The sequence below is a fragment of the Ranitomeya variabilis genome, chromosome 2, assembly GCF_051348905.1.
Source record: "Ranitomeya variabilis isolate aRanVar5 chromosome 2, aRanVar5.hap1, whole genome shotgun sequence".
Lineage (NCBI taxonomy): Eukaryota > Metazoa > Chordata > Amphibia > Anura > Dendrobatidae > Ranitomeya > Ranitomeya variabilis.
In genome coordinates, this window is record NC_135233.1 from 424,841,461 (window position 1) to 424,984,546 (window position 143,086).

General features: G+C 49.6%; 7 protein-coding genes across 19 annotated transcripts in view; 4 read left to right on the top strand and 3 right to left on the bottom strand.

Annotated features, from left to right (window-relative positions):
* Positions 1-280: 280 nt before the first annotated feature.
* FNBP4 (formin binding protein 4) lies at positions 281-21,496 on the top strand. Of its 2 annotated transcripts, none has more exons than XM_077286687.1 (17): positions 281-557; positions 12,824-12,907; positions 12,991-13,127; positions 13,889-14,072; positions 14,469-14,616; positions 14,688-14,820; positions 15,255-15,578; positions 15,880-16,069; positions 16,154-16,257; positions 16,805-16,909; positions 17,007-17,140; positions 17,967-18,148; positions 18,232-18,506; positions 18,636-18,756; positions 18,848-19,104; positions 20,211-20,368; positions 20,610-21,496. In XM_077286687.1, the coding sequence occupies exons 1-17, from the start codon at positions 449-451 to the stop codon at positions 20,704-20,706; spliced, it is 2,742 nt and encodes a 913-aa protein (XP_077142802.1). In that variant the 5' UTR covers positions 281-448; the 3' UTR covers positions 20,707-21,496. The 2 variants fall into 2 exon arrangements, with proteins under 2 accessions (XP_077142802.1, XP_077142801.1); XM_077286686.1 differs by having other exon boundaries at positions 367-557; positions 12,821-12,907.
* Positions 21,416-48,850, bottom strand: AGBL2 (AGBL carboxypeptidase 2). 9 transcript variants are annotated; one of them, XM_077286680.1, is made up of 22 exons: positions 48,651-48,850; positions 48,418-48,468; positions 46,023-46,086; positions 45,695-45,814; positions 45,266-45,454; positions 44,968-45,072; positions 43,227-43,374; positions 39,859-40,641; positions 33,170-33,329; positions 32,886-33,012; positions 31,652-31,752; positions 31,409-31,539; positions 30,361-30,427; positions 29,286-29,384; positions 27,689-27,775; positions 25,992-26,058; positions 25,834-25,920; positions 25,530-25,742; positions 24,115-24,169; positions 23,846-23,976; positions 23,257-23,390; positions 21,416-22,440 (listed from the first exon to the last, which is right to left on the bottom strand). In XM_077286680.1, the coding sequence occupies exons 2-22, from the start codon at positions 48,451-48,453 to the stop codon at positions 22,429-22,431; spliced, it is 2,916 nt and encodes a 971-aa protein (XP_077142795.1). In that variant the 5' UTR covers positions 48,454-48,468; positions 48,651-48,850; the 3' UTR covers positions 21,416-22,428. The 9 variants fall into 9 exon arrangements, with proteins under 9 accessions (XP_077142795.1, XP_077142799.1, XP_077142798.1 ...); XM_077286684.1 differs by having other exon boundaries at positions 48,347-48,468; XM_077286683.1 differs by having other exon boundaries at positions 48,347-48,468; positions 48,564-48,850.
* A 33-nt stretch (positions 48,851-48,883) lies between these two features.
* On the top strand, positions 48,884-77,002 carry MTCH2 (mitochondrial carrier 2). Its single transcript, XM_077286690.1, has 13 exons — positions 48,884-49,039; positions 58,475-58,559; positions 58,872-58,978; positions 60,131-60,157; positions 60,501-60,554; positions 60,640-60,697; positions 60,867-60,918; positions 61,658-61,717; positions 62,742-62,835; positions 63,643-63,684; positions 74,894-74,961; positions 75,800-75,875; positions 76,781-77,002. The coding sequence occupies exons 1-13, from the start codon at positions 48,953-48,955 to the stop codon at positions 76,865-76,867; spliced, it is 897 nt and encodes a 298-aa protein (XP_077142805.1). The 5' UTR covers positions 48,884-48,952; the 3' UTR covers positions 76,868-77,002.
* Positions 55,611-57,816, bottom strand: LOC143809540 (basic phospholipase A2 taipoxin alpha chain-like). 2 transcript variants are annotated; one of them, XM_077292597.1, is made up of 2 exons: positions 57,748-57,816; positions 55,611-56,389 (listed from the first exon to the last, which is right to left on the bottom strand). In XM_077292597.1, exons 1-2 carry the CDS (start codon positions 57,771-57,773, stop codon positions 55,729-55,731), a joined length of 687 nt encoding a protein of 228 aa, XP_077148712.1. In that variant the 5' UTR covers positions 57,774-57,816; the 3' UTR covers positions 55,611-55,728. The 2 variants fall into 2 exon arrangements, with proteins under 2 accessions (XP_077148712.1, XP_077148711.1); XM_077292596.1 differs by lacking the exon at positions 57,748-57,816 and adding an exon at positions 56,946-56,991.
* A 21,777-nt stretch (positions 77,003-98,779) lies between the features above and the next one.
* Positions 98,780-116,142, top strand: C1QTNF4 (C1q and TNF related 4). The gene is made up of 2 exons (XM_077286694.1): positions 98,780-98,975; positions 113,813-116,142. Exons 1-2 carry the CDS (start codon positions 98,861-98,863, stop codon positions 114,919-114,921), a joined length of 1,224 nt encoding a protein of 407 aa, XP_077142809.1. The 5' UTR covers positions 98,780-98,860; the 3' UTR covers positions 114,922-116,142.
* Positions 116,143-117,807: 1,665 nt separating this feature from the next.
* On the bottom strand, positions 117,808-133,497 carry NDUFS3 (NADH:ubiquinone oxidoreductase core subunit S3). Its single transcript, XM_077286695.1, has 7 exons — positions 133,356-133,497; positions 130,676-130,735; positions 129,816-129,913; positions 119,319-119,468; positions 118,875-119,000; positions 118,362-118,481; positions 117,808-118,049 (listed from the first exon to the last, which is right to left on the bottom strand). Exons 1-7 carry the CDS (start codon positions 133,399-133,401, stop codon positions 117,885-117,887), a joined length of 765 nt encoding a protein of 254 aa, XP_077142810.1. The 5' UTR covers positions 133,402-133,497; the 3' UTR covers positions 117,808-117,884.
* KBTBD4 (kelch repeat and BTB domain containing 4) overlaps positions 133,469-143,086 on the top strand; it is a 12,218-nt gene continuing 2,600 nt past the window's right edge. The window contains exons 1-7 of one of the 3 annotated variants that reach the window (XM_077286692.1): positions 133,469-133,581; positions 135,168-135,803; positions 137,631-137,737; positions 141,072-141,161; positions 141,279-141,359; positions 141,441-141,796; positions 142,071-142,523. In XM_077286692.1, coding sequence (XP_077142807.1) covers positions 135,197-135,803; positions 137,631-137,737; positions 141,072-141,161; positions 141,279-141,359; positions 141,441-141,796; positions 142,071-142,266 — 1,437 coding nt within the window. In that variant the 5' untranslated portion in view covers positions 133,469-133,581; positions 135,168-135,196 and the 3' untranslated portion in view covers positions 142,267-142,523. Of the gene's footprint in view, positions 133,582-135,167; positions 135,804-137,630; positions 137,738-141,071; positions 141,162-141,278; positions 141,360-141,440; positions 141,797-142,070; positions 142,524-143,086 lie in introns of those variants that run through there. The other 2 variants (XM_077286693.1, XM_077286691.1) reach the window with 2 other exon arrangements.

Sequence of the window (143,086 nt, forward strand, 5' to 3'; positions counted from 1 at the left end):
TATTGTAATGCACAGCTCAGGCCCTATTTAACAGTATTTTTATCTCATACGGAAAAAATCGGGGTGACAGGTTCTCTTTAAAAAAAAAACGGATCTCCATTGAATGTGTGTTCAGGCGCCCGAAACCGCGCCCACCTACCGCAGAAACTCCGCCCACTTGCTAGGAACAAATTAAATTGATGAGTGGGTGGAGTTTTGCTCAGGTGGGCGGGGTCCGGGATTTTACGCCCAGTGAGAGCCACTGGCGTGCCGGCTTCCATCGTCCATGCTCAGGAGCAGGAAACGCCGCCGTCTCACTGGTCGGGTGGGAGGGGCTTCCGAGAATCATGTGACTAGGCGTCAGGGCGCTGGTTGGTCACGTGGTGATAGAACGTCTTTCCTTTGTGTCAAGGGAGGGGCGTGACGTCATCTCCCTGCGCCCGGAGACCCGCCAGTCGTCTGCGCTGTGATGGGGAAGAAGACGCGGGCGGCCTCAGGGCGGAGACCCATCCTCCAGCTGTCACCGCCGGGGCCCCGAGCTGCTGTTGTGCGGGACGAGGCTGGCTCTGGCTCAGACGGTGAGGCCCGGGCCTGATGTGTGCGGAGGGGGCGGTAAAGGCCGCAGTGCTCTCCCGGGGTCTCGTCAGTGTGGGGGCCACGGGTTATTGGGGTCCCCTGGTTTCCAGAACGTGGGGCTGATCCTGCTGCGGGGGCGCCGGGGCGACTGACTAATGCATCGCACCGGGTCCCGGGCTCCGCGCCGCCGTCACTGGCAGATTATTGGCTCCGACAAGTGTTCTAGTCACCGGGAGCGACGCAGCAGGGTCCTGCGGATCCGCACCACAGCCGCACCTAGTGCCATCGGTGACATGGAGTGAATCAGCGGGGTCTCCGGTCACAGCGACACGTAATGACATTAGCGATGTGTAGTGCAGCAGCGGGGTCTCCAGTCACAGCGGCACCTAGTGAGACGAGGGATGTGTAGTGCAGCAGGTCTCCAGTCACAGCGGCACCTAGTGAGACGAGCGATGTGTAGTGCAGCAGCGGGGTCTCCAGTCACAGCGGCACCTAGTGAGACGAGGGATGTGTAGTGCAGCAGGTCTCCAGTCACAGCGGCACCTAGTGAGACGAGCGATGTGTAGTGCAGCAGCGGGGTCTCCAGTCACAGCGGCACCTAGTGACACGAGGGATGTGTAGTGCAGCAGCGGGGTCTCCAGTCACAGCGGCACCTAGTGAGACGAGCGATGTGTAGTGCAGCAGCGGGGTCTCCAGTCACAGCGGCACCTAGTGACACGAGGGATGTGTAGTGCAGCAGCGGGGTCTCCAGTCACAGCGGCACCTAGTGAGACGAGGGATGTGTAGTGCAGCAGCAGGTCTCCAGTCACAGCGGCACCTAGTGACACGAGGGATGTGTAGTGCAGCAGCGGGGTCTCCAGTCACAGCGGCACCTAGTGACACGAGCGATGTGTAGTGCAGCAGCGGGGTCTCCAGTCACAGCGGCACCTAGTGAGACGAGGGATGTGTAGTGCAGCAGCGGGGTCTCCAGTCACAGCAGCACCTAGTGAGACGAGGGATGTGTAGTGCAGCAGCGGGGTCTCCAGTCACAGCGGCACCTAGTGAGACGAGGGATGTGTAGTGCAGCAGCGGGGTCTCTGTCATGGTTCCCAATGGCAAGGGAACGTCAGAGAACATAAATAACAGAACAGCTCTTGGGTGATGGAATCTCGAGCTGACCGTGAGCTAAACCTACCACACAACTAACAGTGGCCGGGTGGCGTACCTACGTTTTATCCCTAGACGCCTAGCGCCAGCCGGAGGACTAACTAACCCTAATAGAGGAAAAGACAGACCTGGCTTACCTCTAGGGAAATTCCCCCAAAAAGGAGACAGAAGCCCCCCACATATATTGACGGTGAGTTCAGAGGAAAAGACATACGCAGTATGAAGGTAGGTTCAGCAAAGCGAGGTCCGCTTACTAGATAGCAAGAAGATACAATAGGGAACTTCACGGTCAGCTGAAAACCCTATTAAAATACCATCCCGAAATTACTTTAAGACTCATGTGTCAACTCATGACACCGGAGTGGCAATTTCGGCCCACAAGAGCTTCCAGCTACAGAAAAATAACATAACTGTGAACTGGAACAAAAATGCAAAACAAACTTAGGACTAAGAGTCCAACTTAGCTGATAGTAGTCTAGAAGCAGGAACATGCAACAGAAAGGCTCTGGTTACATTGATGGCCGGCACTAGAATAACTGAGCAGCAAGGCTAAATAGGATACACCCATATCCTGATGAAAACAGGTGAACAGAGAAAGTGAAGCACACAAGTCCAGTACCACCAGTGACCACCGGGGGAGCCCAAAAACCAAATTCACAACAGGTCTCCAGTCACAGTGGCACGTGGCACCTAGTGAGACGAGCAATGTGTAGTGCAGCAGCGGGGTCTCCAGTCACAGCGGCACCTAGTGAGATGAGGGATGTGTAGTGCAGCAGCGGGGTCTCCAGTCACAGCGGCACCTAGTGAGACGAGCAATGTGTAGTACAGCAGCGGGGTCTCCAGTCACAGCGGCACCTAGTGAGACGAGCGATGTGTAGTGCAGCAGCAGGGTCTCCAGTCACAGCGGCATGTAATGACATTAGCGATGTGTAGTGCAGCAGCGGGGTCTCCAGTCACTGCGGCACCTAGTGAGACGAGCGATGTGTAGTGCAGCAGCGGGGTCTCCAGTCACAGCGGCACCTAGTGAGACGAGGGATGTGTAGTGCAGCAGCGGGGTCTCCAGTCACAGCGGCACCTAATGACATTAGCGATGTGTAGTGCAGCAGCGGGGTCTCCAGTCACTGCGGCACCTAGTGAGACGAGGGATGTGTAGTGCAGCAGCGAGGTCTCCAGTCACAGCGGCACCTAGTGACACGAGGGATGTGTAGTGCAGCAGCGGGGTCTCCAGTCACAGCGGCACCTAGTGACACGAGGGATGTGTAATGCAGCAGCGGGGTCTCCAGTCACAGCGGCACCTAGTGAGACGAGGGATGTGTAGTGCAGCAGCGGGGTCTCCAGTCACAGCGGCATGTAATGACATTAGCAATGTGTAGTGCAGCAGCGGGGTCTCCAGTCACTGCGGCACCTAGTGAGACGAGCGATGTGTAGTGCAGCAGCGGGGTCTCCAGTCACAGCGGCACCTAGTGAGACGAGGGATGTGTAGTGCAGCAGCGGGGTCTCCAGTCACAGCGGCACCTAGTGAGACGAGGGATGTGTAGTACAGCAGCGGGGTCTCCAGTCACAGCGGCACGTAATGACATTAGCGATGTGTAGTGCAGCAGGTCTCCAGTCACAGTGGCACCTAGTGAGACGAGCGATGTGTAGTGCAGCAGCGGGGTCTTCAGTCACAGCGGCACCTAGTGAGACGAGCGATGTGTAGTGCAGCAGCGGGGTCTCCAGTCACAGCGGCACCTAGTGAGACGAGCGATGTGTAGTGCAGCAGCGGGGTCTCCAGTCACAGCGGCACCTAGTGAGACGAGGGATGTGTAGTGCAGCAGCGGGGTCTCCAGTCACAGCGGCACCTAGTGAGACGAGGGATGTGTAGTGCAGCAGCGGGGTCTCCAGTCACAGCGGCACCTAGTGAGACGAGGGATGTGTAGTGCAGCAGCGGGGTCTCCAGTCACAGCGGCACCTAGTGAGACGAGGGATGTGTAGTGCAGCAGCGGGGTCTCCAGTCACAGCGGCACCTAGTGAGACGAGGGATGTGTAGTGCAGCAGCGGGGTCTCCAGTCACAGCGGCACGTAATGACATTAGCGATGTGTAGTGCAGCAGCGGGGTCTCCAGTCACTGCGGCACCTAGTGAGACGAGGGATGTGTAGTGCAGCAGCGGGGTCTCCAGTCACAGCGGCACCTAGTGAGACGAGCGATGTGTAGTGCAGCAGCGGGGTCTCCAGTCACAGCGGCACCTAGTGAGACGAGCGATGTGTAGTACAGCAGCGGGGTCTTCAGTCGCAGTGGCACCTAGTGAGACGAGCAATGTGTAGTGCAGCAGCGGGGTCTCCAGTCACAGCGGCACCTAGTGAGACGAGGGATGTGTAGTGCAGCAGCGGGGTTTCCAGTCACAGCGGCACGTAATGACATTAGCGATGTGTAGTGCAGCAGCGGGGTCTCCAGTCACAGCGGCACCTAGTGAGACGAGCAATGTGTAGTACAGCAGCGGGGTCTCCAGTCACAGCGGCACCTAGTGAGACGAGCGATGTGTAGTGCAGCAGCAGGGTCTCCAGTCACAGCGGCACCTAGTGAGACGAGGGATGTGTAGTGCAGCAGCGGGGTCTCCAGTCACAGCGGCATGTAATGACATTAGCGATGTGTAGTGCAGCAGCGGGGTCTCCAGTCACTGCGGCACCTAGTGAGACGAGCGATGTGTAGTGCAGCAGCGGGGTCTCCAGTCACAGCGGCACCTAGTGAGACGAGGGATGTGTAGTGCAGCAGCGGGGTCTCCAGTCACAGCGGCACCTAGTGAGATGAGGGATGTGTAGTGCAGCAGCGGGGTCTCCAGTCACAGCGGCACGTAATGACATTAGCGATGTGTAGTGCAGCAGGTCTCCAGTCACAGTGGCACCTAGTGAGACGAGCAATGTGTAGTGCAGCAGCGGGGTCTCCAGTCACAGCGGCACCTAGTGAGACAAGGGATATGTAGTGCAGCAGCGGGGTCTCCAGTCACAGCGGCACCTAGTGAGACGAGCGATGTGTAGTGCAGCAGCGAGGTCTCCAGTCACAGCGGCACCTAGTGACACGAGCGATGTGTAGTGCAGCAGCGGGGTCTCCAGTCACAGCGGCACCTAGTGACACGAGCGATGTGTAGTGCAGCAGCGGGGTCTCCAGTCACAGCGGCACGTAATGACATTAGTGATGTGTAGTGCAGCAGGTCTCCAGTCACAGTGGCACCTAGTGAGACGAGCGATGTGTAGTGCAGCAGCGGGGTCTCCAGTCACAGCGGCACCTAGTGAGACGAGGGATGTGTAGTGCAGCAGCGAGGTCTCCAGTCACAGCGGCACCTAGTGACACGAGGGATGTGTAGTGCAGCAGCGGGGTCTCCAGTCACAGCGGCACCTAGTGACACGAGGGATGTGTAATGCAGCAGCGGGGTCTCCAGTCACAGCGGCACCTAGTGAGACGAGGGATGTGTAGTGCAGCAGCGGGGTCTCCAGTCACAGCGGCATGTAATGACATTAGCGATGTGTAGTGCAGCAGCGGGGTCTCCAGTCACTGCGGCACCTAGTGAGACGAGCGATGTGTAGTGCAGCAGCGGGGTCTCCAGTCACAGCGGCACCTAGTGAGACGAGGGATGTGTAGTGCAGCAGCGGGGTCTCCAGTCACAGCGGCACCTAGTGAGACGAGGGATGTGTAGTACAGCAGCGGGGTCTCCAGTCACAGCGGCACGTAATGACATTAGCGATGTGTAGTGCAGCAGGTCTCCAGTCACAGTGGCACCTAGTGAGACGAGCGATGTGTAGTGCAGCAGCGGGGTCTCCAGTCACAGCGGCACCTAGTGAGACGAGCAATGTGTAGTGCAGCAGCGGGGTCTCCAGTCACAGTGGCACCTAGTGAGACGAGGGATGTGTAGTGCAGCAGGTCTCCAGTCACAGCGGCACCTAGTGAGACGAGCAATGTGTAGTACAGCAGCGGGGTCTCCAGTCACAGTGGCACCTAGTGAGACGAGGGATGTGTAGTGCAGCAAAAGGGTCTCCAGGCAGGGCCGGCAGGTCAGTCGCACCTAGTGAGACGAGCGATGTGTAGTGCAGCAGCGGGGTCTCCAGTCACAGCCGCACGGCCGGCAGGTCATAGTCGCACCTACACTATGTTCCAAATTATTATGCAAATGACATTTTTCTCTGATTTTCCTAAATGGTCGGTGCAAATGAGTCAGTCTAATAAAAGTAATCACCCGTTAGATTATACATCGAGTTTTATTGACTAAACCTCCCAATGATAACAGTATAATCTCCAAAATGAAAAACTTAAAATGCACTGTTCCAAATTATTATGCAAATGACATTTTTCTCTTTTTTTCCTAAATGGTTGGTGCAAATGACAGTCAGTCTAATAAGTCATCACCCGTTAGAGTATACATCAAATTTTATTGAAGAAACCTCCCAATGATAACAGTATAATCTCCAAAATGAATAAAACCTCAAAATGCACTGTTCCAAATTATTAGGCACAGTAGAATTTCTAAACATTTGATGTTTTAAAGAACTGAAAATGCTCATTTGTGGAATTTGCAGCATTAGGAGGTCACATTCACTGAACAAAAAAGCTATTTAACTCCAAAACATCCTAACAGGCCAAGTTACATGTTAACATAGGAACCCTTCTTTGATATCATATCACCTTCACAATTCTTGCATCCATTGAACTTGTGAGTTTTTGGAGAGTTTCTGCTTGTATTTCCTTGCATGAAGTTGGAATAGCCTCCCAGAGCTGCTGTTTTGATGTGATCGGCCTCCCACCCTCATAGATCTTTTTCTTTATGATACTCCAACGGTTCTCTATAGGGTTGAGGTCAGGGGAAGATGGCGGCCACACCATGAGTTTATCTCCTCTTATGCCCATAGCAGCCAATGACTCAGAGGTATTCTTTGCAGCATGAGATGGGGCATTGTCAGCATGAAGATGATTTTGCTCCTGAAGGCACATTTCTGCTTTTTATACCATGGAAGAAAGTTGTCAGTCAGAAACTCTATATACTTTGCAGAGGTCATTTTCACACCTTCAGGAACCTTAACCCCTTTCTGCCAGCTGACGGAATAGTACGTCAGCTGGCAGATCCCCTGCTTTAAGGTGGGCTCCAGCGGTAAGCCCACCTTAAAGCCGCGACATGTCAGCTGTTTTGTACAGCTGACATGTGCGCGCAATGAGCGCGAGCGGAATCGCGATCCGCCCGCGCCCATTAACTAGTTAAATGCCGCCGTCAAGCGCTGACAGCGGCATTTAACTAGCGTCCCGGCCGCGCGGCCGGAAATGCTCGCAACGCTGACCCCCGTCACATGATCGGGGCTCAGCGGTGCATTGCCATAACAACCAGAGGTCTCCTTGAGACCTCTATGGTTGTTGATGGCCGATTGCTTTGAGCGCCACCCTGTGGTCGACGTTCAAAGTACACCTGCATTTCTGCTACATAGAGGTGATCTGTACTTCACCTCTATGTAGCAGAGGCGATCGAGTTGTGCATGCTTCTAGCCTCCTATGGAGGCTATTGAAGCATGCCAAAATTTAAAAAAAAAAAAGTGTTTAAAAATATATAAAAGTATAAGGGTATGTTTCCACGGTCAGGAAACGCTGCTTTTTTGACGCTGCGCAGAGCTGCAGCGTCAAAAAAGCAGCGTCCAGATGTTCCAGCATAGTGGAGGGGATTTTATGAAATCCCGTCTCCACTATGCGTGGAAACCCGCACGCGTCGGCCCTGCGACTCCGGACATGCTGCGCGTCTTTTCAGATCGCAGCATGTCCGTACACCTTGCGGGGACGCAGCGTCCCCGCAAGGCATATCACAGGGCCCTATGGGACAGAGCGATCATCCCGGATGTGAAGAGTTAACACATCCGGCATGATCGCGTCCCAGAAAGGGGGCGGGGCTTAGCGCCGAGCGGCTGCGGCGATACCGCCGGCCATCCTGACAGTGGAAACATACCCTTAATCACCCCCCTTTCGTCCCAATCAAAATAAAACAATTAAAAAAAATCAAACCTACACATATTTGGTATCGCCGTGTTCAGAATCGCCCGATCTATCAATAAAAACAAAGGATTAACCTGACCGCTAAATGGCGTAGCGAGAAAAAAAATCAAAACGCCAAAATTATGTTTTTTTGGTCGCCGCGACATTGCATTAAAATGCAATAACGGGCGATCAAAAGAACGTATCTACACCAAAATGGTATCATTAAAAACGCCAGCTTGGCACGCAAAAAATAAGCCCTCACCCGACCACAGATCATGAAAAATGGAGACGCTACGGGTATCGGAAAATCGCGCATTTTTTTTTTTTTTTTTTCAAACTTTGGAATTTTTTTCCACCACTTAGATAAAAAATAACCTAGACATGTTAGGTGTCTATGAACTCGTAATGACCTGGAGAATCATAATGGCAGGTTAGTTTTAGCATTTGGTGAACCTAGCAAAAAAGCCAAACAAAAAACAAGTGAGATTGCACTTTTCTTGCAATTTCATCACACTTGGAATTTTTTTCCCGTTTTCTGTTACACGGCATGGTAAAACCAATGGTATCGTTCAAAAGTACATCTCGTCCCGCAAAAAATAAGCCCTCACATGGCCAAATTGACGGAAAAATAAAAAAGTTATGGTTCTGGGAAGGAGGGGAGCGAAAAACGAAAAAACGGAAAAAGCTCCGGGGGTGAAGGGGTTAAAGGGCCCTACCAGCTGTTTCTCCATGATTCCGGCCCAAAACATGACTCCTCCACCTCCTTGCTGACGTCACAGCCCTGTTGGGACATGGTGGCCATCCACCAACCATCCACTACTCCATCCATCTGGACCATCCAGGGTTGCTCAACACTTATCAGTAAACAAGACTGTTTGGAAATTAGTCTTCATGTATGTCTGGGCCCAATGCAACCATTTCTGCTTGTGAACACTGTTTAAGGGTGGCCGAATAGTAGGTTTATGCACCACAGCAAGCCTTTGAAGGAGCCTACACCTTGAGGTTCGAGGGACTCCAGAGGCACCAGCAGCTTCAAATATCTGTTTGCTGCTTTGTAATGGCTTTTTAGCAGCTGTTCTCTTAGGCTTCTTTCATACTAGCGTCGTGCACTGCACGTCGCTATGCGTCGTTCTGTAGAAAAAAACGCATCCTGCAAAAGTGCTTGCAGGATGCGTTTTTTTCTCCATTGACTTGCATTAGTGACGCAGTGCGACGCATTAACACACGTCGCGACGGTTGTGTCGTGTTGCGTCGGACCGTCGCCACGAAAAAACGTTGCTTGTAACGTTTTTTGGTGCGTCGTTCCCATCTTTTCCGACCGCGCATGCGCGGCCGGAACTCCGCCCCCGCCTCCCCGCAACTCACAATGGAGCAGCGGATGCATTGAAAAACAGCATCCGCTGCCCCCGTTGTGCGGCGCATTCACTGCTAGCGTCGGTACGTCGCAACGACGCAATTCGTCGTGCGTCGTCCGCCGCTAGTGTGAAAGTAGCCTTAATCCGATGAACTTGCCTGGCAGAAATCTTCCTCATTATGCCTTTATCTGCACAAACACATCTGTGCTCAGATACAGCCACAAATCTCTTAACAGTACGATGATCACGCTTAAGTTTTCGGGAAATATCTAATGTTTTCATCCCTTGACCAAGGCATTGCACTATTTGATGCTTTTCAGCAGCAGAGAGATCCTTTTTCTTTCCCATGTTACTTGAAAACTGTAACCTGCTTAATAATGTGGAACATCATTTTTAAGTAGTTTTCCTTTAATTAGAATCACCTGGAAAACTAATTATCACATGTGTTTAAGATTGATTTCAGTGATCCATTGAGCTTCACAGAAGAAAAAATGGAAGTTTGGGGTAACTTATACTTAGCTCACAAAAGAAATTCCCCAAATGAAATTATTATTTTTTTTTTTTTTTTTAAAAACACCTTTATTTAAACCAATTGTTAAAAAAACTTATACGTGCACTTAAAAACCATCACCAAAACACTTAACATACAACAGGAAAGGCCAGGACGATGCCAAGCCCTATACTCACTGAATGTACCCTACCTGCCTGCGGAGGTTGGCACCCTATGTCCTGCGCAGTGGCGCTCCCGCTCCTCGTCAGTTCTCCCTACTATCCCTATTGAAGCCCTACTGGCATAAGGGATAGAAATGCTCATGCGCCCAGTGCTAAGGTAGGAATAATTTTAGTCGATATAGATAATAGGAAAAATCTGTACCACTATTTAACTTAGACTAGTAATATCACCTATCTAAATAAACTGTGTCCCTACTGTCTCGTTTTTGAGCTAAAGACTTGTCCTCCTTCTTTTAAACACGTTAGAGGCCAACACAAAAAAATGAGCAAGGTGCTATAGTGCTTATACACAGAGGTCAAAAACCATATGTATATATCTTCAATTGGTTTTGTATATACTGGAGTTGTATACTGGGGTGCTATCCTAATAGTGTAGGAAGATATCTACTGTGATACTCAATCATACCTCAAGTAGCCATACAACAACATGATACCATGCACCAGGATAGGTATAAAAAATTCAATATACCTCCATTATATGATAGATCTCACAATGATATCAAGCTCCAGAATAGGTAAAAAATAGAAATTCAATACACCTGTTATAGGATCATTGCTGATAAATGTCAGTATTTTAAGCTAAGGGCTCATTTCCACATGTGAGGCACACGTCCGTATCTCACATGTGGAAACCAAGCTGTGGAGCCGGCACTCCAGAGCGGAGCGTGCGGCCGCATAGGAACACATGGAGCTGCACAGCTCCGCTCTGGAGTGCCGGCGCCAGAGCTTGGTTTCCACATGCGAGATACGGACGTGTGCCTCACATGTGGAAATTAGCCCTAATAGTAGATATCACGATAGCATGACCACAGTCCCAGAGTACACCAGACCATTAGAGGACATCAGTCCATATTACTCGATATATCTTACCTAAGATCCAATACATCCCTTTTAACTCAACGCGTTTCCCCTCTTCCAATTGTAAGAGGTTCATCAGGAGTAAAATCAGATATCAAAGGGTTACTTAGCTTTAGCATGTTTTCGGCATTTTTGTGATGTAATCAGCTGCACCATCGGGACGGTCCCCTATCGATGTAGTATCGAGCCCTGAGACACAATACCATCCATGAGTTTATTTGAAAAACAAAACCATTAAATCTTTATGACACTTAAATCCAATTTGCATAATAATTTGGAACACAGTGTAGTAACGCGAGCAATGTGTAGTGCAGCAGCAGGGTCTCCAGTCACAGCGGCACGGCCGGTAGGTCATAGTCGCACCTAGTGACACGAGCGATGTGTAGTGCAGCAGCGGGGTCTCCAGGCACAGCGGCACGGCCGGTAGGTCATAGTCGCACCTAGTGACACGAGCGATGTGTAGTGCAGCAGCGGGGTCTCCAGTCACAGCGGCACGGCCGGTAGGTCATAGTCGCACCTAGTGACACGAGCGATGTGTAGTGCAGCAGCGGGGTCTCCAGGCACAGCGGCACGGCAGGTAGGTCATAGTCGCACCTAGTGACACGAGCGATGTGTAGTGCAGCAGCGGGGTCTCCAGGCACAGCGGCACGGCCGGTAGGTCATAGTCGCACCTAGTGACACGAGCGATGTGTAGTGCAGCAGCGGGGTCTCCAGTCACAGCGGCACGGCCGGTAGGTCATAGTCGCACCTAGTGACACGAGCGATGTGTAGTGCAGCAGCGGGGTCTCCAGTCACAGCGGCACGGCCGGTAGGTCATAGTCGCACCTAGTGACACGAGCGATGTGTAGTGCAGCAGCGGGGTCTCCAGTCACAGCGGCACGGCCGGTAGGTCATAGTCGCACCTAGTGACACGAGCGATGTGTAGTGCAGCAGCGGGGTCTCCAGGCACAGCGGCACGGCCGGTAGGTCATAGTCGCACCTAGTGACACGAGCGATGTGTAGTGCAGCAGCGGGGTCTCCAGGCACAGCAGCACGGCTGGCAGGTCATAGTCGCACCTAGTGACACGGGCAATGTGTAGTGCAGCAGCGGGGTCTCCAGTCACAGCGGCACGGCCGGTAGGTCATAGTCCCACCTAGTGACACGAGCGATGTGTAGTGCAGCAGCGGGGTCTCCAGGCACAGCGGCACGGCCGGTAGGTCATAGTCGCACCTAGTGACACGAGCGATGTGTAGTGCAGCAGCGGGGTCTCCAGGCACAGCGGCACGGCCGGCAGGTCACAGTCGCACCTAGTGACACGAGCGATGTGTAGTGCAGCAGCGGGGTCTCCAGGCACAGCGGCATGGCCGGTAGGTCATAGTCGCACCTAGTGACACGAGCGATGTGTAGTGCAGCAGCGGGGTCTCCAGGCACAGCGGCACGGCCGGCAGGTCACAGTCGCACCTAGTGACACGAGCGATGTGTAGTGCAGCAGCGGGGTCTCCAGGCACAGCGGCACGGCCGGCAGGTCACAGTCGCACCTAGTGACACGAGCGATGTGTAGTGCAGCAGCAGGGTCTCCAGGCTCAGCGGCACGGCCAGCAGGTCACAGTCGCACCTAGTGACACGAGCGATGTGAATGAGTTTTTGGTATCAACCATCTATTGTAAAGAAAATCAGAAATGTGAAGCAAATCGGTACACCCTGCAGATTTCACCCTTTAGGATCTGTCATCAACCTCACTGTTGGGGTCCAACACTCGGGAGTCCCACTGATCTGTGTGCACAGAGCCAGGACTGTACAGCTCCACACACAGTGTACTGGCTGCTCTCAGTACTGCAGCTCACGTCACATCCATTTCAATAGGAACTGAGCTGCAGTACCGAAAATGGCCTCTACAGAGTGTACGGCGCCACGCTGTTCTGGTTGTGTACATCCAGTTATCACCAGGACTGCAAACAGCTGATCTTGGGGGTGTCATATTTCGAACCACCGACTATTCTGAAATTAGTGGACAACCATCTTAGCAATTATTGATCAGTAAGTGAGCTTGTGCTGGGAGGCTTCATTACTGCATTCCAGTTGTGTCTAGAAATCTGCAGGCCGTCAGTCACTGCTAGGATCAGGTGGATGATGAATGTTTCCCTGCTTTGGTCCTTGTGGGATCAGGCGGACATTGTGCTCCCAGGCTCTGATCTTGTATCCTCTCCCCAGCAGAAGACGCTGTCTCTCAGAAAGGACTCGTTCCTCCTGCTGCAGTGATGGTGACAGAAGCGCAGGCCGCAGTAGTGAAGCCGACGGGTAAGATCTGGGGGCTTCATCCCCCCCCATCCCTCTCAGCAAACGGTGTCTGTGAACTGTCAGCTGATGTTTTGCTTCCACAGGTGGATTGTGCCTGCTCGGAGCGTACACAGACAGTGACGATGAGGATGGTGACACTACAGACAAACCCGTGTCTGTGCCCAGTACTAAAGGAAACAGCTCTGCTGATATTGACAGCACCTTGGCCAATTTCATGGCGGTGAGGAGCGACCATAAGATGTAACCTTAAGGTTTTTGAACCCCCTCTAATCATGTGCAGGAAGGGCTGTGTATTGTTTATTAATGGGAGAAGGGAGGAAAGTGCTGCTAGACCCCTACGAGTACTAAGACTGGGCATCTTGAGATCCGACATGCCCAATCCTCTTCTACATCTTCTGATAATGGTGTGAAGGGGCCCCCCGTTGCCCCCACACATATTGTTGGCTGACTGGCTTCAGATTTATGGCATTTCCTTTGCATAGACTATAACTGTCTGCGCTTTAGTTCAGTTTTTCAGAAACGGTGACCATAATTTCTCTGTGGCAAAACACAGCAGCAGATTTGCCGCAATGTATCAGTGCAGGGAACTCTTAAGCCTGGAGCCACAAATAAAGGAGACCCCATTGGTACATGTGGGAAACTCTGCCATGTCGGCCTCTGTTCAGAGCAGCCATTGGGAGTTTTTGCAGAAGAGGGAATGAATATTTCTGCACGTAGCTTTATTCTTTATCTTCAGCCTGACCGACTTCAGTATTTGGGGTCTGTCGGCCCCAGTAATGTCCGACATCCCATGGATCAGACGGCTTTCAGCGGCTCCTGAATGTACGCAATAATAACGTTTCCGTTTATGAACAGCCGAGATCTCGGAAAATGAGTAATTAACACTATCTTGTGATGGAATGGTTTCATGGCGATGACATTACCCTTCCTGGTGCAGGCGATTAAAGCGACGGGCGAAGCATTGATTGTTTTCTTCCTCAGGAAATAGATGCGATCACTGCTCCTGATGGAAGCTCTGTGTCCACATCTGCCATCCCCCCACCGACTCCTCCGAAACCGGATCCAAAGGATTCCCATGGTTCCACCTCTGCTGCTCACAATGGTTCAGGTCCCAGTGCGTCCGGAGATATATGGCATTACGACACGCAGTGCTCTCTGGCGGGAGGTGAGTGAGCGCTCGCAGATCATAAGGAGATTAACGCTTATTCAGTCGGCAGCGATTCCTCCCGATACTGCTGCACCCCAGTGATGTATATGAACCTTACCTGGACGGGAGTGAGGATTGGGTGAATGCCGGATCTGCCATTTTTTGGCACACTGCCTTTAAGGGCTATTCCCTTTTTCTTACATTTAAGGGATATCTACAGGATTTGCTATTAATATATAGTACATGCGGAACCCACCAATGGGAACTGTGTGATCTGCACATACTGTACACTATGATTAGTGTTATCCCGTGGATGTGCCATAAATGTACGGGATGGCAATACCCCTTTAATCGTGCACACTCGTCCTGGGCCCCTAAGTGCGATGCATTGAGTCGTACATACTTGTCTTTCAGTTGGAGTTGACATGGGAGATTGGCAGGAAGTGTGGGATGAAAATACCGGATGTTACTACTACTGGAACACGGAGAGCAATGAAGTCACCTGGGAGCTGCCTCCGAGCCTGGCCTCACAGGTGCAGGGTGTGCAAGGACATGGCAGCAGGTAAGGCACTCCTAATCTTCATCCTTCCATGGCTGTACTGCGGGGTAGTAATAGATGACCGTGATTTACAGCATCGAGGCTCCTGTGATATCTGCTGCAGTCACCACAGATTCCCTACCGGACGTTAAGGACGAGGCTGCAGCCGTGCCGGCGGTGTCCGGTGCTGTCAGCGCTCCGGTGCTTCTGAAGAGGGAGGCTAAGAAGGTAAGAAAACCTCTGCTCGAGCTGAAGTCTATGATTAGACCAAGAGAAATTAGTGGGGTCTGACTGAGGAGAGTGAGGGGCTGCACATCTATCTTCTCAGTGGTAGAGCTAAGAGCATCTGTGAGATGTCTGCTCAGATTCAGGACTGCGCTTGGTCACATTTACCTTTGCGGAGGGGGGGGGGAGGGAGGGGGGGGGCGGCGCTGAGTGTGAATGTGGGGTCCGGAGGTCCTACCTCTACCTGACCTTTTTATAATATGGGCGTGGACTGGGTAATAAAGGAAATACAAATATCATTTCTTGGTTGCTTCATTGGGGGACTGTCCCCCAACTAAGGCTACATGAAATATTTTATGTACTAAAAATCCTCTCCCATGACTCGCAGCCTGAAATCGGGGGTCCCCTTTAGACAATGGGGTTCTTTTGTGTTTTAGGAAGTGAATGAAGCTGTTCAGGCCCTTTCCAATAAGGAGGAGGAAAAGCTCGGGGTGGCTGCGTCGCTCCTGGCACCACTTCTTCCAGATGATGTGAAGGAGGAGGAGGAACGCTGGCGGAAGAAGGTCATCTGTAAGGAATACTTGGTGGAAGCCGCATCCGAGGACGAGGAGGATATGGCCACCGCCTGTACTGCTGGAGAACCTGTTGCCGACAACCAGGCCCAGGATGACATCTGCAGCACCGTCCAGTCTGGAGAGAGTGAAGAAGAGACGGAGGAGCAGGACACCCTGGAGCTGGAGCGCGTGCTGGAGAGAAAAAAGGTTCGGGATTTGTCGCTTGTCCTGAATGTTGTTCCCGCGGAAAAGAGACCTGCAGATACTAATATGTGGTAATATAAGAGCCTTATAATGAGGAGTGACTGTGTGAAATTTGTCATGAAGCACGCTGCCCCTTTAAATAAGCATTTGTCTTGTCCTGCAGATTCAGTAGTAACTAGAGATTCAGCATGCCGAATCATGGACTATATGGGCCGCATACGACTCATGTGACTGTTGCTAGTGTCTGTCATATTGGATGATGTCCCTTTAAATAATTTTGGCGACTCTTTATTTCTCTTGCCAGGCTGAGCTGAGAGCCCTGGAGGAGGGAGACGTCAGCGTGTCCGGATCCAGTCCACGCTCAGACTTCAGTCAGACCGACGAAGCCCAAAAGGCCAAACCTCCTGCCAGCAAGTGGAAAGTGTTTGTGCCCGTGGCCAGCCCCAGCTCAAGCCGCAGCTCCAGCAAAACCGGGCGAGACACTCCTGAGACGGGTGAGCGGCTGTAATCATCATCCACTTCTGCCTGTACGGGCGCTGCGGGACATTGGGGGTAACTCGGGCTTTTTATTTTCCCAGAAATGGGGGCCGAAGCTGCAGAATGTCCACCTCCTGCGAAGGAGCCCGAGGGTGAAAGTGTGAAGACCAAGCCAAAGCTTGAGGAAGAAGAGGAAGACCTGAAGGTAACTTCATCTGGTGGAAAACCTCGCTGCCATTATAAGGGTTGACAGGGTCAGAAAACATGGCGGCGTTATTGGAATAACAGCACCACCCGTATCCAGCCTGTGTGGGATGGTAGCTCAGGCTGCAGGTGTGCTGCTCTTTTTAGAAGAAAGCCGCCATGTTTTTGCCCACTGTGGATCGATTCGCCATCCACCTCCATTAGAGTATATGGCATAAATGAGGGAAGGGTCGGGGCACAAGCAGCTGAAATAAATAATACGGTGTTTCCGCTAAAGGGAAAATGACGTCTTCAATCGCTGCGTATTGTGTAAAAGAAGCCGCCAGGTCTGGGAATGCTGCGTCCGAGTGATCCTCGGGGCCACACCGGGGCCCTACGCCTAGTACACGAATGTGCCGGACTGTACAGTTTGCTGCTCTTCACTCTTATACAGGGGTCCTGAGCGAGGGTCTTCCCTCCGATATCCCTGTGCTGTAGCGGAGCGCTGCCACCCTTGCTCTGCGGAGCTCATTCTTCCTCCTTTTTATATTTTTTTTCCCTCTCTTCAGTTCCAGATTGGAGAACTCGCAAACAACCTGATCAGCAAGTTGGAATTTTTGGGCATCAACAGACAGAATGTGTCCAATTTCCACGTCCTGCTCTTTCAGACTGAGGTGAGTGGGGTTTTTTTGCAGGATTTTTTTGCAGCCCCCGTCGCCATCGCCCGGTCTTCTTCTGATAGAAATTTTTGGCGTGTTTGTTGCTTTTCAGACCCGAATCTCAGACTGGCGGGAGGGCGCCCTCAGCGGAAGCTACTTGAAACGCAAACTTCAAGACGCATCAGAACAAATAAAACTGTATGAAATTAACGCCACTCCTAAAGGCTGGTCCTGCCACTGGGACAGGTACGAATCTTCCCCAATTTTCACCTTTCACATCTCAAACATGACTTTGTGACATCACCACCTGACCTCGTGACCTCATCTGTCTGGAGACTGAACGCGGCGGAAATGTAGTTGCTGGGGCAAAGTGAGCGCTTGGGCCTGCAGATCGGAGAAACTTATGTGATAGCGGTGTATACGTAGTGTTCATGTGATAAGGAGGTCCCTATCGGCCGGAGGTGCCGAGTGCACGGCTCTGGGAGGGCAATGGGGGGAAGCGCATGCGACAGCTCTGTGACCCTTACAGGATTTGGAAGCCTTTGTTTGTCTGCGTAACATCGGTGAAGTTTCCACAAGCTTCATGATGCCAAGTGTCCGCGAAGATCAGGATTCTGTCTCTCGTCACGCAGGTCAGACAAATTATTTTTTTACATTTGTCTTTTTTATTTTGCTTTTATTTTACCTTTTTTTTGTATTTTCTGCTTATTGAAGATCTTTACTCTTTATCTTTCAGCTATAAGAAAATTAAATTCAATTACATAGTTTGTCTGAGCGGCGCCATTAGAGGAGGTCACCTACATGAGCGTGACGTTCCCCGAGCGCTGCTCGCCTCTAATCTCCCCTCCCCATTGTACTCCGGAAATGATTATCAACTAAGACTTGCACTTTTTGTATTGCTAACGTCCCTGCCGTCCTCGTGGTAGGATGGAGATTTTTTTCCCCCCTTTTCTATATGTTGGGTTCCCCACCCCTGTCCGCTGGATGCAGCCACAGGGGGAAGGGACCTAATGAAAGATTAGACTGCGCAGGAGGCGGAAACTTAAAATCTTTCTCTGTTTTTGTGATTCAGGGATCATAGACGTTATTTCTATGTTAATGAAATCTCAGGAGAGTCGCAGTGGGAGTTTCCCGATGTGGAAGAGGAGGAGTCGGCACCCAAAAATAAATCTGAAGCAGCCGCTAAAATGGCTGAAAGGGACAAGATCCCTGGTGCCCCCGCTCTTCCTCCAGAGCCGCCAGCATCCGTGCCAGGTAACGTATTGGAGAATGTGTCGTCCCTATGGACATGGTGGCTGCCCGGAGACTAATTCATTCTTTTTCCTATCGCTTTCCAGTTGCAGCTAATGTTCCAGTTTCTCATTACTGGGAGTTTGCGCAGCCGCCACCTCTCCCCCTGGAAGCCCCTCCTCCGCCGCCACCTCCTCCTGACTCGCCACCTCCTCCGCCTCCTCCACCACCGCCCCCTTCTTCACCGCCCCCTACTCCCCCAATGGAGGACAGCGAGATACAAGAGGTTGAAATGGAAGAGGAAGACTGCGAGGAGCCTCCCGTCCCGGGAACAGAAGCTATGCTTGTGAAATGTGCGAATTCTGAGGTCCCGGCAGCTAAGGTGAGGGGGACAACGGGGCTTAAAGGGGTGGTGCAAAATTAGAACAGGTCTTGTCAGACCAGTCTATGGGCTATGTTGGATATTGCAGGTAAGCCGCACGTTCAAGCGCCTGTATTATCTGTATTTTAGTCTAAAGCGGAACCATCTGCAAAAGGCACCAAGCGGAAAGCCGGCTCTGATGTGTTCGGAGAGCAGTCTGTGACTATCGGAAGCTGTCCGGTCCTCTACACGCAGCAGTCTGTCTCAGCAGGTCTGATGTTGGGAGTTTTACACTACAACTCTTTACGAACGTGCAATTTTCAATTTTAACTTTTTTTTTTTTTAACTTGCTGTCATTCCAGCTCCTGTTATGGCTGCTATGAGCATCCCCTCCAGTTACATGGGACTTCCACTACAAGTCCCGTCTCCGGTTATGATGAGCAGCATAGACTATGCGATTCCAAGCGCCAATATTGTGCCCTCCATGCAGCATGCATTGCCACATACGGCCATGTCCACGTCTACAGCTCCAGAGCAGCAAGTTGCAGTATCGCACATCCAAGCCCCGGCAAGCAAACCCCCGCCCCTAGAGAAGCCAAAAAAGAGCAAAAAACTAAAGGTAACGCTCGATTAATAAATAGAAGTCAGACTGGGGGGAGGGGGGTCCATCGCTGTCATCAGGGAAAATGCACGACAAAGCGCAGCCCTAGGTCTGACCTGGCTCATATATAGGGGTCCTGCCTGGCCTGTTTCTATGTAGCACATGTTCAGAAGCCGCAGCATGGGGAACATTATACAGCAGTCTAGCTGTGAATCCAGCCCTGGAGTACAATAAAACAGTTACCATAAAGCAGTAACATGGAGGACATTATTCAAAAGTGCTAAGAAGTGTAGCTGTGAATCCTCTCATGGGGGTTAGATAACACTATTATTAGAAAGCATGGTGGACATTCTATAGCAGTATTGAGAAGTGGAGCTGTGAGCCCAGCACTTGTGCGAGCAACAATACAGACATTATACAGTGGTATTGAGCAGTGTAGCAGTGAGTCTTCAACTGTAGTGAGATGAAAGCAGCAACATGGAGGAAATTATACAGCAGCACTGGGCAGTGTAGATGTGTATCCAGATCAAAGGTAAGATCAGATACTGGAAACTAGCACAATCTGTGTCATGGCCTCTTTTTGCTCCTTTTAACTTTTAGGTTATGTGCACACGTTCAGGTTTTTTCGCGATAGGATGCATAATGTATGCGTTTTTATCATTTAGAATGCATTCTGCATGTTTTGTGCACATGGTGCGTTTTTTTCCGCGAAAAAAACGCATCGCGGTAAAAAAAAGCAGCATGTTCATTAATTTTGCGGATTTTCCGCGTTTTTCCCGCAATTCTATGCATTTGGGAAAAAAAGCGTCAAACGCATGAAAAACTGCAAAAAAAAAACGCATGCGGATTTCTGGCAGAAATGTCCGTTTTTTGTCAGGAAAATTTCTGCAAGAAATCCTGACGTGTGCACATACCCTAATAGGCAGCTGTAATCTGATCCCTCATCTTTATACAAATTTTAGCAGTTTAAGAGTGAAGAGTTTAAGTGTCAGTGGATGATAGAAGTGGCTCATAAGTGAAGAAAGAAGCTAGTTTTCATGATGAGTTATTGCATAAAAATCTGTTGAGATGACAGCGACCATGTAATGCTCTCGCCCGAGAATCTGAGCTTTCGCTCTCCACAGGTGAAGAAGAGTAAGGTGAAGATGCCGTCTCTGGTGCAGAAGTGGCAGAACATTCAGAAGGAGCTGGATGAGGAAGAGAACTCCAGCTCCAGCGATGAAGATCGCAGCGTCCTGAGCCAGAAACGTATTGACGAGTGGAAGCTACATCAGCTATCCAGGTATGTGAGCGCTGCGCCTGTGATCGGACCACGTCTGGGGTCCTTGCACACAATCTTACAGCAGCAGATTACGGTTATTAGATGACGCAGCTACCAGGCAATCATCTGATCGCACCACAAACCCTGCGGGCCGCCCGGCCATTTCTATAGAGTGACACTCCTGTAATAAGTCTCTGGTCCTGTATTATCAGCGTGATCTCGACGTCCAGCTGCAATTTTACTATTTACGGTCTCGTTTCAGTGGCATGGCGGAGAAGAACGCCAACTTTGAAGTCCTCCCTGAAGATTGGCGGCAGAGATTAAAGAGGAGGAAAATGGCTTCCAGCACGACAACCTGACCACAACTTGGGATACTGCACAATGAAATCCACTTTTCTTTCCCTTCACTTCTAGGAATGTTGCTAGTTTCCTCAGATCATGCATCCGATGCGATTTTTCACGAGCTCGGCTGCATTTTATCTTTGTCCAAGGCCAGGACTTGCCTCTCTCTTTTTTTTTTTTTCTTTTTTTCCTCCCCTCTTCCCCATGGTGATGCACATTCCTTCAGTCCTTCCTAACTCTGTACCCTGTGGAGACCTGCAGGAGCTTCTTCTTTTCTAACCTTACCATCCTATGGCTCTAGAATTTGCAAAACTACAAATCCCAGCATGCCTTATGGCAGTCAGGACCTTTTGGGATCTATAGTTCTCCTAGAGCCACGCAGGCTGTATATCACACTTGGTCTGTTCATGCACAGCAGAGATCATACTCCTGCACAGGGAAAGCGGCAGCGGAATGTGAGGCGGAGGAATAATCATGGCGGTGCACCCCAGTCATTGAGGTTACGCAGCCCCTCTTCTACATGCAGAAGCTGCATCCGAGGAGCGCTGCTCCAGATGAAACGCTGCTCTCCGGTCGCCTGTGATCTTGCTGCTTTCTGTGTGAAGGTGTCTGGTCTCTGGCAACTTGGATTCCCATGGGGAGGTATTTATATTAAAGGTGTTCAGTTTCCGTTGTGTCTCCTGCACCAGCTGTAAATACGTGTACATTAGTCTGGATGGACGACCTGGGTTTTAACGTCTTCAGATTTATTTTTCCCCACTGTTCTCTGTAAATGCTGTAAATATTAATAAAACGCATTTTTACTTGAAAAAACTAAAATCTGTCTTGTGTTTTAACCTTCGAAGTGGAGCTTAAGATGGGACCTGTAATCAGTCCGAACGCCGCCAGGTATGAGAAGGCTTGGTGACTAAAGCTGGCCGGTGACCTGAAGGGTCCGGCGTGACACTGGGCAGACTTCGCACCCCGCCTGGGGCCGGTCACTGACCGGTGGGGACGACATCGTGAGACGAGCGCATGATAGTGCAGTATTACGGCCCTGTTCCCCGCTCTACTCCAATGCCGGTGTGAGTGACCCCATATAAGCCCTTATACTCCGGGGGTCCATAGCCATGTTGCACGCTTCCTCAGGGTCACTATGATTTGCAGCTTAATAGCCATGTGATTTTACAATGAATAAAACTATGCCACATGAGACGACAGCCAGCGGCACACAACTGGCCCGGGTGAACAGAAACTAACCAAGACGCCAACTGCCTGTGCCACGTCCAGTCTGAGACAGAAGTCAGCGAGGAGACGAGATGCATTTGGTCTGGTCCCCGGAGCTCGGACACGGCACGTGCTGGAGAAACGTCTGCGATCTCACCCTGTAGTTCCTGCAATTGTTCTCCTAACGGAAGCCATGACTGCAGCAAACCACGCGTACACATCATTGCTGCGCCATCACTTCCCTGTGTAATCATCGCTCGGTGCACACAGCCTCTCAGGATCCTTATTCTGGCGTCTCAGTGACATAAATCACTTTAGTATCTTTGCACATAATGAAGGAAACACGTCACTGTGCACAATGAGCCTCATTCTGTGAAGTGATGGAGTTTATTGGCCGAGCACAAACAGGACGATCTGTATCCGCAGCAGGATGATGCGCCGGTCGCTGCTCCTGTGGTTAATTCTGCACAGGATCAGTCCGTTCTTGCTGACGCCGAGACGCATTTCTACATCTGGAGTGTGTGATACAGGTGTCACCCCAATGGCTGCGGAAACAAAAATAATCCTGATAAAAGGCTCCAATGTTGGAGCAGAAACATCACGTCCAGCGTTTATCTGCTCTGCGGAGAAACGTTCCCTATTCTCTGTCACCTTATGGCGTCTACACTGCAGCAATGGTTCTGCAAATCCACCCACTTCGCTTAAAGGGTTTGTCCAGACCTAGAAAAACATGGCTTCTCTTTCAGACATAGGCCCACTGACTCTAGTCACTTCAATGGGGCTGTAATGGTCAGGGGCGACGCTGGTTCTGAAATAGAGCCAACATGTTTTTCTAATCATAGAGAATATCTTTAAGCTTGTTTTCTGTGGGATGAGTTGTACTTTTGAATGACATCATGGCTTTTACCTTATAGTGTACTGGGAAAATAGGAAAAAAATTCCAAGTGTGGTGAAATTGCAAATAAAAGTGCAAGTCCGCCATTTTTTTTATTTACCATGTTCATTATATGGTAAAACCGGCCTTCCATTATGATTCTCTGGGTCCGCACGAGGACGCAGACACCAAATATGTCTAGCTTATTTTTCATTTAAGTGGTGAAAAGAAAATTCATAAATTTGTAAAGAAAAAAGTTTGCTTTTGTCACGTCACCGTTTTCTGAGACTTGTAAGGTTCTGATTTTTTGTCGTCTGGGGATAATTGAGGGCTTTTTTTTCGAGCTCCTCATTCAAGTGAATGGGATCCGGGTCCTATTCTGGTACCCAAACTTTTAACTGTTCGGCCAGACCAGAACAACCAGGGGTCTGCCCATCTCTAGTGACAGCTGCTCCACCGCAGTTTTGTACTACATGGCTCCTTTTACCTTGGATACTGCGGAGTCCTCTGAGGCCGTCGTGGTGAAGGAGGTGAAGGACTCCGTCTTCCTTACTTTTGGCAATGACCTGACAGAGTCTGACATTTCCTTCTTTGGCTTTGACATAAAGTTATTCAAATAGTCTGCAAACATGGAGAAAGGTGACGTTAGGTTCCATGAGGGTGATTGGGATCTATCTCGGCACACGGATGATCTGGGGACTGGCCCGCATTCTTCCACCATGTGCCTCCGAGGATTTTTCTCGCAGACCCTTGCAAATCTGCAAGACACATAAATGGTGGCATTCCTACAGCTGTGGCCTGACACGCCATGTCTGTAGGAATGATCTCTTAGGCTCTGTTCACACTGGCAGACTGGCAGGGTCAGGTGCCTGATGGACGACTGTCCTCACATGTGGTGGGATAATGTGCCATCTTCAGTCACTCGTGGCTTCAGTATTCAGATGGGACCAACGGAGAAGCCGCAAGGAAGCGATGGGGGTTCGGACTTTAATATTAAGTGATAAAACGATCCCGACCCTCTGTCCAGATTTGGAAAGGGAAATAAACAGCTCCGTTTGTACAGAGCGGACATTTACCTGAAGTCACCAGTGCGATCAGCGACTCCTGACACACGCGGCTGTTCCTCCGCACTGTGGGGCTGAGACTCAGCTGCAGATCCACTGTGGAGGCTTCTACGTGTTTCTGTCTCTCCAGATTAGATGCAAAGCTAAGAATGTAAGAAGACGACACAATCTGTGAGCGGACGTAAGCGTCTGACAATCTGCCAATGCCGGCCTGGTCACCGGGGCCTCACTGATCGCATCTGACTACGTGTTCTCATCCTTTCCTCTTGAAAGCGTCTTACCTGTAGGGTTTTGTTCCCACAGCTGGTACCAGAGGCCGAGATGTGAAGGACTTTTCTAAACGATAGAAGATGGATGGCAATTAGAGCGCTGACGGCTTTATAAAATGCTCGTTGGTTTAGGCCTAGGCGACTTGTAATAATTGTGCACAACTGCACCTCGATGTGAATCAAAGCCGCGCTTGACCGCCGCAGAGAGCGGGACCAGCACCCGACCGCCGCAAAGAGTGGGACCCGCATCTGACCGCCGCAGAGAGCGGGACCAGCATCTGACCGCCGCAGAGAGCAGGACCAGCATCTGACTGCCGCAGAGAGCGGAAGCCGCATCTGACCGCCGCAGAGAGCGGGACCCGCATCTGACCACCGCAGAGAACGGGATCCACACCCGACCGCCGCAGAGAATGGGACCTGCACCCGACAGACGCAGAGAGCGGGACCCGCATCTGACAGTCGCAGAGAGTGGGACCGCATCTGACTGCCGCAGAAGGCAGGTGAGTTCTTATGTGCAGTGGACGGATGTCTGTCAGCGATCCTGCTTCCTCAGAAAAGTAAGTCTGGATGAAGGTAATTCCAGCATTTCACTACATCGAGGCGACCAGAGGGAGCCTCAAGACTATCACTTCACTATCACCTTAGATCTATGGCTTTGACAGAGTCATTGTGAGTCGAGACTGGCTGACACAGAATTAGAAGTCCCTGTAATCACATGGGGAGGGGGGTTGTAAAATCTCAAACTTTGGAAATTTTGTTTTTCCCCTAAATAAAAACACTGACATCAGTATGCAATCCAGTGTTTGACCAGGGGAAAACTTCCTTCCCCTCTTTTGTGTGGCTTCTAATTCCAACAGCCAAAGCCAGCCCCCTTCATAGGTACGGCTGATATACAGATGAAGGATGGGGGAGAGCTGAAAAATGAGCCTTAGCTTGGCTCCCCTCAAACGCTGAAAAATGGGGGGGGGGCCTTTCTCTATTTATCCATAATTGCAGCAGCTCTGGGATCGGCACTGACCAGGTGGAATTGACAATGCGGCAGTGACCATGTGACGCTGGCCACACAGCACTGACCATGTGACGCTGACCATGTGACACTGGCCACGCAGCACTGACCATGTGACGCTGGCCACGCGGCACTAGCCATGCCGCGCTGACGCAGCTTTTATATCAAATGTTTATCAGAAAGTTGCATGAATTTTCACCTGGTTGCTGTGGAATTACGATCTTGACGATTCATACATAACGCAGTCACTAGGTTTGCACAGATACCGGTGGGCTGTACCTCTGCCCTCCATCGGTGGTCATGGGGGCAGTATGGAGCAACCTACATGTCTCCGCCCAGTACGCCAGAATGAGGATGTGTGTCCTGGTCACGTATATATACGAAGGCGGCATATACTTACCTCTTGACATGTCGTGCCTACCTCGTTTCAGGACGTGATCAGAGACGTGGCTTCGCACATTATAATCGAGCATGGAATGGAAGGGTGGGGGGTGCTGTCTGACGGTGGAGGGGTCTCTGGAGCTGGCCCTCTGGATGACAGTGATAATGAGCGGAAGACGATTTCCACCAGCGGGTTCTCGGGTCTTGACGGTGGCATGCCGGGAACAGACATGGTCAATGGAGGAGAAGTCACCTGAAAGACAAGAATTTGGGTATTTCTGCACATTATGCCCGCCTTTAGGTTGCAGCAGGAGACCTGGCTCACGCACGGGCAAATGACTCACCCACAAAGGATGTTGGGAGCCTGTTGATGAGCTGAGTCTTCACAGAGACAGACTCTGGTTTGCGGGCGTAGGACACGACGGGTCTTTCTGGAGATAGAAATAGAAGGGTCTGATGGTTGAAGAGGGTTTCAGAAGGAGACAATGCGGTCATCCATTACCTGCCGCCTGCGCTGGAGATGTCGGCACCACGTCCGGATGTGATGAGGGACTTTCATGGGACTTTATCTCAGAAGAAGAAATTATAAACTATTACACCATAAAAATGCAAAAACAGGATGGCCTGTAGGTGGCGCTAGTGAGATCCTATCCACTGCCTATGGAGCATTGCCAATCAGGCTCCATACATATGGCAGTGCCCCCAAAGCAGCATCAACGGGGTCTCAGCCAACTAAACCCTGATGTGCACTGATGAGTAGCGAGCACCCTGAAACAGTAGTGATGCCTCCGAACACTGACATATGGGGCACTCACCGTCACCAGCCGACACAAGCCTCCTGCTCCCTGCCGCCATCACCAGCATTTCTCCTGGTTCCTGAGACCTTCCAACATCAGTACGATACAGCGCCTGATGCCGCAGGGCCGGATGTCAGGAGGTTTGCTGAGCGCTGGTCCGATGGCCACAGAGAACAATACAGCAGCTGGACCAGTCCGGAGAATGGTTTTACTTAACCACAATTATACGCAGTAATTTAATTATAGTGAATCTTTTTGAAGGATTGTCCGTGCAAACCCCAGAAAGTTGCACATTTTAATGCTATAAAAATGGCCAAACCACCAACGCCATGATTGCAGAACAGTCCCCAAACCAGTCCCCCAGAGTTGCATCAAGATCTCCAAACCAGCCCCTCAAAGCTGCATCACGGTCCCCAAACCAGCCCCTCCAAAGCTGCATCAAGATCCCCAAACCAGTCCCCCCCAAGCTGCATCAAGGTCTCCAAACCAATCCCCCCCAAGCTGCATCAAGATCTCCAAACCAGTCCCCCCAAGCTGCATCAAGATCTTCAAACCAATCCCCCCCCAAGCTGCATCAAGATCTCCAAACCAGTCCCCCCCAAGCTGCACCAAGATCTCCAAACCAGTCCCCCCCAAAGCTGCATCAAGATCTCCAAACCAGTGCCCCCTAAAGCTGCATCAAGATCTCCAAACCAGTGCCCCCCAAAGCTGCATCAAGATCTCTAAACCAGTCCCCCCCCAAAGCTGCATCAAGATCTCCAAACCAGTGCCCCCCAAAGCTGCATCAAGATCTCCAAACCAGTCCCCCCCAAAGCTGCATCAAGATCCCCAAACCAGTCCCCCCAAAGCTGCATCAAGATCTCCAAACCAGTCACCAGAAAGTTTGCTAACAGCAGAGCCCTGAGGCCAGTGAGTTCGGCATGTGGCCACTTATCGGCTGCAGTCGTGCGCTGGCTGCTGGTAAAGACTTTTGCTTTCATGACACTTTGGGCCTAAATAGCCAACTTGTTGCAGGTCACGAATGAAGGACAATCCAGCACTGAGCCCGACTGAGCCTTATTGCATTGGGGGAGCTACATGAGGGTATAAGGGATTGTGTATGGACAGCGCCACCCGTGCACACGGGCTGTGTCTGGTATTACACCTCCTCTCCATTAATACAATTATTACACCATTGTAATACAGACACATCCAGTGCACAGGAGTCATGTGTCTGGGGAATGAAGCAAACCCATTATTCTACATCTGGACAAGTATTTTAATGAGCCAAGCATGAGATTTTTCAGAAAATGGGATCATTTTACCATAGGAGATGAAAAAATGTGGTCGATCCTATAACTCACAGAGACTATGTGGTGGGAGCACAGAAGCCGCCGGGGTCCGGAGCCGCCCAATCACTTACCTTCCGAGCCCTTTTCTCCAGATCTGTTTTTCCAGAACTTTTGGACGGGGAGGATTTGGCCGCCTGGTTCGATGGCTCAGCAACGTCCTGCAAAAATGGAACGAGACATCACGATGAACAAGTCACATGACACCGCGACCTGGAAATATGGCGTCTGGTAAACTGCAGCTCTTGAAAGCGGATTGTAGGGACTGGAGCTGCAGGGAAGATGGTGCACACATGTAGGCAGACAACGTACGATCCGCCATTGGGAGGGTAAAGGGACTTATAATGGATGCCCTAACTTTAAAGGGACAGAGAACCCCTTCAAGAAAGGCTGTCAATTATCGGGGTCGGATACCCAGGGATCTGCTGATCTGCAGAACAAAGAGGCAATCGATCCATAGTCAGGCTTCACTGTCTCCCTTATGACCACCGGCTCCTATTGCCCCTGGCCCATGCAGCAGATGCTTCACCGGATCCCTCGTATTATCACCACCGGCTCCTATTGCCCCCGGCCCATGCAGCAGATGCTTCACCGGATCCCTCGTATTATCACCACCGGCTCCTATTGCCCCCGGCCCATGCAGCAGATGCTTCGCCGGATCCCTCGTGTTATCACCACTGGCTCCTATTGCCCCCTGCCCATGCAGCAGATTCTTCACCGGATCCCTCGTATTATCACCACCGGCTCCTATTGCCCCCGGCCCATGCAGCAGATTCTTCACCGGATCCCTCATATTATCACCACCGGCTCCTATTGCCCCCGGCCCATGCAGCAGATTCTTCACTGGATCCCTCATATTATCACCACTGGCTCCTATTGCCCCTGGCCCATGCAGCAGATGCTTCGCCGGCTCCCTCGTATTGTCACCACTGGCTCCTATTGCCCCCGGCCCATGCAGCAGATGCTTCGCCGGCTCACTCGTATTATCACCACCGGCTCCTATTGCCCCCGGCCCATGCAGCAGATGCTTCGCCGGCTCCCTCATATTATCACCACCGGCTCCTATTGCCCCCGGCCCATGCAGCAGATGCTTTGCCGGATCCCTCGTATTATCACCACCGGCTCCTATTGCCCCCGGCCCATGCAGCAGATGCTTCGCCGGCTCCCTTGTATTATCACCACCGGCTCCTATTGCCCCCGGGCCCATGCAGCAGATGGTTCGCCGGTTCCCTTGTATTATCACCACCGGCTCCTATTGCCCCCGGCCCATGCAGCAGATGCTTCGCCGGCTCCCTTGTATTATCACCACCGGCTCCTATTGCCCCTGGCCCATGCAGCAGATGCTTCGCCGGCTCCCTTGTATTATCACCACCGGCTCCTATTGCCCCCGGCCCATGCAGCAGATGCTTCGCCGGCTCCCTTGTATTATCACCACCGGCTCCTATTGCCCCCGGCCCATGTAGCAGATGCTTCGCCGGCTCCCTTGTATTATCACCACCGGCTCCTATTGCCCCCAGCCCATGCAGCAGATGCTTCGCCGGCTCCCTCATATTTACACGTAGAGGTGAGAATGACAGTAGATCCCTAACATAAATCACACAGCACTGAAGCACCCGCCAGATCCCATAGGAGTGGCTCCATTCCTGCATCGCGGGGTCTTTGGCCTTGTACCGTATGGTCACGTGACTTTGGTTTGTGCTTGGAGCTGCGTTTCTGATACATGTAGTTCCTCTCCTTTCGCGACCGTAAGCGTTTTTTCTTCTGATAAAACTGAAAAGAGGGAAATTGAGATGGTCACTCTGAAAGTAAGTAAGACATGTGTAAGTCAATATCTCAGCACCACAGGGAGCAGCAAGCCCCCGGTGGCAATAATTCATGTAGCAGAATACAGATGCCATTCCTGACAACCTGTATCCCATCAGTTCAGGCTGAGGAGATACAGACTGCCATATACTGATGGGGGTTGTGCACAGCGCTGTCCCAATACCGGCTGCATTAAGTGGCCCTATACTGACCAGGGCATCTAGGACGCATGTGGCCCCTGCTTAGCTCAGCTCCATTAGGGGAGTCTCCTGTAGTCTGAGACACGCCTTCTGCCTCACCATTGGCTGAGACCGCTGCCTCTAGTCCCTCCCCTGCAGTTCTGCTTCTTGTGACTGGCTGCTGTGTATAAACCAATCGCCCAATGAAAGTGTTTGGACGCTGGGGCTTCTTCTAATGAGGCCAAGAACAAGAATTTGTAATAAGTGCAATGTCCGCTGGGAATAAGTATCCAAACTATCTGACATTGTACAGAGCCGTGAAACATGAGGCAGCGACACCCATCTGATGACAGCGTGATTGGGGGTTTTGCTCCTAATCGATACTGAGCATCATCATGTTTCATGGCTCAATGGAGGCGCCGATGACAAATGAAAACTGCAGATGGTGCTGCTAGTCTGAGCGATACCCTAGTCATGCCTCAAGGCTTTTTAAAAAGTCAGGCACGTACTTCCAGCTACACACCTCTGGAGAGGCAGTGCTCCTCCTTCTGGAGGGGAGCTAATTTGCATCCTAATGAGATTTGATCAGGTTACACCATACAATACAGCAGTGTTCAGACCAGCGCTCCCCATCACATCCCAGCGGATAGTTATCTGCTGTGATGCATCTTACAGAATCACATATTAACTTGGTACTCAATAAAAGCGACGATGAGGCCAAAGCACGTGAATAGCCACATTGTCCGCTGAAATCTAGTTCTCACCTTACTGGCCATGTGCAGCAGATGTGCAGGGAGTCCGTCAGATTCTGAACTATTGGATCCACTGGTGCTGGACATGATATAAAGAGATTAATGTCGCCAGCGCCCGAGACTTACCTCCGTACAATACAATAATGCCTAACTCACACAACGCTATGTACAGGTGAAACCAGACATTTCCATCCACTATATATAAAGACACATCTGCAGGTTTCTCTCAATATCTGACATGTAATCAGAATAAACCTTGCCCGTTTTAGGTCAATTAGGATTACCACAATTATTAATATTCACCAAATGCCAGAATAATGAGAGAGAGAATGTTTTAATGCATTTTTATTACTTACTGCAAAGTCAAAAGTTTACATTCACTAAGATTACTATGCCTTTACAGAATTCTGGAGATGGAAATGTTATTCTCCAGCAGGACTTGGCTCCTGTCCACACTGCCAAAAGTACCAATACCTGGTGTAAAAACAACAGTATCACTGGGCTCGATTGGCAGCAAACTTGTCTGACCGTAACCCCATGGAGAATCTATCGAGTATTGTCAAGAGGAAGATGAGACACCAGACCCAACAATGCAGACGAGCTGAAGGCTGCTATCAAAGCAACCTGGGCTTCCATAACACCTCAGCAGTGCCACAGGCTGATCGCCTCCATGCCACGCCGCATTGATGCAGTATTTGATGCAAAAGGAGCCCGACCAAGTATTGAGTGCATTTACTGAACAGACATTTCAGTAGAACAACATTTTGGATTTTACAATCATTTTTCACAATGGTGTTATGAAGTATTCTAATTTACTGAGTAAGTGACATTTGTGTTTTCATTGGCTGTAAGCCATAATCATAAACATTAACAGAAATAAACACGTGAAATAGATCACTCTGTGTGTAATGACTCTATAGAACATAGGAGTTTCACTTTTTGTATTGAAGAACTGAAATAAATTCACTTCTAATCTTGTGAGAAGCCCCTGTATGTGCATATACTGTATATATTATATAAATACATACATATGCATCAATCTAGAAAGTTATGTTCTCACCTTGACTCAATGTCTGATAATGAGATGTCACTCAAATTCACATCTGAATCGACATCTCGTCCGAGACGTTTCAACTTCTCTTTGATCTCCTCTCGCATAGAAGCACGGAGCTCCGACAAGCAAACGTGGAACTGGAGGAGAGCAAAAATTGAAAGGCTAAACACCAGGTGGACGCACAGAGTAACCGCTGACACTACACTGGCATATCATGGATGTCCCACTAGGACAGAGGGCTGCCTTTACCTTTGTGTTGTCAGGATCGCAGTAGTCCAGCAGGGTGTCACAGAAGTGGTGACCCATCAACTGGAGGTCCCCTGTTGTAAACTGAGTGCCCTTCCTGTCCCCTGTAGGGTTAATAGTCAGACATAATAAGCTAAGTAAAATAAAAGCAGAAATCGTGTAAAAGCTAAACGCCCATCCAAAGCAATGAGGTACCGATCATCGGTGCTTGTGAGGTGTCGGCGTTCCCTTCGGCCATAGTGTTAGGAGTTTACCCCTAAAGATTTATGCTGTGCAGGGTTTATTGTCTTCTAAAGAGCAAATGATACAAATGATATCTGGCAGACTCACGTCTGGCAGAACTGAAGGTTTTCATGATTTTTAAAACCCCCAAAAACATATATATTTGTCCCTTAAAAGATGTAATAAATGGTGACTTTCGCAGAAGAATGGATTCAGTTGTTTTATGTAAACTCAGTCGTCCAGACACAAAGTGACCTGGACATTGCATCCGATGAGGCTACACGGTGATACCTGCTGGTGACCGCAATTCTCAGACAAGATGCACAATTACAGACATGCAACATCCAAATTGCATCAGAGTTGAAGTTGCATGTGACTTGCATTGAAGCCTATAAAACAAAATCATGTCACTTGTCACAGGTTTGGATTTTTGGGACTTTTGCATTGCAGTCACAGCGGGTGGCGGGGCACAATAAAAACCCACTGAATATCATTGGATGCAATGTCACATGCAACACCATATTATTCACGCACTGCAGCATGTCGCTGTGTAGTCCCAGCCTGAGTGTCTATGGGGTCAGATTGGAACTACGATGCGACGGCAGAGAAGTTTCCAATCTGGATGGATTTTTGTTGCAGGCTGTACCGGCGTCATAGACGCCGGTATAGTTGAATGTGGCAGCGCTGGCGGGGGGGGGTGTGTGAGTCGCCTGTATCCCAGTCCCAGATAGCGTGGGGGGTGAGTCGCCTGTATCCCAGTCAGCGTGAGTGGGCCCCCCGTCTCGCCAGGGCCTCGGCACTCGCCTGGGTGCAGCGGGTGCTGACGCCGGCCCTGGTTGCAGGTCACAACTCACATACGACTTTGGCTTCATATGCTTCAGTGTGACCTATGGCTGCACAACAGTAAGTCGCAGACACGTTGCCAAAGTGTTTCTGGGCGCCCGACTCGTCTGAGAATCACAATCACATGACAAGAGTCGCTGTGCAGCCCCGGACTAAGGTACCATGTACTGACCGAGTGTGGAGCCGCAGAATGTGGACTCCATGGTGTAGCTGTTTCGGATGCCGTGCCTCCACATCACTATGCGACCTGTTCCTTCTTTACTTTTCTGCACTTTGAACTTACAGCCCTTAAAAAAAAACTGCACACAAAGAAGAGAGAGGACATCCCATGAATAAGTGCTAGATTTCAGATGATAAGAGCATATAACGGAGATTGTTCCCAGCACTGCATTATAACCAGGGCTGGCAGCAATGTCCAGAGGGCAGATGTACGCATGGTCACTTCTCTGGCCTCACCTTGTCGGGGGCATTCTTGCTCAGCATCAGAGGGAAGACTCTCTCGTGAAGCTTGGACTCCGGGAAACCCTTGTTGTTACAGCCATACATGAAGACGTTGCTCTTACGACTGTGGCCATGAAAGTCGCAGTAAAGAAGAACCTCTCTCTCCGCTAGAAGCCTGATGGGAAGAGAACATTAAACGGTAAATTAAGTAGCCACGGTATCCCGAGAAAAGGTCCCTGGCCGCCCATCTTTCCACTTTGTGCACAATGGATGTGGTGATCTCCGTGTCCATGCAGTGATGATGGCACAGGCCTCCTGTTCTGCACAGGCAAGGAACACATCCAGCGCTTGTGCAGATGCAGGCAGCAGAATTTCCAGCATCTGTGCAATCCTATGAAAAGGGCATCTGTTAAACTATGTCTGGTATCCGCTTCCTACCAGCAAAGCTTAATGGGAATCTGTCAGCAGCAAATGATCATTCGGTCCCATCACAGGCGCTCGGCGCACCCTTGGTCACTTTTTCACCTACTTGTTTTCCAGCTATCACCATCCTCCTCTTGCTCCTGTGAAACCAGAGACATCAATCAAGGAACAGGAGGGTGGAGGTAAAGGGAAACCAACTAGGTGGGGATGTGAAGGGACAAATTAAGAAAGATTCTCCATTTTGTGCTTTTCGACTCCATTTTGCTGTTCTAAGATAAATTTTGTTAGTAGGCTAAAGTTTACAGCTGTTATGAGACCTTGATGGTTGCAATCTAAACAGAACATGAGACTGAGGGTGTATTGTTCTACGAAACTTTGACACACAGACTGTTCCTGCATTCTTATAGGTTAAGAACTGTGAGCGTGTTCTTATGCTGATTGGTTGAAGTATAATTTCTATGACTATGAAAAGTCATACACAATAAACGGGGGCCAGAGAGATCTGCTTGATCCCCCCAAACAGAGACATACGTCTCCGTCTGGTCATTTTCAGTTGCCGGCAACGCCCTGTAGATTAATTTGGAAATCACTGAGTTAACCGTGAAGGATCACTTTAGATCCTCCCTCAACAGTTGGCGCCCGAAACGTGGGGCCCCAAACAGGAACGCCTCTGCCCCCCGGAGGACAACAAGACAAAGGACCCTCGGACCGGACGCAGGCACTGGAAAATTGGGACTGATCATCCCCCACAACAACCACGGTAAGTTGGCAGTTATACTGTCCAGACTGACCGTTTGGTGTGGTTTTCCTGTGTTTGTTGCTGCAAAGAGGATCTGAGGTTTGTCCCCGATGGTGGGGTGATTCTTGGGTGGAATCATATAGAGGTGTAGTTCCGTTGGGATTCGGATTGACCAGTGATGTAATTCTCTTTATAGTCAAAATATCCTGAATTCCTGATCACTGTTAGAATCAGGCGCGGTGAGGTGATCGAAGATGGGTAGGATGCGTAACTCAGGAATATATAGATATATATGTATACTTCCAGAGGTGTCCGGAGGGAAAGTCTGAGACGCCCTCCTCCTTTCGCTGAGTACCGCGATTTTGGGTTGTCCCAGCGGGGGACAGGTAAACCTAGTGGAATAGACTATACGGCCGCTCTAGTACTATGCACGACAAAGTAAGGATATTTAGCTCTAAAGGAGAATCAGTTTCCGTGGAAGAAGAAGACGACTTTGAATGTGATGAATCTGTGATGAATCTGATATTGTTAGCCCAAAGATGAGGAAAATATCTCAATCATTGGTTTTTCTAAGGTGTTCTGGTATGTGAATTGTGTGATGAAGGTTTTGTAGAAATTAATTAAGTCTGAGAACTGCTGTATTCCGTTTCTGTGTGAAATTTCTAAGATACCAGATGGGAGGGGTCAAACAGCTTCACTATTGCCTTCTTCTTTCTGTGCTGAGGAATGCTGCGATTTTCTTATCTCTGTGTCTCTGGTATGGAGGGGGCACCTAGCTGCGTTCTAAGTCTCTCTGTATTTTCTTGGTGTAGTATGTGCTGGAAGATCTGTGTTTTGTTTAAAGCACCTGCTTCAAGTTGAGTGGTTGATATATAGCAAATTGAGGATCAACAGAGGATGTGAATTCTGATTGTCTTTGCTACGTTGAAAAAGGAAAGTTGTCTATTACTATGAAAAAAAAAAAAACTGGATGTTTTGTGGTACTAGAAGGAACTGAGAAAGGTGACTGAGATTAATGTGTCTGGAAAGCAAATAATTAAAAATTTGGGACAGGGGGTCTCCCTGAAAGTGAAATATGGTCCCTCCCCAGGAAATTAAGCCTCTACTCCCGACTGTAAGCCCTATGCCCCTTAACCCCAAAGCACCAATATATCCTGGACTGCCGAGAAGTTCTATGGGCGTCTTATGGTAGTATTTAAAGATCTGGGATTCTCATTGTAACAAAAAGCCCATTCACACCTTCTTGTAGTAGCTTTAATGTCCAGCCTTAAATCTGAATTGAAAGAGGCAATAATGTCAGTCAGACCTGATATCGAGACTTCCACTCCGGATGATGCATTAAAAGTAGTAAAGAGTTTTCAAAAGAACTTAGCCCATTCTGCATCAGCAGGGAAATTAAAAGGTTAAACCAGTAGCCGCAGCGATTACTGCTCCAATCTCAGCCCCCCCCCTCACAGCTGCAAGGACGCAGCTCCGTTCCTTATCAGTGGCCCACGTAACAGACTTCAGCTCCTGCCCTCCCCACCTTACACAAATGCAATACCCTTTTTAACCCTATGTCTGGGAATCTCACTCTCCAGCCCCCCCAATGTCAATTCTCAGATCAAGAGCTTGTTTTAATTAGAGTAGATGACAGACCCAATAAATATACTCTTACAAAACCCATCCCATTGGGACCCTTCCCTGAAGTCACTGTTCAGTTCCTAATCTCTCCCGTATGTCCGGTAAATTTACTGGGGGCAGATTTATTATCACAGTTCCGCTCCAGAATACAATTCCAAGATGATGGTCAGATGGTCCTCACGTTATATAACCCCTATGCAGATGAACATAATGTGGATGATCTTTTGTTGTGTGCACGAACAGAGCAGGAAGCCATTGCTGCCACTGTTAGCCTCCTCAAGTATCTGGCAGATCTGAACTGTCGGGTTTCGGCCTCGAAACTTCGGTTCTGCCTTGGTCAAGTGATATTTTTGGGTCACTGTCTCCTTCAGGTGTCAGACACCTCACAAAAGAAAGAAAAATAGCCATCAGCTCCCTTCCTTTTCCGAAAGATGAGACTGAACTCCAGCGTTTTCTTGGACTATGTACTTATTGTCGTCAGTGGATACCGGATGCATCCCGCATAATGCAACCTCTCTACAATGCCCTGATAGACGGTTCAAGATATGCTGATGATTTTGGCAGGTTCCACACTGGATACGGAGTAGTGCACGCAGCTGCACTCCCTCCCTCACTGTCAGCACAAGAAGTAGAACTTCAGGCTCTGTCTACTGATTGTTCTGGTCAAAGACAGGCGGGCTAATATTTACACGGACTCACAGTATGCATTTGGTATTGCTCATGATTTCGGAGCCCAATGGGCCAATCGAGGGTTTATTACCACCGCCGGGACTCCAGTGAAGAATGCTGAAGCTGTTAAAACCCTCATGGACTCAAATTACCTACCCAGGTGGCCATTATCAAAATTAAGGCGCATGGTCCTAAGAACAGTCCACAGACTGTTGGTAACGCCTTTGCAGATATGCAAGCAAAAGCTGCTGCTCTCCTACCCATTGAAATGATCATACCAGCTATGGTGACCACACGCTCTCAGCGTAAACAGTTACAAGAAACACTGACTCTACAGGAATCTGATGATCCACGTCAGACTGAGGTTTTCTCTGTCGGACCCCGCGAGACCGCTTAATGACGATGCAGAGAATGTCCCCAAAGGAAGAAGTGAAGCAGTGGAAGGCTGATGGAACATGTATGGACAATGGTCTCTGGAAAAAGGTCCAACTTGTGTGTCTCCCTAAGCGGATGTACCCTGCTATTGCCATGTGGGCACATGGGCCCACACATCGAGGAAAAAACCAGGCCCTAGCCCTGGTACAAAAATTCTACTGGGCTCCAGGTATTTCTACAGTCCTGACAGCACTCAACCGTGCATGTAACATCTGTCAGACCTGCAATCCCGGTCAACTTCAACGTGTACCCCCGAAGCACCTTGCTAAGCCCGACTATCTGTTCCAAAGGCCCCAGGTGGACCACATCACGTTGCCTAAGTCTGGAAGGTATGAATATTGTCTGGTGGTTGTCGACATGTTCTCCAGTTGGCCAGAGGCATTCCCCGTTACCAACATGACTGCAAAGACTACAGCGAAGAAACTGGTGAAGGAAGTCATATGCAGATATAGTGTTCCAGAAGTCGTCGAAAGAGACCAAGGCCCGGCCTTTTCTTTCTCATGCGTATCAGGAGGTTTTGATAATGCTTGGATCCACTGTAGCCCTCCATACTCTGTACTATCCACAATCCAGTGGGAAAGTTGAGAGGCTGAACGGCACACTGAAGGGACAATTGACCAAAATGATGCAGGAGACTACGGCTCCATGGCCAGAGCTCCTACCCATTGTACTGGCTGTACCACATTTGCATTACCCCTATTGCAAAACATGGCCTGTCCCCATATGAGATATTGTTTGGTGCTAGGCCTCAGTTGCAAATTTCCAGCCTCAGTAGTTATCAGAGGAAATTGACCGTGCTGTTAAATATGTTATTCAGCTTAGTAAAAATCTTGCTAACATCTATGTTTTAGTTTTTTCTTCCCTTCCAGAATCAGCAGAAACCGACACTTGTCACAACTTGAAGTCTGGTGATTTTGTGGTCGTGAAAAGCCATGTCAGAAAACACGGACTAGAACCCTTGTATGACGGTCCCTACCAAGTCCTCATTACTCCTATGTCAGTAAAGCTGGAAGGAAGGCCGACGTGGATCCACGTATCGCACTGCAATCTGGTCAAACAGACTAGTAGCAAATAAGGGGACATAATGTTTTGGTTTTTCGTATTTCCATATATTATTATTATTGGTAACCACATGGGACAGCCTAAATTCCCCAATATCCTTGAATAATAAGTTTGTACAATATCATGAAAGATTAGTAGTACAGATGGGTATAGCCAATAAAATTGTCAGTTCTATTTTCATTTACCCTATGATTACACAAATGTGGGATAAATTGCTTAGGGCCACAGATTTTCTAGATGATCAAATTTCAGATATATTGGATATACTTAATATATATATATACTGTTGCTGTCCAAAGCCAACTTATCATAGTCACTAATCAACATACTGTAGTACTGGATTACTTAACAGCAGCACAGGGTGGTATGTGTCAGGTTACTGGACCCGCTTGCTGTCATTATATAGATCCCAATAGCACTATGAAGTTAAAGTTAGAAGACATTTAAAGACTCAGAGATCAATATGATAAAGACAATGACCGTAATAAGGACAGTTGGTGGGCAGACACCTTCTCCTTTCTTAATCCAGCCAATTGGTTTACGGGACTTGGGGGCTGGACAGCTGGAATCTTGCAAAGTTTGTTACACATTGCTGCCTTTATCCTTGTTATGTATGTAATACTAAAACTTGTTCTTTGGTGTATTTCTGTATGTATTAGGAGATTCTGCACTAAGACAACTAATGATGAAACCAAAAGCGTTGCCTCCCCTGCTCTTCTCTACACCGATTTCACAAAGTTACTTGATGAAGATGTTGAAGCCAAGCGCATGGCTATCTTCAAAAGATCCCCACCACTGTTATCAATAATTGTTATTTGTAAATTCTAGTATACAGGGGGGACGGGTACGCCGCAACAGCCATGGCTGGTAACATGGCACCAGCCATGTGAAGACCAGTACCCCTCGAGCTTATAGCTTGGGATAGTATCTCTGATGCTGGACATTAATTAACAAAATTTATCTAGGGGGGAATGTGAAGGGACAAATTAAGAAAGATTCTCCATTTTGTGCTTTTCGACTCCATTTTGCTGTTCTAAGATAAATTTTGTTAGTAGGCTAAAGTTTACAGCTGTTATGAGACCTTGATTGTTGCAATCTAAACAGAACATGAGACTGAGGGTGTATTGTTCTACGAAACTTTGACGCACAGACTGTTCCTGCATTCTTATAGGTTAAGAACTGTGAGCGTGTTCTTATGCTGATTGGTTGAAGTATAATTTCTATGACTATGAAAAGTCATGCAGAATAAACGGGGGCCAGAGAGGTCTGCTTGATCCCCCCAAACAGAGACATACGTCTCCGTCTGGTCATTTTCAGTTGCCGGCAACGCCCTGTAGATTAATTTGGAAATCACTGAGTTAACCGTGAAGGATCACTTTAGATCCTCCCTCAACAGGGAGATGCACTCACGCCTGCAGCTACACCAAGGGTGCACCGAGCGCCTGTCAACGGTCATTTTGTGCTAACAGACTGCCTTTAATTTACTCACTACCGATACTAAATCCACAGGATAAGTCATAGCCATAGCCATTTCATAGCCAGCAGTAGGACCTGAATCTTTAGGACATTTATTCCATATCCTTGTGGATATGATAGAACTGTCTGAGATGGGACAATCCCTCTAAGAATATGACAGATGTCTAAATGACCATGCATTTATAATATACATGGGATGTCATAGTCACGGTACAGAGCTCATCACTGGATAACATACAGGATATACATGTCCCATAGGTGATCGTCATTTACTCACCTTTTAACCATAGCCCGAGTGTGCCATATACACGGGAAGGAATCTTTCAGCATAGTCCTGTAATTCCTATTGAGGTCCCTCCCCGAGAGGGAGCAGCGGTAATTCCCAACGATCACCCCATCAGGGTTCAGAATGGGAATGACCTTAAAGATAAATGTGTCCCTGAGCAACTGAGCGTCGGGGGAGTCACTGAGGATGAAGTCCAGGAAGCCTCTCATCATCCAGGAGCCGTTGGTCTCCCCGGGGTGCACCCTTGCCGTTACTACCACGGCTTTCTTACTGACTGCCAGTGCAGGTTTTATAGAGGGGGAAGTGACGGTCAATATGTAGACGGTATTACCGGCCAGACTCCTACACAAGGCCCGGAGTTTACAATACTGGGATCGCTCAGGATCACTCGTCCACCTCTGAAGATCCCTATTCAGATCAGAGTACGTGTACGGATAGCAATGTGCGAAGTAACACGTGTCGTCGTCATGGGGGAACACGAATGTCCAGGTCAAGCAGTAGAGAGAGGCCCCCTCCTGAGCTCGAGAACTTCTGTAGTACTTTATATCTGCCCCTTCCCGTCTCCATCCTTCCCTCCGCAGCGCAGCATTGTGCTCGGAGTACATCAGGGGCTTCATTCCTGCATTGTAAAGACTATTCCTCTTCATCAGGTTGGTGATGGTGAATCGATAAGGAATGCCCCTCCGGGTCTTCTTCACCTGGAAGTAGAACCACTGCGTGTGCTTGCTGGTGTAGAGGTCGGTACGTAGCGTCAGTTCATACTCATATGCCCCCCTGCGGGAAAAACAAATGTGGGTAATGTACGGGTGCGCTACGCCATCCCCCAAAGTCACCACCTTTCTATAAATGTGCATTATTAAAGTGGCACATAAATCCCATCAAGGAACCTTTACACGCCTCATAAAACTGCCAACAGAGAACAGTAACCTGCAGCACTAGAGCCAACATCAGGCTGCCCCCGGATCACGTCAGACTGCCCCCAGCTCAAGTCAGACTGCCCCCGGCTCATGTCACACTGCCCCCAGATCACGTCAGACTGCCCCCGGCTCACATCAGACTGCTCCTACATCACGTCACACTGCCCCCAGATCACGTCACACTGCGCCCAGATCACGTCAGACTGCCCCCAGATCACGCCAGACTGCCCCCAGATCACGCCAGACTGCCCCCAGATCACGCCAGACTGCCCCCAGATCACGTCAGACTACCCCCGGCTCACGTCAGACTGCCCCCGGCTCACATCAGACTGCCCCCACATCACGTCAGACTGCCCCCACATCACGTCAGACTGCCCCCACATCACGTCAGACTGACCCCAGCTCAAGTCAGACTGACCCCAGATCACGCCAGACTGCCCCCAGATAACGGCAGACTGCCCCCAGATCACGGCAGACTGCCAACAGCTCAAGTCAGACTGACCCCAGATCACGCCAGACTGCCCACAGCTAACATTAGACTGATACCAGATCATGTCAGACTGCCCCAGATCACGTCAGAATGCCCCCAGATTATTATTATTATTATTTATTGTTATAGCGCCATTTATTCCATGGCGCTTTACATGTGAGGAGGGGTATACATAATAAAAACAAGTACAATAATCTTAAACAATACAAGTCATAACTGGTACATGATCAAGTCAGACAGCCCCCAGATCACGTCAGACAGCCCCCAGCTCACGTCAGATTGCCCCCAGATCACGTCAGACTGCCCCCAGCTCACGTCACACTGCCCCCAAATCACGTCAGACAGCCCCCAAATCACGTCAGACTGCCCCCAGATCACGTCACACAGCCCCCAGATCACGTCAGACAGCCCCCAGCTCACGTCAGACAGCCCCCAGATCACGTCAGACTGCCCCCTAGATCATGTAAAACTGCCCCCAGCTCACGTCAGACTGCCCCCAGATCACGTCAGACTGCCCCCAGATCACGTCAGACTGCCCCCCAGATCACGTCAAACTGCCCCCCAGATCACGTCAAACTGCCCCCAGATCACGTCAGACTGCCCCCAGCTCACGTCAGACTGCCCCCAGATCACATCAGACTGCTCCCAGATCACGCCAGACTGCCCCCGGCATGCTGGTAGCTAACATTAGACTGATACCAGATCATGTCAGACTGCCCCAGATCACGTCAGAATGCCCCCAGATTATTATTATTTATTGTTATAGCGCCATTTATTCCATGGCGCTTTACATGTGAGGAGGGGTATACATAATAAAAACAAGTACAATAATCTTAAACAATACAAGTCATAACTGGTACAGGATCAAGTCAGACAGCCCCCAGCTCACGTCAGACAGCCCCCAGCTCACGTCAGACTGCCCCCAGATCATGTCAGATTGCCCCCAGATCACGTCAGACTGCCCCCAGCTCACGTCACACTGCCCCCAAATCACGTCAGACAGCCCCCAGATCACATCAGACAGCCCCCAGATCACGTCACACAGCCCCCAGATCACGTCACACAGCCCCCAGATCACGTCACACAGCCCCCAGATCACGTCAGACTGCCCCCTAGATCACGTCAAACTGCCCCCAGCTCACGTCAGACTGCCCCCAGCTCACGTCAGACTGCCCCCAGATCACGTCAGACTGCCCCCAGATCACGTCAGACTGCCCCCAGATCACGTCAGACTGCCCCCAGATCACGTGAGACTGCCCCCAGATCACGTCAGACTGCCCCCCAGATCACGTCAAACTGCCCCCAGATCACGTAAGACTGCCCCCAGCTCACGTCAGACTGCCCCCAGATCACATCAGACTGCTCCCAGATCACGCCAGACTGCCCCCGGCATGCTGGTAGTTTGCTTGCTGGGAGTTGTAGCTCCAAATCTTAGGCACTGCAGGTTACTGACTCCTGATTTAGCAGATATCACTGTGCTCATTAAATGGCCTTAAAAATTGTCTTAATGTGTAAAATAGAGGATCTCATTAATAACTCCAAAGCCTCAGATACTATTTTATTGTTTTAAATACTTATGAACCACCCATTGTCTTGGTGGTCTGAATATAACTCTGCAGTTGCAGAAGCAGGAAAGAGGGGAAGATGTCACAGACAGACAGATTTTCCCCAGAGAAGAGTCGTTTTTCTGCTGAGCCTTCCTTCCTGATCCGTGCATACACTGCCCTCAATAATGCTAGTGCAGCAGTCCTGTGCAGTTGCTCTGCTGTGGACTAGGACCCTACAGAATCTGCTGGGTGTTAGCAATGTGTAGAAGAAAAAAAATAAAAAAAAAACAAAAACAAAGAGCACCTATGGGAAAAGACTACAGATATAGCCTGCCCCCGAGGACCCAATACAAAACATCCCTCATATAAAAATATTTACATCTCACCATTATTCAAATTACTCACACTTTCATAGCTTTCTGGAGATTGCCGCTTTCAAATCGGGACTCAAACTGCAAATCGTGGCTGTTCTTCCCATTCATATTTGCTGGCACATTAGTGGAACAACGGCGCCCGCCAGCACGAGAGCCGGTGAAATAGGAGCCCTTGTAAGCTGGAAGTAGAATATTACCAATCAGATGTATTCTCAGACAGTATGTCAGTAAATAGAGTGTATGTATAGTATACAGTGTGTATATATATATATATATATATATATATATATATATATATATATATATATATATATATATATATATACACACACACACACACACACACACACACACACACACACCATTGTAAACCAGTGGTGGGTAAGTTATGTGGTTAAAGCATTACACAGGGTCTTTCAGCTGAATACATGGACATACTTGGTCTCCAGATGGAGACTTGTTCTTTTTCGGGCATTCTTGACTATAGATAAGGGATACAAATAAGACGTTCATCTTTAAAAGACTTTTTGATATGATTTTGATATTAGGAGCTTTTTGGACAATTCCCTCAGGGAGTAGTTGGGGGTTTGGTGCTGCTCACCATTAAGTAAGACCACCCTAAGGCCGGGGACACACACAATACGGTCCGTTTTACACGGACAAGAATCGCACAAATGTTTACAAAACAGTGATCCGTGTGCAGTGCGAGGATGCGATTTCCTTGCATCAAATTATCCGTGTGTCATCCGTATGGCGATATTTTCTCGCCGGCTTGCAAAACAGACATAGAATGGATCCATGGCCTCAAATATTAGTAAGAACATTATATAGATATATAGATATATACTGTATATATATAGATATATATCTATGTCAGTGAGACACATATATATACATATATTTATATTTCATATAGCGCTAGATAACAGAAAAGCCGGTAATTTAATTGCCGGCTTTTGCTATCTCCTTCCCAAACCCGACAGGATATGAGACATGGTTTACAGACAATATATTCCTCACTACTAATGTTAGAAGTGTATGTGTGCAAAATTTGGGGACTCTAGCTGTTAAAATAAAGGGTTAAATCGCGGAAAAAAGTGGCATGGGCTCCTACGCAATTTTCTCCGCCAGAGTGGGCAAGCCAGTGACTGAAGACAGATATTAATAGCCTAGAGAGGGTCCATGGTTATTGGCCCCCCCCTGGCTACAAACATCTGCCCCCAGCCACCCCAGAAAAGGCACATCTGGAAGATGCGCCTATTCCGGCACTTAGCCTCTCTCTTCCCACTCCCGTGTGGTGGTGGGATATGGGGTAATAAAGGGTTAATGCCACCTTGCTATTGTATAATGTCTATACTATGTGTAGACATTAATTTTCTTTGTTCTATTCTAACCTGTCAGTGTGATTTTACTGGACACCGCTCTGAATTGTCGGCTTTTCTATAGAACACCGGTGCGTATTTCTCGCAATGCACATGCATGGTCCGTGTGTAATCCGATTTTTTCTCGCACCCATAGACTTTCATTGGCGATTCTCGGCCGAGATTCGCTGACAATCGCAGCATGCTGCTATTTCACTCGGATCCTGAATATGGCCGAGAAAACAACGGATAATAGGAGCTGCCCCATAGATTAACATTGAGCCGAGTGCTATGCAATTTTTTATCGCATTGCACTCGGCCGTATTACGATCTAGTGTGACTCCGGCCTAACAAGCAGACTTGACAGTGTTATTACACCACACGGTGTCACCATGACTGGGACAGCACTACCTTGGCTGATTTCATAGACCACTTTGCCTTCCCCCTCGGAGGTGTACGGCATGGCTTCCTTTCCCGTATGTCTGTAGAACGGCTCCGGATTTGGGGGCTCCCACTCTGCAGGCACAATACATGATATAGGTTTACTAGGCACATAACATTCATTGCTGCAGCTGAGGACACGATCCCACAGGGGAAAATAAGGGATTTCTGTACTGGAAATGTTTACAAATCTCCTATCTGCTGTGTAAAGTTCCCTGCGCTGAGATCTGACGTGTGCGACGTGCCAGTCTATGCTGCAGATACTCACCAATATGACTGATCTCCTCAGAAATAACGGCACAGTCAGTGGGCCAGCGCGGAGGCTTTAGGAGGCCATTCTTCTTGGAGGTAGAAAACAAATCTCTGGGTTCGCTGAGGCGCGGGATGCCCTGTCTTTCCTGACTATCAAACACAATCTGGCGACTCTTGAACACGGCGCTCTCCAGCAGCAATGAATCTGCAGGGGAAGAAAGAAAAAGATTAGCTAAATAGAACTGGCCTCACGGGCCGAGACCCCCAGACATCGGCTGTAATATATGGGGGTGATTCATTCCTCTACAGAGCAGTACACCCTTCTCATTAAACTCTACAGGCTGTCCATGTGGCCACAGCAATACGCGCAGACCCGCCATGGAGCTACGCCATAACGCCACGACACCCCACCGTGATACGCAGCGGCACTAGAGCGCACACATACAAATCAGCTTCTTCTGGTCATCCGGGGTGGACTGTCTGTCGGAATCACTGTCTGTCACTTCTTTTCTTTGGTTCCTCACTGCCGGTCGCAGTAAGATCTCTTTTCCTTTTTCTTCATTCTCTGGTAAAAAATATGTATAAAGTATGAGTGCCCTGGGGCAAAAACTGGAAACCAATCTCCCCCGCTCTCATGTGATTTATGGTACTGATCTCTTCATATGAACATGTAGTCCCGTCTCATGCTCCAGGTCCCCCCATAATTATATTTCTGTCACCCAGGACATTAACTAATGGCTGCTGAGGCATAGGCTCTACTGTTGTGTCCTTACCTTTATAATAGCCGTAATATCTCAGGTGACGTCGCATGAAGCTCTCGTAGGGGTCAGTAAGGAGCTGGAAAAGCCGTGAGATCAGATTAGATCCCTCACACAATAGTAATGACAAGGACTCCTCCATAGAAACAATAATAGGTTGGGGTCTCCCGTACAAGTGACACAGAGGCGGCATATGTGAGCGGCCCCCCGACTCATTCACTGCCCACTAAATGCCTGACCAGGAAAAATGGGGTCCAGGGATCCTGATCGCTAATGATTGTGGGGGGATAAACCTCTGCCAGAGGAGTCGGGAGCTGGAGGGGGAATAGACAGGGGGGTCCCTCTCCCCAGTAACACGTGGCCAATACCTGGTGCACATATGTATGGGGGGGTTGGGAAAGACTACTCGGCACATGTGTAGTCGGCCCACAGAATGTAAGTCTGCAAGGACAAGGTCTTCTCCCCTCTGTACCAGTCTGTCACTGTAAACTTGATTACTGTAAATGATATTTATAACCCTGTATGTAACCCCTTCTCATGTACAGCACCATGGAATTAATGGTGCTATATAAATAAATAATAATAATAATGTGTATGTGTCAGTGCACCAGAGCTGGAATCTCAGTGCATGGATTGATACTGCTGGGCTTCAATATGCCCGATCCTATAAACCTCCCTTATATCTGAGATGACGCTTTTACATTAGACTGTAAGCTCCTCTACGCTGCGGTGAAAGCTTCCTGCACCTTTATCCATGGGCACAATAATGATGATCAGTAGACGCCAACTCAGGACAAAGCTTTGGGCCCAGCCCCGTAATATTCTGGCAGTGCAATGTTTGGCCTCCATGGCGGCGGCCAGCTCAGGTATGTCCCCGAGTACATGGCGATCTGTGGTTTGGAGTCTCGGGAGGAGACTTGTGTACATGGTTCAGGCTCTTCACTACAAGGGGAACTAGTGTAATAGAGGGGCCGCGGTGGTCCCAACACGGGAGGAGGAAAGGACTGGGGCAGTACGATTGTAGGACAATGTGAGGGGTGAAATAATTAGGAGCGACGGGAAAGAAAGATAAGAGAGGAGAGCGAGAAGACTCTAGAGAGACCAGAATAGTGAGACCCCGCCCGGCTGGGGGTGAAGGGGGATTACAGGGGATTCGGGGAAGTGTTTGATGCAGGGAATTTGTATGCCAAGATTTGGGGCATCGTGCTCACAAGTAGGGACATGTGCAAGACTGCAGCATTGGAGAGAGGGTGGAGGGACCCCGGGGAGAGGACGGAGGGACCCCGGGGAGAGAAAGGAGAGACCCCGGGGAGAGGACGGAGGGACCCCGGGGAGAGGACGGAGGGACCCCGGGGAGAGGACGGAGGGACCCCAGGGAGGGACACAGGGGAGAGGACGGAGGGACCCCGGGGAGAGGACGGAGGGACCCCGGGGAGAGGACGGAGGGACCCCGGGGAGGTACACCGGGGAGAGGACGGAGGGACACCGGGGAGAGGACGGAGGGACACCGGGGAGAGGACGGAGGGACACCGGGGAGAGGACGGAGGGACCCCGGGGAGGTACACCGGGGAGAGGACGGAGGGACACCGGGGAGAGGACGGAGGGACACCGGGGAGAGGACGGAGGGACACCGGGGAGAGGACGGAGGGACCCCGGGGAGAGGACGGAGGGACCCCGGGGAGAGGACGGAGGGACACCGGAGAGAGGACGGAGGGACCCCAGGGAGGGACACCGGGGAGAGGACGGAGGGACCCCGGAGAGAGGACGGAGGGACCCCAGGGAGGGACACCGGGGAGAGGATGGAGGGACACCGGGGAGAGGACGGAGGGACACCGGGGAGAGGACGGAGGGACCCCAGGGAGGGACACCGGGGAGAGGACGGAGGGACCCCAGGGAGGGACACCGGGGAGAGGACGGAGGGACACCGGGGAGAGGACGGAGGGACACCGGGGAGAGGACGGAGGGACCCCGGGGAGAGGACGGAGGGACCCCGGGGAGAGGACGGAGGGACCCCGGGGAGAGGAAGGAGGGACCCCGGGGAGAGGAAGGAGGGACCCCGGAGAGAGGACGGAGGGACACCGGGGAGAGGACGGAGGGACCCCGGAGAGAGGACGGAGGGACCCCAGGGAGGGACCCCGGAGAGAGGACGGAGGGACCCCAGGGAGGGACACCGGGGAGAGGACGGAGGGAACCCGGGGAGAGGATGGAGGGACCCCGGGGAGAGGACGGAGGGACCCCGGGGAGAGGACGGAGGGACCCCGGGGAGAGGACGGCCTCTTATGTGGTGTCACCTACAGCCGGGGGCTTCACTGTGACAATGACCGCAGCACTGGACGTACACGTAGAGCGATCACTGTCCGCTGTCACCCGCAGAGCTACAGACGGGGGCACCGGGGACACAGAGAATCACCTCAGGAGTCATGGCGGGTCGGAGAGCAGGACACATGACCGCGAAAACCACCTGAGGAGAAAGAAGACGGATTATTATCAAAGGAGGAGAAACAACGGAAATGTCACAGATTATAATCACCAGAAGCCTCCTCCGCCCCCACATACCGGCTCCGGTCTCCTCCTTCTCCCCGGTCTCCTTCTCTCACACGGGCTCCGGTCTCAGTTCTTCTCCCCGGTCTCCTCCTGTCACACCGGCTCCGGTCTCCTCCTTCTCCCCGGTCTCCTCCTGTCACACCGGCTCCGGTCTCCTCCTTCTCCCCGGTCTCCTCCTGTCACACCGGCTCCGGTCTCCTCCTTCTCCCCGGTCTCCTCCTTCTCCCCGGTCTCCTTCTCTCACACCGGCTCCGGTCTCCGTTCTTCTCCAGCTCCAGGCCCCTCCTCTCTACACTCTCACCGTTGCCTGGAGACGCGGGTCACGTGCTCCCCCTGCACTTCCGGCCTGTAGTGAAGGTTTCTCCTTGGCGTTGCGACCCGGCTTCCGTGACGTATCCAAGATGGCGGATGTGGGCAGTCAGCTGCTGCTGGGCTCCGGCCTCACCGTCCTGTCCCACCCGCTGATGTACGTGAAGATGCTGGTGCAGGTGAGTGCGGAGCCCGGGGGAGCCGAGGCCGGAGCGTCACCTGTGAGGGCGGGGAGGCCAGAAATGGTGAAGAAGGGCTGTCACATGGTGGCCGGTACTGGAGGGAGCTGTCACCTCCTCCCTGTGCCCGGGGGTGCGCGGGAGCCCTGTGCCCGGTGTACTGCAGCACTGTGCCTGGGAGCCGTCGCCCTGTGCCCGGTGTACTGGAGCCCTGTGCCTGGGAGCCGTCGCCCGGTGTTCTGGAGCCCTGTGCCTGGGAGCCGTCGCCCGGTGTACTGCAGCACTGTGCCTGGGAGCCGTCGCCCGGTGTTCTGCAGCACTGTGCCTGGGAGCCGTCGCCCGGTGTTCTGCAGCACTGTGCCCTGGAGCCGTCGCCCGGTGTTCTGGAGCCCTGTGCCTGGGAGCCGTCGCCTGGTGTACTGGAGCCCTGTGTCTGGTGTACTGGAGCCCTGTGCCTGGGAGCCGTCGCCTGGTGTACTGTCGCCCCGTGCCCAGTGTACTGGAGCCCTGTGCCTGGGAGCCGTCGCCCGGTGTACTGTCGCCCGGTGTACTGTCGCCCGGTGTACTGTCGCCCCGTGCCCGGTGTACTGTCGCCCCGTGCCCGGGAGCCGTCGCCCGGTGTACTGTCGCCCCGTGCCTGGGAGCCGTCGCCCGGTGTACTGGAGCACTGTGCCTGGGAGCCGTCGCCCGGTGTACTGTCGCCCGGTGTACTGTCGCCCCGTGCCCGGTGTACTGTCGCCCCGTGCCCGGTGTACTGTCGCCCCGTGCCCGGGAGCCGTCGCCCGGTGTACTGTCGCCCCGTGCCTGGGAGCCGTCGCCCGGTGTACTGGAGCACTGTGCCTGGGAGCCGTCGCACTGTGCCTGGGAGCCGTCGCACTGTGCCTGGGAGCCGTCGCACTGTGCCTGGGAGCCGTCGCACTGTGCCTGGGAGCCGTCGCACTGTGCCTGGGAGCCGTCGCACTGTGCCTGGGAGCCGTCGCACTGTGCCTGGGAGCCGTCGCACTGTGCCTGGGAGCCGTCGCACTGTGCCTGGTGTACTGCAGCACTCTGCCTGGGAGCCGTCGCCCGGTGTACTGTCGCCCCGTGCCCAGTGTTCTGGAGCCCTGTGCCTGGGAGCCGTCGCCCTGTGCCCGCTGTACTGGTGCCCTTGAGCCGTCGCCACATTTTGTCTTTTCTTTTATTCCTTGTTTCTGATATTTGTATTTTTATTATATTTTATTTACATTCGGTTTAAAGTAGGAAGAAAAAAAAAATGAAAGAGGAAGCGCCAGATATAAAGGGAGGAGGAGGAGGTGTGCGGACTGCGGTCACTCACATTTATGGGGGCTTTGGGTATTTCTGCCGCATATAATCTTGTTCGTCGCTGTGTATATTTCCGCATTCTGATACAGGTGTATATATTTATATTACATTTTTCTACATGTGGTCGTCAGTCATTGTCTGGCTCAGTCTCTATGAATGACATTGTGACATGCTCTCGCATCCTGTGCTGGTGGTCCGTTCCCCCTGTCGTGTGTTACCCCCTGACGTTTGCTTCTTGCGATGCTCACCCCAGTGACGTGTGTCCTCCTCTGTGGAGTGTACGACCATTTCCGTCTCTACGTTTCCGCGCCTGCGCTGTAGACCTTGTTTCCCCAGATCTCCCACACATATGGCGGCGTTTCCAATGTTGATGTAAGTTTCCTCACAATATTTCTTCCATACCTGATAACTGATGGACGACCCCTGAGGAAGGTGCGGTGGTGATACTTGCGGGGGCCACTTCCATCAGACGTTTCTGCCCCTTCTTCTCTGCTCCCGTGTCTTTGGCATATTACTTGCAGGTTATGTTTTGTATTTCCTTCCTATATAACAAGCGTTTGGATATTTCACTTTTCATTTCTTGATTTATTCTTTGCCTATCTTCAGTGGATTGGCATAAGGAAGCGGCGTCACGGCATCGCTCACATTTACGTGGGATTTGGGTATTTCTGCTCTCGTGGTGTTTGCTGCATATAATAATATTGTGCATTCTGGTACCTGTGTATATTTATATATTTAACCCATTATATACCAATGTCCTTTTTTGGGATGCCTAATCTATAGCTTCTAGCAACTAAGATTTTATAATTTTTATAATTAGGTCCAATTTTTTGTGTTGTGTTTGTAAAATGAATGTTTTCAAAATAGGAAATCATGTCACTGTCATTTTTAATTGAATATTGGGATGCCCTTTTCTGAAAAATCCGTACTTGTAAAAATTTTAATTTGGCAAGTAATGGGCTAATATGTTTCAAACTAAAAAATATATATTTTCTAAATATTTAATTCATATTTTTTTCATTCACTCATATACTTGTCACGCTTGCACTTTACATTTTTTGATTTTATTACTTTAAGACTTATTTGTGAGGTTATTATATTTTTTTCGACATCTGGTCATCAATCATTGTCTGGTTCAGTCTCTCTATGGTCCATGCGGCACCCATCTTTTTCTTGTGTTTTTTTTTTTGTTACATAACTTTACTGTCAACTTTCTATTTTCACTATTGTGAACTGCAGGTGTGGTGAATGCTAAGGTACCTTCACACTGAACAACTTAACAACGATAGCGATCCGTGACGTTGCAGCGTCCTGGATAGCGATATCGTTGTGTTTGACACGCAGCAGCGATCTGGATCCTGCTGTGATATCGCTGGTCGGAGCTAGAAGGCCAGAACTTTATTTGGTCGTCAGATCGGCGTGTATCGTTGTGTTTGACAGCAAAAGCAACGATGCCAGCAATGTTTTACAATGGTAACCAGGGTAAATATCGGGTTACTAAGCGCAGGGCCGCGCTTAGTAACCCGATATTTACCCTGGTTACCATTGTAAAAGTAAAAAAAAAAACAGTACATACTCACCTTCTGATGTCTCTCACGTCCCCCGGCGTCCGCGCTGCTGCTCAGCTTCCTGCACTGAATGTGTCAGTGCCGGCCGTAAAGCAGAGCACAGCGGTGACGTCACCGCTGTGCTTTAGGGCCGGCGCTTACACAGTGCAGGGAAGCGGACGCCGGAGGACGAGACAGGCACCGAAATGTAAGTATGTAGTGTTTGTTTTTTTTTTTACATTTACACTGGTAACCAGGGTAAACATCGGGTTACTAAGCGCGGCCCTGCGCTTAGTAACCCGATGTTTACCCTGGTTACCCGGGGACTTCGGCATCGTTGGTCGCTGGAGAGCTGTCTGTGTGACAGCTCTCCAGTGACCACACAACGACGAAACAGCGACGCTGCAGCGATCGGCATCGTTGTCTATATCGCTGCAGCGTCGCTTAATGTCACGGTACCTTTACAGCGAACTTTACATCTGCATTGTTTGTACAAAGGCTCTGTCCATGACTCTGCAGCTGCTTCACCCCAGGCAGCTGCCTCTGCAGCTAATTAATTAGAGAAGGGCCTGGTTACCTTTCTTGATATATTCCCTGTTATAGTCACTGATTATGTGATGGATGTTGATCCAGGAATCTCGTCTGATCGCCATCTGTGGAGTCGGGGAGGAATGTTTCCCTTATTGTGGGGCTATTGGCATTTGCCCCACGGGGGGTTTGCCTTCCTGTGGATTAACATGTTACACTTTATGTTGTACTCAATGGACTTGTATCTTCATTCAACTTTAAAATGATGAAACTTATTTGCATATATCAAGGACTTTCTTACCTGCCTTCACGTCATTCCTGATGAAGCCACCTTTCTCGTGGCGAAACGTGTGAGGCTTTCTCCCACCCGTCTCTGCCTCAGCTTACTGCTCCTTCCTATACCTATTGTCTTGTAGTCACTTCACATCTCTTGTGCTTATTGCCCCATTACAGAGTTTATTATTACGATTGTGTTTCATGGCTTATGAGCTCTGATATGTTATTATACTTCGTATATTATTTGTTATATTGAGGTTTTCTTCCTACAGGACCAGATTCTTGTTTATTGCTCGATGCTTGGTTTGGATCTTGTACTTACCTATGGGTCAATACTTTATTTAGTTTTAAGGCTATGTGCACACGTAGAATGGTCCTCTGCGGATTTTTCCGCAGTGGATTTGATAAATCTGCAGGGCAAAAACGCTGCGGATTTCACTGCGGTTTTACACCTGCGGTTTTACACCTGCGGTTTTCTATTTGAGCAGCTGTAAAACCGCTGCGGAATCCGCAGAAAGAAATGACATGCTGCAGAATGTAAACCGCTGCGTTTCCGCGCGTTTTTTTCCGCAGCATGTGCACAGCGTTTTCTGTTTCCCATAGGTTTACATTGTAGTGTAAACTCATGGGAAACTGCTACGGATCCGCAGCAAAATCCGCATCGTGTGCACATAGCCTTAGGGTTACTCTGCTTGTCAGACGGCTGTATAAATCAGACCACAGTGCACGGACTGGCCGCGGCTCCCGACCTGAGCGTGCCTGTGCCCTAATACGCTGCCCTCTTAGTTTTCATCTTTCAAAACGTCAAAAAAAATCATTATATGCCGCATCTCACAGTAATGTTACGATCCCAGTGTAGCCCCAACATAAAGGTTTGCAAGTCACAGCAATGAAGGGAAAGCAGGATCTGACTACACAGGTAGTCTGTCTCCATGGTGACGTGTAGTTCCGCACTGGAGCTCTATACTCGAATCGGTGCATTTTAAATCAATGTTTTTGCAACATCTGGCTTCAGAATATGTAGTAAAGTAACAAAAACCAGTGACGGTCCTGTTGTAGGGTTTTTAGCCTGCACCTCTCACTTCCACATCGGGGGAATAGGGGGCGCTGCTGAGGTCGCTGACTGCTACTACTGTAGGGCCTCTGCTGCATACAGAGCGGTTCGGCCGTGTGTATAGGAGCTGGGTGTGGAACGTGCACAGATCTGCGCTCCTGGGGTGCGGTGCTGGGGTCGGTGCCAGTGAACGCATGAAGCTGGCACATCCGGCTCCTCCGCTGGAGATTGCTGCAGATCAGGTCTTCGTGGCGTCACGCAGCCAACAAGCTAATGATTATCTCTTGTGTGATAGTCCATAGTGCGGTCAGGGGTGAAGTCCCCGTCTGCCGTTTACCTGCCTCCCATCTCACCTTTACCATAGACTCCTGTGGTGATTGTAAAGGTGGAGAGCACGCGGCAGCTCCATGTGCCCCACCCGAGTACGGAAAACCAGAGGAGCCACGTTCAGGGGAAGTAATGGCATGTCTGCAGGAGTCACCATAAATAACTGATGCAGGACCCCTGTCTCTAGAACGGGGGTCTTCCAGCCTTATTCCACTAAATATGACAGAAGAATGAATGGGGAGGTGGGCAAACATGCATGGTGGTCTCCTTTAGCCGTGAAATAGTGTTGCAGACAGGTTTACACCCATCCCTCTGGAGCAGCTCCTGGGCCGTGCATCTAATCCCATCATGTGCGTCGTGGGCTGTGCATCTAATCCCATCAGGTGTGTCATGGACCGCTGGGTCTTGCATCTAATCCCATCATGTGAGTCATGGGTCGCTGGGTCGTGCATCTAAACCCATCATGTGCGTCGTGGGCTGTGCATCTAATCTCATCATGTGTGTCATGGGTCGTGCATCTAATCCCATCAGGTGCGTCGTGGTCTGCTGGGCCGTACATCTAATCTCATCATGTGCGTCATGGACCGCTGGGCCGTGCATGTAATCTCATCATGTGTGTAATGGTCTGTGGGCCGTGCATCTAATCCCATCATGTGCTTCATGGTCTGTGGGTCGTGCATCTAATCCCATCATGTGCGTCATGGTCCGCTGGGCCGTGCATCTGATCCCATCATGTGCGTCATGGTCTGTGGGTCGTGCTTGTAATCCCATCATGTGTGTCATGGTCTGTGGGCCGTGCATCTAATCCCATCATGTGTGTCATGGTCTGTGGGCCGTGCATCTAATCCCATCATGTGCATTGTGGTCCGCTGGGCCGTGCATCTAATCCCATCATGTGCGTCATGGTCTGTGGGCCGTGCATCTAATTTCATCATGTTCGTCATGGTCTGTGGGCCGTGCATCTAATCCCATCATGTGCATTGTGGTCCGCTGGGCCGTGCATCTAATCTCATCATGTGTGTCGTGGGTTGCTGGGCTGTGCATCTAATCTCATTCTGTGCGTTGTGGTCCGCTGGGCCGTGCATCTAATCCCATCATGTGCGTCATGGTCTGCTGGGCTGTGCATCTAATCCCATCGTGTGTCATGGGTTGCTGGGCCGTGCATCTAATCTCATCCTGTGCATCGTGGTCTGCCGGGCCGTGCATCTAATCCCATCATGTGTCATACGCTCTGTATCTAATACCCCAGCGTGTGGTACGGCGAGCAGCACCAAGTAACAGAATGGGCTGCCGGCGTCCTGAGTCCACATCTCGGTATTCCCCGATGGTCAGCACTGATGTCTCAGCTCGGTGATGCTAAATGTCTTACCCCCCCCCCTCCCCATCCTTTTGGAAACGCCTAGAAGGGGAAGTGATGTCACACATTTGAGCAGACCCTGCCCACTTTTACTGCAGTCGTAAGGCAAGCAAGAACTACACTAGTGTTTAAATGTGGAAAATATCAAAACTTAAGTTTATTTTTTGTGTTTTATACTATTAAAATTATATATATTTTAAAAGATAAAACATTAGTACATTTCTTTAATTGTTGAGAAAATGTTTTATGTCGCGTTCCCTTTACATAAAATGATTGTGTTGCCGCAGGCGGCCGGATCTCATATCCACAGTGCCGAGCGTCCCACATCGTTCCTCGTTTCGTCCTTGGCCACCTTCTTCCGTCTTCGCCATCTCTTTTTCCTGCTCTTGGCCGGGCCGAGCTCCGTGGGGTTCGGGTTCTGGATCCTCTCTGATATGGCCGTCAGGTTGTGGTGAAGCTCTGGGCAGACGTCGTGGGGGCCGACGCACATGTCCTTCTTGTTATAGAAGAAGTGCCTCCTCTTCGGCTTCGCTTTGGTCAGACATTCTGCAAACTGCTTGTCGCACTCGCACGCCATCCGGCCGCACAGCGTGGAGGAATGGCATTGTGTGTGCGCCGTGCCGCACGAGAACTGGTAGAGCTGCCACTTTACCCTCCCGTGGCACCGCAGGTCAAGCCTGGAATAGCGGTAACAGCAGTCGTGGCGGAGGCAGCATCGGTCCACGTCATCCACTGCGGCCCCTGCCCCTCCTGTGCCGCAGTAACAGCCGTACAGGTTAATGCCCAGCAGGGGCACCTTCAGCCGCTCTCTGTAGCACCACAGGGTCACCACTAGATCCAGCACACCGCGTCTCTGACGAGCCGGAGCGCCGGTGCTGGACGTCCAGTACTGGAGGTAACACGCGTAGACCAAGAGGAGGAGCAGCAGCTTGGACATGTCAGGTCGAGGCCAGAGGCTTCTGCGGAGACACAGCCATTATTCTACTTAGTGTCATTCTCTTGTAGTGTTTTTATTTCTGTATTTTGTTTAAAAAAAAAATAAAAAATTGCGAAACATGAAGCGTCCACGAGTTAGAATTACAGATCAGTGTATAATAACTGGCATCCCGAAGGGAAACTACGGGGGAAAGGCCGAAAAATGCAACGCGGTCATGTATGCCTGGTGGTACAAGGGAAACTAGATGTTTGAGCCTCATTACACTGAAACAAACTTCTGCTGTGATAAGGAACAACCATCATCGGTTCTTGCTCCAGATCCTAAAGGCTCTTACTGGCCTCCTCCTGTCACACCACTCTCCACATCTCAAATTCTCATACGCTGTAATTTGGCATTCCCCCCCCCCTTTTTTTTTTATAGGGGGGGGCAGCACCTTGACTTTAGAGGAGTCCATCAGCCCATGGAATACAAGCACAGGGCCCGTGCACACAGTAACGTGTATTGCTGCTGTCCCGTCCCTCACTGCTCGTCTGTCCATACACCCTCCTTATAACACCGTATAATAAATAGCTCCACACCTGCGTGTCGCTGCTCGTCTGTCCATACACCCTCCTTATAACACCGTATAATAAATAGCTCCACACCTGCGTGTCGCTGCTCGTCTGTCCATACATCCTCCTTATAACACCGTATAATAGCTCCGGACCGGTGTCGCTGCTCGTCTGTCCATACACCCTCCTTATAACATCGTCTAATAGCTCCGGACCGGTGTCGCTGCTCGTCTGTCCATACACCCTCCTTATAACATCGTCTAATAGCTCCGGACCTGTGTCGCTGCTCGTCTGTCCATACACCCTCCTTATAACACCGTATAATAGTTCCGCACCTGTGTCGCTGCTCGTCTGTCCATATACCCTCCTTATAACACCGTCTAATAGCTCCACACCTGCGTGTCGCTGCTCGTCTGTCCATACACCCTCCTTATAACACTGTATAATAGCTCCGCACCTATGTGTCGCTGCTCGTCTGTCCATACACCCTCCTTATAACACCGTATAATAGCTCCACACCTGCGTGTCGCTGCTCGTCTGTCCATACACCCTCCTTATAACACCGTCTAATAGCTCCGCATCTGCGTGTCGCTGCTCGTCTGTCCATACACCCTCCTTATAACACTGTATAATAGCTCCGCACCTATGTGTCGCTGCTCGTCTGTCCATACACCCTCCTTATAACACCGTATAATAGCTCCGCACCTGCGTGTCGCTGCTCGTCTGTCCATACACCCTCCTTATAACACCGTATAATAGCTCCGCACCTATGTGTCGCTGCTCGTCTGTCCATACACCCTCCTTATAACACCGTATAATAGCTCCGCACCTGTGTGTCGCTGCTCGTCTGTCCATACACCCTCCTTATAACACCGTATAATAGCTCCGCACCTGCGTGTTGCTCTCGCTCGGCTCTGCCGCTGTCACTCTCTGCCCCTTTATATATCCCATGTGCTGGTGAGCGGGCGCAGCGTCCTTAACCCTTGCATCGCCGTGTCCGTTGTGCGGGGATCACAGCGGTGGTATCCGGCCACCATTCTGTCTGCGGTGACCCCTCACTCGTTCTACGTCTGCAGGTTCCCGGGTCGATGCCCACAGGTTTCGGGGGGCTTCTTATTTTGGAGCACTGCGGCCCTTTCCATGAACGGGTTACTCTGGAGCTCGCAGTCTCTTGCTGCACTCAGGGCAGGACTAAATATATCGCATTTGGGTTTTTTCCACCCATCAATTATCTTCCTTTTGGCCACGGTTCATGGACAGTTGGGTTTGGAGACATCAGATGTGAATCCTCGGTGTCTTGGAGCCTCGCTTTGTGCTCCGTTCACTCCTGGGTTGCAGATGTAAGGCGCAGCGTGCACGGCCTCATGTTTGCTCCTTCATTGCACATGCACGCCTTGCCGATCTGAGCGTGCATGTGTATGGAGGACGAGCTGACGGCCTGGTGAGCGGTCTCCGCTGTGATCGCCATCGCCTTTCGAGCCGCCCATATGGGTTGTTGGGATTTCCATCGTTTGTGGTTTTCTTCAGATTCAGACTTTTCTGCTTTTGCATTGTAGGTGGGACACGAGCCAATGCCACCAACGTTGGGCAGAAACCTCTTTGGGCGTCAGGTGTACCAGCTGCCGGGATTCTTCGCCTACGGTGAGTGCACACTGTATTCCTGACATCTCTTCCAGGCGGCGCTCACATCACCCCATGTACGGCGTCATTTAACGTTCGGCCGGTGTCACACGTCATATAGGGGATTTATTACGGCTGCGTTCTGCCCGCCGTCTGTGCATAGACCCTCAAGCATTGCCGCATGGAAGCTGAAGGGATAGAAATCAGGCTGCTGTTTGTACCAGCAGAACTGTGAATGCCGCTCTGGAGGATGTTACCTACTTTCTGCCTGTAGAGTCTGTTCTGCTTTTCACCCGGAGATGCTCAGTAATCTGTTCATTTATGTATTTGCAGCAAAACACATCATTAAAATTGATGGAAAGCGAGGACTCTTCAAGGGCCTGACCCCCCGACTGTGCGCCGGAGCGGTGGGCACGGTGGTGCACAGCAGAGTATTACAGGTAACTGGTTTTATCATTGGCAATGGGTCAGACTGGTGACGTCAACGCTTCTGGACACTGGATAGCGTAGATGCACTGATGAGGAATACGATGTCACTAACTCTATAATCGATGCTGCATTGCGCCAATCAAAACGGACAGATGGGCGCCGGGCGAAGAAGTGCAACCATGCCCAACAATGGGGCACTACGGGCGTGACTGAGGGCAGCAGGAGTTCACCCCTCTTGCTAAAGCCACCGATGTCTACTGGACAGACGCTGTTTGTGAATGCCATCTCTCGCCCTTTTAAGAGGGGTCCCCTGCATGTGGCCTCACCTTTTTTTGGGAGGGGGTCCCCTGGATGTGGTCTCACATTTTTTTTGGGAGGGGGTCCCCTGGATGTGGCCTCACCTTTTTTTGGGGGGGGAGGGGGTCCCCTGGATGTGGCCTCACCTTTTTTTTTGGGAGGGGGTCCCCTGGATGTGGCCTCACCTTTTTTTGGGAGGGGGTCCCCTGGATGTGGCCTCACCTTTTTTTTGGGAGGGGGTCCCCTGGATGTGGCCTCCCTACCCTCCACCCCTTTTGGAAGGAGCCCCCTGGAAGACCCTCTCCCCACCCTGATGGGAGGGGTCCCCTTGTTGTTAGCCCTCCCCCTTTTGGGAGGAGCCCCCTCCCCACCCTTATGGGAGGGGGCTCCCCTTGTTACAGGACTTCCCCCTTATGGGAGGGGTCCCTTGAAGTGCCCCCACCCTTGGAATCAGGTTCTCTTTATTAAAGGGGTCCGCTTAATAGGAGGGGTTCGCCAGCGCTTTGAAAACTTCCTAAATCTTTACTCTGAGTGACAGCTGTTGTAGCCAGGAGGCCTCTGAAGCCGTGTCCTGAGCAGGGGGAGATGTCAGAGTCTTCAATACACAGAGCCTGGGACCCTTGTGATCGTGGCTCATGGTGGATCATAACTTGTCCTCCGTGGTAATGTTATGACCGTGACCAATAACTTGAGTCTTTTAGGGTTTTCCAGCCGCATAGACACGAATGTCTCATTAATAACAGGGGCCGGAGCAAACCCAAAATATATCTGGCTCCAAAAAAAAAAGTTTTAACCTTTTTTTTTTTTTTTTTCCTCTGGTTTTGTTTCCTTGACCAATTAATGGATTTTCTTTTTCCCTCCCTCAGTGCTATCAGCATCAGAATCAGATGGAGGTAAGATTTATACTCTCCCCAAGGCGTTTGTATGTGGGGTTTTATTAAAGGGATTGACCTCGCCATTCAGGGCCCTCGTCTACCAGCCAGTCTACTAGCTAACGCAGAGGGCAGATCGCCTCTCTGAAGGGCTCGTCCGTACATTGGGCGTCCATGTATTTCTGCACAGAACACGCACTTAGCACCAAGTCTCTTCCCCAGATATCGGGGTCCCGTCAGCGGGACCCTCTGACGGCAGATTATCATCAGGGGACACTCTTTATTTGAAGTCATTATTAGTGTTCCAGCATTTTTGGGCTGATGAATATTTATAAAGACATTTACATCTTTATTCGTCATCCAGGATGAAGCGAGTAAAGAAAAAGAAAACCCGTCCCTGGATTACGTTATTAAAGAGGTAAGTGCCCCGTTACCGTCCTAGCTGCCGTATTGCCAGGAGAGCGTGCGATGTCACATGTCGGGCCCTGATTTCTGTGTTGTAGACCACCCAGGAGATGGTGGCCCGCTCTGCTGCTACGGTCATCACTCACCCCTTCCATGGTAAGTCAAACTTATGGATCGTACCCACTAACCCCGTAACCGGGTCTACAGTGTGGTTCTTCGCATTTCCCCCATGCAATATCGCCGCTCTTTTGGTGCAGGGAGATAATATTCATTGCTTGCTGCCTCCGACTGACCGTCGCCTATTTCTGATTCTTTTTATTTGCAGTGATCACGCTACGATGTATGGTCCAGTTCATTGGAAGAGAGACCAAATATGAGTACGTGTCGTCCATAGTGCCACAAATCACATCCATCCTCCATGTCCGCCGGCAGAGTTACCCTGTGTAATATATAGACATGCGATGACTTTGGCGCATCTCCACACATTTGTGTAGTTTACACCACCTATTAGTGAGCGCTTAATGTTGGCGCGCAGCATTACATATATAAGCCAAAAGTGTGTGAAATGCGCAGTATAAAGTCTTCTTGTTTACTTGGATTAGTAAACCTTTCCGGTGGCTGTATCTGTGTAAACTTCACCTGTGACTGTATCTGTGTAAACCTCGCCTGTGACTGTATCTGTGTAAACCTCGCCTGTGACTGTATCTGTGTAAAGGTACCGTCACATTAAGCGACGCTGCAGCGATATCGACAACGATGCCGATCGCTGCAGCGTCGTTGTGTGGTCGCTGGAGAGCTGTCAGACAGCTCTCCAGCGACCAACGATGCCGAAGTCCCCGGGTAACCAGGGTAAACATCGGGTTACTTAGCGCAGGGCCTGGTTACCAGCGTAAACGTAAAAAAAACCAAACAGTACATACTTACATTTCGGTGCCTGTCGCGTCCCCCGGCATCCGCTTCCCTGCACTGTGTAAGCGCCGGCCCTAAAGCAGAGCGGTGACGTCACCTGTGACTGTATCTGTGTAAACTTCACCTGTGACTGTATCTGTGTAAACCTCGCCTGTGACTTTCTGTGTAATCCTGGATTGTCTGACCCAGACTGCTGCTCTTTTTCAGCGGGGTATTTGGCTCCATCGTGACGATATACAGAGAAGAAGGAATTTTGGGATTTTTTGCGTAAGTTCTTCTCTCATCGTGTCCGTGTACGTTGTCCACCACCACCGGCCGGGATTGTGTGTACCAACAAGTAGAATGCAAAATTCAGGATACTTAAGCTCTGCCATCGGTACATTCATGATGAGAAAATAATGGTTGCCACAATAGCAGAAAAGGGAAGTTTATTGACACAACCATTCAGGATTCAGTAAAATTAATTCTTTATTGGAAAAAAAATGATTAAAAATAAAAATCTCCGGACCTGACGCGTGTGAGTGGGAACTTCGATCTACCCGCGCACTATAGTACCAGAAACGCGACAGGTCCTGAGGATTTTATTTTTATGTTAATCAGTTTTTTCTAATAAAGTACTAATTTGACTCCATCCTGGATGGTTGTGCCGTGAACTTCCCTTTTCTGCTCTCGTGCCTGTGATCACCAGTGGGTGTGGCGCCCTCTCCTGGCTGATATTCATCCCTCTCCCTCCTCCCCTACTCTTCGTCCTAATGGCGGGCACACCGGCCGGGTAAGTATAGCTGCTCAGTGGTAGAGGAGATGTCTGTACTTTCAGGGACGCTGCTTCTGGTTGTGGTCTTGTGAAAGCCCACCCTGTTTAGGGTCTGACTCTAGGACTGCTGATAAATAAGGTGTCATAGATGGAAGCCCGGACTGGCGAGGGCGGCGCAGTGATTTGCCCAGGCTTTGCAGCAGGAGTAGCAGGAAATTATTATCCACAGACTTCCCCATACCTGCAGCCCCGTGGAAATCTTTTTGCCATTTTCACCCAAATTTTTCAAACACTGATATTCTTGGCTATTTTACCCGCCGTTGTACTCATGTCAGGCGCAGACTTCCTGCAACTGGAAGATTTGGGAATTGCACTATAAGCAGTTTCCTTAGAACATCAGATCCCTGCTGCCGAGGGGGTGGAGGGAGAGCGTCCGAAGAAGTAGTGATGATGGAGGCAGTCAGCATTCCTGTGCGTTGGTTGGTGATGGGCGGCGCTCAGACATCACCGATGCTAAACGTCTTCTCTTCCTTCCAGGGGTCTGATGCCGCGGCTACTCGGGGATGTGCTGTCCCTATGGATCTGCAACATGGTGGCCTTCCTGATCAACAAGTACACCCTAGAGAATCAGGTAATGTAATATCCCCTCCACAAGGCCTAGCGGGCGCTAAGATTTCTGCAGCCGTGTAGTATTTTACATTGCATTGCCTGTCTGACCCGTGCTGTACATGGACGGTGCATGTAGGGAGCTCGCACCATGCACGGTGGGCGCCGGCGGTATCCATTCAGCACCTGCCACCAGCAGCAGCGACTGGAGCCAATGCCAATTGCTGCTGTATGGCCATCATTTAGGAGGCGCGATCCCAGGAGGTCATCGATTCTGGTACCGATCGACCCCACAACATGATTGCAGGATGGCGATGGGACGACATTGCAGCCTGGCACAGACCGTCACTGCCATGTTTGTGCTGGGGCATCAGAGGTGATACTGAAGTATCGCAATATATTATACAAGTGGTTCACTTCCCTATGGGGACTGAAAAAAGGTAAATAGTCATTTAAAAAAAGTTTTACAAAGTATTAAAAATTATTAAAAGAAATTCTTTCCCAAAGAAAATAATCAAATTTGTTTTATATGTGCTATGAAAACTACTACAATGATTTAACCTTCTGAAGGGAATCTTTCATCATGTTTTTTGCTCACCCGTCACAGAGCAATATGATATAGGGGCAGAGAGCCTGATTCCAGCAATGTGTCGCTTGCTGCAGTTTTTGCAGTGCTCAGAATAGTGAGCTGTGTATAACCCTGCCCACACCACTGATTATCAGCTATTTCGCACTTTCTGCCTATGCACGGTGTATAATCGTAGATGGGGGCAGTTTTATCGAGTTTGGTATAATTGTGTAATGACTAATGTTCATTTGTTCTTTTTTCTAGGCGGTGGGTGAGATGAAGAGCTACTCTCAGGCTGTGACTGGGGTGAGTGTAATACTGGTGTGCACCACGAGGCAGAGCTCTTCGTCTTGAGATCTCGCTATCGGGGAGCTTTATAATAACGGCGTATTACCAATCTTCACCGCTACAGCTCTATATATATATATATATATATATATATATATATATATATATATATATATATATATATATATATATATATATATATATATATATATATATATATATATATATATATAATAAGGCGCCGTGTGGAGCGCTATATATCCTGAGCTTATACATCGCTAAGGCCGTGTGGAGCGCTATACAGTGGGTACGGAAAGTATTCAGACCCCTTTAAATTTTTCACTCTTTGTTTCATTGCAGCCATTTGGTAAATTCAGAAAAGTTCATTTTTTTCTCATTTTCTCTGCACCCCATCTTGACTAAAAAAACCAGAAATGTAGACATTTCTGCATATTTATTAAAAAAGAAAAACTGAAATATCCCATGGTCATAAGTCTTCAGCCCCTTTGCTCAGACACTCATATTTAAGTCCCATGCTGAACATGAACATTTCCTTGTGATCCTCCTTGAGATGGTTCTGCTCCTTCATTGGAGGCCAGCTGTGTGTAATTAAACTGATAGGACTTGATTTGGGAAGGCGCACACCTGTCTATATAAGACCTCACAGTGCATGTCAGAGCAAAGGAGAATCATGATGCCAAAGAAACTGGCCAAGGAGCTCAGAGACAGAATGGTGGCAAGGCACAGATCTGGCCAAGGTTACAACAGAATTTCTGCAGTACTCAAGGTTCCTAAGAGCACAGTGGCCTCCATAATCCTTAAATGGAAGAAGTTTGGGACCACCAGAAGTCTTCCTAGACCTGGCCGTCCAGCCAAACTGAGCAATCGTGGGAGAAGAGCCTTGGTGAGAGGTAAAGAAGAACCCAAAGATCACTGTGGCTGAGCTCCAGAGTTGCAGTAGGGAGATGGGAGAAAGTTCCACAAAGTCAAGTATGACTGCAGCCCTCCACCAGTCGGGCCTTTATGGCAGAGTGGCCCAACGGAAGCCTCTCCTCAGTGCAAGACATATGGAAACCGCATAGAGTTTGGTAAACAACACATGAAGGACTCCCAGACTATGAGAAATAAGATTCTCTGGTCTGATGAGATGAAGATACACTTTTTTTTTTTTTTAACTCAAATACATTTTTATTAAGAATAATATTACAATTGACATGTTCCATTCTTGTTTTCAGTACAAAGTTTTCCCCCCAAACGAACCCTGTAATCCCAACTTATCCCCCCCCCCCCCCAATAAGACAGCCCACCTTGTTTAATAGCTCCACACTCAAATCTATAGGATGACTATCCCCTCAGTTAGGACCATAGGCCACGTGTTATGTTTTCACCAATTCAGGGTCTTGATTCACCCGGTCTCTATAACAAACCTATCCCATGGCAAGCCATGGAGACCACAGTTTATCGAACATTTCAATTTTCCCTCTTTTCTGATAAAACCCCTTTTCCAGTTTCAGGCCCTGCTTCACATATTGGAGGAATTCTCTTCTTGAAGGCGTCTCGTCCTTAATCCAATTTCGCGCTATTACCTTCCAGGCCATGTACAGCAATCTGGCAATAGCTGTCTTCAGGTTGTTATCCACTCCAATCTCATCCACGTACCCCAACATACACACCATCGGGTCCCTTGGCACCGTGCATCTGTATGCTCCTTCCACTCAAAACTACCAACCAAAAAGCAGCCAGTCTTGGACAGGTCCACATCATATGAAATATATCTGCATCTGTAGATTTACACCTTGGGCACTCAGAATCATCACGCAAGCCTGCCTTATATAACACCTTCGGAGATTTGTATACTGTGTGTATTACATAAAGCTGTGACAGCCTATTCGGTTCGCTCAGAGACAGCCGTGGAACCCACTCCAGCACCCACTCCCAAGTTTCATTCTCCATTGGGCCCAGATCCCTCTCCCACTTAGCTCTCACCAGTATTGGAAACCTTAACAGGAAAGTGTGCAGCAAGTCTTTATAAAGAGTGGAAATAACCCCCCCCCAGTAGTCCCTTCACCACACACATACTCTAACACTATATCCCTTTGAATTCTGATGCCTCCGTCCCTATTCTGAGCTCCAAATGCGTGTCTCATCTGCAAATATTGATATTCCCCCGCAGGCCCGAGATCAAATTCCACCTGCAATTGTGAAAAGGATTTCAACTCTCCCTGCTCAATTATCTGATAGACATATTGAATCCCCTTGGCCTGCCATTCTGGTAGTACCCCCATTGCCACAAACTCCTTTAAATTATTATTATGCCATAGCGGGGAGAATCTGGTCAGACCCGTAATCCCACGTATATGTTTTAGTCTACCCCACAGCTTACATATCAATAACATAGTCGGATACAATTTCCCCAAAGCCCCCAGGGAGCCATCCTCCAGACATTGTACTGCTGGCCTTCTTTTTGTCACTTTTTCCATTAATTGCTGTACCGCCCCGGACGACCCTTCATGCACCCAGCCTAAGTGCTGACTCTGGGCTGCAAGAAAATATACTTCAGGGTTAGGCAATGCCAAGCCCCCATCTTCCTTGGGTCGCTGAAGTGTCTCCAGTCTGATACGTGGATGTTGTCTCCCCCATACCAAATTCCTGAACAGGGAGTTAATCTGCCGAAATTTCCTGCTCGGTATCCAAAGTGGCGCATTATGAGAACATACAGAATCTTCGGCATCAAAATCATTTTGATAAGATTCACCCTGCCCACCACTGATAAATGCAGCTTAACCCAAGCATCCACTTTTGCCTTAAGAACACCTAAGATCGGAGTCAGATTCCTATGTATGTAATCCGTAACCGGCATAGATACCCATATCCCAAGATATTTAAATTGACTGACCACCTTCAGTCGCCCCTCCTCCCCTACGTCGTCCACTTTAAACAAAATAGACTTACTCCAGTTTATCGTCAGTCCGGACAGTGAGCCAAATCTTTCAATAATCCCAATAGCCTCCCCCCCCCCCCAAGGAAGCAACCGGGTCAGCCAGAAACAATAGAATATCGTCCGCATACAACGCCACCCTCTCTTCAATCATCCCATATTTAAACCCAGACACCTTGTCAGACTGTCGAAGTTTAGCAGCCAGTGGCTCCACGGCCAGAGCAAACAAAAGAGGAGAGAGCGGACACCCCTGCCTTGTCCCTCTAGCTAATTGTATAGTCTGTGATAACTCCCCATTCACCCGGACTCTGGCCATTGGCTGCGAATACTGCAGCCGAATCCAGGACTCAAACCGCGAGCCAAACCCCCATATATTGCAACACCTGCCAGAGATATCCCCATTCCACACTGTGGAACGCCTTATGGGCATCTAAAGATACAATAACTCTCTGGCCACAGTTATCAGACCTAAGCTGCAGATTCATAAATAGCCTCCGTAGGTTGATCGCCGTGGATCTATCAGGCATAAAGCCAGATTGGTCTGGGTGCACCAGGCCGGAGATGACACTCGTCAACCTCATCGCCAACACCTTGGCCAGAATCTTGACATCTATAGTGAGCAAGGAGATTGGCCGATATGACTCAGGTTGCCCCAAGTCTTTCCCCTCCTTAGGAATCACCGCTATTATGGCCTCTCTCATGGATGTAGGCAGACACTCCCTAATCTTAGCCTCCTCCAGGACCGCCTTTAATATGGGAATTAGCACCTCCCCCCATATGTTTATAGATCTCAGCAGGAAACCCATCTACTCCAGGCGCCTTCCCATTAGCCATAGACTGTAATGCCCGACCCAGTTACTCCTCCGTGATAGGAGCCTCCAAGCCCTCTCTATCTGCGTCACTCAACCTCGGGAGCTCCAGTCCCTCAAGGAACGCCATTGTGTCTCCCACCGTCCCATCCACCCAAGAGGAATATAGGTCCTCGTAAAAATCCGCAAAAACCTCCAAAATCTCTGGAGTCTGAGACACTCGTACCATTTCCGGAAACCAGAGAATGGACAAACGAAGTACTTCTCTGGGCAGAAGCCACCAGCGACAGCATGTGACCTACAGTTTCACCCTCCTGATAATAAGCCAGCTTCATGAATTCCCGCTTCCTTTCAGCTTTACCCTGCAAATTTTCTTCCAGATGACTTTGAGCTGCCTTTAATCTCTTCCCAGCTTACGGAGTACCCAGTGTCACCATCTCATCCTCCGCTGCCCGCTGCCCTCAACCCGTCAATCGCTGCCTTCTCTGCCTCTCTCAACTTCCGCTTACATCTACTAATGTCTCTAAACAACAGTACGCCTTCATGGCTTCCCATACAGTAAGAGCATCTACACTCCCATCATTCAGCTCAAAAAAATTCCACCAACTCTCGTTTTATCTTATCTAGATCTATACTGTGCAGCCAGTTAGGGTGAATCTTCCACTCTCTCCTGTTCACGGCCCGTGTCCCCATCGGTCGAAACTCCACCTCAATTGGACTATGGTCCGAGAGGGCCCTAGGCAAATATCTCACATCCCCTACCATCATGTCCAACAGACGGTTGCCCAGTGCCAAATCAATTCTGGATAGAGTACAATGAGCCGGTGAATAACATGAATACCCCCTTTCCCCAACATGCCTAACTCTCCATAGATCAGTCATACCCACTTCACGAATATAAGTCCCAAATGTAGTAACGTGTCCCACTGTCCTATTCTGGGAGTTTTTATTTTTATCCCAAAAGTCATGACATATATTATTAAGATCCCCAATAATTAGAAATGGTATCGGGCCCCAGCTTTCCACCCTCTCCAGCACCTCTCTAATTTTCTTACTTGAGTATGGAGGCGGAATATACATCGCCGCTATACACATCAACACTCCATTTATTTTGCATTGCACCACCACATACTGACCATCCACATCCTCCTGTACCATCACCTCTTCATACTGCACTCCCACAGGTACCAACACCGACACCCCCCTAGAGTACGTAGAGAAGGTAGAATGGTATGCCCTCTGTATCCAGCGCCTGTTCAATACATCCACCTTTTCCCGCACTAAATGTGTCTCCAGCAGGCATATCATTGATACCCTCTGTTCTCGAACATACTGCAGACTTGCCGCCCACCGAGTTTTATCCGCTAGGCCTCTTACATTCCAACTCAATATTTTAATGCGGTCCCCCATCATACGGCTCATCATCCTTCATAGTATCCACTATTCCAAGTATGAGCTGTCTAATCCCTCCCACCCCCCCTACCAACTCCCAACTTGCCCCCCTAACCCACCCAATACAACACATTCTTCCTCTCATCAAGAGTGGGGCTCCACTGCCCATTGCGAACACTCTCCCTTACTTAACCCTCTCCATGCGCCTCCCGCTGCAGTAACAATCCGAATTTCCCACAATTTTTGTTTTTTCCAACATTCCAACTTAACCCCTTCGCGCCATCCGCCGTACTAGTACGGCGCTGCCGGCACTGCATTTGTGCCAGCCGCAGTACTAGTACGGCGGACCGATCACCGCGGTCTCGCGCTGAGCGCCGCGGTGATCGGGTGCGGGTGTCAGCTGTATATGACAGCTGACACCCCGCAGCAATGCCCACGATCGGCGCTATCGCCGATCGCGGGCATTTAACCCCTCTGATGCCGCTGTCAATAGTGACAGCGGCATAGAGGGGGATCGCGCAGGGACGGGGGCTCCCTGCGCTCTCCCACCGGATCCAAGATGGCCGCGGGACTCCTTCCGGGTCATTTACTGACCTGGCTTGCCGGCGCCTGCTGAGAGTTCCTAATAGCAGGCGCCGGCAAGCCTCTGGAACGTGCCTGTCACATCGTTGATCTGACACAGTGCTTTGCACACTGTCAGATCAACGATCTGATCTAAAACAGTGATGTCGCACCCTGGGACAATGGTAAAAAGTTAAAAAAAATAAATAAATACAATGCATAAAAAAAATAAAATAAAAAAAATCCCCAAATAAAGAAAAAAAAAAAACATTTCCCAGTAATTCCATTTATTTTTGTAAATAAAAAAAACAAACAATAAAAGTACACATATTTGGTATCGCCGTGTCCGTAACGACCCGCTCTATAAAACTATCCCACTAGTTAACCCCTTCAGTGAACACCGCAAAACAAAAAAAAGGCAAAAAACAACGCTTTATCATACAGGCGAACAAAAAGTGGAATAACACGCGATCAAAAAGACGGATGTAAATAACCATGGTACCGTTGAAAACGTCATCTTGTCCCGCAAAAAAAAAGCCGCCATACAGCATCAACAGAAAAATAAAAAAAATATAGCTCTCAGAATAAAGCGATGCAAAAACAATTATTTTTTTATATAAAATAGTTTTTATTGTGTAAAAGCGCCAAAACATAAAAAAATTACATAAATGAGGTATCGCTGTAATCGTACTGACCTGAAGAATAAAGCTGCTTTATCAATTTTACCACACGTGGAACGGTATAAACGCCCCCCCCCCTAAAAGAATTTCAGGAATTGCTGGTTTTTGTTCATTCCGCCTCCCAAAAATCGGAATAAAAAGCGATCAAAAAATGTCATGTGCCCGAAAATGGTACCAATAAAAACGTCAACTCGTCCCGCAAAAAACAAGATCTCAAATGACTCTGTGGGCCAAAATATGGATAAATTATGGCTCTCAAAATGTGGTGATGCAAAAACTATTTTTTGTAATAAAAAGCGTCTTTTAGTGTGTGATGGCTGCCAACCATAAAAATCCGCCAAAAAAACGCTATAAAAGTAAATCAAACCCCCCTTCATCACCCCCTTAGTTAGGGAAAAATAATACAATTTTAAAAAAAGTATGTATTTCCATTTTCCCATTAGGGCTAGGGTTAGGGCTAGGGTTAGGGTTAGGGTTAGGGTTAGGGTTAGGGCTAGGGTTAGGGTTGGGGTTGGGGTTAGGGCTAGGGTTAGGGCTGGGGTTAAGGTTGGGGTTAGGATTTCAGTTAGAATTGGGGGTTTCCACTGTTTAGGCACATCAGGGGCTCTCCAAACGCGACATGGCGTCCGATCTCAATTCCAGCCAATTCTGCTTTGAAAAACTAAAACAGTGCTCCTTCCCTTCCGCGTTCTCCTGTGCGCCCAAACAGTGGTCCCCCCCAACATATGGGGTATCAGCGTTCAACGGACAAGTTGAACAACAACTTTTGGGGTCCAATTTGTCCTGTTACCCTTGGGAAAATAAAAACGTGGGGGCTAAAATATCATTTTCGTGGAAAAAAAAGGATTTTTTATTTTCACGGCTCTGCGTTATAACCTGTAGTGAAACACTTGTTGGTTCAAAGTTCTCACAACACATCTAGATAAGTTCCTTGGGGGGTCTAGTTTCCAATATGGGGTCACTTTTGGGGGGTTTCTACTGTTTAGGTACATCAGGGGCTCTGCAAATGCAACATGACGCCTGCAGACCAATCCATCTAAGTCTGCATTTCAAACGGCGCTCTTTCCCTTCCGAGCTCTGCCGTGTGCCCAAACAGTGGTTCCCCCCCATATATGGGGTATCAGCGTACTCAGGACAAATTGGATAACAACGTTTGTGGTCCAATTTCTCCTGTTACCCTTGGGGAAAAAAATTGCGGGCTGAAACATCATTTTGTGGAAAGAAAAAATGATTTTTTTAATTTTCACAGCGCTACATTCTAAGCTTTAGTGAAACAGTTGGGGGTTAAAAGTGCTCACCACACATGTAGATAAGTTCCTTAGGGGGTCTTCTTTCCAAAATGGGGTCCATTGTGGGGGGTTTCCACTGTTTAGGCATGTCAGGGGCTCTCCAAAGGCGACATGGATTCCGATCTCAATTCCAGCCAATTTTGCATTGAAAAGTCAAACGGCGCTCCTTCCCTTCTGAGCTCTGCCATGTGCTCAAACAGTGGCTTATCCCCATATATGAAGTATCAGCGTACTTAGGACAAATTGCACAACAACTTTTGAGGTCCAATTTATCCTGTTACCCTTGGGAAAATAAAACAAATTGGATCTGAAGTAAAAATTTTGTGAAAAAAAAGTTAAATGTTCAATTTTTTTTAAACATTCCAAAAATTCCTGTGAAGCACCTGAGGGGTTAATAAACTTTTTGAATGTGGTTTTGAGTACCTTGAGGGGTGAAGTTTTTAGAATGGTGTCACTTTTGGGCATTTTCTGTCATATAGACCCCTCAAAGTCACTTCAAGTGTGAGGTGGTCCGTAAAAAAAATGGTTTTGCAAATTTTGTTGCAAAAATGAGAAATCGCTGGTCAACTTTTAACCCTTATAACTCCCTAACAAAAAAAAATTGTTTCCAAAATTGTGCTGATGTAAAGCAGACATGTGGTAAATGTTGTTTATTACCTATAATATGTGATATAACTCTCTAATTTAAGGGCATAAAAACTAAAAGTTTGAAAATTGCTACATTTTCATAATTTTCGACAAATTTTTGTTTTTTCCACAAATAAATGCAAGTCATATCGAAGAAGTTTTACCACTATCATGAAGTACAATATGTCACGAGAAAACAATGTCAGAATCACCAGGATCCGTTGAAGCGTTTCAGAGTTATGACCTCATAAAGTGACAGTGGTCAGAATTGTAAAAATTGGCCCTGTCACTTAGGTGAAAACAGGCTTCGGGGTGAAGGGGTTAAATAAACATGTAGAGAAATTACCAAACCAATTTGCAGTACCCAGCATAACCCACGTCCCCCATACTTATTAATCGTTACTATCCCCTCCGGTCAATCACTCAATATGGCACAGCCGAGCCCTCAACAGCTCCTCAACCCTTTAACCAATGTGCCATTAAACGCAAATCCCTCCTCCAGCAACAGAGAAACAACTCCCGTCCGGATCTCGCCGAGATGTCAATCGCCCTTTCCTTTAAGTTTTTTCGCATTAGTATCAATCCACTGGGTAGCGTCCTCTGGTGTCAGGAAAAAGTGGGTCTTATCAAAAGCCACCAGTCTCAACTTTGCGGGGAACAGCATAGAGTATTGCACTCCTAGTTCCCTCAGTCGTCTCTTAACCCCAGTGAATTTCATCTGTTGTTTCTGAACTGCAGCAGAATAATCCGGGTAGATAGCAATCTTTTGACCTCCAGCCATCAGAACCTCCATTTCTCTAGCCTTTCTGAGGATAATGTGTCTGTCCCTGTAGTTCAGTATTTTGGCAAGCATGGTATGGGGATTCGCTCCTGGGGCAGGGGGCTGCGGCGGGACCCTATGTGCTCTTTCAACAGCAAATACTTTTGTCAGCACTGTGCCCCCAATTTTCTCCAGCAGCCAGCTTTCAACAAACTCTGTGGGGTTCCTCCCCTCAATCTTTTCAGGCAGCCCCACTATACGTATATTATTCCTTCTGGATCTATTTTCCAGATCCTCATTCTTGGCAGCGAGCTCTGATATTGCTTGGGCGAACTTTTTCTCAGCTTTTTGCAGTTTAACTATGTTGTCTTCTGCCCTGCTCACCCTCTCCTCCACCGCTCCCATACGTCTGTCCATCTTTTGCAGGGCTGCATTAATCTGTGCTGTGTCCCCTTTTACCTCCTGCTTCTGCAGGGCTAGGGAATTCAAGGATTGCTGGCACGAGGATATCAGCACAATAACGTCTCTGAGGGTCGGCTCCTCTTTCTGCATTAAGCCTTCAGGCCCCCCTCCTGCCCCCACCATGCTGCCTCTCTCCTTCGCCCTCTGTACCTCATGCTTTGCAGCCAGGACTGTATCCTCCTCCTCCTTATCAGCTCCAGCTCCGGTTCCTTGCTCTGCCTCTTCCGCAGCTTCCACTCTGGCATACTGTTGAAGCTTCGCCGCCACCTCCATACGCCGTTGACATGCGGCGTTCTCCCTGTCAGCTTCTTCTCTGACCTCGGCGCCATCTTGGCTGGCTCCTGCATCGCCAGCACCTGCATCCTTCTGCCGCCGTCTGGTCATTGCTTCTGATGCCGGATCCACCACTCAGCACCGCTTTGCTCCCCAGACCTTCAGCTAACTGGTTTGTGGCAAAAGAGACCGGTAATCAGCGTTTGCACAGGATATTTGTCCCTTTAGCAGCGGGAGCGCTCTTCCCTGTGTCCACTCACATGGCCAGGGCCAGCTAGGACACGCCCCCCGGAAGATACACCTTTTTGGTGATAATTCTAAGCGGTATGTGTGGAGAAAACCAGGCCCTGCTCATCATCTGCCCAATACAATCCCAACAGTGAAACATGGTGGTGGCAGCGTCATGCTATGGGGTGTTTTTCAGCTGCAGGGACAGGACGACTGGTTGTCATTGAAGGAAACATGAATGTGGCAAAGTACAGAGATGTCCTGAATGAAAACCTCTTCCAGAGTGCTCTGGACCTCAGACTTTGCCAAAGTTTTACCTTCCAACAAGACAATAACCCTAATTACACAGCTAAAATAACAAAGGAGCGACTTCAGAACAACTCTGTGACCATTCTTGACCGGCCCAGCCAGAGCCCTGACCTAAACCCAATGGAGCATCTCTGGAGAGACCTGAAAATGGCGTCCACCAACGTTCACCATCCAACCTGATGGACCTGGAGAGGATCTGCAAGGAAGAATGGCCGAGGATCCCCAAATCCAGGGGGGAAAAACTTGTGGTATCATTCCCAAGAAGACTCATGGCTGTACGGGCTCAAAAAGGGTCTTCTCCTCAATACTGAGCAAAGGGGCTGAAGACTTATGACCATGAGATATTTCAGTTTTTATTTTTTAATAAATTTGCTAAAAAAAATAATGTAGTAATTTTATCAGCCAAGATGGGGTGCAGAGTGAACGTTAATGAGAAAAAAAATGAACTTTATAGAATTTACCAAATGGCTGCAATGAAACAGAGTGAAAAATGTAAAGGGGTCTGAATACTTTCCGTACCCACTGTATATCCTGAGCTTCTACATCGCTGAGGTCATTAATGTCCTGATTTATTGTGAGTTCTGCGTTTAGCTGTAATGTCAGTAGTCTGCGGCTGCTCGATGGAGCCCTTTGAACTCCCTCCTACGGGAACCTATGGCTCCTTTCGATTAGCCGGCTTGTTGTGATGACTCAACACTGGTGTCACGTCAGGGTGGTAAATTGAAAGTGGAGCTGTGGATTCCGGCAGATGGGTGCAGGAACTTTGTAAGGGTCCCATCCTGCAGCCATGGACAAGTGACATGATCCCTTGACCAGGGTCCTGCGAGTCAACACGCTCATCTGTAATGTCCGGCAGTTACAAGGGCGACTTTCTCTTCTCCATGGTCTTGTCTCTGCAGTTCCTGGCCAGCATGCTGACATATCCATTTGTCCTAGTGTCAAACCTGATGGCTGTGAACAACTGCGGGTGAGTATGCTCTGCAGGGGGGAGCATGGTCTGTGGGGGGAGCATGGTCTGTGGGGGGAGCATGGTCTGTGGGGTTTATTCCTCTGTGGGGGGAGCATAGTCTGCGGGGTTTATTCCTCTGCGGGGGGAGCATGGTCTGCGCGGTTTATCCCTCTGCGAGGGGAGCATGGTCTGCGGGGTTTATCCCTCTGCGAGGGGAGCATGGTCTGCGGGGTTTATCCCTCTGCGAGGGGAGCATGGTCTGCGGGGTTTATCCCTCTGCGGGAGGAACATGGTCTGCGGGGTTTAGTCCTCTGCGGGGACAGAGCATGCCCTGTAAGGTTATCCTCTACCGGGTTTATCCATCTCTGTGGAGAGTGTGCCCTGCGGAGGGATCAAGATCCTGTGGGAGGTTATTCTCTGTGATGGGGGGCATGCCCTGTGGGGTTATTCTCTGTGAGGGGAGCATGCACTGTGGGGTTATTCTCTGTGAGGGGAGCATGCCCTTCTGGGTTATCCTCTGCAGAGCGAGCACAGGAAATATGCTCTGCAGGGTTTATCCATCTGCAGAGGGTGCATACTGTGGGGGGAGAATGCTCTTTGTTGTTTATCCAACTTGTGGGGGGAGCATGCCCTGTGGGGGTTATCCCCTGCAGGTGAGTATGCTGTGAAAGGGGGGAGCATGCTCTGTATGGGGGGGGGGTGCATGCTCTGTATTGGGGGTGCATGCTCTGTATGGGGGGTGCATGCTCTGCTGGGAGATGCATGCTCTGTATGGGGGGGTGCATGCTCTGCAGGGTTATCCTCCGGCGGCTCGGCTGCGTGCGCCTTGTAATGGACCGATGCTTGCGGTTCACAGGCTCGCTGGCGGCTGCCTCCCCTACGCCCCCGTGTACTCTTCCTGGATGGATTGCTGGAGTCAGCTCAGCAAAGAGGTAATCACATATTTTGGGTTTTATTTTCTTGGCTTTTGCCTTCAGGCCCCAGAAACATTTTGTCGTGTATTCTACCCCTGGAGTAATGTCAGGGGAGATGAGGATTGGGTAGTTTGATTTCAGCATGCCCGACCTTTTTGTTCTTGGGACGGCTCCTGTGGTCTGCGCCGGGACCAGAAGTGATGAGATCTCGTTCTTCGGTCACAGGACTGCTGTAGCCCGTGATTGGCTGCAGTGGGCAAAATAACTGGGGCAGCACATCAGCACTGCAGCCAATCACAGAAAGCAGCGGTCAGTTAATTCAGGGATGGGACCCTTTCTATTCCAGTTTAATACCAGATTAGTACCAGATTTTATTATTTTTACGCCGCCTTTGCTGATGAGTTTTGTTTTAGAGCCTGAAGAACTTCCTTATGCGATTGTGGCTAAAAAAAAAAAGTCTGTTTTCCAAATCATGACAGATTTGATAGCATTTCTCTTCTGCATCCTCTATGTATCACTGTACATAGACTGAAGAATGAGATACCAGTGATCGGTCAGCGAGCTCGTTCTCTGTAACACTTCTGCCTTCTGAAAATCAGCTACAAGATGGTTCAGGTTAAGATGGAGAAAGGTCTGATGGACGACTGCAGTGTGATACTAAGAGGATGTAGAAGAAGAACCACAACATCTGTAAGGAAACATTATCAGAAAAAATATTTGTAGCTAAAATAATCTGCGCTAAAATATTAAAAAAGTCATCAGAGGTGTCAGTCTCCTCACCCAAAATATGGGGGGCGTATCTGTGTACTCAGGGGGCGTCTGTGTACCTCGGGGGTGGAATGGGGGGGCTTCCATATACTTCGGGGCTTCCATGTACTGCGGGATGTATATTCGTGCTGATGACCTTTATTGTTGTTTTTTAGGGAAACGCAAATCGGGGAAACAGCCTGTTTTTCCGCAAAGTTCCTGCTGGAAAGAGCTACGTCTATGAACAGAAGAGATTTTATTAAAGTGACCCCTGCCTGCACCGCCGCGTTTCGCTCTTCGGGGGATCGGGGAGAGTTTAATTTGTACACATTTTGTTTACGATTCAATATGATTTTCCTTTTTAATAAACATTCATTATGTACAGATCAAAACCATGATAGAGCTGCCATGATTCCTCCGTGACCCACGGGACTGTGACAGGGCGGCCATCATTGCTCTGTGACCCACGGGACTGTGACAGGGTGGCCATCATTGCTCCGTGACCCACGGGACTGTGACAGGGCGGCCATCATTGCTCCGAGACCCACGGGACAGTGACAGGGCGGCCATCATTGCTCTGGTGACCTATGGGACTGTGACAAGGCGGCCATCATTTCTCTGGTGACCCACGGGCCCGTGACAGGGCAGCCATCATTGCTCTGGTGACCCACTGGACCATGACAGGGCGGCCATCATTGCTCCGTGACCCACGGGACCGTGACAGGGCAGCCATCATTGCTCTGGTGACCCATGTGACCGTGACAGGACAGCCATGATTCCTCCATGACCCACGGGACTGTGACAGGGTGGCCATCGTTGCTCTGGTGACCCACGGGACCGTGACAGGGCGGCCATGATTCCTCTGTGACCCACGGGACCGTGACAGGGTAGCCATCATTGCTCTGGTGACCCATGGGACTGTGACAAGGAGGCCATCATTGCTCTGGTGACCCACGGACTGTGACAAGGCGGCCATCATTGCTCTGGTAACCCACGGGACTGTGACAGGGCAGCCATCATTGCTCTGGTGACCCACGGGACCGTGACAGGGCGGCCATCACTGCTCCGTGACCCACGGGACTGTGACATGGCGGCCATGATTCCTACATGACCCACGGGACTGTGACAGGGAGGCTATCATTGCTCTGCTGACCCACGGATTGTGACAGGGCAGCCATCATTGCTCTGGTGACCCACGGGACCGTGACAGGGCAACCATGATTCCTCCATGACCCATGGGACTGTGACATGGCGGCCATGATTCCTACCTGACCCACGTGACAGGGCAACCATGATTCCTCCATGACCCACAGGACTGTGACAGGGTGGCCATCATTGCTCTGGTGACCCACAGGACTGTGACAGGGCAGCCATCATTACTCTGGTGACCCACGGGACCGTGACAGGGCAACCATGATTCCTCCATGACCCATGGGACTGTGACATGGCGGCCATGATTCCTACATGACCCACGTGACAGGGCAGCCATGATTCCTCCATGACCCACAGGACTGTGACATGGCGGCCATGATTCCTACATGACCCACAGGACTGTGACAGGGTGGCCATCATTGCTCTGGTGACCCATGGGACTGTGACAGGGCAGCCATCATTGCTCTGGTGACCCACGGGACCATGACAGGGCAGCCATGATTCCTCCATGACCCACAGGACTGTGACAGGGTGGCCATCATTGCTCTGGTGACCCATGGGACTGTGACAGGGTGGCCATGATTCCTCCATGACCCACGGGACTGTGACAGGGCGGCTATCATTGCTCTGGTGACCCATGGGACTGTGACAAGGCGGCCATCATTGCTCTGGTGACTCACGGGACCGTGACAGGGCAGCCATCATTACTCCGTGACCCACGGGACCGTGACAGGGTGGCCATCATTGCTCTGGTGACCCATGTGACCGTGACAGGGCAGCCATGATTCCTCCATGACCCACGGGACTGTGACAGGGCGGCTATCATTGCTCTGGTGACCCATGTGACCGTGACAGGGCAGCCATGATTCCTCCATGACCCACGGGACTGTGACAGGGCGGCCATCATTGCTCTGGTGACCCACGGGACCGTGACAGGGCAGCCATCATTGCTCTGGTGACCCATGTGACCGTGAAATGGCTGCCATGATTCCTCCATGACCCACGGGACTGTGACAGGGTGGCCATCATTGCTCTGGTGACCCATGTGACCGTGACAGGGCAGCCATGATTCCTCTATGACCCACGGGACTGTGACAGGGCAGCCATCATTGCTCTGGTGATCCATGTGACCGTGACAGGGTGGCCATCATTGCTCTGGTGACCCATGGGACTGTGACAGGGCGGCCATCATTGCTCCATGACCCACAGGACCGTGACAGGGCGGCCATCATTGCTCTGGTGACCCATGGGACTGTGACAAGGCGGCCATCATTGCTCTGGTGACCCACGGGACTGTGACAGGGCGGCCATGATTCCTCCATGACACACGGGACTGTGACAGGGTGGCCATCATTGCTCTGGTGACCCATGGGACTGTGACAGGGCGGCCATCATTGCTCTGGTGACCCACGGGACTGTGACAGGGTGGCCATGATAACTCCATGACCCACGGGACTGTGACAGGGCAGCCATGATTCCTCCATGACCCACGGGACTGTGACAGGGCAGCCATCATTGCTCTGGTGATCCATGTGACCGTGACAGGGTGGCCATCATTGCTCTGGTGATCCATGTGACCGTGACAGGGCGGCCATCATTGCTCCATGACCCACAGGACCGTGACAGGGCGGCCATCATTGCTCTGGTGACCCATGTGACCGTGACAGGGGAACCATGATTCCTCCATGACACACGGGACTGTGACAGGGTGGCCATCATTGCTTTGGTGACCCATGGGACTGTGACAAGGCGGCCATCATTGCTCTGGTAACCCACGGGACTGTGACAGGGCGGCCATGATTCCTCCATGACACACGGGACTGTGACAGGGTGGCCATCATTGCTCTGGTGACCCATGGGACTGTGACAGGGCGGCCATCATTGCTCCATGACACACTGGACTGTGACAGGGCGGCCATCATTGTTCTGGTGACCCACGGGACCGTGACAGGGCAACCATGATTCCTCCATGACCCACGGGACTGTGACAGGGTGGTCATCATTGCTCTGGTGACCCATGGGACTGTGACAGGGCGGCCATCATTGCTCCGTGACCCACGGGACTGTGACAGGGGTGGCCATCATTGCTCCGTGACCCACGGGACCGTGACAGGGTGGCCATGATTCCTCTGTGACCCACGGGACCGTGACAGGGCAGCCATGATTCCTCCATGACCCACGGGACTGTGACAGGGTGGCCATCATTGCTCTGGCGACCCACGGGACCGTGACAGGGCAGCCATGATTCCTCCATGGCCCACAGGACTGTGACAGGGTGGCCATCATTGCTCTGGTGACCCACGGGACTGTGACAGGGTGGCCATGATTCCTCCATGACCCACGGGACCGTGACAGGGCAGCCATGATCCCTCCATGACCCACAGGACCGTGACAGGGCGGCCATCATTGCTCTGGTGACCCATGTGACAGGGCAACCATGATTCCATGATCCACGGGACTGTGACAGGGCGGCCATCATTGCTCTGGTGACCCATGGGACTGTGACAAGGCGGCCATCATTGCTCTGGTGACCCACGGACTGTGACAAGGCGGCCATCATTGCTCTGGTGACCCACGGACTGTGACAGGGCAGCCATCATTGCTCTGGTGACCCACGGGACCGTTACAGGGCAACCATGATTCCTCCATGATCCACAGGACTGTGACATGGCGGCCATGATTCCTACATGACCCACGTGACAGGGCAGCCATGATTCCTCCATGACCCACAGGACTCTGACAGGGTGGCCATCATTGCTCTGGTGACCCACGGGACGGTGACAGGGTGGCCATGATTCCTCCATGACCCACGGGACTGTGACAGGGCGGCTATCATTGCTCTGGAGACCCACGGGACCATGACAGGGCAACCATGATTCCTCCATGACCCATGGGATTGTGACAGGGCTGCCATCATTGCTCTGGTGACCCATGGAACTGTGACAAGGCGGCCATCATTGCTCTGGTGACCCACGGGACCGTGACAGGGTGGCCATCATTGCTCTGGTGACCCATGTGACCGTGACAGGGCAGCCATGATTCCTCCATGACCCACGGGACTGTGACAGGGCAGCTATCATTGCTCTGGAGACCCATGTGACCGTGACAGGGCAGCCATGATTCCTCCATGACCCACGGAACTGACAGGGCAGCCATCATTGCTCTGAGGACCCATGTGACCGTGACAGGGCAGCCATGATTCCTCCATGACCCACGGGACCGTGACAGGGTGGCCATCATTGCTCTGGTGACCCACGGGACCGTGACAGGGCAGCTATCATTGCTCTGGTGACCCATGTGACCGTGAAATGGCTGCCATGATTCCTCCGTGACCCACGGGACTGTGACAGGGTGGCCATGATAACTCCATGACCCACGGGACTGTGACAGGGCAGCCATGATTCCTCCATGACCCACAGGACCGTGACAGGGCGGCCATGATTTCTCTGTGACCCACGGGACCGTGACAGGGCAGCCATCATTGCTCTGGTGACCCATGTGACCGTGACAGGGGAACCATGATTCCTCCATGACCCACGGGACTGTGACAGGGCGGCCATCATTGCTCTGGTGACCCACGGGACTGTGACAGGACGGCCATGATTCCTCCATGACACACGGGACTGTGACAGGGCGGCCATCATTGCTCTGGTGACCCATGGGACTGTGACAGGGCGGCCATCATTGCTCTGGTGACCCACGGGACTGTGACAGGGTGGCCATGATTCCTCCATGACCCACGGGACTGTGACAGGGCAGCCATGATTCCTCCATGACCCACAGGACCGTGACAGGGCGGCCATGATTTCTCTGTGACCCACGGGACCGTGACAGGGCAGCCATCATTGCTCTGGTGACCCATGTGACAGGGCAACCATGATTCTTCCATGACCCACGGGACTGTGACAAGGCGGCCATCATTGCTCTGGTGACCCACGGACTGTGACAAGGCTGCCATCATTGCTCTGGTGACCCACGGACTGTGACAGGGCAGCCATCATTGCACTGGTGACCCACGGGACCGTGACAGGGCAACCATGATTCCTCCATGACCCACGGGACTGTGACAGGGCGGCCATCATTGCTCTGGTGACCCATGTGACCGTGACAGGGGAACCATGATTCCTCCATGACACACGGGACTGTGACAGGGTGGCCATCATTGCTCTGGTGACCCATGGGACTGTGACAAGGCGGCCATCATTGCTCTGGTGACCCACGGGACTGTGACAGGGCGGCCATGATTCCTCCATGACACACGGGACTGTGACAGGGTGGCCATCATTGCTCTGGTGACCCATGGGACTGTGACAGGGCGGCCATCATTGCTCCATGACACACTGGACTGTGACAGGGCGGCCATCATTGTTCTGGTGACCCACGGGACCGTGACAGGGCAACCATGATTCCTCCATGACCCACGGGACTGTGACAGGGTGGTCATCATTGCTCTGGTGACCCATGGGACTGTGACAGGGCGGCCATCATTGCTCCGTGACCCACGGGACTGTGACAGGGGTGGCCATCATTGCTCCGTGACCCACGGGACCGTGACAGGGTGGCCATGATTCCTCTGTGACCCACGGGACCGTGACAGGGCAGCCATGATTCCTCCATGACCCACGGGACTGTGACAGGGTGGCCATCATTGCTCTGGCGACCCACGGGACCGTGACAGGGCAGCCATGATTCCTCCATGGCCCACAGGACTGTGACAGGGTGGCCATCATTGCTCTGGTGACCCACGGGACTGTGACAGGGTGGCCATGATTCCTCCATGACCCACGGGACCGTGACAGGGCAGCCATGATCCCTCCATGACCCACAGGACCGTGACAGGGCGGCCATCATTGCTCTGGTGACCCATGTGACAGGGCAACCATGATTCCATGATCCACGGGACTGTGACAGGGCGGCCATCATTGCTCTGGTGACCCATGGGACTGTGACAAGGCGGCCATCATTGCTCTGGTGACCCACGGACTGTGACAAGGCGGCCATCATTGCTCTGGTGACCCACGGACTGTGACAGGGCGGCCATCATTGCTCTGGTGACCCACGGGACCGTTACAGGGCAACCATGATTCCTCCATGATCCACAGGACTGTGACATGGCGGCCATGATTCCTACATGACCCACGTGACAGGGCAGCCATGATTCCTCCATGACCCACAGGACTCTGACAGGGTGGCCATCATTGCTCTGGTGACCCACGGGACGGTGACAGGGTGGCCATGATTCCTCCATGACTAAACGGGACTGTGACAGGGCGGCTATCATTGCTCTGGAGACCCACGGGACCGTGACAGGGCAACCATGATTCCTCCATGACCCATGGGATTGTGACAGGGCTGCCATCATTGCTCTGGTGACCCATGGGACTGTGACAAGGCGGCCATCATTGCTCTGGTGACCCACGGGACCGTGACAGGGTGGCCATCATTGCTCTGGTGACCCATGTGACCGTGACAGGGCAGCCATGATTCCTCCATGACCCACGGGACTGTGACAGGGCAGCTATCATTGCTCTGGAGACCCATGTGACCGTGACAGGGCAGCCATGATTCCTCCATGACCCACGGAACTGACAGGGCAGCCATCATTGCTCTGAGGACCCATGTGACCGTGACAGGGCAGCCATGATTCCTCCATGACCCACGGGACCGTGACAGGGTGGCCATCATTGCTCTGGTGACCCACGGGACCGTGACAGGGCAGCTATCATTGCTCTGGTGACCCATGTGACCGTGAAATGGCTGCCATGATTCCTCCGTGACCCACGGGACTGTGACAGGGTGGCCATCATTGCTCTGGTGACCCACGGGACTGTGACAGGGCGGCCATGATTCCTCCATGACACACGGGACTGTGACAGGGTGGCCATCATTGCTCTGGTGACCCATGGGACTGTGACAGGGCGGCCATCATTGCTCTGGTGACCCACGGGACTGTGACAGGGTGGCCATGATTCCTCCATGGCCCACAGGACTGTGACAGGGTGGCCATCATTGCTCTGGTGACCCACGGGACTGTGACAGGGTGGCCATGATTCCTCCATGACCCACGGGACTGTGACAGGGCAGCCATGATTCCTCCATGACCCACAGGACCGTGACAGGGCGGCCATGATTTCTCTGTGACCCACGGGACCGTGACAGGGCAGCCATCATTGCTCTGGTGACCCATGTGACAGGGCAACCATGATTCTTCCATGACCCACGGGACTGTGACAGGGTGGCCATCATTGCTCTGGTGACCCATGGGACTGTGACAGGGCGGCCATCATTGCTCTGGTGACCCACGGGACTGTGACAGGGTGGCCATGATTCCTCCATGACCCACGGGACTGTGACAGGGCAGCCATGATTCCTCCATGACCCACAGGACCGTGACAGGGCGGCCATGATTTCTCTGTGACCCACGGGACCGTGACAGGGCAGCCATCATTGCTCTGGTGACCCATGTGACAGGGCAACCATGATTCTTCCATGACCCACGGGACTGTGACAGGGCGGCCATCATTGCTCTGGTGACCCATGGTACTGTGACAAGGCGGCCATCATTGCTCTGGTGACCCACGGACTGTGACAAGGCTGCCATCATTGCTCTGGTGACCCACGGACTGTGACAGGGCAGCCATCATTGCACTGGTGACCCACGGGACCGTGACAGGGCAACCATGATTCCTCCATGACCCACGGGACTGTGACAGGGCGGCCATCATTGCTCTGGTGACCCATGTGACCGTGACAGGGGAACCATGATTCCTCCATGACACACGGGACTGTGACAGGGTGGCCATCATTCCTCTGGTGACCCATGGGACTGTGACAAGGCGGCCATCATTGCTCTGGTAACCCACGGGACTGTGACAGGGCGGCCATGATTCCTCCATGACACACGGGACTGTGACAGGGTGGCCATCATTGCTCTGGTGACCCATGGGACTGTGACAGGGCGGCCATCATTGCTCCATGACACACTGGACTGTGACAGGGCGGCCATCATTGTTCTGGTGACCCACGGGACCGTGACAGGGCAACCATGATTCCTCCATGACCCACGGGACTGTGACAGGGTGGTCATCATTGCTCTGGTGACCCATGGGACTGTGACAGGGCGGCCATCATTGCTCCGTGACCCACGGGACTGTGACAGGGGTGGCCATCATTGCTCCGTGACCCACGGGACCGTGACAGGGTGGCCATGATTCCTCTGTGACCCACGGGACCGTGACAGGGCAGCCATGATTCCTCCATGACCAACGGGACTGTGACAGGGTGGCCATCATTGCTCTGGCGACCGACGGGACCGTGACAGGGCAGCCATGATTCCTCCATGGCCCACAGGACTGTGACAGGGTGGCCATCATTGCTCTGGTGACCCACGGGACTGTGACAGGGTGGCCATGATTCCTCCATGACCCACGGGACTGTGACAGGGCAGCCATGATTCATCCATGACCCACAGGACCGTGACAGGGCGGCCATCATTGCTCTGGTGACCCATGTGACAGGGCAACCATGATTCCATGATCCACGGGACTGTGACAGGGCGGCCATCATTGCTCTGGTGACCCATGGGACTGTGACAAGGCGGCCATCATTGCTCTGGTGACCCACGGACTGTGACAAGGCGGCCATCATTGCTCTGGTGACCCATGGACTGTGACAGGGCAGCCATCATTGCTCTGGTGACCCATGGGACCGTTACAGGGCAACCATGATTCCTCCATGATCCACAGGACTGTGACATGGCGGCCATGATTCCTACATGACCCACGTGACAGGGCAGCCATGATTCCTCCATGACCCACAGGACTCTGACAGGGTGGCCATCATTGCTCTGGTGACCCACGGGACTGTGACAGGGTGGCCATGATTCCTCCATGACCCACGGGACTGTGACAGGGCAGCTATCATTGCTCTGGAGACCCACGGGACCGTGACAGGGCAACCATGATTCCTCCATGACCCACGGGACTGTGACAGGGTGGTCATCATTGCTCTGGTGACCCATGGGACTGTGACAAGGCGGCCATCATTGCTCTGGTGACCCACGGGACCGTGACAGGGTGGCCATCATTGCTCTGGTGACCCATATGACCGTGACAGGGCAGCCATGATTCCTCCATGACCCACGGGACTGTGACAGGGCAGCTATCATTGCTCTGGTGACCCATGTGACCGTGACAGGGCAGCCATGATTCCTCCATGACCCACGGAACTGACAGGGCAGCCATCATTGCTCTGAGGACCCATGTGACCGTGACAGGGCAGCCATGATTCCTCCATGACCCACGGGACCGTGACAGGGTGGCCATCATTGCTCTGGTGACCCACGGGACCGTGACAGGGCAGCTATCATTGCTCTGGTGACCCATGTGACCGTGAAATGGCTGCCATGATTCCTCCATGACCCACGGGACTGTGACAGGGCGGCCATCATTGCTCTGGTGACCCATGGGACTGTGACAGGGCGGCCATCATTGTTCCATGATCCACAGGACCGTGACAGGGCGGCCATGATTTCTCTGTGACCCACGGGACCGTGACAGGGCAGCCATCATTGCTCTTCTGACCCATGTGACCGTGACAGGGGAACCATGATTCCTCCATGACCCACGGGACTGTGACAGGGCGGCCATCATTGCTCTGGTGACCCATGGGACTGTGACAAGGCGGCCATCATTGCTCTGGTGACCCACGGGACTGTGACAGGGCGGCCATGATTCCTCCATGACACACGGGACTGTGACAGGGTGGCCATCATTGCTCTGGTGACCCATGGGACTGTGACAGGGCGGCCATCATTGCTCTGGTGACCCACGGGACTGTGACAGGGTGGCCATGATAACTCCATGACCCACGGGACTGTGACAGGGCAGCCATGATTCCTCCATGACCCACAGGACCGTGACAGGGCGGCCATGATTTCTCTGTGACCCACGGGACCGTGACAGGGCAGCCATCATTGCTCTGGTGACCCATGTGACCGTGACAGGGGAACCATGATTCCTCCATGACCCACGGGACTGTGACAGGGCGGCCATCATTGCTCTGGTGACCCATGGGACTGTGACAAGGCGGCCATCATTGCTCTGGTGACCCACGGGACTGTGACAGGGCGGCCATGATTCCTCCATGACACACGGGACTGTGACAGGGTGGCCATCATTGCTCTGGTGACCCATGGGACTGTGACAGGGCGGCCATCATTGCTCTGGTGACCCACGGGACTGTGACAGGGTGGCCATGATTCCTCCATGACCCACGGGACTGTGACAGGGCAGCCATGATTCCTCCATGACCCACAGGACCGTGACAGGGCGGCCATGATTTCTCTGTGACCCACGGGACCGTGACAGGGCAGCCATCATTGCTCTGGTGACCCATGTAACAGGGCAACCATGATTCTTCCATGACCCACGGGACTGTGACAGGGCGGCCATCATTGCTCTGGTGACCCATGGTACTGTGACAAGGCGGCCATCATTGCTCTGGTGACCCACGGACTGTGACAAGGCTGCCATCATTGCTCTGGTGACCCACGGACTGTGACAGGGCAGCCATCATTGCACTGGTGACCCACGGGACCGTGACAGGGCAACCATGATTCCTCCATGACCCACGGGACTGTGACAGGGCGGCCATCATTGCTCTGGTGACCCATGGGACTGTGACAGGGCAGCCATCATAGCTCTGGTGACCCACGGGACCGTGACAGGGCGGCCATCATTGCTCCGTGACCCACGGGACTGTGACATGGCGGCCATGATTCCTACATGACCCACGGGACTGTGACAGGGCGGCTATCATTGCTCTGGTGACCCACGGGACCGTGACAGGGCAACCATGATTCCTCCATGACCCATGGGACTGTGACAGGGCGGCCATCATTGCTCTGGTGACCCATGGGACTGTGACAAGGCAGCCATCATTGCTCTGGTGACCCACGGGACCGTGACAGGTCGGCTATCATTGCTCTGGTGACCCACGGGACCGTGACAGGGCAACCATGATTCCTCCATGACCCATGGGACTGTGACAGGGCGGCCATCATTGCTCTGGTGACCCATGGGACTGTGACAGGGCGGCCATCATTGCTCTGGTGACCCACGGGACTGTGACAGGGTGGCCATGATTCCTCCATGACCCACGGGACTGTGACAGGGCAGCCATGATTCCTCCATGACCCACAGGACCGTGACAGGGCGGCCATGATTTCTCTGTGACCCACGGGACCGTGACAGGGCAGCCATCATTGCTCTGGTGACCCATGTGACAGGGCAACCATGATTCTTCCATGACCCACGGGACTGTGACAGGGCGGCCATCATTGCTCTGGTGACCCATGGTACTGTGACAAGGCGGCCATCATTGCTCTGGTGACCCACGGACTGTGACAGGGCAACCATGATTCCTCCATGACCCACGGGACTGTGACAGGGCGGCCATCATTGCTCTGGTGACCCATGGGACTGTGACAGGGCAGCCATCATTGCTCTGGTGACCCACGGGACCGTGACAGGGCGGCCATCATTGCTCCGTGACCCACGGGACTGTGACATGGCGGCCATGATTCCTACATGACCCACGGGACTGTGACAGGGCGGCTATCATTGCTCTGGTGACCCACGGGACCGTGACAGGGCAACCATGATTCCTCCATGACCCATGGGACTGTGACAGGGCGGCCATCATTGCTCTGATGACCCATGGGACTGTGACAAGGCGGCCATCATTGCTCTGGTGACCCACGGGACCGTGACAGGGCAGCCATCATTGCTCCGTGACCCACGGGACCGTGATAGGGTGGCCATGATTCCTCTGTGACCCACGGGACCGTGACAGGGCAGCCATGATTCCTCTTTGACCCACGGGACTGTGACAGGGTGGCCATCATTGCTCTGGCAACCCACGGGACTGTGACAGGGCAGCCATGATTCCTCCATGACCCACGGGACTGTGACAGGGCAGCCATGATTCCTCCATGACCCACGTGACAGGGCAGCCATGATTCCTCCATGACCCACAGGACCGTGACAGGGCGGCCATGATTTCTCTGTGACCCACGGGACTGTGACAGGGCGGCCATCATTGCTCTGGTGACCCACGGGACCGTGACAGGGCAACCATGATTCCTCCATGACCCATGGGACTGTGACAGGGCGGCCATCATTGCTCTGGTGACCCATGGGACTGTGACAAGGCGGCCATCATTGCTCTGGTGACCCACGGAACCGTGACAGGGCAGCCATCATTGCTCCGTGACCCACGGGACCGTGATAGGGTGGCCATGATTCCTCTGTGACCCACGGGACCGTGACAGGGCAGCCATCATTGCTCTGGTGACCCATGTGACCGTGACAGGGCAACCATGATTCCTCCATGACCCACGGGACTGTGACAGGGCGGCTATCATTGCTCTGGTGACCCATGTGACCGTGACAGGGCAGCCGTGATTCCTCCATGACCCACGGGACTGTGACAGGGCAGCCATCATTGCTCTGGTGACCCCTGTGACCGTGACAGGGCAGCCATGATTCCTCCATGACCCATGGGACTGTGACAGGGCAGCCATCATTGCTCTGGTGACCCATGTGACCGTGACAGGGCCGCCATGATTCCTCCATGACCCACGGGACCGTGACAGGGCAGCAATGATTCCTCCATGACCCACGGGACCGTGACAGGGCGGCCATGATTCCTCCATGACCCACAGGACTGTGACAGGGTGGCCATCATTGCTCTGGTGACCCACAGGACTGTGACAGGGCAGCCATGATTCCTCCATGACCCACGGGACCGTCACAGGGCGGCCATCATTCCTCCATGACCCACAGGACTGTGACAGGGTGGCCATCATTGCTCCATGACCCACGGGACAGGGCGGCTGTAAGATGATTTGACCCGTGGAGCAAATTTCACATGTGAAACCCGGTAATTTCTGCCGCAGATTTCCCACTTTGCAGATGCTGATTTTGATGCAGATTTGCTGCGGTTTTATCATGTGCTTTACAGTTTTTGTTGCAGATTTACTGCAGATCTGTGACCAAATGCACAGCAGAGATGTTTGCATGTGTCATGATGTGTTTTGATACTGGCATCGTCCAGTATTAGAAAAATGGTCGGCCTCCCTTTTTTTTTTTGGACAGGGCGCTTCTCTTATCCACAGGCCGTGTCTGGTATTACAGTCCAGCTCCATTCACGCAATGACTACACAGATCACATAACTAGATTTTCTGTTAAAATAGTAAAAAAAGGAACAGCACACTGGTATAACTTATCTTAGGGTGCAGAGCCTCCAGGCAACCCGTCCACTGGTCGTCCACATTCAATATAGATCAAAAAAAGAGGCAGTACTCCATTTTCGAAAAAAGTGCAGGATTTATTCAAATCCACATGTCTGTGCGACGTTTCAGCTCTACTGAGCTTTTCTCAAGCAGTGGATGTAGGTTCCTTATTACATATATATAGTGTCTTAACAATCCTAATTACAGCCATTTGTGTTAAATTACATATTAATACATTCATTAAAGTGCATCTGTGCATTTGTGCAATTAAGTAAGTAGATGCTAACGGCTATGTCGTTCTTACCGCTGCTGGAGACAGCCAATGATGGAGGACGCCATTGCCCCTGTCGGCGTGCATAGATCCCAATTGCGCATGTCTGCTAATTAATAAAACCTAGTTGAACTACAGGGCTGGAAAACGGACTTCGCGCATGCGCAGTAGCGCTAAATACCGCCATATTCTTGTAGTTATACTCACTAGAGCTCCAAGTGTGTAACCTACTTGGCGCATGCGCAATAGCGCTAAAAATCGCCATTTTCTTATGGTCACATTTTCTGAAACCCCCAGTGTATAGTGACCAAACGGAGAAACATATAAATACGTTTCAAATTCTATTCAGGACATATAAGTGAGCATATTCATTTATAATGGCAACACTTATAATATTAGATACCTTATTCATTCACTATTTACGTCCAATCCAGGACTGACATAGTCTCTAAACACCACCCTGATAATGCGAGTGTAGCCTTAACAGGTCACACCTCGCAAATCAGATAGCCCTCAGCATGGGCAAGTCAAACCTGAGCGGTCGAGCTGCCCATATCCAAGTTGCTACACAGTGGTGAGAAATAAAGAAAAATAGGTGCCATAAATTTATTCAAGCTCACTTTATTAACCTAGCCCCAGTTCAACAAAATATACATGTATAAATTTGCAGAAAATATATAAATATATAAAGAGAATATGTGTCCTCCACATTCGTTTTGTCTCCCACAGCAGCAGCCCGGCACAGCTGACTCGCCATCTATACAAGAGATGAAATAAATAAAGTGCATTAGTATACATATTAAAAAAGCTATATTAAAAACAACTGGTAATAACTCGGGACCATACCATCACACAATAGATCTAAACAATCGTATGCATCTTGAAATCAACATTGAGACCCCCAGGTTTCAGGGTATTAAGCTCATATATCCACATAAGTTCTCTCTTTTTAAGAATTGATTCTCTGTTACCCCCTCTTCTCTGCAAGGGGACAGTATCAATAATTTTGAATCGTAAATCCTTTTCTGTGTGTTTCTGCTCAGTGAAATGTTTGGGGACCGGAAGATCAGTTCTCTTTTTCCTTATGGTATATCTATGTTGATTCATTCTGACCTTAAACTCACAAGTCGTTTCCCCAATGTACCACAGATTGCAAGGACATATTAGCGCATAGATAACAAACTCCGAACTACAAGTTAAAAAATGCTTAATTTTGTAGGTCTTATCTATCACTGGGTGTTTAAATGTGGACCCTTTTAACATAAAATTACAATTTATACAATTTAAACATGGGAAGCATCCATTTCTACCAGATCCGGTCAAGGACATTTGGGTACTTCTCCTCATAGGGCCAATATCCGACCTAATGAGTATATCCTTGATATTCCTACTTCTTTTGTATGAGTACAGAGGAGGCATCTTAAACTCCTGGATATTAGGGAGACATTTTCCCAACATTGTCCAATGTTTTTTGACAATACTAGCAATTTTGTCACTTTCCTCCGTGTATGTAGAGACGAAAGGAACTCTTTTAGATACTTTTCTCTTGTTTGAATTTTTATTAATGAGTTGCAACCTATCATTTTTTATAACGGTATTTTTTGTCTGTTCTAATAGTCTCTTAGGGTACCCCCTATCCAGAAATTTTTTAATCAGTAAATCTATTGTTAAATCGGCTTTTTCCTCCTCTTTAACTATTCGCCTAACACGGAGTAATTGGCTCAAAGGGATAGATTTCTTTATGGAATTTGGGTGGTGACTGTCATATAAAAGTAAATTATTTCTATCCGTATTTTTTACATATAAGGTTGTGTCAAGATGACCATTTTTTTGTTCAACCAATACATCTAAAAATTGAATTTCCGTTTTAGATTTAACCAAAGTAAACTTAATAGTTTGATCTATTGTATTGAGAAACACATGAAACTCATCCAACTCTTTTTCTGTACCTGTCCAAAGGAGGAAGACATCATCTATGTATCGCCACCACACCAGTGCATGCCGGAAGTGGTGGGACACATAGACAAGGTCCTCCTCCAGGACCTCCATAACCAGATTAGCATATGAGGGGGCCATATTGGCCCCCATGGCCGTACCTTGTTTTTGAGCGTAAAACGCGTCACCAAAAAGGAAATAATTATATTTCAAAATTATTTCCAACATCCTAAGGAGGAAAGCCCTACCCTCTACCGTATACTTCATTGGGTCCAACATCTTGCCTATAGCTCCCAAGCCTCGTATGTGATCAATAGAAGTATACAATGATACTACATCGAAGGAGGCCAGGATCACCTCCTCCCTCAATTGTAGCGTCTCCAACTTCCTTAAGAAGTCAGTAGTGTCCTTAATATAAGAACTACTCTTTTTTGTGATGGGGTTCAGTACTTTATCAAGGAAGATACCCATTTTGTTAAAAACGGACCCAACCCCGGACACAATAGGTCGTCCCGGAGGGTTAACCAAGCTTTTATGTATTTTTGGTATCATATATAGTACCGGGGTACGTGGGTTCTCCTCCCATAAAAAATTATATAGGTCCTGGTCTATTATGGATGCCTCCATGGCCTCTTTTAGACATTTTTTAATTATTCCCTGAATACTGAATTTTGGATCCCCATCTAGTTTTTCATATACATTTATATCATTCAATTGTCTCATCATTTTTTTTTATCTAGATTTTCTGTTAGGCGCAGGAGGCCATTGTGTAAAAGCTTTGGATTAAAGGGTCACCCCTGTGATATACACATTAATAGCTCATTCTCTTCCCTCTTTTACTGTTGGAGGGTTTATGGGACGTTCCAATGTCTTTAATGCAAAGTTCTACTCTTTCCTTTATAAATGCCCGACCCCCTGACGGCTCTCAATAAAGGGAACCTGCCATCTTAAATATCTGCCAGAAGGAGGAGCTAATTGGTCCAAAGGCTTCTGGGAAGAGATTCAGGGTATCGCATTTAATCCTCTGCTAGTTCTTGTCTCAGGAGTCCAGTGGGCGGTCCCAATATCTGCATACACACTCGTACATGTATATGTTGGACCGCCCACTGGACTCCTAAGCCGTGGAAAGTCATGGATGTGAATTGATAGAAGGCAATGCTTGTGAATGTTATTGCACAAAATTCTCAGGCTGCAGCTTGGACAGAATTTACGTGAAAAGTAGAAATAAAAAAAAATATTCCTGATACTTTAAACACAGTGACTGCTCAGCCAATCACTGGCCTCACTGGTGCCCCGCCTCAGCTCGCGATTGGCTGAGAAGTCATTCCCAGTTTGTTCAGGGCAGGGGAGGAGCTGAGACCGGCAAGAACCTCAGGGGACGTAACGAGGGCGGCGGGGATCAGTGACGGATGATTTTATCTTTTATAAGTGAAATGTTAGACATAATACGTGATCAATATCTGCAGAATGGATGAATGGGCGAGATTGGGAAAAGATGGGAACAGTTCTATAAGGATAAAATAACTTTATTGAGACAAGAAATGGTAACACCACAACAAAAGAGGGCACAACTAATCAAAAGAAAAGAATTACACACAGTAAAAATTGTAAGGGTATGTGCACACGATGCGGATTTGCTGCGGATCCGCAGCGGATTTTTCCGCACAGAAACGCTGCAGATCCGCACTGTGATTTACAGTACAATGTTATTCCATGGGAAAAAAAAAGCTGTGCGGAATTGCTGCGGATTTCAAAGAAGTGCATGTCACTTCTTTTGTGCGGATCTGCAGCGTTTCTGCACCCCTCCATGTTAAAATTCTGCAGTGGCAAAAACCGCAGAAAATCCGCAGCAATTCTGCATAAAAACAGCGGCTAATCAACGGCTGCGGATTTTGTGCAGAAAATTCTGCACCTCTTTTCTTACGTGTGCATATAGCCTTAGAGTAAAAAACAAAACGCTAGGAAGGGAAATAAAAGGGCAGATGTTCAGCTTCTTCCTTTTGGTTTTTGCCCAGGGATGAGGAGTTGGCGGCGAGTAGAGGATCAGCCAGCGCTGTGCTATCGGTGGAGTAGTAATAGGCTATGGCCCGGCCGCCTCCTCCGCCACCTCTGGGACAGGAAGTAGCAGTCTGGTCAGTGACCGCCGTACTAGGTCACATGGTGACAAAACCTGTCTATTCCCGCACATCGAGGAGGGAGGACGTAGCTGACTTCTCTCGTGAAGGTTTTATTATTAATGCGTATATTTAGCCTTCTGTCTGCCACGTTACAAATGGCTGCGGGGAATGAGATCGTTTATGTAATTCTCCAATAAGAGTGAATTTGCTCCCTCCATGCTGTCTCCTGTCGGGTGGATTCTTCATGCTCCCTCCATGCGGACTGTCTCCTGGCAGATGGATTCTTTGTGCTCCCTCCATGCTGACTGTCTCCTGTCGGGTGGATTCTTCATGCTCCCTCCATGCTGACTGTCTCCCGGCAGATGGATTCTTTGTGCTCCCTCCATGCTGACTGTCTCCTGGCAGATGGATTCTTCGTGCTCCCTCCATGCTGACTGTCTCCTGTCGGGTGGATTCTTCGTGCTCCCTCCATGCTGACTGTCTCCCGGCAGGTGGATTCTTCGTGCTCCCTCCATGCTGACTGTCTCCTGGCAGATGTATTCTTCGTGCTCCCTCCATGCTGACTGTCTCCTGGCAGATGGATTCTTTGTGCTCCCTCCATGCTGACTGTCTCCTGGCAGATGGATTCTTTGTGCTCCCTCCATGCTGACTGTCTCCCGGCAGATGGATTCTTTGTGCTCCCTCCATGCTGACTGTCTCCTGGCAGATGGATTCTTTGTGCTCCCTCCATGCTGACTGTCTCCCGGCAGATGGATTCTTCGTGCTCCCTCCATGCTGACTGTCTCCCGGCAGATGGATTCTTCGTGCTCCCTCCATGCTGACTGTCTCCTGGCAGATGGATTCTTTGTGCTCCCTCCATGCTGACTGTCTCCTGGCAGATGGATTCTTTGTGCTCCCTCCATGCTGACTGTCTCCCGGCAGATGGATTCTTTGTGCTCCCTCCATGCTGACTGTCTCCTGGCAGATGGATTCTTTGTGCTCCCTCCATGCTGACTGTCTCCCGGCAGATGTATTCTTCGTGCTCCCTCCATGCTGACTGTCTCCCGGCAGATGGATTCTTCGTGCTCCCTCCATGCTGACTGTCTCCCGGCAGATGGATTCTTCATGCTCCCTCCATGCTGACTGTCTCCCGTCGGGTGGATTCTTCGTGCTCCCTCCATGCTGACTGTCTCCCGGCAGGTGGATTCTTCGTGCTCCCTCCATGCTGACTGTCTCCAGTCAGGTGGATTCTTCGTGCTCCCTCCATGCTGACTGTCTCCAGTCGGGAGGATTCTTCGTGCTCCCTCCATGCTGACTGTCTCCAGTCAGGTGGATTCTTCGTGCTCCCTCCATGCTGACTGTCTCCAGTCAGGTGGATTCTTCGTGCTCCCTCCATGCTGACTGTCTCCCGTCGGGTGGATTCTTCGTGCTCCCTCCATGCTGTCTCCCGGCAGGTGGATTCTTCGTGCTCCCTCCATGCTGACTGTCTCCAGTCAGGTGGATTCTTCGTGCTCCCTCCATGCTGTCTCCAGTCAGGTGGATTCTTCGTGCTCCCTCCATGCTGTCTCCCGGCAGGTGGATTCTTCGTGCTCCCTCCATGCTGACTGTCTCCAGTCAGGTGGATTCTTCGTGCTCCCTCCATGCTGACTGTCTCCCGGCAGATGAATTCTTCGTGCTCCCTCCATGCTGACTGTCTCCCGGCAGATGGATTCTTCGTGCTCCCTCCATGCTGACTGTCTCCAGTCAGGTGGATTCTTCATGCTCCCTCCATGCTGTCTCCCGGCAGATGGATTCTTCGTGCTCCCTCCATGCTGTCTGTCTCCCGTCGGTTGGATTCTTCGTGCTCCCTCCATGCTGACTGTCTCCCTCGCTGTTCGCTCGCTGTTCTCTGTCGTTTTCTTTTATATCTGTGTCAAAAAAAAAGTATTTTCTGCAGTAATGGGATGGAGCTGTCAGTTGCCATGGTTACTGGCCATTGTCGGAACCGGGATGGTGTGATGGAGTTGTCTTCCGGCGCCTCCGCTCTGGGATTGGAGACGTGTCTGGCTTCTTGTGTTTATTGTGTAAATTGTCACCGGCTGCGTCTGTGCGTCTCTCGCTCCTCCGGGGAATGCCGCATGTACGGAGGGTGACTGGGGGCAATGAGATGGCGAGAAGGAGGCGCCAGCATCAACATGGAGTGACGTCATGTGACTGCTGCAGCCAGACGTGCCCACTAGGCTCTGATGCCAGACATGCCCACCCCTCCACCAGAGTCTGATGCCAGACATGCCCACCACTCCACCAGGCTCTGATGCCAGACATGCCCACCCCTCCACCAGGCTTGATGCCAGACATGCCCACCCCTCCCCCAGGGTCTGATGCCAGGCATGCCCATCCCTCCACCAGGGTCTGATGCCAGGCATGCCCATCCCTCCACCAGGGTCTGATGCCAGGCATGCCCATCCCTCCACCAGGGTCTGATGCCAGGCATGCCATCCCTCCACCAGGGTCTGATGCCAAGCATGCCCACCCCTCCACCAGGCTCTGATGCCAGACATGCCCACCCCTCCACCGGGGTCTGATGCCAGACATGCCCATCCCTCCACCAGGGTCTGATGCCAGGCATGCCCATCCCTCCACCAGGGTCTGATGCCAGGCATGCCATCCCTCCACCAGGGTCTGATGCCAAGCATGCCCACCCCTCCACCAGGCTCTGATGCCAGACATGCCCACCCCTCCACCGGGGTCTGATGCCAGACATGCCCATCCCTCCACCAGGGTCTGATGCCAGACATGCCCACCCCTCCACCAGGGCCTGATGTCAGGCATGCCCACCGTTACACAAGGCCCTGATGCCAGGCATGCCCACCCCTCCTCTAGGGTCTGATGCCAGGCATGCCCACTGTTACACCAGACTCTGATGCCAAGCATGCCCACCGCTCCACCAGGGTATGATGCCAAGCATGCCCATCCTTAAACCAAGATCTGATGCCAGGCGTGCCCACCTCTACAGGCTCTGATGTCAAGCATGCCCACAGTTACACAAGGCTCTGATGCCAGGCATTCCCACCCTTACTCCAGGGTCTGATGTCCGGCATGCCCAGTTACACAAGTCTGTGATGCCTGGGGTGCCTACCCCAACACCTGGGTCTGATGTATAGATACAGAGATACAGATTTATACAGCCACCCCTAGGGGGAGTTGACTACATACAGAATTATACAGTCACCATTAGACAGAGCTCATTACGTACAGATGTATAAAATCACCACTAGATGGAGCTCACTACATACAGATTTATATAGTCACCATTAGAGGAAGCTCATTACATCTAAATTTATGCAGTCACCACTAGAGGGAGCTCACTACATGCAGATTTATACAGCCACCACTAGGGGGAGCTCACTTCATACAGATTTATACAGTCACCACTAGGGGGAGCTCACTACATACAGATTCTGGACTCGGACTTTGCTTTGGACTGGGCGGGGTTAATGTTGGACTCGGACAGTTGCTTTTGCTGGGGTTTTGATTTTTGCTATTTATTGATTGTAAGTTTTGTATTTTTATAATAAGAGTTCACTACATACAGGTTTATACAGCCACCACTAGGGGGAGCTCACTACATACAGATTCTGGACTCGGACTTTGCTTTGGACTGGGGGGGGTTAATGTTGGACTCGGACAGTTGCTTTTGCTGGGGTTTTGATTTTTGCTATTTATTGATTGTAAGTTTTGTATTTTTATAATAAAAGAATTCACTACATGCAGATTTATACAGTCACCACTATATGGAGCTCACTACATACAGGTTTATACAGCCACCACTAGGGGGAGCTCACTACATACAGATTTATACAGTCACCACTAGAGGGAGCTCACTACACACTCAAAAGTTGGGCGAATCAATTGCCGAATCTAAATTTGCCATATTTGTGCCGAATTTATATTTGATGATCCGTTCCAAACATATTCAGTAGTTTCTACTCCCATTGACTTCAATGACGTATGGCGAATATTGCAAAACAATCTTTGCCGCTGATCGTAATCGGAACTAAATTTTGAAGAATTTGCTTAACTCTAGTTTTGAGCTGCAATTTGTGTATTTTGGGCTTTTCGAGGGTCTATATCTTCTGCTACAAACACAATTTGAGCTTGGAGCACATTAATCCCAGTAGTGCAATAAATCTCCATGTGTGTGAACCTCCTGTAGAATTGCCCCCAGTTTTCAGGCTGCTTTCTTCTGGACTAATAATACCTTATTCGTGCCTGGCATCACCCTCGCGACTGCTGACGACGATCGTGGCCTTGTGCCAGCACAAGATAACGGCACATCCCAGCCATGACTATACACATATATTCACTGTGATACATTGTGTCATATTTGTAAATAGAAACTGTCACATTTTGATTTAGTTTTTTTTTTGCTTATTTTTCCAATAGAAACAACATAAACCAATACCCACTGGAGAATCTGTGTAAATCCGGCGTTTTATTACCGGTCCATGATTTTGTGCTCTGCACATGTGGATCCCCCTTTGCTGTCCCCCTCCCGCTCCCCCTCCACAGCCCTGCACCAAATCCTTCCATGTAAAGTGGAGATCCAGGCAAAGACAAGTGACAGGCGGCAGCGGAGCAGGTAGGTAAAGAGGGCGATGGGGCAGCAGGGATGGAGGGGGCGCTGCAGGTGTTACCAGGTAAGATAAGGAGTGGGGGAGGGGAGAGAGATGAAGATGCCGCGTGAAGGCATCACTGGGGTCTGCTGCACCATGAGGCTGGTGCCCATCCTGCCCGGTTCCCTACATCTCTCCAGGTCTGGCCTGTGTTGTAGCAGGTCTCACCCTCCCTGCCCCCGCTTTATGGAGATGTGACATTGTGTCGCCGTCGGTTTTCCACCTGTCACCTCTCATCTGACATTACAGAGATTTCCCTCCAATTCTTTCAGCATAAATTCCTGCGTCTTTACATTATGACATTTAAAGAGCGGAAAGGGTTAAATAGATCCGATCTACAGCCCGCGTCCTGCAGATCACTCGCCCTATATCGCATTGTGCGGCAGCTAAGAACGCTGTGGACTTGGCTTTGTCGTCCTGCACAACCCAATGTGGGATTATGTTACAGGACTGCAGGTAACCGGCCCTAATGCTATCGTAAGCTGCGGAACAAAAGGAATCAGCAGCGCAACATCCCAACTAACAGCGGACACATTGTGGAGGTGGAACTTGCAGTCCTATGTAAAATCACAGGTAATAAATTGGCACCATGACTTGTGCAAAACTATAGACTCCGATCCAACCGTGTGCACAAATCCAGAGACAAGAAAATTCGGAAATCACAAATAAAACAAACTGTCCTTTCGTAAGGTTTCCCAATAGCTGGAGCAGAATGATGGGGTGCAGAGCGGGGTGACACTGTGCAGCGCAGGGCAGTACTGAGCTGCACAGATGAATGAAAAGACACACTGAAGGGTGCCACAGGATGACTGAGCTGCACAGGGTAATGAGAATCAGAAGAGGATGACAGAGGGTGGAGTATCGTGAGAGGGAAACAAGAAGGGTGAAAGAGAGCGGCATAGGACGAAAAAAAGGTTTGCAGATTGACACAAAACACAGTAAGGTGATAGAGAACAGGTCAGGGGGACAGAGGTTTGAAAGTGAATGCAAGAGCATCCACATAAGATCCTGTCTGCAGTCACCACTAGGGGGAGTTCCCTGTATACAGAGATACATGATAAGATCCTGTCTACGGTCACCACTAGGGGGAGCTCCCTGTATACAGAGACACATGATAAGATCCTGTCTACGGTCACCACTAGGGGGAGCTCCCTGTATACAGAGACACATGATAAGATCCTGTCTGCAGTCACCACTAGGGGGAGCTCCCTGTATACAGAGATACATGATAAGATCCTGTCTATGGTCACCACTAGGGGGAGCTCCCTGTATACAGAGACACATGATAAGATCCTGTCTGCAGTCACCACTAGGGGGAGCTCCCTGTATACAGAGAGACATGATAACATCCTGTCTGCAGTCACCACTAGGGGGAGCTCCCTGTACACAGAGATAAATAATAACATCCTGTCTGCAGCTACCACTAGGGCGAGCTCCCTGTACACAGAGATACATAACATTCTGTCTGCAGCCACCACTAGGGGGAGCTCCCTGTACACAGTGATACATGGTAACAGCCTGTCTGCAGCCACCACTAGGGGGAGCTCCCTGTACAAAGAGATACATGATAAGATCCTGTCTGCGGTCACCACTAGGGGAGCTCCCTGTATACAGAGATACATGATGTCTGCGGTCACCACTAGGGGGAGCTCCCTGTATACAGAGATACATGATAAGATCCTGTCTGCAGTCACCACTAGGGGGAGCTCCCTATATACAGAGATACATGATAAGATCCTGTCTGCAGTCACCACTAGGGGGAGCTCCCTGTATACAGAGATACATGATAAGATCCTGTCTGCAGTCACCACTAGGGAGAGCTCCCTGTATACAGAGAGACATGATAACATCCTGTCTGCAGCCACCACTAGGGGGAGCTCCCTGTACACAGAGACACATGATAACATCCTGTCTGCAGTCACCACTAGGGGGAGCTCCCTGTACAGAGATAAATAATAACATCCTGTCTGCAGCCACCACTAGGGGAGCTCCCTGTACACAGAGATACATAACATTCTGTCTGCAGCCACCACTAGGGGGAGCTCCCTGTATACAGAGATACATGATAAGATCCAGTCTGCAGCCTCCACTGGGGGGAGCTCCCTGTATACAGAGATACATGAGAAGATCCTGTCTGCAGCCACCACTAGGGGGAGCTCCCTGTATACATACAAACTTCTGGGTGAGTTTATACCATTCTGGGTTCTGCAGGTTTTATTGGCTCCATTTGATGAATTTGATCTGTGACATTGTAGATTCCAGTGAATAGATCTTTCCCGCTGTAGAATATTCTGGATTCTCACGCGTTGCTGCTGGTCCAACTCCTCCGCTATGTAGGAGCTGCGGGTGTCCTACTCCTGGCTGCACAGTGATCCGCGCTCATTAGTGCAGGTAGACGGCAGAGATGTCGGCTTTACCATCTCCGCCAAACAAACGGCATCCAGCCGCAATTGATCACAAGCGCTGATGGTCTCGGCGGGGGAAACACATGACCACGTGGACCTTGTGATGTGGATACAGGATTCATGCCTGACCGGCTGATTCTGCAACATGAAAAGAGCAAAGCAGGATATTATAAAACCCCTGTAGAGATGAAGCTCATGTCGGACTACAAGTCTCAGTTTTCTTCCCTGCCACTGAGAATGAACAATGATGGAAATACCATCTATAATACAAATATATCAGGCCGTGGATGAACACAAACATCGTCATAAGGCCCAGAAAAAAAAACAGAATGGGCCCTACCCCAAAAATAATTAGTTATAATGCAACTTTACATTGGTCAGAGCTCCCGTTTTCAAATACACTGCTCCAAATTCACTGCTGAGATAAAATTAAAATGATAAAATTCTACGTACCTGATGTCACCACTAGGGGGAGCTCACTACATACAGATTTATACAGCCACCACTAGGGAAAGCTCACGACATAGATTTATACAGCCACCACTAGGGGGAGCTCACGACATAGATTTATACAGCCACCACTAGGGAAAGCTCACGACATAGATTTATACAGCCACCACTAGGGGGAGCTCACGACATAGATTTATACAGCCACCACTAGGGGGAGCTCACGACATACAGATATATACAGACACCACTAGGAGGAGCGAACTATATACAGATTTATACAGTCACCACTAGGGGGAGCTCACTACATACAGATTGATATACTGCCATCACTAGAGGGAGCTCACTACATAGATTGTTATACTGCCACCACTAGAGGGAGCTCGCTACATACAGATGTATACATTCACCACTAGGGGGAGCTCACTACATACAGATTAATATACTGCCACCACTAGAGGGAGCTCACTATATACAGATTGATATACTGCCACCACTAGAGGGAGCTCGCTACATACAGATTGATATACTGCCACTAGAGGGAGCTCGCTACATACAGATTTATATACGGCCACCACTAGGGGGAGCTCACTGCATACAGATTTATATACGGCCACCAGTAGAGGGAGCGCTCTAAATGTCGGATAATACAGCCACTATTAAAATGTAAGACCCTGCATACAGAGAGCTCGGCTAGTGGATCTGCTGATAAGCTAAATTTTATAAATTATTAACAAGCGGCTGCTACAGACAGGAGTGAGGAAGGAGAGCGTGCATGTACTGACACTGTGCTCAGAGTTTCACTGCTCAAGATGGTCCCTCTGGGCAAGTGAGTGCAGTCAGCCGTCAAACAAGCTGAAGGACAGTGCACCCCATGTTAATAGGGGGGAAACAGGGCACTGAGGCCTTGGCCACGACAAAGGTGCAGCGACGAGCCCTGATTTAGGTATTAAATAATTTATTTTTTCAGGACAACAAAAGTAGTAAAATCTATAGTACAGGCATGATTTTTAAGTCCCTTATGTGACTGTACATGCCACCAAATTGCCATTTTGGGGGGACAGACTCCCTTTAACATATTTGCTTCCAATTTGTTGATGCAACTACACTGTGTGCAGAATTATTAGGCAAGTTGTATTTTAGAGGATTATTTTTATTATTGATCAACAACTATGTTCTCAATCAACCCAAAAGACTCATAAATATCAAAGCTTAATATTTTTGGAAGTTGGAGTGGTTTTTTTTTTAGATTTGGCTATCTTAGGAGGATATCTGTGTGTGCAGGTAACTATTAGGGTATGTGCACACGTTGCGGATTCTCTGCGGATCCGCAGCGTTTTTTGCAGTGCAGAAACGCTGCAGATCCGCAATTGATTTACAGTACAATGTATATCAATGAGAAAAAAAAATGCTGTGCACACTTTGCGGAAAATCCGCTGCGGAAACGCTGCGGTTTAAAAGAAGTAGCATGTCACTTATTTTTTGTGAATCTGCAGCGTTTTTGTACCCACTCCATTATAGAAAACCGCAGGGGTAAAAACCGCAGCAAATCTGCAAGAAAACCGCAGCAAAAACGCACTAAAAAACGCTGCGGAACCGCACAAAAAACCGCAGGTGCGTTTTCTGCCAGGAGAGACAGAATCCGCACCAGAAATGCCTAAGCCTAATCCGCAACGTGTGCACATAGCCTTACTGTGCAGAATTATTAGGCAACTTAATAAAAAACAAATATATTCCCATCTCACTTGTTTATTTTCAACAGGTAAACCAATATAACTGCACAAAATTTAGAAATAAACATTTCTGACATGCAAAAACAAAACAAAAAAAAATTAGTGCCCAATATAGCCCCCTTTCTTTATGATGACACTCGGCAGCCTCCATCCATTGATTCTGTCAGTTGCTTGATCTGTTTACGACCAACATTGCGTGCAGCAGCCACCACAGCCTCCCAGACACTGTTCCGAGAGGTGGACTGTTTTCCCTCCCTGTAGATCTCACATTTTATGAGGGACCACAGGTTCTCTATGGGGTTCAGATCAGGTGAACAAGGGGGCCATGTCATTATTTTTTCTTCTTAGAGACCTTTACTGGCCAGCCACGCTGTGGAGTAGTTGGAGGCATGTGATGGAGCATTGTCCTGCATGAAAATCATGTTTCTCTTGAACGATACCGACTTCTTCCTGTACCATTGCTTGAAGAAGTTGTCTTCCAGAAACTGGCAGTATTTCTGGGAGTTGAGCTTCACTCCATCCTCAACCCGAAAAGGTCCCACAAGTTCATCTTTGATTATACCAGCCCATACCAGTCCCCACCTCCATCTTGCTGGCATCTGAGTCGAGTGGAGCTCTCTGCCCTTTACTGATCCAGCCTCTGGCTCATCCATCTGGCCCATCAAGAGTCACTCCCATTTCATCAGTCCAGAAAACCTTTGAAAAGTCAGTCTTAAGATATTTCTTGGCCCAGTCTTGACGTTTTATCTTATGTTTCTTGTACAAAGGTGGTCGTTTTTCAGCCTTCCTTACCTTGGCCATGTCCCTGAGTATCGCACACCTTGTGCTTTTTGTTTCTCCAGTAACGTTGCAGCTCTGAAATATGGCAAAACTGGTGGCAAATGGCATCTTGGCAGCTTCACACTTGATTTTCCTCAATTCATGGGCAGCTATTTTGCGCCTTTTTTGCCCAACACGCTTCTTGTGACCCTGTTGGCTATTTGCCATGAAACGCTTGATTGTTCGGTGATCACGCTTCAAAAGTTTGGCAATTTCAAGACTGCTGCATCACTCTGCAAGACATCTCACAATTTTGGCCTTTTCAGAGCCGTCAAATCTCTCTTCTGACCCATTTTGCCAAAGGAAAGGAAGTTGCCTAATAATTAAGCACACCTTATATAGGGTTTTGATGTCATTAGACAACACCCCTCCTCATTAGGCCGGCGTCACACTCAGCGTAAGATAATACGGTCCGTTTTTTACGGCTGTAATACGGCCGTAATACGGAGAAATGTTCCCAAAATAGTGGTCCGTATGTCCTCCGTAGGCAGGGTGTGTCAGCGTATTTTGCGCATGTCATCCTCCGTATGTAATCCGTATGGCATCCGTACTGCGATATTTTCTCGCAGGCTTGCAAAACCGACATCTAATGGATTTATGTGCTCAAATGTCCGTTAAAACATATATACAGTATATATATATATATTCATTGAGACACATATATATATATTCTGTATTTATATTTAATTCAGCGCGATATATGTGAAAAGCCGGTAATTCAATTGCCGGCTTTTCATTTCTCCTTCACAAACCCGACAGGATATGAGACATGGTTTACATACAGTAAACCATCTCATATCCCCCTTTTTTTTGCATATTCCACACTACTGTTAGTTGTGTGTATGTGCAAAATTTGGTTGCTGTAGCTGCTAAAATAAAGGGTTAAATGGCGGAAAAAATTGGCGTGGGCTCCCGTGCAATTTTCTCCGCCAGAATGGTAAAGCCAGTGACTGAGGGCAGATATTAATAGCCTAGAGGGTCCATGGTTATTGGCCCCCCCTGGCTACAAACATCTGCCCCCAGCCACCCCAGAAAAGGCACATCTGGAAGATGCGCCTATTCTGGCACTTGGCCACTCTCTTCCCACTCCCGTGTAGCGGTGGGATATGGGGTAATGAAGGGTTAATGCCACCTTGCTATTATAAGGTGACATTAAGCCAGGTTAATAATGGAGAGGCGTCAATTATGACACCTATCCATTATTAATCCAATTGTATGAAAGGGTTAAAAAACACACACACATTATTAAAAATTATTTTAATGAAATAAACACAGCGGTTGTTTTAGTATTTTATTGCTCTCTCAATCCACCTGAAGACCCTCGCTTGGCAAAATAATAAACCCACAATATACATACCATCCGAGGATCTGTCAGGTCCCACGATGTAAATCCTTCTGAAGGGGTTAAATCAATTTACAGGCAGGAGCTGCGCTAAAGCACTCGCTCGTGCCTGTAATCCCCGGGTGCTGAAAGGAAAGCTGGGTGATCTGTACTTACTTTGAGTTGCGGTGAGGCGCCCTCTGGTGGATGAACTCATATGAACTCGAGCGTGGGAACTTTTCCAAGGCTCCAGTTCATGAGGACATCCAGCAGAGGGCGCCTCACCGCGACTCAATGTAAGTACACGGGAGTGGGAAGAGAGTGGCCAAGTGCCAGAATAGGCGCATCTTCCAGATGTGCCTTTTCTGGGGTGGCTGGGGGCAGATGTTTGTAGCCGGGGGGGGGGGGGGCAATAACCATGGACCCTTTCTAGGCTATTAATATCTGCCCTCAGTCACTGGCTTTACCATTCTGGCGGAGAAAATTGCGCGGGAGCCCACGCCAATTTTTTCCGCCATTTAACCCTTTATTTTAGCAGCTACAGCAACCAAATTTTGCACATACACACTACTAACATTAGTAGTGTGGAATATGCAAAAAAAAGGGGGATAGGAGATGGTTTACTGTATGTAAACCATGTCTCATATCATGCCAGGTTTGGGAAGGAGAAATGAAAAGCCGGCAATTGAATTACCGGTTTTTCAATAACACCGCTGCGTATTTCTCGCAAGTCACACTGCTGGTCCGTGTGGAATCCGTATTTTTCTCGCCCCCATAGACTTTCATTGGCGTATTTTTTGCGCAATACGCTGACAAACGCAGCATGCTGCGATTTTGTACGGCCGTAGAAAGCCGTATAATACGGATCCGTAATATACGGCTGATAGGACCAGACCCATTGAGAATAATTGTGCCGTTTGTTTGGCGAGTTTTACGGACGTATTTTCTGCGCTCTTACGTCCGTAAAACTCGCTAGTGTGACGCCGGCCTTACAGAGATGCACATCACCTGATTTACTTAATTGGTAGTTGGCTCTCAAGTCTGAACAGCTTGGAGTAGGACAAGTACACACTGAAAACCTGATGTGTGAAAGTAGCCTAATTCTGCACACAGTGTATATACATTTTTTTAAGCGTTTCAGATTCAGAGGAATCGTAGCCGTACGCACAGGGCTCGGATTTACAACCCTCATATATTCAGGCCATAGAAGTTTCCAGTATTTGAACCCGAGTAAATTATGAAATTCACGTATTTGTCCACGTTGAAGGAAATATAAAATCTCAGTATTCAGCGAGTTCACGACAACTGCAAGAAACTCAAAATCGTGCATCTGTAAAATTCAGAATATTTATGTGGACGTTCTCATAGTCTCCATTATGGAAAAGAGGTAAATCTCAAATCTGCACAGTCAGCCCTAATAATGTGCGACTCCGGGGTCAGATGGGGGATGCAGGCCACGCTCCAGGCACCAGGCCAGGAGTAATGGGGTAACACTGTGGGGCCAGGAGTAATGGGGCCAACAATCCGGGGGCCAAGAGTAATGGGGGTAATGTTGCAGGGCCAAGAGTAATGGGTCCAACGGTTTAGAAGCCAGGAGTAATGGGGCCAACAGACCGGGAGCCAGGAGTAATGGGGCCAAGGGTCTGGAGTAATGTGGCCAATGGTCCAGGGGCCTGGAGTAATAGGGCCAATGGTTCAGGGGTCAGGAGTAATCGGGCCAACGCTCCGGGGGTCAAGAGTAATGGGGCCAACGGTACGGGGGCCAACGCTCCGGGGGTCAAGAGTAATGGGACAAAAGCTCCGGGGGTCAAGAGTAATGGGGCCTAGAGTAATAGGGCCAACGGTTCAAGGGCCAGGAGTAATAGGGCCAACGGTCTGGCAGGAGACGCAGCAGTTGGAGGTAACGATTCAGTGTTCTCATTGCTTCCAGGATAGATTTTCCTACAGTTCGAATTGACAGCGAGCAGATATTGTAACTTAGAATGATATATATATATATATACTAGCTGAAGAGCCCGGCGTTGACTGGGCATAGTAAATATCTGAGGTTAGTTATAGCACCTCACTTCTCTTATTTTCCCATCACGCCTCTCATTTTCCTCCTCACTCCTCTTATTTTCCCCTTCCTCTCATTCCCCCCTAACACTTGTCATTTCGACCTCATGTTATTTTCCCTCACTCGTCTCATTTTGCACTCACACCTTTTCATTTTCACCTCACACCCCTCATTTTCACCTCACCCCTCATTTTCCCCTCAGAATATACATGTTTGTCATCTCCCTTATATATAGTATACACCTGTATGTCATCTCCTGTATATAGTATATACCTGTATGTCATCTCCCCTGTAAATAGTATATACCTGCTGAATGTCATCTCCTCCTGTATATACCTGTGTCATCTGCTCCTGTATATAGTATATACCTGTGTGTCATCTCCTCCTGTATATAGTATATACCTGTGTGTCATCTCCTCCTGTATATAGTATATACGTGTGTCATCTCCCCTGTATATAGTATATACCTGTGTGTCATCTCCTGTATATAGTGTATACCTGTGTGTCATCTCCTCCTGTATATAGTATATATCTGTGTGTCATCTCCCCTGTATATAGTATGTACCTGTATGTCATCTCCTCCTGTATATAGTATATACCTGTGTGTCATCTCCTCCTGTATATATGTGTGTGTCATCTCCTCCTGTATATAGTATATACCTGTATGTCATCTCCCGTATATAGTATATACCTGTGTGTCATCTCCTCCTGTATATAGTATATACCTGTATGTCATCTCCCCTGTATATAGTATATACCTGTGTCATCTCCCCTGTATATAGTATGTACCTGTATGTCATCTCCCGTATATAGTATATACCTGTGTGTCATCTCCTCCTGTATATAGTATATACCTGTATGTCATCTCCCCTGTATATAGTATATACCTGTGTCATCTCCCCTGTATATAGTATGTACCTGTATGTCATCTCCCGTATATAGTATATACCTGTGTGTCATCTCCTCCTGTATATAGTATATACCTGTATGTCATCTCCTCCTGTATATAGTATGTACCTGTATGTCATCTCCTCCTCTATATAGTATATACCTGTGTGTCATCTCCCCTGTATATAGTATATATGTGTGTGTCATCTCCCCTGTATATAGTATGTACCTGTGTCATCTCCCCTGTATATAGTATATACCTGTGTCATCTCCTCCTGTATATAGTATATATCTGTCATCTCCCCTGTATATAGTATATATCTGTGTGTCATCTCCCCTGTATATAGTATATACCTGCGTGTCATCTCCTCCTGTATATAGTATATATCTGTGTGTCATCTCCTCCTGTATTAGACCTCGTTCACACGTTATTTGCTCAGTATTTTTACCTCAGTATTTGTAAGCTAAATTGGCAGCCTGATAAATCCCCAGCCAACAGTAAGCCCACCCCCTGGCAGTATATATTAGCTCACACATACACATAATAGACTGGTCATGTGACTGACAGCTGCCGTATTTCCTATATGGTACATTTGTTGCTCTTGTAGTTTGTCTGCTTATTAATCAGATTTTTATTTTTGAAGGATAATACCAACCAGACTTGTGTGTGTTTTAGGGCGAGTTTCATGTGTCACGTTGTGTGTGTTGAGTTGCATGTGGCGACATGCATGTAGCGACTTTTGTGAGATGAGTTTTGTGTGGCGACATGCGTGTAGCAACTTTTTGTGTGTCGAGTTGCATGTGACAGGTTAGTGTAGCAGGTTGTGTGCAGCAAGTTTTGCGCATGGTGAGTTTTGCGCGTGGTGAGTTTTATGTGTGGTGCCTTTTGAGTATGTGCAAGTTTTGTGTGAGGCAACTTTTGCATGTGTTGCAACTTTTGTGCATATGGCAATTTTTCCGCATGTGCAAGTTTTGCGTGTGGCGAGTTTTCCATGAGGTGAGTTTTGCACGTGTGGCGAGTTTTGCGTGAGCCTAGTTTTGCTCGTGGCGAGTTTTGAGCGACGACTTTTGTGTTTCGACTTTTATGTGGCGAGGTTGGGTGTATGTGTGGTGAAATGTTTGCTGAGGGTGGTATATGTGTTCAAGCACGTGGTAGTGTGTGGCGCATTTTGTGTGTGTGTTCATATCCCCGTGGTGGTGTGGTGATTATCCGATGTCGGGGCCCCTCCTTAGCAACTGTACAGTATATACTCTTTGGCGCCATCGCTCTCACTCTGTAAGTCCCCCTTGTTCACATCTGGCAGCTGTCAATTTGCCTCCAACACGTTTCCTTTCACTTTTTCCCCATTATGTAGATAGGGGCAAAAGTGTTTGGTGAATTGGAACGCGCGGGGTTAAAATTTTGCCTCACAACATAGCCTATGACGCTCTCGAGGTCCAGACATGTGACTGTGCAAAAATTTGTGGCTGTAGCTGCGACGGTGCAGATGCCAATCCCGGACATACACACATACACATTCAGCTTTATATATTAGATATATATATTAATATGATACAAGTAACTGGATTCCCTTTGATCCCATTTGTTTTTTAAGCTAGGATGTGATCCGGGAGGAGGATGCAGAGCTCGGCACTCGGTCATTAGTCTGTAGAATACTTTTCTGATAGTAAGAAACTTCTCCTTCCGATTTATGTTATAAAGGATCCGATCTTTGCAGCTAAAAGTAATTATTAAAGCGTGAGCCCCATTCACTGCAGAGCCCAGGAAATACCCAGGTGATCTGCAGTGATCAAGGGGTTAATGATACCATTCACAGGGGTATAAAATGGCAAGGGCTTAAAGGGAACCTGTCACCTGAATTTGGCAGGACCAGTTTTGGGTCATGTGGGCGGGGTTTTCGGGTGTTAGATTCACCCTTTCCTTACCCGCTGGCTGCATGCTGGCCGCAATATTGGATTGAAGTTCATTCTCGGTCCTCCAGAGTACACGCCAGCGCAAGGCAATATTGGACGGGGTTTATACCTAATATTCCTGGTGATTTGGGGTAGTGAAAGGATTTGTACAAGTTGTCTATGACAACAGCATGGAATTAAAATCATAGGTACTATCTGTAGGGAACAGAATTTAGTTTTTTTTTGTTTTTTTTAATGCTAAAGTCCAAATTCCTAGTTTCCCTGTGCACAACCATGGAACAAATACATTTGTGGATGATTGCGACTTCCACTAGGGGGCGCCCACTGCACAGGAATGTACACAGCTCCTACTGAACTCTGCAGTAATTCCATTTCTACGGTGCTCCCCCTAGTGGAGGAAGGGTGGAATGACAAAGACCAATTCTTTTAATTTTTATTTCATAAATCAATAGTAACATGAAAATAAGACACTTTGCAATAAATCTTATCAGAGAAATCTGCTTCCTTCTCGTCAGGACTGAGCTTTCATTTTATGAGTGAAAGCTGCCCATAGTGAAGACAGATCTTCTCATTACTGACAAAAGAGATGACAGTTGGTGCTTATAATATTCCATAGAGGCATCAAGAGCTAGAGGGAGACACATGGGGGGGGGAAATGGAGGAGATAGAGGCAGGTACATAAAGGGGTGGAGCTAGAAGCAGACCCAGGAGGAGGAGCTAGAGGCAGATACATAAAGGGAGGAGCTAGAGGCAGATACATAAAGGGAGGAGCTAGAGGCAGATACATAAAGGGGAGGAGCTAGAAGCAGATGGGGAGGAGCTAGAGGCAGATACATAAAGGGAGGAGCTAGAAGCAGATACATAAAGGGGAGGAGCTAGAGGCATATAAAGGGGTGGAGCTAAAAGCAGACCCAGGAGGAGGAGCTAGAGGCAGATACATAAAGGGAGGAGCTAGAGAGATACATAAAGGGAGGAGCTAGAAGCAGACCCAGGAGGAGGACCTAGAGGCAGATACATAAAGGGGAGGAGCTAGAGGCAGATACATAAAGGGGAGGAGCTAGAGGCAGATACATAAAGGGAGGAGCTAGAGGCAGATACATAAAGGGGAGGAGCTAGAGGCAGATACATAAAGGGATGAGCTAGAGGCAGATGCATAAAGGGAGGAGCTAGAGGCAGATACATAAAGGGAAGAGCTAGAGGCAGATACATAAAGGGAGGAGCTAGAGGCAGACAGGGGAGGAGATAGAGTCAAATACATAAAGGGGAGGAGCTAGAAGCAGATGGGGAGGAGCTAGAGGCAGATACATAAAGGGAGTAGCTCAGATCCATAAAGGGGAGGAGCTAGAGGCAGATACATAAAGGGAGTAGCTAGAAGCAGACAGGGGGAGGAACTACAGGCAAATACATAAAGGGCAGGAGCTAGAAGCAGACAGGGGGAGGAGCTAGAGGCAGGTACATAAAGGGGAGGAACTACAGAGATATTCTGCAGTACATTCTCCAGAAATGAGTTACATTTTTTCCATAGAACGTTATAAGCACCAACTGTCATGTCCTGTCTCACTACTGGGAACGTCTGTATTCAGTAAAGACAGATTTTACCTGAGAACTGAGAATTTTGAGAATAAAAGTTCAGTCCAGGAGGAGAAATAGATTTTTATTCTCAGATATATTACGAAGTTTCTTATTCTTTTTACATGAACTATTGATTTATGGGGGGAAAAAATCCTTAAAACGACGGTCGCTCTGTAACCTGCTGGAACCCCTTCCCCTTGTGTTCATGTAACTTTTCAGGCTCTGCTGAGCGTCGCCGGGCCCCTGTATATGTTCTGAATCAGGGGCCACATCGTCCTCTCCGGCTCGTATCTCACACGGAACATTCAGTATCATTTGTTTCCAAACTTCTCATCTCCTGAACTTTCCCGTCTTCTGATGGTGATCCGCCGCGTGGAGCTGCGCTGAGATGTCGGCGCCGATCCCTCAATAGACGTGGTTCTCCTTCATTGTCCGGATATGTAAGAGGATGCCGGCTGTGCGATGACTGTCGGACTGTTCTCCCTGCAGCCCCCAATAGATTTTCTTGGCTCCTCTCCTATAGCCGGAGGGTCCGCCATTCTTCTTGTTGCCTTGGTGACACTGTTCTCCTCCCCCCTGGCTCGCTGCCGCCGCCGCCACCCCATGTGTGATCTGATGCCTTTGATCAGACAACTCAAAATACCTGGAACACATTCATAATCTCAACACGAATTAATGAGTTAGGAAGAAAACTGCATAAAATCCGGAGCCGGGAAAAAAAGGAGCCGCTTACATGAATAGAATGTAAAACACTGAGGACAAAGCAGCAACTTACATATCAAAGAAATGATAAATTATGCTATCTCTGCAGAAAACTATGAGGGTAACATCCCTGGTGGTCTAGGGCAGTGAGTTTATAACATCCATGGTGGTCTAGGGCAGTGAATAAGCTTATAATATGCCTGGTGGTCACTACAACCAGGAGACACAGAATGGCTATATAGAAATGGACATGAAGACTACAGGATCTACAGTAATCATGGAAAATACATTACTTTTACAGGCTTTCTGGTTTACCCAGAGATATCATATAATCAACACATGGAAACAAGCTCCAAAGCAGAAATTATTACAAAAATGTGACGGGTACCGTAATGGTTCTGGCGACAATGCAAGACTATGAATAGTATGTAAAGCTGGATTACATAGGTGGTCTTGGGCAGTGAGTTTATAATATCACTGTTGATCTAGGGCAGGTAGTGAGTTTACAACATGCCTGGTGGTCTAGGCAAGGCTGTGGCGTCGGTAATCCAAACCTCTGACTCCGACTCCACAATTTCCCTAACTACACGGCTCTGACTCCACAGAACTGGTCACTACCGAGCGTGAACATAAAATGCAGCACAGATTCATCTCAGCTAAAAGCCGAGATCCTTAGATCAGTTACAGAACAGCCATTTATAGGACTTTTCATAACCTTCCCCAAATTTACAGCACATCTTGCACTGAGCCCAATGTATTATATATTTTAGGAGTCAGGAGACTGCAACTCAGACTGCACAACCCTGGGTTTGGGCAGTGAAGGGATTAACTATTAACAAGTACTGTATGTAAAATTACCTATACTCATGGGACCATCAGGGATTTCTTGATGTCTTCATCTGTTTTGGGGTTGGAGAATAATGTCATGTTTTTTGTCTTTCTTCAGGCAGGATGTCTGCTTCCAGTATTCCAGCCCTTGTTGGAGCATGCGTTCATCTCCTTCTCTTTGCTCCGGTGGTCCTCGGTACAGATTATCGTTCAGCATTTTCTGTTGCTCGAACAACCAGTATGGAAGGGGGTCCCGAAATGGTCATCACTTTTGACAAAGTCTATGTCAATATCGGAGGTGACTTCGACCCCAAGGCTGGGATTTTCAGATGTCGCATCCCTGGAGCTTATTATTTTTCCTTTACCATTGGAAAGTTTCCCAAGAAGAATCTGTCAGTCATGCTGATGAAGAATAAGAATGAAGTTCAGGTCATCATCTACGACGAGCATCACCACAAAGAAAGAAAGGTCGCGAGTCAGAGCGCCATGTTGCAGCTGGACTATGGAGACACGGCTTGGCTTCGCCTTCATGGAGATCCAAAGTACGCTCTGTACAGTAATGTGGGACCTTATACCACCTTCAATGGTTACTTGATCTACCCCGATACATCCTATTATTTCCAGTCTGGCAGTGAATCCTATAAACTTCAAAGCTCTCAAAATGTAATCACGTCTACAGAAGGGTCCTCAGAACAAAATGAGGTCTACAAAAAGTACATTGTAAGCGACTACCAACCCATGAACACGGACCCTCGGTCTGCTTTCTCTGTGGCCCGAACAGAAAGTCTTGTTGGGTCCGAGGACAAGAAGATCCTACATCAACCAATCACTTTTGACACTGAATTTGTTAACATCGGGAAGGACTTTAACCTTTCATCTGGTGAGTTTCAGTGCCGGATGCCTGGAGCCTATTATTTTTCCTTTACTATAGGGAAAATGCCTTATAAAACCATGTCCGTCAAGCTGATGAAGAACCAGAACGAGGTTCAGGCAATGATTTACGATGACAGCCTCTCAAAAAAACGTGAAATGCAGAGTCAAAGCGTGATGCTGTCACTACAATCGGGAGACACAGTATGGCTATACAGCCATGGACATGAAGGCTACGGGGTCTACAGTAATCATGGAAAATACATTACTTTCACAGGCTTTCTGGTATATCCAGAGATAACATACAAGCAACACATGGAAACAAACTCCAAACCAGAAATTATTACAAAGATTTGAAGGGTACCGTAATGGGTACGGTGACAATGCCAGACTATTACTAGTATATAACGGTGGATTATATAGGTGGTCTTAGCACATATGGTGCCACTGAGACATTAGGCACATGTTTGTATTATCTTCACACTGATTTCAGTCATGTTTGTACCATTGCTCATTGTGTCATAGATGGCGCCTCCTAATCCATATGCCACCCAGAATTTCTTGAACATTGACCATTAGATTGTATGCAGTCTTAGAGCATCAAATACAAGAGACACCATGCTCAAATGTATAATATCTCCGCTAGTTTCATAGAATTGACGTGAATGAAACTGGACTTCCAAATTACTAGATTTGGGCTAAAAAAAAGCCAATATAATAGGCCAGTGAGAAGTTTTATCCATTTAGGACTCCTCTTGCTCAAATGACACACGTCCAGCAAACACAAAAGTACCTCCTCTCATATAATAGGAGGAAAGTGTCGATCTTGACAATTGGTGAAACACTGCGAATATTCCTTTTAAGAGGACCAGGCACCAGATCAAGTGTGACGAGATTTTGCTCTTATTTTATCCCAGCTGTCCTGCGTATTTGTTTTATTCAGCATACGGTTCCATAGATATGAGCCGTTTTATGTAGTGCTAATTTTTATGGTCTTTATGAAGCAGACGTAGCTCACGGGATCCTCTGGGGCGTGTCTTTAGGCTGCTCTGCATAATTAATCCATGAGCCACGCCTCCTTAGTAAAGACCATAATAAAAAAAAGGCCCTGAACAAAAATGGCTCATATCTCGGACACCGTATGACGGATTTTAGAGAAACAAAAAATAGAATAATTATTGGAGCAGCGGGAAGAAAATAAGAGCTGGACACTTTTGACTTGGTGACAGGTCTAATTTTAAATGCAGTTGCACCTACATTTCCACTATTTTTATGGAGTTACTTCTTAAATCCCCTCCACTTGTGATCATCTATTGATAGGACCACTGACACCGGTCTGTGTCTCCATTCATAGAGTTGTCATTCACCACTCATCCAAGTGTCGGTGGGCATGTTCTAGATCTGTGTAGTGCATGAGTGGAGTGGGGAACCTCCCCGTGTCCGTAGTGTAAGGAGTGCAGGAGCCGGCCGCTCCGACCGCCATAAGACGGTGTAAGATACACAGAAGCCACGCAGAACGTGCCGTACGTTACACTACCAGGCGGCGATAAGAGGGGAATAAAATCATTTTCTATTTCCCATGTGTTTGGCAATTCTAAATGTCATTAATGGAGTATGTTTATGCAAATAGGAGTGATTTCATGGAGATGCGTCCTGCAGGAGCCATCGCTTCTGATGCCAGCAGTTAATTAAACCTGCTAATGAGCCCTTGTATTTCACCAGCAGGTGGCACAGACCAGACATGCGGCGGATTAGGAGCCACAGACACACGGTTTGCCGGTGCTGTGATAATTGGGGGTTTTCTGGGGAAGGAGGATTTGGAGCTGGTACATATGATTATTTCACGCAGTATTTGGTGCCACAACAAGGAGAGGATCTAAGAAAAGAATAGCCGATTCTGTGCTTTGCACGTCCCCTCTATTCTCAATCCCGGAGGTCTTATCAATGATGTAAAGACACCGTGCACCTGCGTTGTCTGGGGTCGTACGGTCATCGGCTCCAGAGTGCGCTGGATAAACCCTTTAACTCATACAGAAAATTTCCCACCCATCAATCAACCCCGTCCTGCGCCTGCTGTGAGTAGAGGACGAGCTGTAGTACCCTGCGCCTGCTGTGAGTAGAGGACGAGCTGTAGTACCCTGCGTCTGGCTGTGAGTAGAGGACGAGCTGTACTACCCTGCGCCTGCTGTGAGTAGAGGACGAGCTGTACTACCCTGCGCCTGCTGTGAGTAGAGGACGAGCTCTAGTACCCTGAGCCTGCTGTGAGTAGAGGACGAGCTCTAGTACCCTGCGCCTGCTGTGAGTAGAGGACGAGCTGCAGTACCGAGATCAGCCTCCACGCCATGTGTGGGGCTGTGGGGTTCTGGTCCATACATAGTCTGCGCCTGATCGCTGCAGGGCCGAGTGTTGGACCCATCAATCCGATATTAATGACCTTTCCTAAGGATATGCCACCAACATCATAGATTCCAGACGACTCCCTTAAGTCTCTGTTCACACCTCACTTTATGAACATGCACATACACGTACAAACATAGGACCCCATACACCATATCAATGAAAACACAATTTTTTGGCACATGGGTCAGTTTTCATTGTAATACCGGTTACCTTTTCTGTATAGGGAGGTGCCATAAGATGCTGCATTATACTGGGTGCAAACGTCTAGCAAAGAGCGACATCTGCCACCGAATGCTTGGAGGGTGCATATGTTGGGGGTCTCCATTGGAGGAAAAGATCACAGTAAAAAGATTTCCATGACCCTGGTCCAGTAGCCACGTTGGTAGTCTTGGCTGACGGACCAGAACGCTGCGACTCTGCTACCTACGACATCCTCGGCGCCTCTCGACGTGGGAGGGATAAAGGTGCGACGTCGGGCCAGACCTACTAATCTGAGGGAAAGGAGTCAGGGAGGCCGACAGGTAAGTGGCATCTCCACCAAATACCAGCCTGACCACCAGGGCCCTGTTAATCTCTTTTCTGATGCAAAAAATGAAGTGTGAACACGGCAGAACGAACGATCGTTTGGCCCAAATGGACAGATGCATGTTTGTCCTAATAAACTAGGTCATTGATCTCGTGAACACCATGAGCGCCCCACAGCTGGTGAAGGGTCCTATTCATGTCAATGGGGAAAACTCAATGATATGAACAAACCAAAGCTAAAAACAAAGGCAGAAGGTTCAGAAGAGCAAAGACCAGAGAAGACACTTCAAACCTTCTACTAACACCCGGACGCTCCTCCAAGACTTCAGAGCTTTATTCTATGTACATAAATATTGTTTTTCGGGGCTGCGGACGACCTCACGTCGGCGCCAGCTTCACTTCGCTTCCTTTGTTTCTCCTGCCTCCAGCTTCGGGCTCTCTTGCGCCTCCCGGTGGGCTGGGAAGGCCTCCCATGGGCTACTCAAGTCAAACTTTCTGAACTCTTGGGCCAACTGCACCGGCTCGGCCACCACGCGCTTCACCTCGTCATCATAACGAACCTGGAAGGACATGACATTGTGTATGTGCCATCACAGAGAGATTGTCAGGGGTCTGACCTCTGGGACCACCGCTGCATCTCCATCACTGTTCTCCCCCAGCAGAGGGGTATTCCTGACCCCTGGGGTTGGCAGGAGTTCCCTGCACAGACGAGGTGAGAGCACTGCCGAAAAGGGACAGCGCTGCCGAAAAGGGAGGACCCCCAGTATTAGAATACAAGAGCGCCCCCTGCAGCCATAAAATCATAAATGACATAGTTATATTTTATATTTATACCTAACCCCTGTATAAAGCTTCCCGTGGCCGAGACTTACCTCTACATATCCGGACAGAGGGAAGTCCTTGCGGAACGGATGCCCCTCAAACCCGTAATCTGTAAGGATCCTCCTCAGATCAGGATGATTGGCAAAGAAGACGCCGTACATGTCCCAGACCTAAGACATCACACATAAAAGCAATCAGCAAAGATCGCTGGGAAAGCACCATTTCTTATAAAAACGCTAAAAGGAGATTCCAGAATGGAAAGCTTCATGATAAAACAGAGGAGAATTCCACCACTTCCAAGGAGCCGTGCTCAGGACCTGTAGGGTCCCAGTAGGTGGACCCCACCAATAAGTGATGCCCCTGATTGATCTATAACGTCACATTGATCATTGATGTTTATGGTGGAATCAGCCAATCACATCTCTGCCGTTCGCTGATCCCAATCCATAAATCCCCAGTTCCCCAGTGAGGAGCGGCGCACACGGATGGAACAGCGTCCATGTGGACTGAGTGCAGGGCCGCTGCTGATAATCACACGAGCCGCGTGCTCAGCAGTCGCTCACCTCCCTCTCATACCAATTTGCAGCTTTATGGATGGACTCAATGGAGTCTATAGGAGTGAGCTCATCTGCGTAAGTCTTCACACGGATCCGGGAGTTATACTGCAAGGACAGCAAGTTGTAAACAATCTGGAAAAGATGCAGAAGGCGTGGAATGGGTTAATCTACTGTCCGCGTGTGACGGCGCGGCACCGCCACCGTTCTCTTACAGACACATTTACTGTTCACTGCTATAATCTACTGCTCCCTGTTATCAGCCATTTCTGGCTGGGGAGACACTGACTGTGATGTTCCTCAATAAGACAACTGAGGGAAATGCAAGGAAATCTGTGTCTCATCATGGCCGATCAGCCATAGCGATGTAGGCGCCTGCCCGACAGTCAGAAATGGCGCACCTGTAATTCACCTGTCAGGTGTATAGCGGTGGAAACGGCGTCCGGCGCTCACCTCAAAGCGGTTCTGTCTCGTCGGAATATCCACAGCGGTCAGATCGGCCAAGGACTTAAACTGAGCGTTTGTGTGATCACGGAGGAACGTCAGGACGGGGACGACTCCATCAGGGTGGATCATTATCTCCAACTCTCCAAAGCACGTGACCTACGAGAGAACATAGAAAGAAAAGAGACAAACAATAAAGTAGCCAGTGGGCAGGAGGTGAGCAGCGCTGCAGACAATCACTGTGATTAAAAGTTTTCCAGGTCTTTGGGAATCCTCAAAATAAGCTGCACATAGACCTGTGACCACAGCAGCCGCCAGACACTGACCGCCGCAGCCGCCAGACACTGACCACCGCAGCCGCCAGACACTGACCACCGCAGCCTCCAGACACTGACAGCCGCCAGTCACTGACCGCAGCAGCCTCCAGACACTGACAGCCGCCAGACACTGACCGCCGCAGCACCGTCCCAGATCTGACATTCACCTTTGCGGCTAGTGCCTGGGGTCATGATCACATGCTGAACACGTCATATCATTTCTGGCAGCCAAGAAACAGAAATGATTGACAGATCACAGAACAATGGCTGCAGGGAAATCGTTGGGGAGCAACAGTTTTCAGCCAAAAGCAGCTGATACAGGGACTTCCCAAAAGGCAGGAACAATAACAAAAAAAACAATTCCTCCCAACGTCAACGGACGTCCTCCTCCTCCTCCTCAGTGTCCTGTGTGTGGATGTAAGACAATTAACTGCAGCAGGAGCCTCTCCTCTCTGCCCTGTGTGTGGCTATAAGACAACTGTCTGCAGCAGGAGCCTCCCCTCTCTGCCCTGTGTGTGGCTATAAGACAACTGTCTGCAGCAGGAGCCTCCCCTCTCTGCCCTGTGTGTGGCTATAAGACAACTGTCTGCAGCAGGAGCCTCCTGTCATGAATCCCCAATGGCTAGGGATAGCACAGGACAAGCAAAGTATAATAAATATCGGACGAGCTCTAGGGTGATGGAACCTGGGCTGACCGCTGCCCTACGCCTGACAAACGCAACTAGAGATAGCCAGGGAGCGTGCCTACGTTGGTTCTAGACGCCACACACCAGCCTAAGAGCTAACTAGTACTGCAGAGAAAACAAAGACCTCACTTGCCTCCAGAGGAATTAACCCCAAAGATATAGTTGCCCCCCACATGTATTGACGGTGAAATGAGAGGAAGGCACATACATAGAGATGATGTATATAGCTTTAGCAAATAGAGGCCCGCTGAAAACTAGAAAGCAGAATGACACAAAAGGGGACTGAGCGGTCAGCAAAAAACCCTAATCAAAAAAAACCATCCTGAGATTACAAGAACCCATGTGCCAACTCATGGCACATGGGGAGAACCTCAGTCCACTAGAGCAACCAGCTAACAAAGAGACATTCTAAGCAAGCTGGACAAAAAACCAAACAACTGAAAATCAGCACTTAGCTTATCCTGAAAGATCTGGGAGCAGGTAGGCAGGAACCAAACAGAGCACATCTGAACACATTGATAGCCGGCAAGGGAAATGACAGAAAGGCCAGGTAAAATAGGAAACACCCAGCCTCTGATGGACAGATGGAAACCAAAGGCCGCAACCCACCAAAGTCACCCAGTACCAGCAGTAACCACCAGAGGGAGCCCGCAAACAGAATCCACAACAGTACCCCCCCCTTGAGGAGGGGTCACCGAACCCTCACGAGAACCCCCAGGGCGATCAGGGTGAGCTCTATGGAAGGCGCGGACCAAATCAGTCGCATGAACATCGGAGGCGACCACCCAGGAATTGTCCTCCTGACCATAACCCTTCCACTTAACCAAATACTGGAGTTTGCGTCTGGAAACACGAGAATCCAAGATCTTTTCAACAACATACTCCAATTCTCCCTCCACCAGCACCGGAGCAGGAGGCTCGACCGAAGGAACAACAGGCACCTCATACCTCCGCAACAACGACCGATGGAACACATTATGAATAGTGAACGATGCTGGGAGATCCAAACGGAAAGATACAGGGTTAAGAATCTCCGAGATCCTATAAGGACCGATGAACCGAGGCTTGAACTTAGGAGAAGAGACCTTCATAGGGACAAAACGAGAAGACAACCACACCAAGTCCCCAACAAGAAGTCGGGGACCCACGCGGCGACGGCGATTAGCAAACTGCTGAGTCTTCTCCTGAGATAACTTCAAATTGTCCACCACCTGATTCCAAATGTGATGTAGCCTGTCCACCACCACGTCCACTCCAGGACAATCCGAAGACTCCACTGACCAGAGGAAAAACGAGGATGAAACCCCGAATTACAAAAAAAAGGAGAGACCAACGTGGCCGAACTAGCCCGATTATTAAGAGAAAATTCGGCCAGTGGCAAAAAAGCAACCCAGTCATCCTGATCAGCAGAAACAAAACACCTCAAATAAGTTTCCAAGGTCTGATTAGTTCGCTCCGTCTGGCCATTCGTCTGAGGATGGAATGCAGACGAGAAAGACAAATCAATGCCCATCTTGGCACAAAACGTCCGCCAAAATCTAGACACAAACTGGGATCCCCTGTCAGAAATGATATTCTCCGGAATCCCATGCAAACGAACCACGTTCTGAAAAAACAAAGGAACCAACTCAGAGGAGGAGGGCAACTTAGGCAAGGGCACCAAATGAACCATCTTAGAAAAGCGGTCACACACAACCCAGATAACGGACATTTTCTGTGAAACCGGGACATCAGAAATAAAATCCATGGAAATGTGCGTCCAAGGCCTCTTCGGGATGGGCAAGGATAACAACAACCCACTAGCCCGTGAACAGCAAGGCTTAGCTCGAGCACACACTTCACAAGACTGCACAAAGGTACGCACATCCCTAGACAAGGAAGGCCACCAAAAAGACCTGGCCACCAAGTCTCTTGTACCAAATATTCCAGGATGACCAGCCAACACAGAAGAATGGACCTCGGAGATGACTCTACTGGTCCAATCATCCGGAACAAACAGTCTTTCTGGTGGACATCGATCCGGTTTATCCACCTGAAACTCCTGCAATGCGCGTCGCAAGTCTTGGGATACGGCGGACAATATTACCCCATCCCTAAGGATACCAGCAGGCCCAGTGTCTCCAGGAGAGTCAGGCACAAAACTCCTGGAAAGAGCATCTGCCTTCACATTCTTTGAACCTGGCAGGTATGAAACCACGAAATTGAAACGAGAAAAAAATAACGACCAACGAGCCTGTCTAGGATTCAAACGCCTGGCAGACTCAAGGTAAATGAGATTCTTGTGATCAGTCAAGACCACCACGCGATGTTTAGCACCCTCAAGCCAATGACGCCACTCCTCAAATGCCCACTTCATGGCCAAAAGCTCCCGATTACCCACATCATAATTGCGCTCGGCGGGCGAGAATTTTCTAGAGAAGAAAGCACATGGCTTCATCACCGAGCCATTAGAACTTCTCTGTGACAAAACCGCCCCCGCTCCAATCTCGGAAGCATCAACCTCCACCTGAAAAGGAAGTGAAACATCTGGTTGACACAACACAGGAGCAGAAGAAAACCGGCGTTTAAGTTCCCGAAAGGCCTCCACGGCCGCAGGAGACCAATCAGCAACATCAGCACCCTTTTTAGTCAAATCAGTCAAAGGTTTAACAATACTGGAAAAATTAGCAATGAACCGACGATAAAAATTAGCAAACCCCAAGAACTTCTGAAGGCTCTTAACAGATGTAGGTTGTGTCCAGTCACAAATAGCCTGAACCTTAACGGGATCCATCTCAATAGTAGAAGGAGAAAAAATGTACCCCAAAAAAGAAATCTTCTGGACTCCGAAGAGACACTTTGAGCCCTTCACAAACAGAGAATTGGCCCGCAAAACCTGAAACACCTTCCTGACCTGTAGAACATGAGACTCCCAGTCATCAGAAAACACCAAAATATCATCCAAATACACAATCATAAACTTATCCAGATATTCACGGAAAATATTGTGCATAAAGGACTGAAAGACTGACGGAGCATTGGAGAGTCCAAAAGGCATTACCAAATACTCAAAATGGCCCTCAGGCGTATTAAATGCGGTTTTCCACTCATCACCCTGTTTTATCCGCACCAGATTATACGCACCACGAAGATCTATTTTAGTGAACCACCTAGCCCCCTTAATGCGAGCAAACAAATCAGTAAATAATGGCAATGGATACTGGTATTTGACTGTAATCTTATTCAGAAGGCGATAATCTATACAAGGCCTCAGGGAACCATCCTTTTTTGCCACGAAAAAAAAACCTGCTCCCAGAGGGGACGAAGATGGACGAATATGTCCCTTTTCCAAGGACTCCTTAATATAATTCCGCATAGCAGTATGCTCTGGCAGTGACAGATTAAATAAACGACCCTTAGGGAACTTACTGCCAGGAATCAATTCTATAGCACAGTCACACTCTCTATGGGGAGGGAGCGAATTGAGCTTAGGCTCCTCAAAAACATCCCTATAATCCGACAAAAACGCAGGGATCTCCGAAGGCGTAGATGAAGCGATAGAAATCGGAGGAGCATCATCATGAACCCCCTGACATCCCCAGCTTAGCACAGACATTGTTTTCCAGTCCAGGACAGGATTATGAGTTTGTAACCATGGCAGACCAAGCACTAGTACATCATGTAAATTATACAGTACAAGGAAGCGAATCACCTCCTGATGAACGGGAGTCATGCGCATGGTCACTTGTGTCCAATACTGCGGTTTATTCATAGCCAATGGTGTAGAATCAATTCCTTTCAAAGGAATAGGAACTTCCAGAGGCTCTAGACTAAAACCGCAGCGTTTAGCAAATGACCAATCCATAAGACTCAGGGCAGCGCCTGAATCCACATAGGCATCGACGGAAATGGAAGACAGTGAAAAAATCAGAGTCACAGACAAAATGAACTTAGACTGCAGAGTATCAATGGCAAAAGATTTATCAACCCTTTTTGTGCGTTTAGAGCATGCTGATATAACATGAGCTGAATCACCACAATAAAAACACAAACAATTTTTCCGCCTATAATTTTGCCGTTCACTTCTGGACTGAATTCTATCACATTGCATAGTCTCAGGTGCCTGTTCAGAAGACACCGCCAACTGGTGCACGGGTTTGCGCTCCCGTAAACGCCGATCAATCTGAATGGCCATAGCCATAGACTCATTCAGACCTGTAGGCGCAGGGAACCCCACCATAATATCCTTAATGGCCTCAGAAAGACCATTTCTGAAGTTTGCAGCCAGGGCGCACTCATTCCACTGAGTAAGCACCGACCATTTCCGAAATTTCTGACAATATATTTCCGCTTCATCATGCCCCTGAGAGAGGGCTAATAAAGCCTTTTCAGCCTGAATCTCTAGGTTAGGTTCCTCATAGAGCAATCCCAATGCCAGAAAAAACGCATCCACACTGAGCAATGCAGGATCCCCTGGTGCCAATGCAAATGCCCAATTCTGAGGGTCGCCCCGTAGGAACGATATAACAATCTTGACCTGTTGAGCAGGGTCTCCAGAGGAGCGAGATTTCAAAGAGAGAAACAATTTACAATTGTTCCTGAAATTCAGGAAGGTAGATCTATCTCCAGAAAAAAACTCTGGAATAGGAATTCTAGGTTCAGACATGGGAGTGTGAACAACGAAATCCTGTATGTTTTGAACCTTTGCCGCGAGATTACTCAGGCTGGAAGCCAAACTCTGGACATCCATGATAAACAGCTAAGATCAGAGCCATTCAAGGGTTAAGAGGAGGTAAGAAGCAGCTAGACAGCAATTAAGGGCTAGGCAGCAAAACTCTAAAGGAAAAAAAAAAAAAAAAAAAAAAAAAATTTCCCTTGAATGCTTCTTTTCTCCTGCTTCAGCCCAAACAATTAACACTTTGTGGGCCGGCTATACTGTCATGAATCCCCAATGGCTAGGGATAGCACAGGACAAGCAAAGTATAATAAATATCGGACGAGCTCTAGGGTGATGGAACCTGGGCTGACCGCTGCCCTACGCCTGACAAACGCAACTAGAGATAGCCAGGGAGCGTGCCTACGTTGGTTCTAGACGCCACGCACCAGCCTAAGAGCTAACTAGTACTGCAGAGAAAACAAAGACCTCACTTGCCTCCAGAGGAATTAACCCCAAAGATATAGTTGCCCCCCACATGTATTGACGGTGAAATGAGAGGAAGGCACACACACAGAGATGATGTATATAGCTTTAGCAAATAGAGGCCCGCTGAAAACTAGAAAGCAGAATGACACAAAAGGGGACTGAGCGGTCAGCAAAAAACCCTAATCAAAAAAAACCATCCTGAGATTACAAGAACCCATGTGCCAACTCATGGCACATGGGGAGAACCTCAGTCCACTAGAGCAACCAGCTAACAAAGAGACATTCTAAGCAAGCTGGACAAAAAACCAAACAACTGAAAATCAGCACTTAGCTTATCCTGAAAGATCTGGGAGCAGGTAGGCAGGAACCAAACAGAGCACATCTGAACACATTGATAGCCGGCAAGGGAAATGACAGAAAGGCCAGGTAAAATAGGAAACACCCAGCCTCTGATGGACAGGTGGAAACCAAAGGCCGCAACCCACCAAAGTCACCCAGTACCAGCAGTAACCACCAGAGGGAGCCCGCAAACAGAATCCACAACAGCCTCCCCTCTCTGCCCTGTGTGTGGCTATAAGACAACTGTCTGCAGCAGGAGCCTCCCCTCTCTGCCCTGTGTGTGGCTATAAGACAACTGTCTGCAGCAGGAGCCTCCCCTCTCTGCCCTGTGTGTGGCTATAAGACAACTGTCTGCAGCAGGAGCCTCCCCTCTCTGCCCTGTGTGTGGCTATAAGACAACTGTCTGCAGCAGGAGCCTCCCCTCTCTGCCCTGTGTGTGGCTATAAGACAACTGTCTGCAGCAGGAGCCTCCCCTCTCTGCCATGTGTGTGGCTATAAGACAACTGTCTGCAGCAGGAGCCTCCCCTCTCTGCCCTGTGTGTGGCTATAAGACAACTGTCTGCAGCAGGAGCCTCCCCTCTCTGCCCTGTGTGTGGCTATAAGACAACTGTCTGCAGCAGGAGCCTCCCCTCTCTGCCATGTGTGTGGCTATAAGACAACTGTCTGCAGCAGGAGCCTCCCCTCTCTGCCCTGTGTGTGGCTATAAGACAACTGTCTGCAGCAGGAGCCTCCCCTCTCTGCCCTGTGTGTGGCTATAAGACAACTGTCTGCAGCAAGAGCCTCCCCTCTCTACCCTGAGAGAAGTCGGACACAAACATTCTTAAAGGGGATGTACAGGATTACAATATTCATGGCCTATTATACTAATTTGATATTGATGACGATTGCATAAGTCCATCACCCGGCACTCACTGATCAGCTGTGTACAGACCCCATGGCCGTGAAGGTATTTCTGTACGGAGATGAACATAACAGGTCTACAGTCTACTGGCCGTTCTTGGTACTGCAGCTCAGCTCCTGTAGAAGTGCATGCGGTCAGAGCTGCAGTACAGAGAACGGCCACTATGCTGTGTACCGAGGTGAGGCGCCCCAGCTTTGTACAGTGGGCACATACGGAAGTGGGAAGAGCTGCAGACCCCCACAATCAGATACTAATGGCCCACCCTAAGACCACAGGGTCTGTGCCCCCGGTGCAGGCCGGCATTGCTGGACCCTGGGTGACTAATGATGGGGAATTATGTGATATATTAGGTAAATATCAGGATTGGCGGGATAGGGGATTTACAATACAAATGCGGGAAATGCAAAATGTAAGACTAGAGCTGCAGATAAAGCCTCCGCCTGCGCTGTGTGTGCCCTGAGCAGCGGCCTCCAGTGCTGGAAAGTGTGACTTCCGCGGGCGCTGTGAAGAGCAGCTCTGACCTGTCTGAGTGCTGGAAAGTGTGATGTCCACAGGCGTTGTAAAGAGCAGCGCTCACCAGTCTGTGTGCTGGAACGTGTGATGTCCACGGGTGCTGTGAAGATCAGCGCTCACCTGTCTGTGTGCTGGCTGGAACGTGTAATGTCCACAGGTGTTGTAAAGAGCAGCGCTCACCAGTCTGTGTGCTGGAACGTGTAATGTCCACGGGTGCTGTGAAGAGCAGCTCTCACCTGTCTGTGTGCTGGAACGTGTAATGTCCGCGGGCGCTGTGAAGAGCAGCGCTCACCAGTCTGTGTGCTTGAACGTGTAATGTCCGCGGGCGCTGTGAAGAGCAGCTCTCACCTGTCTGTGTGCTGGAACGTATGATGTCAGCGGGCGCTGTGAAGAGCAGCTCTTACCTGTCTGTGTGCTGGAACGTGTGATGGAGTAATGTCCGTGGGCACTGTGAAGATCAGCGCTCACCTGTCTGTGTGCTGGAAAGTGTGATGTCCACGGGTGCTGTGAAGATCAGCGCTCATCTGTCTGTGTGCTGGAAAGTGTGACATCCGCGGGGGCTGTGAAGAGCAGCGCTCACCTGTCTGTGTGCTGGAACGTGTAATGTCCGCGGGCGCTGTGAAGAGCAGCGCTCACCTGTCTGTGTGCTGGAAATTGTGATGTCCGTGGGCGCTGTGAAGATCAGCGCTCACCTGTCTGTGTGCTGGAAAGTGTGATGTCCGTGGGCACTGTGAAGATCAGCGCTCACCTGTCTGTGTGCTGGAACGTGTAATGTCCGCGGGCGCTGTGAAGAGCAGCGCTCACCTGTCTGTGTGCTGGAAAGTGTGATGTCCGTGGGCACTGTGAAGATCAGCGCTCACCTGTCTGTGTGCTGGAACATGTAATGTCCGCGGGTGCTGTGAAGAGCAGCTCTCACCTGTCTGTGTGCTGGAAAGTGTGATGTCCGCGGGGGCTGTGAAGAGCAGCTCTCACCTGTCTGTGTGCTGGAAAGTGTGATGTCCACGGGTGCTGTGAAGAGCAGCGCTCACCTGTCTGTGTGCTGGAACGTGCGATGTCCGCGGGTGCTGTGAAGAGCAGCTCTCACCTGTCTGTGTGCTGGAAAGTGTGACATCCGAGGGGGCTGTGAAGAGCAGTGCTCACCTGTCTGTGTGCTGGAACGTGTAATGTCCGCGGGCGCTGTGAAGAACAGCACTCACCTGTCTATGTGTATGGAATGTGTGTTGTCTGCAGGCGCTGTGAAGAGCAGCTCTCACCTGTGTGTGTGCTGGAACGTGTGATGTCCGCGGGCGCTGTGAAGAGCAGCTCTGACCTGTCTGAGTGCTGGAAAGTGTGATGTCCACAGGTGTTGTAAAGAGCAGCGCTCACCAGTCTGTGTGCTGGAACGTGTGATGTCCACGGGTGCTGTGAAGATCAGCGCTCACCTGTCTGTGTGCTGGCTGGAACGTGTAATGTCCACAGGTGTTGTAAAGAGCAGCGCTCACCAGTCTGTGTGCTGGAACGTGTAATGTCCACGGGTGCTGTGAAGAGCAGCTCTCACCTGTCTGTGTGCTGGAACGTGTAATGTCCGCGGGCGCTGTGAAGAGCAGCGCTCACCAGTCTGTGTGCTTGAACGTGTAATGTCCGCGGGCGCTGTGAAGAGCAGCTCTCACCTGTCTGTGTGCTGGAACGTATGATGTCAGCGGGCGCTGTGAAGAGCAGCTCTTACCTGTCTGTGTGCTGGAACGTGTGATGGAGTAATGTCCGTGGGCACTGTGAAGATCAGCGCTCACCTGTCTGTGTGCTGGAAAGTGTGATGTCCACGGGTGCTGTGAAGATCAGCGCTCATCTGTCTGTGTGCTGGAAAGTGTGACATCCGCGGGGGCTGTGAAGAGCAGCGCTCACCTGTCTGTGTGCTGGAACGTGTAATGTCCGCGGGCGCTGTGAAGAGCAGCGCTCACCTGTCTGTGTGCTGGAAATTGTGATGTCCGTGGGCGCTGTGAAGATCAGCGCTCACCTGTCTGTGTGCTGGAAAGTGTGATGTCCGTGGGCACTGTGAAGATCAGCGCTCACCTGTCTGTGTGCTGGAACGTGTAATGTCCGCGGGCGCTGTGAAGAGCAGCGCTCACCTGTCTGTGTGCTGGAAAGTGTGATGTCCGTGGGCACTGTGAAGATCAGCGCTCACCTGTCTGTGTGCTGGAACATGTAATGTCCGCGGGTGCTGTGAAGAGCAGCTCTCACCTGTCTGTGTGCTGGAAAGTGTGATGTCCGCGGGGGCTGTGAAGAGCAGCTCTCACCTGTCTGTGTGCTGGAAAGTGTGATGTCCACGGGTGCTGTGAAGAGCAGCGCTCACCTGTCTGTGTGCTGGAACGTGCGATGTCCGCGGGTGCTGTGAAGAGCAGCTCTCACCTGTCTGTGTGCTGGAAAGTGTGACATCCGAGGGGGCTGTGAAGAGCAGTGCTCACCTGTCTGTGTGCTGGAACGTGTAATGTCCGCGGGCGCTGTGAAGAACAGCACTCACCTGTCTATGTGTATGGAATGTGTGTTGTCTGCAGGCGCTGTGAAGAGCAGCTCTCACCTGTGTGTGTGCTGGAACGTGTGATGTCCGCGGGCGCTGTGAAGAGTCTGTGCACATGGAGGCCGATCACTCACCTGAATCTGCTGCACGTACTTGGGAAGAATGTCTGCTACGTACTCGCCGAATGCGCTGAGCTGAGTCTGCAGAGCGGCATCCACCGGACGGACAGTGGCTGCAACACAAGAAAGGGAGACAAGGCTAAGATTACAGAGTAGGGAGAGGCTCCTGCTGCAGCTGCATCCTCTCGGACACCGGGCCTGTAAGGAGGAAAACTGCTGATGTCCTGGACACAGGGAGGCAGATATGTCACACGGCAAAGCAAGTAATGAGGGGGCATCGTCAGGAGGATGTGTGCGGCGGCCCCTGAAAGGGAAGAGGATGGAGCAGCGGGAAGTCTACAGTGTCCTGTTATATCGTCTGAACAAGTCTGTGCCCCGGCCTGACGTCAGAGCACGGTCCGATCTGGGACCCAAGTGAGTTCAGCAGCCTGGTCCGGAGACATTAGAGGGGGGGACGGGGGACATCAGAGGGTGTTGGACCGCAAGGACATCACAGGGAGGGGGGGCGGGACATCAGGGGGGGTCCAGGGACATCAGGGAGGGGGGGGGGGGTGGTCCGGCGACATCAGAGGAGGGGTCCGGGGTGTTAATATATGTTGTGATCTAGTTAGAACTGATTTAGGAAAGAGTCTACTAATATTAACCAAACCTTGCTTCCTGCCAGTGCAAAGCTCGGACCGGCAGCAGATGGCTGGCTCAGGTAAGCAGATGGCAGGCCCAAGTAAGTAGACGATCACCCGGACGCAGCTAGGATGAGTTTTACTAAGACAATCAACCCCACGTAGAAGCAAAGGGAACTCCAAATCGTCCCTAGACATTGTCCGAGCACAAGAATGCTTCACCTCTGCAAATCAATTACTCTAACAGTTACGTACGTTTGGTCTCTGTGGCGGAGCCCTCACATCGCACCGATGGCAGCACACGGAGAGCGGAGGCTGCAAGACAAAGAGTAGCAGTCAGCTGAGGATAGGACGGCGTCATCAGGAGGGGAGCGGTCCTATACTGAGGACCCTGCTGCCTCCCATCACACAATCCAGAACGGAGCAGCGCAGGCATCAGTCACTGGAAATACAACCCCCAATATCACAAAGAGGTCTCACTGATCAGACCCACAATAATCAGAGAAGAAATCAATCTTCATTATCATTATTTCCATCCACATCATTTTCAGTACATCAAGAAACAAGAGCAGAGCAACATTTAAGGCCCAGATCACATCACCAAAGGCAGAACTCAGCCAGGGCAGCAAATATATATATATATATATATATATATATATATATATATATATATATATATATATATATATATATATATATATATATATATATATATAATATATATATGATTGTCTAAGGGTTTTTCCGTCTGTCTGTCTGTCTTGGAAATCCCGCGTCAGGCCTCGACCAATCAGCGACGGGCACAGCATGGCGACGATGATGTCATAATGGAAAACCCGCGTCTCTGATTGGTCGAGGCCGCCAGGCCTCGACCAATCAGCGACGGGCACAGTATCAACGTAGATGTCATAATGGTTGCCATGGCGACGATGATGTCATAATGGTTGCCTCGACCAATCAGCGACGGGCACAGTCTGCCGCGAATTCTGGAATCATCATTGTCCATATACTACGGGGACATGCATATTCTGGAACACCCGATGCGTTAGAATCGGGCCACAGCCTAATATATATATATATATATATATATATATATATATATATATATATATATATATATATATATATATATATATATATATATATATATATATACACTCACTGGCCACTTTATTAGGTACACCTGTCCAACTTCTTGTTAACACTTAATTTCTAATCAGCCAATCACATGGCGGCAACTCAGTGCATTTAGGCATGTAGACATGGTCAAGACAATCTCCTGCAGTTCAAACCGAGCATCAGTATGGGGAAGAAAGGTGATTTGAGTGCCTTTGAACGTGGCATGGTTGTTGGTGCCAGAAGGGCTGGTCTGAGTATTTCAGAAACTGCTGATCTACTGGGATTTTCACGCACAACCATCTCTAGGGTTTACAGAGAATGGTCCGAAAAAGAAAAAAAATCCAGTGAGCGGCAGTTCTGTGGGCGGAAATGCCTTGTTGATGCCAGAGGTCAGAGGAGAATGGGCAGACTGGTTCGAGCTGATAGAAAGGCAACAGTGACTCAAATCGCCACCCGTTAAAACCAAGGTAGGCCTAAGAGCATCTCTGAACGCACAGTGCGTCGAACTTTGAGGCAGATGGGCTACAGCAGCAGAAGACCACACCGGGTACCACTCCTTTCAGCTAAGAACAGGAAACTGAGGCTACAATTTGTACAAGCTCATCGAAATTGGACAGTAGAAGATTGGAAAAACGTTGCTTGGTCTGATGAGTCTCGATTTCTGCTGCGACATTCGGATGGTAGGGTCAGAATTTGGCGTAAACAACATGAAAGCATGGATCCATCCTGCCTTGTATGGAGCATCTTTGGGATGTGCAGCCGACAAATCTGCGGCAACTGTGTGATGCCATCATGTCAATATGGACCAAAATCTCTGAGGAATGCTTCCAGCACCTTGTTGAATCTATGCCACGAAGAATTGAGGCAGTTCTGAAGGCAAAAGGGGGTCCAACCCGTTACTAGCATGGTGTACCTAATAAAGTGGCCGGTGAGTGTATATATATATATGTGTATGTGTGTATATATATATATATATATATATATATATATATATATATATATATATATATATATATACATATACATATACATATACATATATATATATATATATATATATATATATATATATATACACATATATATATATACTAGACTGTGGCCCGATTCTAACGCATCGGGTATTCCAGAATCCTGTATTATACTCCAGAGGTGCACTCACTATTCTGCTGGTGCAGTCACTGTGTACATACATTACTGATCCCGAGTTGCATCCTGTATTATACCCCAGAGCTACACTCACTATTCTGCTGGAGCAGTCACTGTGTACATACATTACATTACTGATCCTGAGTTACCTCCTGTATTATACTCCAGAGCTGCACTCACTATTCTGCTGGTGCAGTCACTGTGTACATACATTACATTACTGATCCTGAGTTACCTCCTGTATTATACTCCAGAGCTGCACTCACTATTCTGCTGATGCAGTCACTGTGTACATACAATACATTACAGATCCTGTACTGATCCTGAGTTACGTCCTGTATTATACTCCAGAGCTGCACTCACTATTCTGCTGGTGCAGTCACTGTGTACATACATTCCATTACTGATCCTGAGTTACATCCTGTATTATACTCGGGAGCTGCACTCACTGTTCTGCTGGTGCAGTCACTGTGTACATACATTACATTACTGATCCTGAGTTACATCCTGTATTATACTCCAGAGCTGCACTCACTATTCTGCTGATGCAGTCACTGTGTACATACATTACATTACATTAGTGATTCTGACTTTCCAGTGACCCGCCAGTGCTGAGACTTGTAGTACTACGTCGCCTCACAATATGGCGGTGTGTTCCTGTCCTCACCTCCCCGGAGCAGACCCCGCTGCGCCGCTCGCACTGCAGTCAGCATCTTTCCCCCTGACGGACAGACAAGGACAAGCGAAATAGGGCGGAAGTCATTACAACTCCACCGGTCCGCCCACTAAAGCGTTCCTGATAACTTCCGGTGTAGATTCCAGAGCTTTGTGTTCCTCCCTCAGAACGTTCCGGTATCAGCCTGGGAGAGAAGGTGCGGATAGCTCCGGGGCCGGTGAGTGCGGGCTGGCGGGAGGTGACGCTGCTGAATCTCTTCTTGGCCGCTGTGACGGTCTAACTGCACATTTCTCGCCTTTTTCCTCCATCAGCCCTGGTGTATGACGTCACCCGACTACAAACTCCGTCACTTTCCCCTCTGAGTCTTGTATGTTGTGGGTTTTTTTTTTTTTGCTTCCTTACATATTTTCCAGTGGCAGGAGCCTGACCGCTAGTGTAATGCTGGACATGGGGCGTCCTGCTGCTGCCATTTACTTGGGGTAGTCATGGCATGTGGAATGGCGGCTGTGCCTGGAGAAATGGCGACTACAAGGCGCGGCCCATAATCCTGGGGTCCGATCACTGGCTCAGTCTAGTGGTCCATCCACGGGTGTCGCCTATCTGGCCGTGTATTTGGGGGTTACACCGCAGGGGCTCTGGCCCCCGCCACCTCGTCTGGTATTGTGCACCCATCGCATATGAGGGTGTTAGTGCTGCTCCAGCGGGACAAAACCGTGACTACAACTCCCAGCATGCACGGAAACTAACAGATGGTAAGCCCTGCTGGGAGTTGTAGTTTGCAGCACATGAAAGCCACAGGCATGGAATTAAAGGGATTGTCCAGACCTGATGTCCGACATCAGTGATACTAGCATCCCGGCCTGATTCGTGGGGTCTCCGCTGGTGGACACGGTGCCTCTTCCTCGCACCTCTGTGTGCAGCGCTGAGCGACCTGTGAGTCTGTCTTTTGGAAACTACCACTCCCAGCAGTTTTTACCCTCATGCTGGGAGTTGTAGTTCTTGTAACATTGGTGCCTGGTCTTTCTGGTCCTGGATTTTCTCCCGGGAGCAGAGCCGCCGCCCTGGACCTGAGGAGGCCACTGCCGGCTGTTCCTATTATTTCTATGTATTGATTGCACAGAATGCTGGACGGAGACGTGGGTGATGCCTGCGGCCCCCGATGCCGGATTCTGATCACGCCGTGCCCCTTACGGACTCATGTCAGGCATGGTATACCTTTCAGCTCTTCTTGTGTCTGACACCAGAAGCCTCAGCAGCAGCGCCGCCCCAGCAGTGCAGCCTCAGGCTTCGAGCCTGTAAGGAGAATCTCTCAATACGATCTTAGGGAACCATTTTTATTGGATTTTTGGCCACAACTGGATTTTTTTGTGGCCCCCAAGTATCCGGCCAGTGACCTGACTGTCTGGTGGGTAGGTACTAGTGGTGCACCATGTGGTCATCCATAGGACTCCATATATCTGCAAAATTGGACACTTCTGACCTGGGCATTTGCCCAGTAAGGAGTCTATGGGGGTGCATGGGTGCAACTAGCTGTTTTCTAGGTTTTGGGGAGAGTGAGGCAGCAAATCTCATAAACTACAAAGCAGAGAATCATTCCAGGTCTCCTGCTTTCTGGAGAGTAAATGAAGGGACCCGGCTCCGCCTCCTGGACTCCTGCCTTCTGGACTCGCCGGGTGCCATACAGGTGCGCTGTAAAGCGGCTCCGTCCATTCAAACTTGTGTAAATCAGTGAGACCTGGCTGATAACTGCGACTCATAGATCCCATCCATAAGACATGTTTTTTCTTCTGTTTTGCTCTCCAGGCACTTTCTTCTCAGGCGTCTTGTAAACCATGGACCCTTCAGAGGAGGCAGCGGCGGCTCAGAACCTGGCCGGTACCACGGAGGAGAATTACTTTGTGACGTACACCTTCACAGATCGCTCCCACAGCAGCCGGGTGGCGCAGAGCATCATGAAGCTTTGCATGGAGGAGCAGCTGTTTGCTGACGTCACCATCCTGGTGGAGGGGAAGGAGTTCCAGTTGCATCGGCTGGTTCTGTCGGCTCAGAGCTGCTTCTTTCGCTCGATGTTTGCGTCCAATCTAAAGGAGGGCCGTAACCGCGTGATCGAGCTGCAGGATGTCAGCGCCAGCGTCTTCCAGTTACTGGTGGATTACATTTATCACGGCACAGTGAAGCTGCGGCTGGAGGAGCTGCAGGAGACCTACGAGGTGGCGGACATGTACCAACTGATCTCTCTGTTCGAAGAATGCTCTCGCTTCCTGGTGCGGACGGTGCAGGTGAAGAACTGTCTGCAGATCATGTGGTTGGCGGATCAGCACAGCGACACCTCCCTTTACACTGCGGCGAAACACTGCGCCAAAACCCACCTGTCTCAGCTGTGTGATAGCGAGGAGTTCCTGAACCTGCCGCTGCGATTACTCACAGACATCCTCGGTGGTGAGTGACTGCGCTCTGCCTGATCCTAAGGGCTCACACTCATCTGCAGGAAAACGGACGAGTGCAATCTGATGAAAAATCGCATTCACTCTGACCAATGTTAGTCTAGGAGTCACAGCTCATCTGTGATTTTGTTTTATTTATTTTTTTTCTCCGCTGAAATCGGACTAAGAAAAAAATTGCAGCATGCTGTGATCGTCCTCTTATCTCGGACGAGACTCGCCAATGCAAGTCAATTGGTGTGAAAAAAAACTGCGTGGCACTCGGACCATGCGAGTGCTGTCCGATTTTTAATTTTTTTTTTTTACACACCAATGTCCTTTGAAAAGCCGGCAATTCACCTGCCGCATACAATAAAATCCAAGTGTGACCCAATAGAATAGATGGATATAAAGATGTCAGTCACATATAGAGTTAGTACATTTCTTGTGTGTGTGGGGGGAAAAAAAAAAAAAACACACACACACACACACACACACACACACACACACACACACACACACACACACACACACACACACACACACACACACACACACACACCCACCCACCCACCGCGCCTGGCACAGACACCGGAGAAATCTGACCGCACATGCTGTGAGGATTCACACGTCTGTATATAGTGTTATATATAGATTTTCTATCCAAACCCGGACAACCCTTCTAAGTCCCCTATGGGGAGAAAAAAAAGGATTGCTCCCAGATAGCAGTATGCGTGTATTACACCGTGATAATATAGTACAAAAGCCAGGAAGTGGTATACCTGCTACCCATGTGTATGGACCAAGTGAAAAAAGGCCCGTCGGAAATGTAACTACACAGCCGCCGGAAAAACCCGAAACGCCGACCACACGTCCAAAATTATTAAATAATATAAAGTTTATTAATGAATCAGGTAAATTATATCAAAAATATAAATAATGAATGAATAAAATTATTACAAGATAAAAACAAAAAGAGCGCTGCATCCAGTTACAAAAAAGACACCCATAATTGCAACAAAGATATTAGTTACCACGTGTATATTACCAGTAAAAGATCGGCAGGGATCGGAAAGGATCGGCAGCGTGCCGAACCGCGGGTTGGGGAGGCGCCATCCAGGTGACGTCAGTAAGTTAGATCCAACTTTGGGTTTATCTTTTGTTCCCTGCGCTTTTTTTTTTTTGCTCGGTCATTTCCAGATGACTCGTACACACTGACACCTACTGCTGTACTTCTGCACTTTCACTGGATGCAGCGCTCTTTTTGTTATTATCTTGTAGAAATTTTATTCATTCATTATTTATACAATTTGTGCATTGATTTTTCTGTTATAATTTACCTGATTCATTAATAAACTTTGTTATTTAATAATTTTGGACGTGTGGTCGGCATTTCGGGTTTTCCCGGTGGTTGTGTATTCCCCAGTTAAGAATAAAGAAATAGATTTTTTTTTTTTTTATTATTATTATATCTCGTACCTCGGTGTCCATAAAAGTCCGATCTATTGAGATACAAAATAGATTAACCTGAAAGGAAAGTGTAAAGAAACTGCACAGAAATGCCAGAGGTCTCAAAAATGGTGACACAAACCAATTTTTTTTTTTCTATAGAAAGTTCAGATTTTTTTTTTTTTTTTTCACCTACTGATATGCTAAAATAAAACGTGTATGTGGCTGGTTAGTAGCAATCGCAATGAGCTGGATAAACAATAATATTATTATAAGTTTCCGTTCACTGCTGGAGAACTTATAAAGTGAGAGTAGTTCCCTTCCGCTCGCTGCAGATTCCCATGGTTCAAAATGTCGTCTTGTCAGTTTCTTCCCGATTTCTTCTTCTTCCCATCAGACGGCGTTCCCTGTTCTCAGAATCCGAGTGCAGCCATAAAGAGCTGGATCCACTACAATAAGGAGGAGCGGGAGGGATTCTCCGAGGTGCTGATCTCCAGCCTGAAGGTAGGAACAGTCCACAGTCAAATCGTCACAGCACAACGGTTTACTTTTTGCTACACTTTCATAAGTCATTATCGCTAGTGTCAGGACACGCAGAGCATCGCACCTGCAAGATAAGGTGTCAGGACACCCAGAGCATCACAGCTGTGATAGAAAGGGGTTAGGACACGCAGAGCATCGCAGCTGTGATAGAAAAGAGTTGGGACACGCAGAGCATCACAGCTGTGATAGAAAGGTGTCAGGACACGCAGAGCATCGCAGCTGTAAAAGAAAGGTGTCAGGACACGCAGAGCATCACAGCTATGATAGAAAGGGGTTAGGACACGCAGAGCATCGCACCTGCAAGAAAAAGGTGTCGGGTTACGCAGAGCATCGCAGCTGTGATAGAAAGGTGTCAGGACACGCAGAGCATCGCAGCTGTGATAGAAAGGTGTCAGGACACGCAGAGCATCGCAGCTGTGATAGAAAGGTGTCAGGACATGCAGAGCATCACAGCTTTGACAGAAAGGGGTCAGGACATGCAGAGCATTGCACCTGCAAGAAAAGGTGTCAGGACACGCAGAGCATCGCAGCTGTGATAGAAAGGTATTAGGACACGCAGAGCATCACAGCTTTGATAGAAAGGTGTCAGGACACGCAGAGCATCACATCTATGATAGAAAGGTGTCAGGACACGCAGAGCATCGCAGCTGTGATAGAAAAGAGTTGGGACACGCAGAGCATCACAGCTGTGATAGAAAGGGATCAGGACACGCAGAGAATCGCAGCTGTGATAGAAAGGGATCAGGGCACGCAGAGCATCGCAGCTCCTTGTCTGTGCAGCTGCAGACCTGTCTCATTACCTGTGGAAAGCTGCTACAATGGACACCTTATCAGACGTGGAGCGATAGATGTAGTTGCCCCTTCTGGTGAATCCGGTTCTCCCTCATGTGGAGCTCGGGTGCGGTGCTTTCGTATTGAAGGTGCAGGAACACCCGGTATGTACGGAGCCGCACGGCCTCATATAATGTAGCGGGTTCTCATGGCATCCGCCATCATATTCAGCAGCCACAATCTGCCTTGCGCTTCTTTTCATATCCTTTACACTTGGTGACATCGGGGATGGTGATTTCCCTACGTGGCGCCATGTTCTGCTCCTTGGATCATTTTCACATCGATTTCCTGGGGCTTCTCCAACTTGTCTCCTGGACGTCAGCAGCAGAGGCGAGTGTCTGGATGTGTGGGGTCTGTACACACACTACTAACAAGTTTCTGCTACAGTGATCTTTTATCCTGTAAGTCGGGCATTAAGTAGAACTAATAACTTGTCCTGTGGCCTTCAGCATCAATTACAGCTGACATCATCTGCTGCTCACAAGTGGAGTTATTGTCGCTCGGACATGGCGTCCCACTCTTCTTGTCGGGCAGCCCTCCGGTCATTGAGGTTCTGGGGTACAGAGTTACGAGCCTCTACACAGCGACCCAGCTGATCCAGAGGTATTCTATGTGATTCAGGCCAGGAGAAAGTGTGGACTGCTTCATCTGAGGTCCCCCAGGCTCCATCAGCCATTCCCTAATGATGCGACCTTGATGATATGGAGCATGGCCGTCCATGAAGATGACATTAGGCCGGTGTTGTTTGTGCATAGCTACAATCAGTGGATTAATGACGTTATTCCAGTGTAGGGCCGTTTTGTATGACTAGACCATGTAACACCACCACCAAAGCCTTTTCTGGTGACCACAGTGGCTGAAGCACAGCGCTCTCCTTGAAGTCTCCAACATCATTGGCGGCCATCTTTTGTGCTCAGCGTGTACGGAGTTTCATCAGTGAACAGCGCTGAGGCCACTAGTCCCTCGTCCAGCGTAGATGCTCCCTGGCCCATGGTGGTGCGGTCAGGTACGTTGCCGGCCGCCTAGCACGAAGACCACGCTGATGTGAATGGTTTTGAATGGTCTGACCCTTGGGCGCCTCTCCCGTCCCTTACATGTGCCCAGAGTTGTGTGGCGTTCATCATCCGGGTCTGATGGGCATCGTTCACAATGAAGCGGTCATTAGTGGAGGATGTGGCGGAGGACGTCCACGTCTGTGACTCTTCCGCTCTCTCTTTTCACCTGCTGATGACTCTGTGATGCTCAGAGCTCACTTCTCTACCTTTCTGTGGCTCTTCCAGTCTCCTGTAGTCACGGCTGATGACTCTGACTCTCTGAGCTCAGTGGCCACCTCCGTCTAAGCACATCCTTCCTGAGGCCTCGTGATGGCGACGTCCTGGGGGATCAGCTGTTCGGTGTCGTCTTGGTCTCATGATGAGGACGACTGTTTAATGCCAATTCTAGTTGACCCCTGAACAGTCGGACATGTGCATTCTGTGGATCCTGTGTTGCTGGAAACTGCTTATTACTAGAGCAGGAAGGAGCGGGCATTGCCCAGCTGGACAGCCGTATTTGTGACTGACCCTGTCTGTACGTCGCCTCTGCTATCACAAACCGCCATGTTGTGCTCACACATCACGACCGCCCTCCGCAGAGAAACACCGACCACAGGACGGAGACGACGGCCGCAGCCATTCCTCACACTTGAGGTAAAGTGAAAGCTAAGCCCTGAATGGTTGTTATGGGTAATACACAGTACCACTTGGTCTTGATGGAGGCCCCATAAGTGTCATCCTGTACAGACCGCACAGGGGAAACGTGGCCCCCTCATGTATATGTACAATAAATGTGAAGTAAATGGAGAATGGTATGTGCCCCCCTCCACATTCACTTACTGGAGCTATTCTCCAAGATTGGAAAAAAATAAATAAAAGACCCCCAGTTATGTAATAGAAATAACAGCAGCTCCTAGTCATGTGTCAGGACAGGCTGGAGTCTTTAGAAACCCTGCTCCTGAGACCTGCGCCTCACTGACAGGAGCTGTATGGCAAGAGCACACTGGTGAGCGGCTGGAGACAGGAAAAGAAAGAAATCTTGTCCTTGGCTAACTGAACACAAGAGGACTGAGGCCGGACAATAAAAAAATCCTCAGTCAGCCGAGCCGATTTTTCTTTTCTTGTCACCTCCCATCTTCATCCGCTCACCCGTGTTGTGCTCTTACCATTCAGCTCCTTTGTAAGTTGAGGTGCAGGTGTCGGGAGCTGTCTCTTCAGACCTCAGCCTGACCTGTAATTTTTTTTTTTTTTTTTAGAATGAGTTATTCTAATTTTCACATTTAAAAAAAAAAAAAAAAAAAAGTGAACAGATGTTGCTTGATAATTTTCAAATTTAAAAAAAAAAAGGTTTAAGTTTAATTTGAAAATTATCAAGCAATATCTGTTCACTTTTTTTTTTTTTTTTTTTTCTCCCCTAATGGTCATATAAGGAAGAAAAAATAGACGAGGATGTGGAAGACAAAGATGTAGAAGACTTCATTTTTGAGTTCTCTGAATCAGACTGTGATGAATATGTTGAAGTAGGTGTTTTGGTTTTGTGTTTTTTTTTTTTTTTGTTTGTTTTTTTTTAAATGAAGCCATCCTATGTGTTTTACCTTCCAAACACCATTGTTTTTATATCTCTTGTGTAATAACAGGAAAGTTCAGAGGAATATGAAGAAGCACCTGACCGTAAGCATGCGGCCATGATCCCCGTCGAGAGAGGGTGCCCGCGTGAGGTTTCACTAAATTTATTTGTAATATTTTTACACTCTTTTTTTTATAAAGAAACATAATTTATGCATTTTTGTTAATGGCAGTTCCGGGCTCAACTCCAGAAACGTGTAAAGGAACAAAACCTCCGTACCCCATGGTGCTTCCAGAATGACCCACTATGGGGCCTGGGTGAGGAACGGCCGCACCCGACGCCCGATCCTGAAGGAAGACTGCAGAACACAAACTGGTGTCAGTGCGGGCATTGTTCCATCATGCCTCATGTAGCGGAAAGCGTCTGCTGCCGAGAAGTTCCCGCCATTAATAGATTCCTAGAAAACGAGTCTTGTGTTACGAGACACGTGGACTTCGCCGGCTTCGTACTGTCCAGAGACTTTCTTGTTCAGATGCTTCAGTTCTCCACCAAATTGACAGCGTCAAAGTTTGCAGAAAAGGAAAATGGGTAAATTTTTATTTTTTTTTGCATATTTCATTTTTACCACGTATCCCATAATGTGATATTGCCGTTTCATCAATATAAAATAATCCGTACAAAAATAACTGGTAAATCTGTTAGACTAACAATGGGGCAGAAGACTGTGGCTGTCCGAGCCTGCTGGGAGTTGCTGCAGGTTGCTGAGCCACCTGATGCTTTATTACATGCTTATTGCTCATACATGGAGCACAGGGATGAACACGCTGATTGATATTACATTTTTTTTTTTTTTCTTCTCCAGGCACCTTCGGGAGGCAGCCTATCGCAGATTCACTAACATGATCTACGGATTTCTTGGAAATGGAAGCGGATTATCGGTGCCTTCGTGTGTGGTCCGTAACATTCGGGAGACGTTCCCGAGCCCCGACGGAAATTATACCAGCTACAAATGGTATTGGGAGTACGTGTCCGGTCCACTGGCTGACATGGCTTTCTAAGTGATGTCCCGAGCGATCAGACGTGCGCAGCACTTTATCACTTCCCTCACTGTTATACGGTTTTATATTTCATATGGGAAAAAGTTTAAATTTTTCTAAGTTTCTTTTTATATGAAAAGTTTGTAAAGTTTAAAAAAAAAAAAAAAAAACTTAAATTATCGCACTGTATCAGGACGAAAAGGTTTCATTCGATGTTTGAGTTGTATATTTGTTGTGTTAGATGTTTGTTGTAATTTTTCACAAAGTTTAAATAAAAATTTGTTAAAGAAAAGTGAAAGATCTTTGTGTTTTTTATTACGAGTATTTTGTGGCGACTTATTTTAAAGGGGTTGTGACGTCCTCACCTTGATTTCTTTGCCATATTCCTATCGGAACTTTACCCTGCCGCCATTGTGAGACCTCTGCCGTAAAGGGTGCACTGTTAGGCAGCTGGTACAGAGGAGCAAGTGGATTTGCAGGTCCCTAGTCCAGCGGCCATGTCAGTCATCCATGGCCGGCAAAATGGAGCCCTGTGAGCCACCTCCTTTCTGCCAACATGCCCGAATCGCTTAGGATTTGTAGGTGCAGCACAACGTCATAGTGGTGGTATGACGGCCATATTATGTAGCGCCAGGATGGCTAATCAGAAGAAGGACCCCGGGGATGCAGGTAGGAAGGAGATGATTCACAGGGCTCTGGTCCGGCAGCCATGGAGTACTGGCATGGCTGCAGGATGAAGGTCATGCAGATTGCTTGGCTCCTCTATAGTAGGTGATACATGTACCCGTCAAATAACGAAAAGCAAAACTGATGCTCTGCGTGTTCTGACACCTTTCTATGA

Excerpts from the sequence above, each read along its gene's own strand:
- FNBP4 (XM_077286686.1), top strand. The coding sequence starts at position 449 with ATGGGGAAGAAGACGCGGGCGGCCTCAGGGCGGAGACCCATCCTCCAG. Across the intron at positions 14,617-14,687 it reads GTGCAAGGACATGGCAGCAG|CATCGAGGCTCCTGTGATAT; the intron begins GTAAGGCACTCC and ends CGTGATTTACAG. Across the intron at positions 14,821-15,254 it reads TGAAGAGGGAGGCTAAGAAG|GAAGTGAATGAAGCTGTTCA; the intron begins GTAAGAAAACCT and ends TTTGTGTTTTAG.
- C1QTNF4 (XM_077286694.1), top strand. The coding sequence starts at position 98,861 with ATGTGGATCCCCCTTTGCTGTCCCCCTCCCGCTCCCCCTCCACAGCCC. Across the intron at positions 98,976-113,812 it reads GACAGGCGGCAGCGGAGCAG|GCAGGATGTCTGCTTCCAGT; the intron begins GTAGGTAAAGAG and ends GTCTTTCTTCAG.
- LOC143809540 (XM_077292597.1), bottom strand. The coding sequence starts at position 57,773 with ATGGACAGACGAGCAGCGACACACAG. Across the intron at positions 56,390-57,747 it reads AGACGAGCAGCGACACACAG|AAGCCTCTGGCCTCGACCTG; the intron begins GTGCGGAGCTAT and ends GTGTCTCCGCAG.
- MTCH2 (XM_077286690.1), top strand. The coding sequence starts at position 48,953 with ATGGCGGATGTGGGCAGTCAGCTGCTGCTGGGCTCCGGCCTCACCGTC. Across the intron at positions 60,698-60,866 it reads CATCACTCACCCCTTCCATG|TGATCACGCTACGATGTATG; the intron begins GTAAGTCAAACT and ends TTTTATTTGCAG. Across the intron at positions 63,685-74,893 it reads ACTCTCAGGCTGTGACTGGG|TTCCTGGCCAGCATGCTGAC; the intron begins GTGAGTGTAATA and ends TTGTCTCTGCAG.
- AGBL2 (XM_077286685.1), bottom strand. The coding sequence starts at position 48,453 with ATGTGTCCTGCTCTCCGACCCGCCATGACTCCTGAG. Across the intron at positions 46,087-48,417 it reads GACCCGCCATGACTCCTGAG|CTCCTTACTGACCCCTACGA; the intron begins GTGATTCTCTGT and ends CGGCTTTTCCAG. Across the intron at positions 31,540-31,651 it reads GCGATCCTGACAACACAAAG|TTCCACGTTTGCTTGTCGGA; the intron begins GTAAAGGCAGCC and ends GCTCTCCTCCAG.
- NDUFS3 (XM_077286695.1), bottom strand. The coding sequence starts at position 133,401 with ATGCTGACTGCAGTGCGAGCGGCGCAGCGGGGTCTGCTCCGGGGAG. Across the intron at positions 130,736-133,355 it reads GCGGGGTCTGCTCCGGGGAG|CCTCCGCTCTCCGTGTGCTG; the intron begins GTGAGGACAGGA and ends TTTGTCTTGCAG. Across the intron at positions 129,914-130,675 it reads CTCCGCCACAGAGACCAAAC|CCACTGTCCGTCCGGTGGAT; the intron begins GTACGTAACTGT and ends CTTGTGTTGCAG.